This window comes from Ursus maritimus, unplaced genomic scaffold, assembly GCF_017311325.1.
Source record: "Ursus maritimus isolate PB19 unplaced genomic scaffold, ASM1731132v1 scaffold_25, whole genome shotgun sequence".
NCBI classification, from domain to species: domain Eukaryota; kingdom Metazoa; phylum Chordata; class Mammalia; order Carnivora; family Ursidae; genus Ursus; species Ursus maritimus.
The window spans coordinates 44,623,706-44,746,286 of record NW_024425008.1 but is presented as its reverse complement, the minus strand read 5'-3'; the positions used below and the strand labels follow the sequence as shown (position 1 = coordinate 44,746,286).

General features: G+C 41.9%; 1 protein-coding gene across 1 annotated transcript; it reads left to right on the top strand.

Moving 5' to 3' along the window:
- Positions 1 to 4,681: 4,681 nt before the first annotated feature.
- ARMH4 (armadillo like helical domain containing 4) lies at positions 4,682 to 108,514 on the top strand. Its single transcript, XM_008702112.2, has 7 exons — positions 4,682 to 6,108; positions 9,383 to 9,637; positions 11,546 to 11,758; positions 33,209 to 33,466; positions 100,501 to 100,532; positions 107,325 to 107,459; positions 107,709 to 108,514. Exons 1-7 carry the CDS (start codon positions 4,731 to 4,733, stop codon positions 107,775 to 107,777), a joined length of 2,340 nt encoding a protein of 779 aa, XP_008700334.1. The 5' UTR covers positions 4,682 to 4,730; the 3' UTR covers positions 107,778 to 108,514.
- The last annotated feature ends 14,067 nt before the right edge of the window (positions 108,515 to 122,581 follow it).

The window sequence follows — 122,581 nt, the reverse complement described above, 5'->3', positions numbered from 1 at the left end:
GAAAGAGTTTCCTTTCCCCCTCATCAAGCATAGAATCCTTAATTGGTTTTTAAGAGGTGCAATGGTCATTGGGAGGCAAGTTGACCTGAGGCTCTGAGATGTGTCACTTGTAACTGTTGATCTATTTTTTTAAGGAAATAAATTCTGAAAACCTAAAATATAGCAGAAATGAGAATACAGGTAGTTATTACTGTTATTAAAACGATACATTGAATGAGTAGCCAAAATTGGCCAGGTGATGAACAAAACATAACATAGTTATGGAGATGGAGGGACCATGGCATGTCATTGAAAATCTCCAGAAAGTGGAGAATCTGAACATCCTTTTTCACATTTGTAAATGGTTATTTATATTCACTTCACTCCAGCAAATATGTATTGAACACCTCCCCTATGTGCCTACCATTATTAGTAATTATATGGCAAACAAAGGAAGATAGAACACCAGTGTTTGCATGCAAAGGACATACTCTTGTTTGAGGTGGCAAGACTTACAGATCTGATGATTTGTGCTGGAGAAGTTGGGAGAAGGGTGGGAAGAGATTGGGCCAGGCTTTTTTTGTGACAGCAGTTAGTAAACAGGACGTGACCGGGGGGCCAGGGCTGGATACCCAGGGGAGGGAAGGAGGGAGTGCTCTGGCTACTGCAGTCTTGTGAGCGAAACTTGGGAACCTGAGATGAGTACGGCACACGTAAGGGCGATCTACTCAGCTTGTGATGGTTTGTACAGGGGCTAGTGGTATGGGGTTGCATTACAGATATGGAGCTCGGCAGTTGGAAATTTGGTGACATTCAATGATGTGTTTGGCAAAGGGAGGGAACTTGAAGTCTGACAGAATTCACAAGTTCAAAAACAGACACGATCACATAGGCAAGTTAGTTGTTCTCTATAAGCTTGTAGCTTTCTCTAAAAAAAAATGGAGATTATGGTAGTGCCTATCTCATTAGGTGGTTGTTAAGAATAAATAAGGTAGGGGCGCCTGGGTGGCTCAGTCGTTAAGCGTCTGCCTTTGGCTCAGGCCCTGATCCCAGGGTCCTGGGATCGAGCCCCGCATCAGGCTCCCTGCTCAGCAGGAAGCCTGCTTGTGTTCCCTCTCTCTCTGTCTCTCTCTCTGTCAAATAAATAAATAAAATCTTAAAAAAAAAAGAATAAATAAGGTAGTTTACATACAGCACTCAACACCTGGCACATAGCATCCTCCAAATGGTGGCCATCTTTGACTGGTTATTGTCATTTTTATTCTTAAGAATAAACCGTCTGGATTATATAAAATGGACTGTAGAGTAGAGAGTCTGAACAGGATCATCAGTCGAGAGGCCATTAAAGTAATAACCACTGGTGAGGTGACGAATATCAGGAGATATTATGAGGGAGGGATCCACAGAGGTTGTGAATCTAGAATGTAGAGAAGAGTTCAGGGTGATACCAAAGTTTAGGGGAAGAAGATGGTGTGTCTGAGGTGGCATCCAAGTATCTTCCAGGAGACAGTGAAAATCTAAGATTAGGCACCTTTCCTCCCAAAACCCTGTGCCTGCTATTTATGGTATTTGTGTTTATCCCAAGAAGAGGAAAATACCAGGCAGTTTGTCACCAGTGTTTTGGCATACTCTATAGGCCTCCTGTGTCTTGAGTACTCTTAGGGCAATGCTCATGTTCCTTCTATATCATAGATGGAATTCAATTTCCTTTGAAAAAAAATAGCTTTGTCACGGATGAGAATGTTTTCACATGTTGGTTCCCCTAGTGTCTACATTTTGGTAACACACTGAGCAATAGTATACATTTTAGTTGGAAAAAATGTTGACCAAGTGTTTTAAAAAAACCATTGATTATTAAATCTAACAAGATGACTAAGTCTGTATTTTTTATGTTGTCTTTCATTTGTCTTTGTAACTTGAGTATGCCTCCACTTGACAAGGAAACAGATTCTGGACTGTATCTATTTAAGATTGTCAAAGATAATGGGTGACAGAACAGCTTATCTGCCCACTGGTGGGAGAAATGCAGCACGTTGTTCAGAGGACCGAGGAGCCATTAGGATACCTTGATAGCAAGTGATAGACAAAGTGCTACTGACTTGGTCCGAAAGGGATGCTTTTTAAGCTATTAGAAGCCAATACCCACTATCAGTCAGCAATTTGGTTAGAGTTTATTTACCTGAATTAATTTGCACTGATGAATTATAGTGGAAAGAAAGTAGCACTGCCATGGTGTGAAAGAAAAGTTAGAGAAATATTCTTTTGTTTGTTCAATATTCTTATGACTGAGTTAATTTAAGATAATTAAGACACAGTACTAATTAGCAATGAAATTTCCCCACCCTCCCCTTCCCCTACAAAGCAGGCTATAGACATTCCTCTGTTTGTTCAGCCAATATTTACTGAGCATTTCCTCTGTGCCAGGCTCTTTGCCAGGGAAGGGATACAATGTTGAGGGGAAAAAAAAGAAAAGGCATATAGCCTTTAAAATTGCTTGCAGATGATTCTTTAGTTTTAGACATATGGCCGTTGAATTGACAATGGTCAGCCTTTTCTTATTTATTCTCTAATGTCATGTAGCTCTCTCTGGGGGACACCAAACTCTTGGGAGTGGCTGTGTGAACTTGTACTGTGCTTTGAAAGATGGAGAAAGACCTAGAACTTGAAGGTCATTTGCCAATTTATCTGAGTTGCAGACACGCTCCCTGCTGTCATTCTTATAGGCTGTCTTTTCTGCCTCTTTTAAAGTTCAGGCATTGCTTTGAATAGTGGGGAGAAGGAACATATGGCCGCAGTACACAGACATAGAATAGGCTTGCAGTTCACCCCCATTTTCTCTGTAGTTGGATTTAGAAAGCAGGTGGCTGACACTTAATTACAGAAGGAAGGTCTTCTAGAGCAATGGCAGAATTGCCTTCACACAAAAATTCTAAAGCTCAAGATCTAGCTGAAAATAAAATCTTGAAGGAAAATTCTGTTTGGGAAAGGCAGTTGAGGTGATATTAAATCTTTATGGTTTACCTCCCCCTACTCTGATTTGTTTATAGGATTCTCTGCTCAGTCCACGTGACTCCAGAACATATAAATAAGATGTGAAACATCCATTCAGTCATTTGAGTGCCTTGCCTACTTGATGGCATGATTGTTGGAATGTGAAAACATTTGTATTTTAATTTTATGACCTGTAGATAAAATATGAAAATGGAATCATAGAGGTAGAAAAGATTTACAGTACTTTTGCTTAACTCCTCATTTTGGCAACGGAAAGACTGAGGCCATTTGCACAGTATCCCATAGCAAGTTTTAACCACAATAAAGCTAGCATTCAGGAATTGCTTTTCTGATTCCAGTCCATGACCCTCTAAATTCTATTGTTATTCACAATGGCCTGTTTTTTTCAGGTTTTTATCCAGAAGCATGGGATCCTGTAGACCAAGGTTTTAGGCCACACACTACATTGTCTGGGATGTTTAATAAGATTTCACTGAATGGGAAAAATATTTGTTCAGGAAAGAATAGATCGGAGGGTTCTAGAGCTTTTCCACATGTTTGACTATATCCACTTTCATAGTTCAGCATGTCCATACGAAGATATAGTTTCATCAGCTGTGAACATTTACAGCCCTTCTATGTTTTTGTTTTGAGGAGAGCAATTAGAGGCAAGCAAGCCAAATACTCTTACTAAACCTGTTACCTGGCTATGAAGTGGGATTGTTTATGGATCATTTAAAGTATGGTGATAACTAATGTTCAGAATGTTGACATGCCTTGACACATGCTATTCCCTCTTTTCCAAGTATCTTTCCCATATTCTCTCCTTTTTAAACAATGCTAGCTGCCAGTATGTAATTTAATATTTAAATAAAATTGCTACAGACTCTCCTCCCACATGTGGGGAAACTTGCCATCCCTCTCACTATCTCTGAGGATCCTTGCGGGAGTGTGGTGGCTTTCTTCTAGTCACCTCTGGCTTCAGTTTTCCTCTGCTGCTAAATTTATGGTCCCTGATGTGTGCTGTTCCTTTTCTGCACATCATCTTATTCCTATCTTCTCCCAAAGTACCGTGGATTCAAGATTTCTGTGTAACAAATTATCCCTAACTCAGTGGCAATAAATGTTTATTATTTCATCCCATTTCTGTGCATTAGGAATTTGGGAGTAACCACCTTACTAGGTGGTTCTGCTTCAAGGTCTCTCAAGAAGTTGCAGTCATGATGTCAGCTGCAGCTACAGTCATCTGAAGGTTTGACTGGGGCCAGAGGATGCCTTCCAAGATGACTCATTCATGTGGTTCTGATAGTTTGGCAGGAGGCCTCAGCTCTGAATCCAGGGGATTCCTCTTTCCTTGTGTAGAGAAACTCAGCCTTCTTTTTCTCTTCAGCTGTCTCAGAATATTGCAAATGTGACTTCAAGGGTAATTTTTTTCAAATAGATATTTAAGAAACAATGAACTTAGTCCTCGAACTATGCGTACCTTTTCTAGAGAGCTTCCAGTTAAATCAGCTGCAAAATTCAGCAGGGAAAAATGAACTGGGTTATCCGTGTCTCAAAGGTACCAAAGAAATAGAACAACCATCTCTTCCATACCATCTCTGAGCACGAAGTCAAGATTATTTTACTTATGGTTTAAATTAAAGGGGCTTATTTACAAAATACGTTTATGTGACAGCTTGATCTGCTTTATTTTTCTGCAGGACTCAATTACTGGAATTGTCAACTCTGCTGATTTATGTGCACATTTCTCTTCCACTATGAGCAGACCAATTGTATTGCACATTTGTCTGGCATTCTGTAGCCTTGTACTTCTCCACTTTGCCACACAATGTGTGGCCTTCCCCAAAATGGAAAGGAGGGAGATAGCACACATTCATGCAGAAACAAGGCGGCCTGAGAGAATGAACACAGATGACCTAGAAAATGACTCGGTGACTTCAAGGTGCACTCCCCAGTTGGTGGTCTCTGAAGATCCAGTGATGGTGTTAGCAGGACCATCAGCAACGTCATTGAATAAAGTATTTCCTACTAACAAAGAAGCCCATCCAGTAGGAGCTGGGCTCATGCAGCCTAACAGCCCTGACATTTACACTGCTACTGAGACAGTGGTCCCTGCCAAGGAGGAGGTGTTTGTTTCCAGCCAGCCAGAGACGGTGTCTCCTGAAAGCCGACTTTCCGAGGCCATGCTAACCAATCCTATCCCTGCAACTGCTCCTCTGAATATCGACAAGAAGGAGGAACACTTCGGTAGTACCATCATTCAGCCCCTTGTAGAAGGGACCACAGAAGCCACACAGGGTTTTCTGAAGTATGCGGATGATCAGTTGTTTGCAAGTGAAAGTCAGGAAGGAGTTAGTCTGGGACATTTACCTTCATCCGATGTGAATACTAAAGAAATGCTAACTGCCAATCCCAGGACTGAGAAATCTGAAGCAGACACAGAACACAGGGCAGCTTTTTTTCCCAGAGCTGAGCCCATAGCGGGCACGGAGCCTGGAAGCCCCATGCCTGAGAGGGAGAAGCCTTCGCAGATGACAGCTGATCATACCCAGACTACTGCCACCAAGCACTGGCTCACAACTTCTGAGTACACCCTGAGTGTTGAGCCAGAAACTGACAGGCTGCTGGGAGCCCCAGGGGTCCCAGTGAGTGTCAGCACAGCTGTTCCAGCTGCCCCTGTCTTGAGTGATGAGTGGGATGACACCAAATTAGAGCATGTAAGCCAGATAAAGACCCCAAAGCTTGGAGACAATATAGAGACTCAGGTGGGAACGGAAACGTCTCAGATAGCCCAAGAAACCGATAATGACCCTGTGGAAGGTATGGAAGAGGGCAAATCTGTGACCGAGGCTTCAGATGTGGCTCTGGGGCTGCTGGAAGGGGAAGCACCCATGGGGACAGCCCTGCTGATGGCACAGGGGGAGGTGCCATTATCTGCCTTCACCGATCAAAGTTCCTTTACTCCCACAAGTCCTGTGGAAGATAAGAAGGTCTCTGTTGTCAGCCTCTTCCAAGATACTGCAGACTTCATGGAGTCTACTAGGGAAGATGATGCAATGGTTTTCCTAGAGACCACTGTTTCCATCTCAGAATATGAAGCTGAGGCACATCAACCGTTGGGAAATCCATTGAAAGGTAAAAGAAAGAAAGAAAAAAACAAGTTTTGTTTAATTTGGAATGTTTCAATCTGATTATTTTTTTTTAAATTGAGATGTAATTGACATATAACATTGTATTAGTTTTAGGTCTTGTTTTATGTTTTTTTAAAGTGATAATTTAGGAGTAAAGTTATCTAAGTTTTAATGAAAAGCAAAAGTAGACAAATAAAAATATGTTTTATATAAAAATTACACCCAAATATAATCTCTGTGTACAGGCCATGGTATTCAACTGGGAACAGTTTGTTCCCACCCCTATCATTTGGCACTTTTGGAGACATTTTTGGTTGTCATAACAGAGGGGTGCCCCTGGCATCTAGAGGGTAGGGGCCAAAGAGGTTGCTAAACATCCTAAAATCCCCATCCACAAAGATTTTTCTGAGCCAAAATGTCAGCAGTGCTGAGGAACCCTGATATAGACTGATAGTTTTCAAGCATGTTATTATGAAAATATATAACTATTCAGGAAAATGTTAAAGAATTAGCTATATATTTAAATGGTATAATAAACAGTATAGGAGACTTATTTACACAGGATACTTATGGTATAATAAACAATGTAGGATACTTATTTACAGTGTAGGATACTTTGTTTTCCCAAAAAGAAATTCATCTAGAAATAAGAAAAAGCCCCGAAACTGATAAATCCTCTCTGCTGGCTTGATTCAGCACTACTTCCTCTTGACCTTTGTATCTGTATTATGAGCTGACGAGCCTTACATTTGTTGCTGATGGATAATGTTTTTGGTGTATGTAGTTTGTCAGATAATAGCATGAGGGAAGGATAGACTCAGTGTAATGTGCATATGCTCACTCCAAATTGTTTTGGAATGCGTACGTCTTGTTACTTCAGCTAAGTAGCCTAATTAGTGGAAATATCAAATTAGTAATGTGTTTTATAAAGTGTTGAGATTGAATTAAAATGATAAGACTGAATTTTACATGTCCTATTCATTTTTTAAAGACTGAAAGACTTAGTATACTATAAATTTTCATAGACGCTTCGAGAAACTGGGGGTCTCAGTCGATTCAGCGTCTGCCTTCAGCTCGGGTCTGGGATTGAGTCCTGCATCGGGTTCCCTGCTCAGTGGGGAGCCTGCTTCTTCTTCTGCCTGCCACTCCTCCTGCTTGTGCTCTCTCTCTGACAAAGAAATAAATAAAATCTTAAAAAAAAAAAAAAAAAGAAGCTTCAAGAAATTGTTTTGTACGTTGGTTTTTAAAATTCTATTAGGAGAGTTGGGTCTCCATGACCATGAAGTTATTGGATATGACTGAACAAGAAGTTTACTTTGATTTTCCATAACATTTTAAGATATTCCTGGAGCATTAAGTCATATAGCTCCAGATTATTTATCACATACTTGAATCTATGATTCTTATGTATTAGAATTGCATTAGCTTGTATAATACAGTCTAAAAAGTAAAATGAATTTGGTGATTGTCTGATTATTATTTTGATTATTGAATATACTCCTTACTTATAATTGCCTCACTCAACTATATTCTATCTTTTTAAGTTTATTTATTTTTTTAAGTAATTTTTACACCCAATGTGGGGCTTGAACTGACGAACCCTAAGATCAAGAGTCACGTGCTCCTCCGACTGAGCCAGCCAGTGCTCCTCAACTGCAGTCTCTTAATAGGTGACTTACTTTTATTCCCAGTACATAGCACGTATCTGGCACATATTAGGTGCTCCATAAATACCAAATCAGGGGATGAGTAAATGAAGATAGAGAACCATTCAGACTGAAATTATCCAATTTGACTGCCTGCATTGTTCATATTAATCAAAAAGTTTCTCAATGTTCTTTGTAGAGAGAAACAGTTAAATAATTCCTTTCACTTAAATTTTTTTGCTGTTGTTCAAGCCAAAAAGAATATGAAAAACTGAGATTACTGACAACAGTAGAGAATAGTCAAAAAGCTTTCTACCTGTTTTCTGGTGATTAAGTGTTTTTCAGAAGTGAACAAGTCAAATGCCAATCATTTCAGGGCCCAGGGACTACTTAGGACGTTTTGTTCTTCAGGATATGCGATGACTTCTTCATGTTTTTGGTTATTATGAACAGAGGAGTAACCTGAGATGGTCATCGGTTTCCCGATTCATCTTATTCCTCTGTGGGTTTGGTTGAAGATCAGGCTTTAAAAGTAATCTAGAACAATTATCATATTATTATTTTTTTCTCTATAGGAAGTAGGGAGAATACGAGATGTGCAGAAATTTTGAATGGTATTTTCAAAATTTCCATCACTGTTTCTAGTTCTTACTTTTTTTTTCAAAGTTGATATTTGTTGAGTACTTATATAAGTACCGGGGTGTGTGCTAAGTGTTTTACATGCATTATCTATTTTATTTATTTATTTATTTATTTATTTATTTATTTATTTGAGAGCACACTTGAGAGAGAGCACATGTGAGAGCTCGAGCTGGGGTGGAGGGGCAGAGGGAGAGGAAGAGAATCTCAGGCAGGCTCCTCGTTGATTGCTGATCCCAGAGCCTGGGGAGTGGGGAGCGGCTCTATCTCACGACCCCGAGATCATGACGTGAGCTGAAACCAAGGGTCTGATGCTTAACCGACTGAATCACCCAGGTGCCCCTAAAGCCTGCATTCTTGACTGCTATGATAAATGGCTTCCATGGAATGATAATAGTACCTACCTCCCCTTAGTGCACATTGGAAGATAAAACAAGGTAATGCCCACCATACACTTAGCAGTGTGTGTATATAGCATGTAATAGAAACCCAGTAAACATTAGTTACTGTAATAATTACTTCTTTATTCAAAATGCTGACTTTCCTTTCCCCTTTAGAAATGCAAATGTGAAAGTTAATATATATAAATGATGAGAATTTTTGAATGTCACTTAAACTGTATAATTTGTTTCTTTTTTTATTTTTTATTTATTTTTATTTTTTTACATTACCAACAGGCCTACAGTTGATAAGTTTCTTAACAAACTGGTTATGTTGATATTCATAAAAGGGAGCTCGACTGTTGATCTATTTTGTTTTGTATTTTATGTTTTACATTTTAACTTCTTTATCTCGGTCTTAGAATGACTCATCGCTCCTGAAAGCAGCAACACTGAAAACATGTCTTTGCTGGCATTTTGTGTCTGAGTGATCCGTTTGCCTTCCCATACCCTGAAATAGCTATCTTCTTTTTTTCCAATTTATTAATTACAGAGTGACATTTTAAGGTATAGGGAATTTGTCTATTTTAAATTGTTGTATCCCCCCTTTAAGACATCATCACTCAAGAGATGACAACAGCTGTTGAAGAAGCAGAAGCCACTTTATCATTGGAGATGCAAGAGCAGGAGGTTTCTACCCTCGAGGTTACTGGAGAAAATGGTAAGACCGAGGAAGGAAGAGGGTCTCCCTCTGCCACATCTGCAGATCCTGCTGTTACTCAGCTGTCGAGGAGATGGGAGCCCCGGCCCACTACGGTTTCAGCTACAGCTGTGCCTCTGTCTTTCGAAGTTACTTCTGCTCTGGAAGGTTTGTAAGGGGGGGGGGACTTGGACTTAGAATTGTGGGGGTGTGTCTTTTCTAAGTTATAAGGAATAGAATAAGTGTGGCAACCTGGCTCTGTCCCCAGGGTGTACACACACATCTCACCTGGAGAATGTACCGGAAAGGCGGGTGAACTCTCTGTTGTTTGGAGAGACGTGGCAAAGCCTACCAGGATGAGGGGTTAGTTCCCAAGTAAAATCTGGTGGCTCGTCATTGGGGCCTGTGAAGGCCAGGCCTCCTGAGAACTCTTTCCCTATTTGACAGCTCCGGCTGCTAGGAGCCAGGGGGTGAAGTGAAAACAGTGAGGACCTCGGTTCAAATCCCAGCTTTGGCCCTCCCTAGTATTGTGGTCTCAAGCAAGTCTCCTCATGTCTCCAAGTTTGGTTTGTGCATCTCTAAATAATGCCTACCTATCTTACAGGTTATTTTAAGGATTTGAAGTAATGGCTACAAAGTGCTTTCTGTATAGGAGGCTGTCAAATGCTCTGATATCTTAAGGACAGCAAAGTTTGTAAATCTTGGTGATATCAGAATCACCTGGAAATTACAAAAATTATTACTATTTAATTATTGTTTTTGGACCTCATGTCTCTGTCTCATTATTGGTCTAAGTAAAGCCTACTTTTATTTATTAACTGAGTTGTTTTTAACAAAGTAATAAATATCTCCTAATCCTAAGCCTCCAAAAAACCTCTATGGCCTGGTTAGTAACCTACATGTAACCCCATCACCCTGTCCATTCCACCCTCTTCCTCCTCTGATGTTAACTGTCATCCTGAGTCTTCTGTTCCTCATTTCCTCGGTATCCTTTTATCTTAGTTTTATAGTGTCTGTATTTATGCCTAAAATCATGCATTTAAATATTTTAGTAGTTTTTAACTTTATAGAAACAGTATTGTGCTGCAGATAGCCTTTTTGGGACTTGCTTGTTTTACTCAATAGTCTATGGGTAAGATTTACTAACTGTGAATGTTTTGTTTTGACTGTTTATAATATTCCACTGTGAAAATAGATCACAGTTTATTCATCTCATCTTCATCCAGTCTCTTCTGGCAATTTGCATTTGGGTCATTTCCAGGTTTGGCTGTTGGGAACATTGCTTGCTGCCATGCGTACTCTCCTACATATCCTCCCCTGGAGAAGTGCAGGAGTTTCTCTTGGTTGTATACCTAGAGCTGGGCTCTAGCTATGAATGTTTGACTCTAGGGGGCAATGCCGCACTGTTTTCCAGAGTGGTTGCACCAATGTATATTCCTAACAGCGATGTATATAAGAGTCTATGCATCCAGATCCTAGGAGCTTTAAAAAGTAGTTTTTCTGGCTTCATCGCAAAGGAGATTCTGATTTAGTAAGTTGGGATATCTGGAAAGCATGGAAATAGACTTCTAAAAAATTACCTCAGAGATTCTGATGATCTACCAGACGTGCAAAATACTACTATTCTAGAGTTTTTTATATTTGGGAAAACCTGGGGCTAAATTTGACTGCGTTGAAATTGAGCATATTCTAGACACAGATACCCTTACCCTTTGACTTGACTTTTAAAAGTAGTCTTTGACATCTGTTTTAATACTTTTTTGTTAAATTTCCTATCTTTGGCAGTAAATCGTATAAAATTGTGTGAAATCCCTAAAATTGTCAGTAGAATAAATGGGAAATCAAAATTTTAAAAATTAACTTCTGATTTGAGACAGTACATTTTCCCAGATGATAAAGTGCCTTGCATAGCTGGATTGATGCACTGTGGGAAGGGGGAGCTGGTCTAAGTGCCAGACTTGCTGCATATAAGATACTGGTTTCATTGATCATTTCTTGCTTAAAAAGCAGAAAGACGTGTATATATTTCCCCTGATGATCATCTTTGGGTCAAGGGCTATCTCTTGTGTTTGACAGACCTAATGGACACTCTCACGGGGCCAAACGAGGAATTGTTCACACCAGTGTGGGGCTCTCCAGTGACTCCCCCTGGAATAATGGAGGAAGCCCCCAGCCTTTTCCCAGTGCTTCCTGATGCTGAGGCCTCCTTGGAGAGAAGAACCGTTGTCCCATCCATTAGCCATGTTAATACGGCTGCCTCATATGGCCTGGACCAACTTGAATCTGAAGGTACCCATGCTTTGAAGGGGATCTTTTCTAGGACTGACTGACAGAGTCACTGAGCAAATGTTGTTGTTGTTGGTTTTTTTTATTTTATTTTATTTTATTTTATTTACTTATTTGACAGAGAGAGAGAGAGAGAGGGAACACAAGCAGGGTGAGTGGGAGAGGGAGAAGCAGGCTTCCTGCTGAGCAGGGAGCCCAGTGTGGGGCTCGATCCCAGGACCCTGGGATCATGACCTGAGCCAAAGGCAGACGCGTAACCCACTGAGCCACCCAGGCGCCCTGCAAATGATGTTTTTGTGAAAAGATTGAGAGGTATGTATTCCATCTGCTGTGTAGATCAGGGGTCAATAAACTGTGCTCTGGCCAAATCTGGCCTGCCATCTATTTTCGTATGACCTGCAAGTTAAGAATGATCTTTACATTTTCAAATGATTGAAAAAAAATTAGAAGCAGCACACTATTTTGTGACATGTAAAGTTAAATAAAATTCAAATTTCAGTGTTCCTCAATAAAGCTGGATTGGGACCCAGCTGCACTTGCTCATTTCCATCTTCTCTGTGGCTACTTTAGCGCCAGATGATCAGAGTCGAGTCGTGACAGAGACTGCGCACAAAGCCTCGATCATTTACGGTACGGCCCTTTACTGAAAAAGCTTGCCGGCCTCTGGTCTAGGTCAGTAGTTCTTAACTCCAGGTGAACATTAGGGTCACGTACACAAATCAGTGGAGCTTTAAAAAAATCCAACCGCCTGATCCCTCCCAGGGATTCTGATTCAGTTGGTGTAGGGTGTGATCTGGCGTCCACATTTTTAAAGAGTGCTTTAGATGATTTAGATCTGCAGGCTTCATTGAGGATGCTGGTTTAAATGGAAAATTCGAGTTTCCCCACCAGATTTTCTTTTTTTAAAGATTTTATTTATTTATGTGACAGAGATAGAGACAGCCAGCGAGAGAGGGAATACAAGCAGGGGGAGTGGGAGAGGAAGAAGCAGGCTCACAGCAGAGGAGCCTGATGTGGGGCTCGATCCCACAACGCCGGGATCACGCCCTGAGCCGAAGGCAGACGCTTAACCGCTGTGCCACCCAGGCGCCCCTCCCCACCAGATTTTCTTAGATGGACATTTTATAGTGGATTGTGTTTTCACAGCACTGCTCTCGTTGTTAGTGCTGGGGTTTTTCTTTCCTTCTTTCTTTTTTTTTTTCTTTATGAACATCTCCGGGTTAGGATGTTGTACTGTTTGGCGGGGGGCAGTCTCTTCACCTGTGAAGACTGAGAAATGCATGCCAAATTATACTTTCCAAGACATTGGCTGTGAGCATGAAAAAGATGCCTGGAGCCCAGCCTCACAACCACAAACAAGAAGACTGGAAATACGATGAAAGGTCATTTAATTCATCAGCATTTTGGCAGGTGAACGGCTTCTGGCCGGAGGTCCAGAGATTTGTAATGCTGAGTTTCTAGAACTAATCTAGGGGACAGGTAAGCTTTGGGGCACTAAATTAGCCATGGGCTTGATGCCGTAAAGACATAGGACGTGCTGTTATTTGATATTTCATCTCCTGTAGAGCAGGGAGGGTGGTTCAGCCAGGTTTGCTGCAGAGTCTATCACACTCTCAGGGTAACAATGGCAGTTTTCTGGCAGAGAAACATGACATTTTGGGAATATTCTGGAGAATCCATAGTAGGATGCTGGTTTAAGAGATGGATCAAAGCAAGCTCTGAGGCTAACAGCTCTTGCACTCCACATCGAGATAAAAAACGTGTGACTTTGAGATTAATCTCATATTAGCTGTCTGCTCTCCTTGACGCCATCTGGAAAAAGCAGGTTCCCCCAAATTAACCTGAGTTAGAGATGACAGCTTTACCCGGCAGGGCTCATTAAATCAGAGGAAAAAAAATATATTTGTGAGTAATCCATACTTGCGAAACTGCAATAATTTTCTAAATTTAGTAGATGATGGCAGTTGCATTGAAATATGTGAGAATTTTCTTGACTTGCCTAAGATGTCCTGGAGTTTTAGTGCTTTTCTTCTACACAGTTCAATTCTGGCTTCTTTTTGACAATACATTTTGTCAGTTTTTGATCGAAATCACGATCCTCATCAAGGCTTATGAAAGACGTTTTTGGTTTAAAAATGTTCTTTCTGCTACACTGTTGGGCTGAAGATCAGATTTTGAATGAGCACGCCTTTTCTCCTAGATCCCGGGAAGTGCCATTTCTATTTAATCAGTGTACGTTAATAATGTCACAACGAATTTTATGCTGATGCCTCTACTCCTCTGGGCTACACTTATTTAGACAGAGAAGGCTGCTAGACTCCTGAATGTGTTGGGGGCCTCCCCAGTGCGGGTTTCCACCTTGCCCAGGAATGTAAGCATACCTTGAGAGCTTTGGGGGAAGGACTTTAATTTTATTGTAGGATTATATATACCCAGAGGCAGATCATTTATTCTTACCCAGAACAGTAGGTCGTGCTATGTCAAGTTACCTACCTTTCAAGTTTTAATCTCTGTGACGGGTTGACAAATGACATACAGTTCTCCGACTTAAGATATGTGTTTATTTAATATTATTAAACTCCTTAGATGTTATTTTAGTATCTTCTTTCCCACTAGGGGACAGAAGCACTTCTCCAGAGAATGGAATATTTTTCCCAATGGTAGATGGGCAAGACCTGCCCTTACTAGACAGCAGACAACCCAGAAGCAAGAACCTTGGTAGAAATTTCTGAATGTTTATCCTTTAAGGGATAATTAATGGCTCGAATGAAACTCAAATTTGTATCTAATTGGCACCCTGTGGTCTTTGTCTCCTTCTTCATGTCTCTACAACATAAGAGACTGAGTGTCTTAGTTTTCTAGGGCTACTGTAACAAAATACCACAAACCGATGGATTAAAACAACAGAAATTTATTCTCTTGTAGTTTTGGAGCCTGGAAGTCTGAAATCAAGGTGTAGGCAGGGCCATGCTCCGTCCCCTGCCTCGAGAGGGGGGGATCATCCCTCGTTTCTTCCAGCTTCCGGTGGCCTCATGAGTTTCTTCGTTTGCGGCAACTTAATTGCAACCCCTGCCTCCATGTTCACATGGCTGTGGTCCCTGAGTATGTCTCTCTGCCCAGATTTCCCTGGTCTTACAAGAACACCAGCCACTGGATTAGGACTCACCCCAGTAAGTTCATCACCACTTGGTTATATCCGCCAATACCCTATTTTCGAAGGAGGTCACATTCACAAGTGCGGCAGGTTATATATTTTTTTGTGGGGATGCAATTCAGCGCTTAACAAGGGTCTGCTTCTGAGAAGTGTGTCAGTGGTCTCTGAAGGCAGATGGGCTCTGGTTCCGCAACATGCTCTTGAGAGATGTGCGTTGGTAGTGCAGGGGAAGTTTCAGTGTGCTTTACATTTCTCCACTACTGAAGACAGCCTGCCCCGATAAGTGAGCAGGGCCTTGTGCCTATTTCAGTAGGTCTTTTACCTTGTCAGCAAAAATACGGTGTGATTTTTGAAGGGATAACGGTTTCTCTGTCACCTTGCCTGATACACTTTACTTCTCTCTCCTTTTTTTTTTTTTTTTTTTTGGAAATAAATGTTTTCAGGGTGATAAAAAATGCATTATACTTAGGCATAACTCCACTAGGTCTGCATTCATCATCTTTGAAATATAAACATGAGAAAAGTGTTCTAATTTTTTATTCAAAATAGGAGAATGGCAAGTTAGTTGCATGTATATAACTTTATAAATGAATTTTTGGACATGATCTCCATGGGTTGATATCCTTTTTTTGGTGAATATTAATGTCTTTCTCTGTTCCGTAATGGGAACTTAACAATTTCTGATTACTTACGAAAATTTGCTTGGATTTTTTTTTTTTTTAAATCTGGGTTAATGTTCTTTAGAATATTTTAACCCTAATAGCAAATGGACTAGGTCTTTCAATATTTCTTACTTAAAGAAGTTCTGCTTTCTTTCTTTTCTTTTTTTTTTTTTAATTTGAAGATCCATTTATTTGAGAGAGCGTGTGCGTGTGTGCGTGCACAGGTCAGGGGAGGGGCAGAGGGTGAGAATCTTTAAGCAGACTCCCTGCTGAGTGTGGAGCTCCTGGGAGGTTCCATCTCACGACCCATGAGATGACCTGAGCCGAAACCAAGAGTCAGTTGCTCAACGGACTGAGCCACCCAGGCGTCCCTCTGCTTTCTGTATTTTAGAAATCCAACTGAGAATATCCACTTACTCTAAAAAATCAAACTTATTTTAGCCTTTCCTGTATTCCTACAGAGGGTGGAAATTTATCTGTGCTGTAAAATTGTAACAATAATTCTGTAGGGTGGAAGGTTATTGCTTTAACAATTCGATATTCAGAAAAAAATCGATTGTGGATTTATTTGTACCAAGTACTAGGCTTCTCAGTACATGTGAGAGGTAAGAGTACAAAAACAAAAGATTTCTTGTGATTAGATTTTGGTAATCCTTTCTCACACCCCCAGACTTCCTCCCTTAACGTTTAGAAGGCAATGTCTGGGCCTTCTAGCTAGTGGGAAAGGGGAAACCACTTGGTGCTCTTCTTGGTGCTGACCAGGCAGACTTGGGAACATGGTGAATTGGCTTGGATTCTCTCAAGATTGCTCTGGGGGTTAGCTTATTGCTCTTCTGTAAGAGAAGAAGAAATACCAGTGTCCCTGGGCTGGAGAAGGTGAATTCTTGATCTGACTGATCCCATTTAATGTCTTTCTGTAGGCATAATAGGCTGAGTGTTGGGGCTGTCTAATCCAGTGATGTTATCCCAGACAGTTCCCGTTTCCTCGTGTTTCCAAAGGCCCATTTATTATGGGCTTTATCGAACAAACTCACACTAATTGACATGCTGGAGAATTACCTTTTTTTTTTTTTTTTTTAAACTTATGATGTACATTATATGTAGACATATAACAGGTTACCTTTTTTTAACACATAAAGAGATTTTTTAATTCTTAGTATCCAACAGGAAAGTCATGTTAAACCTTTCTTTAACATCCTGGTTTTTAAAAAATAAGACCAAATATATCATTTAACTGTAGTTTTTTCTTTCCCGATGGTTTTTTTCCCCTTGTTTTTTGAAGACCATTTTGGTTGTCCTTAATATTTAGGTTTTCAAAAATTGCATTTTTGACATCTTTTCCCAGCCAGGCAGAACACATGGGGCAGAAAGCTGTCATTGTTGTGTTATCTGTTGTTTTATCTTTTCTGGTGACATCCATTTTCCTGCCTTTGTGAGCGTGTCTCTGTGTGTGTGTGTGTGTGTGTGTGTGTGTGTGTGTGTCTTTAATTTCATGGATATTTTCTACTGTCCTCTGAGAGCATTTCCATGATGTATTCACAGCACCTTTTCCTTTCTTCTGCTGAAGCAATAGTGTTCTCTCTCCTTTCTTATTTGGAATTCTCAGTTCTATCTGTCCTAGTTCTCTCTTCTGATAACAGGAATTTCAGAAGAAAGCCATGTTGGAAAAGTGTGCCTTCATTCGGATGACTGAGTGAGACTTCCATCGTGTGGCGGCCTCATCATCGCTACTGAAGTCAAGGTTTTGACTTCATATTTATTTGGTTCATCTTTGTATTGGTCAATCCGAAATGGATTGGGAAATGCGTTCTCTAGGTGGCGTCGTGGAAAAGTCTGAGTCAGAGATGGTTCCTTTAATAGCTCCACTGAGGATACTTAAAAATATGTGCAGTGTCTATGAGAGAAGTGTTCGCTCTTTACTTGCACTTTATTCACAAAATCGATGTTTTTGGTCTTCTCAGGTTGCACTCCTTTTCAGAGAGTATTTTCTTATTATTTTCTCAATTCTCATGTAACTTTTCAACTCAGAAGGCAGCTAGGATGGATGAATGAGACAGAGTATTCAAAATCTCATCTTGAGGCCGTATTTATGAACCCCAGTTTATGTGATTTACCTTTGGGTCCTGCTCAGTGGATATAATAGGAAAGATCAAGCAAGGAGTAAATTCGAACTGTCGCCCACTGTTACTTTTAATACTGCGGTATGAGGTTAAGGGTGTTCACTCTGTGTTAAGAAGGGGTACAAGTTTTGGCCTTAGTTCTTGGAAATGCTTCGGATTTCATTTTGCCTCAGTACCAGAGCCACTTAACTAATATACAAATGGGGAAGATAAGGAAAAGAGTATTTGATGGAATATGCCCTTTGTTTGACTGTTAGAGATGAATTGATTTCCTGAATTAAATGCTGAATTCTCCCCTCCATGCTTGTTCTGGCAAAAGCAATGGGAATTTAATAAAAATTAATAATTTTATAACTATTAACATGAGCACAGGAAACATCTAATACCATTGCCAAGTACATTAGGGAAGGATTTTTTTTTCTCTCTTTGTATCATCTTCACATATATTACATGACACAGAATTGCTGGTGATTTCAGTTATCGATTGCCTCTGATAGTAAGTCATTTTGTTGTCTTGTCCTGAAATCATCATACTTCCTCTGGCATTTATGATAGATCTTTGTTCTTAAGTACCAGCATGTTAGTACAGTAAATTACTTAGCACTCAGAATGGTCATCCCATGTTTGCTACTAATGCTCACATTGCCAGTCGTATTTCAGAAATATTTAAAATCAATATTATGATGTATTATCCTAAAGCTTTGCTTACAAATTCTGCTGTTGAAGAAAGAACTGACATTCACTCTTAAGTTTTCTAGTATGCTTATCATAAGATTCATTTATTGGCATAATCACAACTAAGCAAAAATTATTCTAGAGCTGACTTTTTCCTTTTTTTTGGAGTGTTTGCTGCCCAGCACTAGGAAGTAGAAATTTAGTACTGCTTAGTAAGGCTCACCCTTAGACACACATGAAATTTTACATAATGGCTCAGGATGATAAAAGGATTTAGGCTTCTGTATATGCACAGGTTTTGTTCATTCATTTCGGTGCACATTCAGCAAGTGGTGATTCAGATAATAAAAAAGAATAAACGGGAGTGGATCTTGCATAAATGTTAGTAGAATAATTAAAATAGATACATAAATAACAGAAATACAAGGGTAGAAGGTGGGAAAGTATCACACAACTAATTACAGAAAAAAAGGACTCTGAGAATTAGGAACGAGAGCTTAGCCCCAGTTTGTAGAAATAAGGAAATGATATTTATGCTTGTGAGTTTCTTGGGGGGGGGGTGTGCGTGCAGGTGTATAGATTTGTGTACATATATTTACTCATTGTTCTATTGATATTTATTAAAAAAATAAGTGATGACAAATCCAAAAATGTGGAAAACATTCTAAGGGATGGTGAATAGATACCATATGCACCACATTAGCCATCAGCTTACAGACATGTAATCAAGTATATTTTTCTAATTTAGCTTATTGGTTAGATGAATTATTTCTTTTTTTTTTTAAGAATTTATTTATTTATTTGACAGAGATAGAGACAGCCAGTGAGAGAGGGAACACAAGCAGGGGACTGGGAGAGGAAGAAGCAGGCTCCTAGCGAAGGAGCCTGATGTGGGACTCGATCCCATAATGCCAGGATCACGCCCTGAGCCGAAGGCAGACGCTTAACCGCTGTGCCACCCAGGCGCCCCTAGATGAATTGTTTCTTAAGAATAGGGTTTTTTATAATTTTTTAAAAAGATTCATTTATTTATTTTAGAGAGAGAGAGCACACAAGCAGGGGGAGGGGCAGCTGGAGAGGGAGAGAAGCAGAGTCCCTGCTGAGCCCGACAACCCTGAGATGATGCCGAGTCAAAATCAAGAGTCCAATGCTTAACCGACTGAGCCACTCAGGCGCCCCAAGAATAGTTTTTCATAAACAGAAGCAACTGCCTTTCAATGTAGAGGAGGCAGCCAGGGGCTCAGTCTCAGGCTACCAAATACTTGATTTATAGGGAACTGCAGCATGTCTCTCTCTCAAGGATGTTCAGAACCCAGGCAAAAGGCTTGGTTCTGAGTGATTCATCTGGGCCCGTGCTCCAGTGTTGAGAATCCTTGTGAGGACTGGTCCACATGGGGCTTTCCGTGTGTGGTGGTTTTGTGCAGTTGTGGAAGCAAACACGTAGCTTATAACCACATAATAGGCTGTGATTTCAAGGGTGTTTTAGGTATTTGCAGAAAATGAAGGCATTTTAAAAAGGCATGCTTTTTCAGTGTGAAGCTAGACATAACTATCCTTTAGTGGTATAAACTTGATAATTTTATTGCATTGGAATACAGACAATCACAAACCTTAACATTGTATAAAATAACATAAGTATATTATCAATTGCAATTTTTCTGGCTATATTCATAACCATGAAGTTAAATGCATACATAACCCCAAAGGGAAAGACTAGAATAAAAACATAATTTGAATGGCCTTACAAGATTTTTTTTTTTTTAAAGATTTTATTTATTTATTTGACAGAGAGAGACAGCCAGTGAGAGAGGGAACATAGGCAGGGGGAGTGGGAAAGGAAGAAGCAGGCTCCCAGCAGAGGAGCCTGATGTGGGGCTCGATCCCAGGACTCCAGGATCACGAGCCGAAGGCAGAGGCTTAACGACTGAGCCACCCAGGCGCCCCGGCCTTACAAGATTTTAAGAATGTTCACACTTGGAAACATGGCATTTGTCGTGAAAGCTTTGCATTGAATCTGTCTAAATTTACCGGTGCCTTTTCTTCTTCAGCCATTCTGCCTCCTTCTGCATTGTTCTGCAAACAAAATATTCTGTGGAAATTTCTTCTATTAAAAACGTGTCAAGAATTTCCAGTGTTTTATTATGAGAAAGAAATTCTGCAGGTGGGCAGAGGGCCCGACACTGCTCCCTCAATTTTCTCAGGGTTTCTGCTTCACGTGGATATAGCGTCCTATATCCTATTGAAACTCTAGCTAGAGCATAAGCAAAAACCCTCTCTCTTGTTCCAGGTGAAATTAGTAGAAATTCAAAAACATACTTGGCTCAAACCTAAGGGAACACCCAGCAAATAAACCAAGAAAATAAAAGAAACACAAAGTGAATTAGGCTCACGACATACAGGTTTCTCTGATCTTACCTTAGCTAATAAGCTCTCAGAGCTTCCAGACCCTGACCCCTTCCACTGAGAAGATTTTTTATATTCTATGCCAAAGCATTAGAACAGTTTTCAAGCACCTTGCTAGGTTTTCTGGCTGCTCAGCTCTTGCCTTGTTTCCTATACATAATGTAACTTCTTTTTTTGTCTTCCTCATCTCTGCCCCCACACGGAAGAGCCAAGACCAAGACATAAATTTACTCTAGGGCCCACCATCAAGCAGGGAATCCCCAATCCCACATATTATTGGCCCTGCTTTGCACGTTCAAGGACACACCTTTAATCCCTAGGCAGCTGACAGCCAGTCAAACATCATGAGTGACACCATCCCACCCTTAAGAGAAAATCCCATCTCGGTTAAAAGCACAGCATGATTCACGTCTAGGCAGTATAACACTTCTCGCTACCCAAGAAATGTACCTGTATCCTAACAGGCTCACTATCGCATTGTGTAATTAATAATAATTAGTGCTGTGCTACTCTATAAACAGAAGGCTATAAAGTTGAAAGAGGACAGGAAGGGGACATATAAACAGTTCAGCTCAGACTCATCCTCCTTTATGAAGCCTCTCAGACCACCCAGCCCACAATGAGGAGCTGTATAGACTCAGCAAAAATAGCTCTGGTTCTGGGCTTACATGGACATATCTCTGTTTAAGTCTTAGCCCCGTCATGAACCAGCACTGTGATCTTGACTAAATTGTTTAATTTCTTTAGACTTCAGTTTTTTCTCTGTGTCAAGCAGGGCCACGGATGTTCCTATCTCTTCTTGTAAGAATAAAATGAGATCTTTCATGTAGTGAATGATTGCATGGCCTGGAGTAAATGCAAAGTAAATATGAACATTTTACATCATTTATCAATTAAAATTAGGTCTCATTTATCATTTACTACTGTGTATGAATTGTTATAACGAAATAGTCACATCTTCTCCGTGCAACCATGGGTCAGGGGCCAGGTGGACAACGTAAGTGAGCAAAGAGGAAGGTGCCTAAGACGGTAGGGAGTGGTGAGTGTGACGCAGGAGGGAGCACATACCCCCTCTGATCCAGACAGAGCTCGTTCATATTCCTGTGGGGGCAGGGATGAGGAAGACAAAAGAAGAAGTTACACTGTGTATAGGAAACAAGGTAAGAGCTGAGCAGCCAGAAGCTCCTCGTTGCCAGGAGGAGTATGTGAGCTCAGTGATGCCAGATCTTGGAATTGTTTCAGGATAAGCTGAAAATTTTGATTTTTATGTGGAGCACTCGGATATTTTAAGTGTTGGCACTCAATCCACAAGTTTACCTATCCCATTTCATTTTTATTAGTATGTACTCCCAAAAAGAGTTTATCTTCCCAGCAATAGATCATCAGTTTGTGCTCTTAAATGAGTTCTCCAGACCTCCTGAAGGGCAGGTGGGCAGAGTCAGATCTTTCTGTCTTGTATCCAGACAGTGGTTGTGGTCTGTGGTTACCAAGCATTGGGTAAGTGATGAATGATGGAGTGTATGGTTTTAGGACCATTACCTTCTTTAATTGATGTGCTTCCTGCTTGACTTGTCCTGCTTGTTGTTATCACTTGAAATCCAGTGCTTATGTTGGACCTGAAGTTAAACACTTTTTATGTGAACGAAGAAGTGGTTGCCATTCTGCTAGCAACTCAGTGGGAGTTTGCCTAGATTTCTTGCATCCCATTGTGGGGTTGAACATTATTTCATTCCTTTCATTGGAATGCATACCAACATCTGCAGGTAACAGGGAGCTCAATAAACTGAAGTGATTCTTTACATCCATTTTGGGAAGCCAGAGCTGGAATATTCCAGTTCTTAAATTCTCTGGAATTCAGTTCATTACATGTATATTCTATTGTATATATCCAGTATTACATGATAAAATGTGAAAGCATTTGGTTGGCAGGAAGAGTTAAGATTTTAGAAATATAAGAGAATTCTATAAATTTTGAGTCAGCTTAACATTGTGAGCTGCTGAATTTGGTGGACATTATTTCAGAAGCTTCTGGGGTGCCTCAACCCCTTATGATACCAGAGAGCCATCTGCTGGAGAATTGTTTCATATCCTCAAAACAAGTTTAAATATTTTTCTTTTCTGGCTTTCCAGTTTTGTACCCAGTTGGATGCCCAAGTTAAAAAAAAGTCTGGAAAATAAAAGCAGCGCCATCCCCAGTGCTTCAGTCCCTCTTTAAGTGTGGAAATCATTTGGCTACCGTGGCTTTTGTTTATATTTGTATAGAGATTGGCAGGAAAACACTTGCCAATGAATGTTTCCTCTTGATTTTATTTATTTTTTATCTTTTTAAAGATTTTATTTATTTATTTGAGAGAGTGCCAGTGGTGGGGGGAGGGCGAGGGGCAGAGAGAGAAGGAAAGAGAATCTGAAACAGACTCCCCGCTGAGCACAGAGCCCATTGTGGGGCTCCATTCCACAACTGGAAGATCACCACCTGAGTCGGAACCAGGAGTCTGACACCCCACTGACTGAGCCATCCAGTCACCCCGAAATGTTTCTTTTAGAAATCTGCCACTGGGATGTGTCTGAGCTACTCCATTTAAGGGGGAAGTGGGAGAAAGACTAATACGTACTCAGCATCTGCCCAGGCAAGCCACCCTGTTTTTTTCTTTATGGTATTCTTTCTCTTTTTCATGTGCCCTAATTTGTTCACCTTAGATTTAATTTTAAACTTCATAAAGGAAAGAAAAGGGCCACTAAAAAGAGAAGTTTGACACTTAAAAGATGATGATTCAGATTGATGGTTGCTCTTCCAAAGAGACAGAACGTGCAGGTGAGATCCTCTTCTTCCTGTAAATCAAAGAGAGGTTGCTGGGGCGCTTGGGTGGCTCAGTTGGTGAAGCGTCTGCCTTTGGCTCAGGTCGTGGTCCCGGGGTCCTGGGATCGAGCCCCGCATCGGGCTCCCTGCTCAGCGGGGAGTCTGCTTCTCCCTTTCCCTCTGCTGTTCTCTCTCTCTGTCAGATAAAGAAGATCTTAAAAAACAACAACAAAGAGAGACAGGTTATGTTGGGTACGAGTATTACCATTGGAATTCTTCCTACCTCCACTTTTGGGACAATGTATTCTCAACCAAGCTTCCCCTCATTAGTAATACTCCGGGAGTGCTGGCTACATCTCTGGCTTCTGGAAATCTAAAAATGTCTAAACTGTGATAAAAATGGAATGAGAGAAACTGAGGACCTTGGGTGGGAGCTGCTTGTTAAATTGATGGCAATTGGACTTTATAGCAGAGTCAGGTGACTTAGGCCACGACCATGGGGTAAATTTTCTCCCGTCCGTCCTATTTTGATTTTGTTGGGAGTTAACCCACGGTTCTGATCCTGAACAAAATTCAAACTCTTGGTTTTGGTGACCTTAGGCAGAAATGTTTGCAACAAATAAAACAGGCCTCGCCTAGAGAGCTGAAGATTCTGGGTTTAATAAGCCTGTCTGAGGCTCTGCTATTATGTTCAAGTATTCAAGGCAGTTCTGTCACGAGCTATGTAGGCTATAGGCAAAACAAAGTTTATCAGACTTGCTTTCTGTTTCGCCGACCGTGTAAGCTTTGAGGATAATGCCTGCAAAGCATTTTGAGTTCCTCCGAAGAAAAGCCCCATGTAAGTTCCAAGTATTGTTATGGGTTATAAAACAGCTGTTGAGGGAATCTGTCGGAGAGCGGCCAGACAGGTGAAACTGGCTTAGAGAGGATACTGTCCAGACAGATATTTTTTCCTCCCTGCCACCTGCAACAGGACATTTCTCCGTGGAAGCTGTGGACACACTGCTTGATATCACCAAGCATGTCTTCACCGTGTGGCACTTGCCTGACATCTGTTTAATGTTTGCAGTTTTCATGGTACAGTTTCAGTGCCCCTCAAGCCCAGCAATGAGACATTGAACCCGTCCGCGTCCCCATTGCCTGCTGAGCCATCGACTCTCCAAACACCTGTGGTCGGTTTTTTGGCTGACACCTGTCAGGTTTTCACTGTTGTTAGGTGTCAGAATTCTTGGCAGTGGACATGCCAGCAAGTGACTTGATCTTAGTAAGAATACCATGAAAAAATCTGTCAGGTCCATGGCAAGGAACCGCAGTCAGTGCCGGACCGTGCATCCTGAATTCCGTGGGACACCCTGAGCAGGTGCTGGTTCAGCAAGAGCGACAGGGAGTTTATGTAATGTGTGCCACGTTCTCGGGCGTGGGAACAGTGTGAGGCGGTGGGAGGATTTTGTCTGTCACTAGAGGTGGTAACTCAGAAACCGTCATGACTGCCCCCTTGATCGCTGTTAGTGTCACTGTGATTGCTTGGTATCATGAGGTAATCAGTGTCAAATCATCCTGGGAATAAGGAAGCGTCAGGTGCGAGAGTGCTCTTTCCATTTCACAACCAGAACAAATTTTCAGGCTCGACTCTCTGAACCTTCCGTACCTGGACTGTAGTGTTTTTTTTCGGGGATTCTCAGGACAAATAGAACTTTTAAGTCTTTGATCACTATTACTTGGTATCTGTTATATCCGATAAACCAAGAGCAATTGCTACTTTTTAAAGGTTCATTTTTTAAATTCTTTTCCTGTGTTATTTTAATATGGAATAATTGTGTGGGTGTATGTGTGTTTTACATTGATCCACAAGCTTATTTAGGATTCAAATACATGAAAATGAAATTTGGGTTTTAACAGAGTCACCAAATTCAGAAAGCATTATCCTATAACCTTTAAATACAACCCGATAGTGTTATAGAGCGAGTTCTTCCCTTTTAGTTCTTTGGATCAGAGATCCTGTTACTGTTTTTGGCACAGTTTTATTTGTTGAACGTTCATTTCATGTCATTACCTTTTGTGTTCAGAGCTGTTCATGACCTCATTGTTGCTCTTGGGTGTGACTGGTTGAAAGACTTGTTGAAATAGAGATGACTTTCTCTTTAGTTTTTGTAAGTGGAAAATCTATGCATACAACTCTGGTTTGTTTTGCACCTATTCCTTTTTTAAAAAAATTGTATTTGATTTCGATTTAGTTAACATCTAATGTATTATTAGTTTCAGGGCTAGAGTTTAGTGATTCGTTGGTTGGATGTAACACCCAGTGCTCATTCCATCAAGTGCCTTTCGCACCTGTTGTTCTTGTATGTTGCCTTTGCGCTGGCTGCAAGATTATTTAGAGGAATTGTTTACTAATTGTTACTCTGTTTCTTTAGGTCTAGGCATTTGTTAAAAACCTGGATCTTGCTCGTTGTTTATGCATTCATTCATCTGTCCATCCATTCAACAAACATTTCTTGAGCACTGTTGATGGCCAACCACTGCACTCGTCACTGGTGATACAACAGAAAAGAGCATCCTTCCTTTATCCAGTAGTTTTCCACCTTTTTGGGTAAAACTGCAATCAAATCCATTATTTTGGTAATATTTGGAAGGGTGATCATACCTTTTTTAGTTACTGATCTGTAAGAGCAGTCAGTATTCCACAGAAAATTGCAGCAGGGTACCTGTGACATTCTACTAAAGATGTTTAACAGCTACAGAATGATGGTAGGCTCTTACAAAATAAGAAAATTTGCTGGTTGACAAAGATAATGAGGAAATAAGGCTATAAAGGGAAATCTCACTCCAGTAAGGCTTGTTTTCCTCCTGTCTTCTCTGCAAGGTTCCTGAAACTTCCTTTTTTCTAGAGCTATCTCCTCGGGCTTGCAATATAATTCCTCAAGTACTAAAAGTGACAAAATAGTAAACCTTTTAAGTTCCTTTGTGCTGAAGGGCGGGGTTGGTGGTAGCAGGGGAAGGCTTTCCTCTCTTATTCCCCAAGACAATCAGGGCCCTTCTTTCCTTTCCAGTATAAATTGTATACTCTGGAGAGAGTATTCTGCCAAGAGAATACCCTGACATGGAGTAAACATCTGATGTTGGGCATTTCAGGACAGGGAGGAGGAGAAAGAAGGCTCTATCAGGACTGGTGGGCATAGGAGAGATTAAGAGACATGTTGTCCTAAGCAGTGTCATTAGAATCACATCATGAAGGTAGTGACCCTTTTGTTGGCCCAGGCTTGCTTGCATGCAGCCTGACTTTTTGAGGTCCTTTTCATTATTTTTGTAGCTCTATGCCTTATTTTTTCTGACTTTATTGAGATATAATTGACAAATAAAATTATAAGAGTGTACTTTATGGTGATTTGATAATATATGCATAACATTGTAAAAGGATTCCCACCATTGGATTAATTAACACAACTATCACCTCACAGAATTACTTTTTTGTGTGTGAGGACATTTGAGTTTTCTCTCTTAGCAAATTTCAGTGATACAATACAGTGTTATCAACTATAGTCACCATTTTGTATGTTAGACCTTTAGACCTTATTCATCTTAGAGCTGACAGTTTTTATCCTTTTACCAATCTTTCCCTGTTTTCCCCACCCTCTAGCCCCTGGCAAGACTTTTCTACTGTCTGTTTTTATGAGTTAGACTTAAAAAAATTTTTTTAAGATCCCACCTATAAGTCATATACCGTGTAGTATTTGTCTCTAACTTCTTTCACTCAGCATAATGTCCTTTGGTTTCATCCGTGTGGCAAATGGTAGGATTTCCTTCTTTTTAGAGGTTGAATAATATTTTATTACACATATGTCGCATCTTCTTAAAGATTTTATTTATTTATTTATTTGACAGAGATAGAGACAGCCAGCGAGAGAGGGAACACAAGCAGGGGGAGTGGGAGAGGAAGAAGCAGGCTCATAGCGGAAGAGCCTGATGTGGGGCTCGATCCCAGAACGCCGGGATCACGCCCTGAGCCAAAGGCAGACGCTTAACCGCTGTGCCACCCAGGCGCCCCGCATCTTCTTTATCCATTCATCTGTCAATGGACATGTAGGTTGTCTCCATACCTTACATATTGTGAATTATGTGCCTGTGAACACTGGATCACAGATACCTCTTTGGGATAATGATATTGTTTCCTTTAGGTATATACCCAGAAGTGGGACTGCTGGGTCATATAGCTCAATACTTTAGGGAGGAGGAATTCACTGAGCTTATTGAGGGTCAAGTAGAAGTTGTCCTTGGTGTCCTTGGTAGTGGTCATTGGTTAACGGTTCAGTGATGACAGCTGGAAACTCAGGGCTTTGCCTTCGTGTTCCTAGGGGATCAGTATCATATTGTCACAATTATTCCATCAAGTGCAACCCTTGTTGGTCTGTGGAAAGAAAAGGCAGCTAAAAGTGATTTTATAATACTTTAAAAATAAAGAAATGTCCTTTTTAGCCTATGGCCAATTTCTGTCTACAGGAGGAAGGTCAGCAAAGCCATCAAATAGTTGTGAAGATCCCTGACAATTTTCTCCAAATTCCAATGACCCCATACTTTTTCTTTGTCCAACTTCTTCCTCAGCTTCTCTTTAATTAGAGTCCCTGGTCAATCTTTATTTCCCCTCCAACTTTACTGAGATATTGTTGACACATAACATATGTAAGTTGAAGGTGCACAATGTAATGATTGATACACTTATATATTGCAAAAGGGTTACCCCAATAAGGTTAGTTAATATTTCTATCCCTGCACATAAATACTATTTTTTGTGTGTGTTGGTAATATTTAAGATCTACTCTCATAATAACTTTCAAGTATACAATATAGTGTTGTTAATTATAGTCACCATACTGTACATTAGATCCCCAGGACTTATTTATGTTACTGTTGGGAGTTTGTATGCTTTGCCTGGTCCATCTTCAATCACTTCCTTCACACACAATCAACCTTACCTCCCTTCCCCACCCCTCCACCACTGAGCTCTTCTAGCAAAATTTGCTGCTGGTCCTCTCTCTCTGCCTACTCCACCCTTCCACCCATGCCTGCACCCAAGCAGCTGAATGTGGCTGGAGAAAAACACAACCCCCTTAACATGTCTCACTTTAAATTTATGATGTCATATCTCAAGTGGGCCCATGGGGCTGCCTGCCAGTCCTCCCACATTTTCCTGGGGAATTCACATGCGCATTCTCCAAGATGACTATTTCACACTTTCTCCTCTCGCCTCAAACCACCAACATTTCTTTTTTCCTTCTTAGTTTCTTATTTGACTGAGAAAATAAAAGAAACATATTCCCACCACCGAATCTATCCTCGTGCCTGCATCTGTGCCCACTGCAGTGGAGGCTGGCTCTGAGGGAGCCTGTGGCCTGGGTGCCAGCCCTTCTCAGTAATCGCAAAGAAACCAATCTCACAGAGTGGCCGCTATGGGCCAGGCTTAGTCCTAAGTACCTTATATACTCACTAATGTAATCCTACAGCAGCCCTGTGAGGTAGGAATCACCCCAGATTTACAGATGAGGAAGCTGAGGCACCGTAACTTGTCCGCAGTCACACAGTCTCAGTACATTTGTGTGGCTCGAGTCCACGTGGGCCACCACTCGGCCAAACCTCATCTCCAGACATTCCTCCGGCAGCCTTCTCCCCTCTCTCCTGAGTCATCAGTTTCCCCCTCTCTACCAGATCTTACCCATCAACTTCCAAGCAAATTCTAGTATTCCAGTATTTCCTTCCAGCTACCCTCTTCTGTTCTTTTTTTTTTTAACATTTTTTAAAATTTTAATTCAATTAATTAACATTTAATGTATTATTGGTTTCAGAGGTAGAGTTCAGTGATTCATCAGTCTTATATAATACCCAGTGCTCATTAGCCCTCCTTAATGTCCATCACCCAGTTACCCCACCCCCTGACCCCCCTGCCCTCCAGCAACCTTCAGTTTGTTTCCGATGATTAAGAGTCTCCTATGGTTTGTCTCCCTCCCTGATTTTGTCTTGTTTTATTTTTCCCTCCCTTCCCCTGTGATCCTCTGGTTTGTTTCTTAAATTCCACATGAGTGAAATTTCATATGATAGTTGTCTTTCTCTGATTGACTTATTTCGCTTAGCATAACACCCTCTAGTTCCATCCACATCATTGCAAATGGCAAGATTTCAATTTTTTGATGGCTGCGTAATTTTCCATTGTGTGTATATATATACCACATCTTCTTCATTCATTCATCTGTTGATGGACATCTGGGCTCTTTTCATAGTTTGGCTATTGTTGTCCTGTTCTTCTTTCCAAAGAGTTTTGTAAGGTTTTTTTTTTTTTCCTTCAATATTTACTTCCTTTTTTTCTAATTTTCTTTTCAACTACTCCAGTCTGGCTCTTATCCGCCCCATTCCACGGAACAACTTAGGGCAAGTCACTAATCACTTCTAAAGTGTCAAAGCCACAGGTAATGTCAACATCGGACGGACATTCTCAGTTTCCTTACTCAGGCCTTCAGAAATGTTTTATTCCCTTGACTCCCTTCACACCACACTTGTCTTGGTTTTTCTACCACCTCAGTGGTCACTTCTCGGTGTCTTTTGCTGAATCTTCCTCTGCTGGCCGACTTCTAAATGTTCGATTGCCCAGGATTTAGACTGGACCACTTTTCCTTCTACCCACACTCATTCTTTTGGTGATCTCAGCCAGTCTCAAGGCTGTAAATATTATTTCTAAATTGATGAGTTCTAAATTTTTATCTCTAGCTTTGATCTTCCCTAAGTTTCCAGCATTTCCATTCGGAAGCCACGGGTATAGCAATCTCACGATTAATGTGTCTCAAATACAATTCTTTTTTTTTTTTTTAAAGATTTTATTTATTTATTTGACACAGAGACAGCCAGTGAGAGAGAGATAAGCAGGGGGAGTGGGAGAGGAAGAAGCAGGCTCCCAGCAGAGGAGCCCGATGTGGGGCTCGATCTCAGAACGCCGGGATCATGCCCTGAGCTGAAGGCAGATGCTTAACGACTGAGCCACCCAGGCGCCCCTCAAATGCAATTCTTGATTTTGCTCTTTACCCTTTAGTTTCCATCTTTAATAAAGTGGGATCTTCCTTCCACACCCCACATCGTAATTATCAGTAGGGCTCTGCCTTCAAATTACCTTCACATTACATCCCAGACCTGATGACCTCTTCCTGCTTCCAGAACTACATCCCCGTCCACAAGCACCATCATCTTATTCCCTGGCTTTTGAAGTAGCCTCGTAATGGGTCTCTCTGCTCTGTCTCTTGCTCTGATAGAGCCTGTTTTTCACCCCGAAGCCCGTCATTCCTTAGAAATATATGTTAGCTCTGACCCCTGCCTACCCCTCCCACCTCATTTCTTGTCCCTTCTTGCTCCCAGGCCAGTTTTTTCTATTCTTTGAACACAGTGCATATATGCCTCAAGGCTTTTGTTTTTGCTGACCTAAATGAAACAAGAGAATTCATTATTTTGATATAATCTCTGTTCAGACTTCACCTTACCAGAAAAGCTTTCCTTGATCTCCCCATCCAAAAAAGCAGAGTCTGCCATTTTCCTTCTTCTTTTCAGGGTGAATTGATGGTGAGGGTGGAGCCTCTAAGTATTCCTAGAAAATTAAAATTGGTGAAACAAAGTAAAATTGGGGATCTTAGGTTTCCTACAGCTACTCCGCTTGAAGCATCAAATGTGACGAGTTGTAAATTTAACTCTTATGATGATGGTAATGATAATTATTTTTTTCAAGGGTGCTTTTCTGACTGTCTTTGATCAATATCCTATTTCCTAACCTCTTTTAGAGTGGCACTGAGAATGTTGATCTAATTGTTTCCACTTTCTTGGGTCAATCATCCAACAGGAGCTGGGAGTGGATATATGTACCTCTCACCTAACATGTTGTGACTTCTACTCACTGATATGGAAGAAGAGGAAAAGGAAAATTGTGCCCAAATGATGAATTTTCTTGTTTCTAGTATTATAAGATACAAAAGGATTGGGACACTCCCTTTAAGTTCTGTTAGTATTTTAGTGTGCTTTCTAATGGGCAAATCTTTTTTTTTTTTTAATTGAAGTATAGTTGACACACAATGTTACATTAGTTTCAGCTGTACAACGTAGTGCTTGGACAAGTCTGTACATTATACTATGTTCATCACGAGTGTAGCTGCCGTCTGTCACCATACAATGATACGCCAATATCGTTGACTATATTCCCTATCCTGTACCTTTTATCGCTGTGACTTATTCATCCCATAATTGGAAGCCTGTATCTCCCACTCCCCTCACCCATTTTGCCCATCTCCCATCCTTTCTTCCCTCTGGCAACCATCAGTTTGTTGTCCATATTTATGGGTCTGTTTTCTGCTTTTTGTTTGTTTATTCATTTGTTTTGGTTTTTAAATCCCACATGTAAGTGAAATCATATGGTATTTGTTTTTATCTGCCTGACTTATTTCGTTTAACATAATACCCTCTAGGTCCATTCATGTTGTTGCAAATGGCAAGATCTCACTCCTTTTATGGCTGAGTCACATTCCATGGTATTTGTATATGCCACTTCTTCTTTATCCATTCATCTATCCATGGATACTTGGGTTGCTTCCATATTTTGACTATTGTAAATAATGCCACAATAAACATAGGGGTGCACATATCTTTTAGAATTAATGTTTTCATTTTCTTTGGGGGGACTTACTGGATCATGTGGGATTTCTATTTAATTTTTTGAGGAATCTCCATACTGTCTTAAATAGTAGCTGTACCATTTTGCATTCCCACCAACAGTGCACGAGGGTTCCTTTTTCTCCACATTTTCATTCACCAATGCTTGTTTTTCTTGTCTTTTTGTTTCTAGCTATCCTGACAGGTGTAAGGAGCTATCTCATTGTGGTTTTGATTTGTATTTCCTTGATGATTAGAGATGTTGAGCATCTTTTTATGTGTTTGTTGGCAATGTGTTTATCTTCTCTGGAAAACTGTCTATTCAGGTCTTCTGCCCATTTTTTTTAACAGGATTATTTGTTTTTCTGGTGTTGCATTGTATAAGTTCTTTATATATTTTGGATATTAACCTAGTGGGTCCATCTTTTTTTTTCTTTTTTTTTTTAAGATTTGATTTATTTATTTAACAGAGAGAGACAGCCAGTGAGAGAGGGAACACAAGCAGGGGGAGTGGGAGAGGAAGAAGCAGGCTCCTAGTGGAGGAGCCTGATGTGGGGCTTGGTCCCAGAACCCTGGGATCACGCTCTGAGCCCAAGGCAGACGCTTAACGACTGCGCCACCCAGGCGCCCCTAGTGGGTTCATCTTTAATGACCTTCAGAAAACAGGGAAGGGATGTTTTCTACCTTTGTCGATATAAATTTGACTAATAAAAATTTGTATTACCTGAGCTTTGACTCCAAATAATAAGCTGCGTACTAATAAGCTGAAATGACTGTGATCTTAAAGGTTTAAAACACAGATATATGGTGAGCACATAATCTTGCAAGGCCCACATCACCCAACTTTGGCTATAAAATTTGTTTTCAGAGATCAAGCACAATTGTTTTGTAGTGTTTGGGTCATTTCAAAAGATTCATCGGTAGGCACTTACCGTATTCCTTTGTGTTTCTTGTTGATTTCTTTTTTCCTAGAGGGAGAAGAAGACGAAGATGAAGAGGATGAAGAGGAGGAAGATGAAGAAGAGGAAGCTGAGGAGGAAGATGAAGAAGATCACGATGCAGAGTCCCTGGATGAGAGCTTGGACGGTGACGCTGAGCTGCCCGGGTTTACTCTCCCTGGCATCACGTCTCAAGAACCTGGCTCCGAGCAGGGAAACCTGGGCCCTTTGGATGGAGCCACGTACCAGGTGCCAGACGCCATCGAGTGGGAACAGCAGAATCAGGGCCTGGGTAAGAGTCATGTGTGTTTCTTTCTTCCTCCTCCCTCTCCTCCTCTTCTTTTTCTGAGGTGACAGCTTTCTTTCTTGGCATTGATTATGGAGCAAAGTGGGTTTTCTGGTTGTGTTTATGGAGGGTTCATTTCAGAAAAAGTTATCCGTTTTTTCTTATATGTTTATATTTAGTGCTCTTAAATAGCCAGGCTCCCAACAGTCTCCAGCTGCCCACCAAGAGCACAGTTACCTAGTTTTTGGAAGGAATTCCATCTTTCCTTACCAGCTGGAAGACAAGTCGAGGTTTTGGGAGGACTTCCAAATGGGGAGAAGCCATGAGTAACCAGTGTGCTGAACACACCGCGTGCGTGGTCTGAAGTCAGAAAACAAATACATGTGTTACCTTCTGTCCCTGTGAAATGTGCTCCCTGGGAGGAATTCTTCCCCCACTCCTGAGCGAACGCTTGGCAGACTTGTCACTTTTCCGTTTCTTCTTAATGCTACATTTGGTCGTCAGATACCATCTCAGTTTGGCAGTCCGTGTCCAGACACCCACGTACTTGCTCTCTTGGGCATGGCCTGAATTAAATGATCTGGGAGAGGCTCTGTGGATGCAGGCTGACCTCACCTCAGACACTCTCTCCCCGGTCAGCAGGGAAGCTCCCCTGTCTGTCTCTGCTTGGCTTTTTCTGGAGAGGTACTATAAGCTCTGGGTGATTCTTTGAGGCCTTACTCTTCTCCAGAGAAATCCCCTCTCTGAAAGTCCCTTAGTCTGTGACAGCTAGCCACATTTCTAACCTTCAGTGCAACAGAGGTTATGTTTACAAGTCATAGAACCAGTGTTTGGCGATTTCATTGAAAATTTGGATCTAGGTCTGGAACTTGGCTCTGGAATATCATACTCATGTATCGTGGTGCTTCGGTTGAAATGTCCAATTTTGAATCCCATTGCATATGATTTCTTAAAGATCATTCTTCTCTCTGATGAAAACTCTCTTTTAGATCTGTGGTGAGAAAGCGTGAGTGCGTTAATACGAGTGCAGAGCTGGAAAATTGCTGTGTCAGGTTATTGCATGATTGTGTAATTTAAAATAAGCTCTTAAAAAAAAGATTTTATCTATCATTCCATCTGTCTATCTATCTGAGAGAGAGAGAGAGAAAACACGTGAGTGCATATGAGTGATGCGGGCAGAGAGGGGCAGAGGGAGAGGGAGAAGCAGGCTCCCCGCTGCAGAGGGAGCCCCACAGGGCTCGATCCTAGGACCCCAAAATCATGACCTGAGCTGAAGGCAGACACTTAACCAACTGAGCCACCCAGAAACTTCAGCTCTTTTTTTTTTTTGAAGGTGAAATTGGACTTCGCAAAACTTTTAAAGGTTTATGATCTAAGGAGGAATGCTTTTCTTTGATGAACTGTCGTTTTTATTTGGTTAATTAATTCGTCCAACAGACCTAACTGAGCACTTACACTGTTCCTGGCACTTTGCATGGTCTTGGGGACAGAGAGAAAAGTAAGAGTGGCACCTTTCTTTGATGAGAGCAGAACCCACTTCATAAAGGTTTGTGAGGAGGATGAGTTGTATAATAAGTGTAGGTTATAAGAGGGCAAAGCAGAAATGTGGAAGCCAGCCCTGTTGTCCTCTGTGTTGCCTCCTGGTTCCAGCTCCCATGCACAGCTAAGTATCCTTAAGTTACAGATACCAATTTAGTGATTTGTGATGCTTTTAAAAGTGATTCCCACAAGTCCTGAGGTTTTTTTTTTAATAATGAGAGTTTCTGTTATTATAATAATTTACCATTTCCCCAGATGTCCCTTACCTTTTACTGTCACTTCCTTTCCTGATAAATTCATTTTATCAACATGTTTTTAGCACGAGTTTCCTGGGAACCAAAACAAGGAACAAATCTTCCAAGCTGGATTTTTTTTTTCCTTCCCACTGTGGGAAGACTGTGTTTGAAAAGTAGTGTCTGGGATTAGAATTTTATTTGTTCATCAGCATTTTCTTGGAGTGACAGGAGTATCTCCTACTCACTCACAACCAGTGATAACTTCTGGATCAACAGTAATTGATACAGTTTTCTAAATATTCTCAGGTCAGATGAGACAGAGGAAAACCGCTCCTATTTGTGATGGATTTTGTGGTAGGTAGAATACTGGCTCCCCAAAAATGTCTACGTCCTAATCTCTGGAGCTTGTGGATGTGTTACCTTACCTGGCAGAAAGACTTTAGCGACGTGGTTAAGTTAAGGGTCTTGAGATGGGGAGGCTATTCTGGGCCATCTGGGGCGGCCCAATAGAGTCAGTCACAAGTGTCCTCATAAGGGCGAGTCATGTGGGAGAGTCAGAGTCAGAGAAAGAGATGTGATGAGAGAGGCAGAGGTCACAGTGATGTGGCCACAAGCCATGGAATGGGAGCAGCTTCCAGAAGCTGAAAAAGGCAAGGAAATAGATTTCCCCCTCGAATCTTGAACCTCTTGAACGCAACCTGCTGACACCTTGATTTTGGCCTCTCAAGACCCATTTCAGACTTTTGACCTGCAGAACTGTAAGGTGATAAATCTGTGTTGTTTTGAGCCGCTAGGTTTGTGGTAATCTGTTACAGCGGAAATAGGAAACCAATACAGATTTCAGTAAGTATTTCCTGGGAAGCATCATTTTAGGAAGTAGAGCTGCATGGCAGCTGTAGTCAGAGTGTGAACATTGTAAAGTTAAGTGTAGTTTTTTTCTTTTTCAAAGATTTATGTATTCATTTTAGAGAGAGAGAGTGAGAGAGAGAATGAGTGTGAGAATGGGCGGAGGGGCAGAGAGAGAGGGAGAGAGAATGCTGGAGCAGGCTCCCTGCTGAGTGCAGAGCCCAAGGCGGGGCTCAATCCCAGGACCCTGAGATCACGACCTAAGCCAAAATCAAGAGCCAGACACCCAACCTACTGAGCCCCCCGGGTGCCCTAAGTGTAGTTCTTCATGAATCATTAAAAGTGCAAAAATTAAGACCTTTTAAAAAGTAATTCTGTTTCATATAATACCACTCTAATTGACCTTCATTCTTGTTTTCAGTTGAGTAATTTATAGGTTATCACGTCCTGTTTTATAATATGAATGATATTCCAAAGCAAATGTTAAAACCCATATAAACCCTTAAAAATGAACAGATTGAAGTGGGTAGCTGGGATTGGCTAAAAATAACACAGACTCTTGGGGCGCCTGGGTGGCACAGCAGTTAAGCGTCTGCCTTCGGCTCAGGGCGTGATCCCGGCGTTATGGGATCGAGCCCCACATCAGGCTCCTCCACTATGAGCCTGCTTCTTCCTCTCCCACTCCCCCTGCTTGTGTTCCCTCTCTCGCTGGCTGTCTCTATCTCTGTCGAATAAATAAATAAAATCTTAAAAAATAACACCGACTCTTTGAACAGATTATAGTTTCATTTCCTGTGAAGTAACATGAGCAGACAACTTAGACGACTTTCTAAGCAAAGCAGTAGATTCAGGGCCTCACATTCTCTGAACTTCTCTTTTCTGCTTGTCACATACACGTCGCCTCTGAAGCTTTGGAGGGAAAGCTCTCAGCTGCTTGATCTCCCTGTTGAGAGGTGTGAATGGCATGAACCGTATGTCATCGGGACAGAGAGAATTAGCCGCGAAGTCCCGTTATGGCCGAGGTGGATCAATCGATTGGTAAAATGCTAATAGCATACAGGAAGTTTTTTCTCCAAATGCGCGGAATCAATTTCTTCTCTTATCTAACAAGTTCATTTTCAAATATATTGGCAAATTTCATGTTCAAATACAAATATATTGTACAGAGAGCAGACGTGGCGACTCACCCCACACAACTATGCTTTTTAATGTATAAAGTCAATATGACCAAAGTTACGTCAACATATCCATTTTAATGCCAGAGCATTCCAACATAATTAATACCTGGGGATTTTTTCCGTTTTGTATTCTATCTCTTTCAGGATGTCTCTAGCTATATAGGTAGCAGGAACCTTATCTTAAATTGGTTTAAAGAGTAAAAAGATCTATGTCCTTTGAGAACAAGAAGTCCAGAGACAGAGCTCTTGGGTCGATTGACTCAGTAGCTCCACAGTCATCAGTGACCCGAGTTTTCCCATCTTGCTGCACTGTCCCCCTTGGTGTGTGACTTTGCCTCTGGACTGGCCTCCTTATGGTTTCAATGGCTGCAGCCGCTTCAGGTGTCCCACCCAGAGAAGACATTGCCCAGAGAAAGGAGGCTGTCTTTTCACTGTGTTTCTTTCTAGAGAGAGAGCCTTTCCTAGAATCCCCCAGTAGAATTCTTCCTGCCTCTAATCAGCTGGGATTAGGCCACATGCCCATTTCTAAACAGTCATTGGAAGGGGACTGTGGTCACGTGGCTGGTGGGATGGGTGGGGGTGGGTGCCGATCACCAGGCGGTCACTCGTGATTCCTGTGTGTTTCTGCTCTCTTCCTTGTAGCTGATACTGTCCATGTCTCTTCTGTCCTCTAAGAATCCTATGGTCAATCCTATTAAATTAGTAACCTTATTTTCAACCTGTTTTGAGTTCATAAGTTCTGGATGAGAGTCAAAGGGTGGCATTGTTCCATTTTCTTCCTCAGGAGACCATTTTGACCACTTTTCCATTTGGTTGATGTTCTGGGTGGACAAGTCCCTCAGCCAAAACTCCAAAAGCCATCAAGTCGTTGAATGCAGAATTATGACAGCTGTCTTCACTTTTTTTCAAAGCCTACATCTAACATTAGAATGGGCTTTTGATTTAGGAAGAGACTATTTTTCTCTGGAGGTCTTTGAAACACATGATAAGTATTCAGTTAACAGACTAGGGATGTTTGTGGAAAGCAGAAGAATGAAGAGCTCTATGTATCTATCTTTCCATCAGATGTTCAGGGAGCACCTACTATGTGTGTGCTGTATGCTGTGCAAATGTTGACGGGCTAACACATGAGGAGACAAATTACCACGGGGCGGAGCGTGGTCCCAGAGATGTGAGGTCAGGGCTGAGCAATTCCACAGTGAGGAACTGAATCATCACTTACAACCAGAGGTTGATTCGAGTGGCAGCAATCTGCAAGGTGTGACTTCACTGGTCTCCTAATTTATATCACCCTTTCTGCCTTAACATGGTGCCTGCTTTTCAATATTAGAGCCTTCCTTTGGATTGAGATGGAAGGCCTTGAGAAGGCCTTCAAAAAATGCAAATCTGCTATCTGGACAGGATAACTCATTAAGATATTATCCTGTATTTATTGTTATTAACTTATCAGGCTCATTAGCTCATGATTTAGGATGATTTTAAGGTAAAAGGGAGAGGAACACAAGACAAATGCGTTTTGAATTGGCAGGAAGGTAGAGTGAACTGTAGGCGAAGGGCGTGGGGGTTGTACCCTATAGAAATTGGCCCTCAACTGTGGGAAAGTCAGGCTTTTAGCCCTAAAACATGTCAGCTCTGCTCCTTCGGCCCCTTGTGCTCCTTCTTCTTATTCTTTTAAAACACTTAACATGTAGCTGAGACTGAACACTTAAATATAGTCCAAATTGGGCTGCGGCTGCAAGGAGAAGATGCTCCGTGACATTTCAAACAACTCTCCACTGCAAGAGATGGCAGTGTATTTTGATGTATAACATGTGAAGCTATGGATTAAGAGGTTACTCAGGAGGCTTCCGGGGCTACCATAAGTAAATGTGTGTATGAAAGAAGAGGCAGGAGTGGAGCCTTAATCCAACATAACCAGCCCTAAGTGAGTGGCAGATTGGCTAAAGCCTCCAGACCAGTGGTTCTCAATTTTGGCTGCCCTTTGGCATCACCTAGAGAGCGACACAATATACGGAGCCTGGCTCTTACCCCAGAGGACAGCCGTCCTAGATCGATCCACTGTTGTCCCCTTGGGGTAAGGCAGCTTCTGTTTATGCAGAGGGATGGAGAAAGAGGATTTTAAGAAGGGTTTGTATATTCTGTGAATGGATTCCCACTAGTAGAGATTTACATGGCTTTTAGGGATTTTTTGTATATTGTATTAGTGTGTCTTAAGGACCCCCCCCCCCCAAGCTTTATACAGTTACATGGAGATCAAACTTAAAGTCAGTTCTGTGTGTTAGTTTCCCCAGAAAGCCAATGGTCACATTACGGACTCCTAAATCTGGACCAGGGAGGTTTGTCCCCAGACTCCTGCATCTGGGACGACTGAGCAGCTTTTGGTGTGAGTGTCCTCGGTGGGCATCTGCCAGTTGCCTGGGGTTTCTTCCTGTCCCAAGTTGGTACCCAGGATTTCTGGGTTTGAGGGTAATGCCATTCACCCTTCCTTTGGAAGGGACTGAATTATTTTTCCTAGTCAGAAGGAGCAGGCAATGTAGGGGCAGACCTCCTTTTTCACGTAGGCAAGGCACCCTGATGCCAGAGCTTAAAATAGAGGTTGTGATCCCTCCCTCTCTGCCTCACGAGGATGAGCCCGTACGAGAAATGAGGTCTGCAGGGGAGGACACGTTCCAAGGCCAAGATATTATTTCTTCATAGAGCTTTCCATTTGAGCTGTTGATTACTTGCAGGTTAGTCCTAGTTGGAGATTCCAGGGGAGAAAAATCTGTCCATATGCCTGTGGTGAAAGATTCAACGAGCTCAGGATTTCCGTAGGTTTTAAAAGCACTTATTTCCTGAATTTTCCATTTACTTATTTTTATCCTGTCGTATTGTAGGTATTTTTGTCAGAAGCCTTAAATCCTCTTTTTAGCACGAGGTAGGTTATAAATAGGTTAAATTCTTAAAAACGAATAGACTTCCTTCCCGCTGACCGTTTCCAACTGTGGTCACAAGTGTCTACCGAGGACCACGAAACAGAAATTCATATGAACCAAAAGTCAAAAGGGGAGCTGGCCAAGCCTACAGAAAACCAGGTGCTGGCCTAAAAACAATTTAACGTACTCTTGTTCCTTCCTTTCATTTTGATGTTCATGACACTTCTGATGAGCTGTTATGTATATTGGCTACAGTGAAACTTTTGTGTTCCTTTAACATAGGAGACGTTAAGCTGTTTGGAAAGAGGAAAAGATTGATGGTGTGGCAAATTTTGTGGATTGTGCTTAATTTTTTTTAAGACTGACACCTAATGACTTTTCAGAGCTGTTTTATAAGACTTTTACACCAACGATCTCAGGCTGCACTGAGGCTTCAGGAATTCATTAATTCCAAGAGTCACAGGCAGAACTCAGATCATTAACACATACACACACACACACACTTACCGTTCTCTTTGCCCAAGTTAGCTGTGGGACCCTGCAAGTTCCCTTCTCCTCCCAAATTTTCTTTTGAGAAAACGAGTGAGGGAAACCCACAAAACAGAGTTAGTAGAGAGTGTCTCTACAGCACAGTGGCAGCCACAACTATGCATGTGTGCGATTTTGTGTGTTCAGAGCGGTTAGCTCCCTCAGACATAAAGCCTCTCTGGGGATAGTCCTGTGTTGAGGAAGGGAAATCAGCACTGGTTGTTAAAATAAAAATGTTTGCACCAGCTGGGTCTCTCCAGTCCTGTAGTAGTAGATTCTGCCTGATCTAAAAGAACTGCCAACCTCTCAAGCTGGCCTCAGGAAGCCAAAGCTATTTTCGAAATTCAAGGGATTAGTGGTGCGAAGCAAAAATACAACACAGCAAAAGGGAAGGAGGGACCAACTGTTAAAACAAGGAATCAGACATTTAGATCAGGTCACTTGGAGATTCAACAGTTCATGGATAGGAAGCATTTCTTAAAATGTATGTCTCTTTTATATTATCACCGGTGTATTTCAGGACCTCCATGGTCCATCTGGGGTCTACTTTCCTACTTTACTTTTCCTGGCTTCTCTGGTCCAGACCTCTGCCTTCATCAGGCTGTCATCACTACCACCAGAGCATGCATTTCTGCAGACGTGCCTCCGTCCACGTGCAGCTCTTGCTGAAGCCTTTCCTGGAACCCCTGACTCACACTGAGCCCTCCTGTGTGAAACTTGCCCAGCAGTTGTTGTCAGGATCGCTCAATTTCCATTCATCACACTATCTCATTTTGCTTATTATTTTTTGGGAGCCTCACAACACGTAGCACTCAGCGTTGAGTACTGTGGATTGCTTAAAAGGGGGGTTCTCTTCCAGCTGGTAACCATTTTGGGCCTGAAACTTTCCATCACCATTGGGAGGAGGGATCGGTATGCTTTATGGCACTCTGCCAGTTAAACAGTAATCCCTTATATAACTAGCCTGAGTCGCAGTATGGGGCCAAGGTGAGGTGTTTAAATGCAATTCTGTTTGATTAACAGAAGGAGCATTAGCTTGATTCATGGATGAAATGTTAACTGATCAGCTACTGAAGGCTTTCCGTAATGTTTATAACTGACATTGAGCTTAAATATCAGGTGGCAGGTAGAACTTCATCTGATAATAACTTTCTCTGGTTCTCTCTACTTATCCCAAAGTAGTTTTTACATCTACAAAGCCTTTAGTAATGAACTAATTATAACATGCCTTTGGGTCGTAAACCATAGATAGCATGTTGAAGGCCAGGTTTTCTGGAACATAATCTAGCATTTTAGTTTATTTTTCCAGCTTTATTGAATGTCATTGACATATAACATTGTGTAAGTTTAAGGTGTACAGTGTGTTGATTTGATATACTTATATGTTGCAAAATGATTACCAGTGTAACGTTGGTTAACACCTCCATCCCATCACGTAACTACCATTTCTTTTTTTGGTGAGTAATCTAACATTTTAGAGTATTTTTTTTTCAGAATGACCTTTGAGTGATTCTGCACTGTAGAACTGATCAGACCTTGGAAATGTTGGGCCACTTACCTGCATTGTCTTAGCATCTGAATCACATAGAATCAGATGATTGCATTCCCATAGTGATCTATCATTTAAAAAATTTCCAAATAGTGAATTGGGTGGCATAATGGAGATAAGGCCTATATAGCTTCTACCAAAGAATATAAACAGCCATAGTATCAGCTAGGTGGAAGTGAGAAATTTATTGAACCTGATTGTCTTTGCTACTGGATCAGAGCTTCTCCAAGCCAGAGAATCCAGTTGTCTTTTTATATCTCACTTCTGGATGCAGGAGAACTGTAATTATAATAATAGTATTTTAAATACTTTAGGGTCCCACTTTGAAAAAAAATATCTCTTTTCATGTCTTTAATGACCTAGAGGAGGTCCTAGGTACTGGGTTCTTTTGTTGGAGATTCACTTAAAATAAATTTGGGCTGTTGATTATGGAGATCCTTCTGGAAACCTACACTCAAATATCCCAGCTCCAAATTACTTATCTTTATATATTCAATGATCTGTGTGAGATAATAGACTTAATGCTTTACAGAAGCTGAAGCCGTTATCTGTATTTTCATAATTAAATTTCATTGAATTAGGGAATTGGGGAAAAATCACATTTCTTTCATTAGGAATGGATTTCTTATATGAAAATTCAGCAGTCACTTTTCCTTTGGAGAGCTAGAGAAGGAGTCTTGGAAGTAAGCCAGAAAATAATCTCTTCATCAGCTACAGTTAATAAAAACATTAATAAGGCACATTACATCTGAGGAGAATGCTGTGAACGAATTCCTTCGTAATCAGAATGCACTTGTAGGGCTCAGTTGGAGAATTATTGTGAAGTAATCTAGTAGGCTCTCCTGAGAATTAAACAAGAAGAAATACTGAGAGAACTGGGAAAATTTTCAGAAAGGAAGAAATTAAGTGTAAATCGCCCTCTTTGAAAAATACAGAAGGAGGGGCGCCTGGGTGGCACAGCGGTTGAGCGTCTGCCTTCGGCTCAGGGCGTGATCCCAGCGTTCTGGGATCGAGCCCCACATCAGGCTCCTCTGCTGTGAGCCTGCTTCTTCCTCTCCCACTCCCCCTGCTTGTGTTCCCTCTCTCGCTGGCTGCCTCTATCTCTATTGAATAAATAAATAAAATCTTAAAAAAAAAAAAGAAAAATACAGAAGGAAGTAAACAAAGGTGATGTTAAAAAGCTTCCCATTGTGTTAAAACAAAATTGAGAAAATAGTGGAAACAGTGTCCTTATCTCTTGACTTGAAGTTAGATGCTGCTAAATTAAGGTGAATTACTTAATCAAATGTTATTAGTGTGCCGTACTAAGAATCCAGATATTTGGAGTCTCTCACACATTATTTGATCACCAAAGAATGCACTTGACTTTTGCATTTCAGAAAATAGAGCAATTCAGTAGTTATTCCCTGTCTCCAACTGAGACCATAAAAGAAGGGTGCTAAAGCCTCAAAGCCAAGCTTAGTGATCAGGGGTGGTTGAAGTCAGCCCGTGAACTTGTTCATTTCATTTCAGCACTTGAGAATTAATAACCACAGGATTTTGCTTTTCCAACTCAGAACTGTTCTGCTTTTTTGTTGGACAAAAAGATTCTTTCAGAGAACCTGGCACAAAATACAGATATATGGTCAACAAGGGGTCCCAGTTTCAATTCATGTGGAGCGTCTTTAAAATAAACTTCACAAACATACAGATTATCGAGATCCAGGGAAGGAATTTCAAGTGGAGGAGTGCTCACAGCTGAGGGAATTTTGATTTACATCTTCCATCTCTAAGTTTTCCTGCAGGGCTGAACTATTTCTGAAGTAATGGGATTTGATTTTTAAGCTGCTCCCTTTGAAAGAGGACAGCAACTGTTTGGAACAGGATGGATTTGATGAATCCTTGGGGATAAATACCGGAAGTAGTGTTGGCGACTTCCAACTGCATAAGGTCTTTTATGAAATCAGCCATAGTCAGCAGGTGAATGACTACCTGGGTTTGTTTATCACAAGCCTGATAAAGTGTTGCACATCCCGCAGGGCCAAGACCTTGGGCTTCCAAGCCCTGCCATGCGGGAAGCAGATGGCTCAGGAAGGCCATGCACAGAGAGGTAAGGTGAAGAGTTGTTGCCAGATAGCCCTTACTATTCAGGGCTGAGCCACTGAAACCATAGAGACAACTCATTGACTTAACCCACTAATAAAAATGGGGTGGGGGTAAACCATGGGAAAAGTACGATGCCGGGAAATTTGTTTTCAGGGGAATCTTGCAGCCTTTTCTTCCTCCCTCTCCCTGGTCACCATCCTCCTCATCCTCACTTTGCCCTCTTCCTTTGAGCTCGGGTGGCACCCCTGCAGGACCTCCCTGGCATCCAGAGGGGCCTCGGTCTTCTCTTAACTCCTTTTTCTATATTGAAAGAGTCTTTCTCAAAAAACCTTGGTTTGGGGACTTTTTTGAGGGTTCATCAATAATTCATAGTTATTAAAAGATACATTTTAAAATTAGAATTAATCATGATTCTCATTCAACTATAAAATGAAAATGTGTCAGAGATTTTGAAAAACTCATTAATTAATAAAGGAACCAGGCAGATGCTACAACCAGTTCAAAGCAGAGATCAAAGTATCATCAATTTATATGGACTCAAGGACTGTTAAAATGAATTTAGAAATGGACGCAGGGTGACTTTTTCCAATTCTTTTGTCTAGAGAAGAATTATTTGTATTGCTATAAGTTATCTACAATTTAAAAAGTTGTGAAATAGTCCATAGGCAGTGCAGAGCCCTAATGGAATCATGTGATTTTCAGAGGCTTCAGCACGCCAATACAAGGATAGTCAGTAGTTTCTCCCTTCGTCTAAAGTTTACATTTTTTTCTAACATCCTAAAGGAAGAATATCTTGTATATAACCCTAATTTGTTTGGAAACGCTTCTATCATGAAAGAATCCTTGTTCGCTCAGAGAACTCAATGGTGGACATTGGAGAAGTGGGAATGTATCTGCTAGGGAAGACCAGCTGCTGTAACAAACAGCTCCCAGCTCAGTGGCTAAACACAATGGATTTCTTACTTGCCCTTTCAGTTCCCACTCACTCAGTTATACTGCCATCAGGTGTCTCCACATCTTTTCGGGCCTAGGCAGCCTGCCTGGATTCGCTGCATCCAGCCAGAAGGCAGGAAAGAGAGAGAACTTAGGAAAGCCTGCTGGGAACTCTTCAGCTGGGAATAGACCTATTTTGCTTCCACTCGGATTCTGTTGGTGAGAACTAGTCACGTGCCCCCACGGGCCAGGTGGTCACGGTGGTAGTAAATGAGCCGTAGTGGAAGCAAAAGCAGCTCGGCGAACACTTTGCATTTTCAGGAGTCTGCCTCGAGGGGCAAGGCCCTTAAAAGGAAAACCCCAGAAAACTGATTGCTGTTTATAAATTATTGCTCGGTCATTAGTGATGAGTGTCTGCACAGGGAAGAAAAATCTGTATTGTGAGGCAGGATAGGACATATGCTGTGCACCAAAAAAAAAAAAAAAAAAGCTCTGAAGGTACCAAAGTCAGGAAGAGTAATTTCAACCAGGAGAAACCGTGGGAAGCATTAGAACAACATACAGGTTGGCAGCTGAGAGCCTAGAATTGGGACTCAGGAAATCCTGAATTCAAGCCTTTGCCTTACCACCATTGACCCTGGACGAATTTTTAACTTTTCTGAGCCTGGTTTTCCTAAGTCTAAAAAGGGCATAATGACTCTTAGTGCGTAGGATTTTTGTAACATTACATGAAGAAATATACATGTACAAAATGAAGCAAAAGTGCATTTATATGAACCCTTAGAGGTTAGGTTGTTTTCAACAGGCAGCGAAGGGCAAGGGGTCTGCTAAAAAAAGGCCCTTGAGTCCCATTCCTTCCCTGCCTCCCTCCTCAGGAGCTTTTATATATTGGGAGTTCCTAATCAGACTGTATTTGAGAAAAGGGAGTCCACTACCAACCATGCATTTGAAAACCTAGATATTTCTGAGAGCATAATAGTCGAACTGTTTAAAAACCCGACAAAGATTTCTAGCAGCCTTTGCTGACTTATTCTTGCCTTTCCAACGGTGGTTGTCTGCACAACGCTCAATTAACTGTTTAGTTTAAGCACCGTAGTGCGAAGTGATTGCCTGCCTTAGAGACAACATAAACGATTAGTTTTTCACTTTTCAGGTATTATTTCTTCAAGCTATAGGTATCTGTTTCTTATTCTACATTTTTGCCTGTAAAGTTTTTTTTTTTTCCAGGTTCATTATATATTTTAGTTTTGGGAGCATGTAGCATAATTACAGAATGCTGTTAGGAAAGAAAAAAAATCACAACATGACTGCCTTCAGAACATTTAGCATAAAGGCAGTAGCATTAAGATATGAACTTGAAAATTGAGAATGTTCTATACTACTTAGTTTCCTTATATAAGTTCATAGTCTAACTTCTCTGCGTGAATGTGTTAATATTTTTATATAGCTGAGCATAATCCTTAGGAAAAAGCAAGTGCAGCGAACATTAATAGGCATACAGATTACCTGGGGATCCTGATAAAATGCAGGGTCTGATTCAGTTAGTTCTGGGGTGGGACTCAAGATGCTGCATTTGTATGAAGCTCCCAGGAGAGGTCAATGCTGCTGGTCTGTTGACCACACGGCGAGAGCGGCAAGGGCCAGTGGACATAACTTTTTATCTGGGAAGTTGAGGACGCCTCACTCGGGAGATTAAGGGGTCCAGAAGTTCTTTTTATTTTTTATTTTTAAATTTTTATTATTTATTTATTTTTTTAAAGATTTTATTTATTTATTTATTTGACAGAGAGAGAGAGACAGCCAGCGAGAGAGGGAACACAAGCAGGGGGAGTGGGAGAGGAAGAAGCAGGCTCGTAGCGGAGGAGCCCGATGTGGGGCTTGATCCCAGGACCCCGGGATCACGCCCTGAGCTGAAGGCAGACACTTAATGACTGAGCCACCCAGGCGCCCCCCAGAAGTTATTTTTAAAAAGGAGTTAGACTTTCATGGTATCTGCTTTTATTAAAGCTGCAGTTGGTTGGTCTTCCCATCTGTTCAAGACAGAATTCATTAGATCCTTAGACTAGCTCGTTTTGGCCCTCTTGTAAATTTTAATACAATTTCATGTAATTGTGTTGTTTTGTTTACTCTTAACAATAGTGACAAGGGCATTTCTTGACTAGCATGTCTAATCTTAGTGACCACGAACCCAGCTACTCAGATCATTTCCATGGTTCTTATTTTTGCTTATCAGGACTTCCCTGTGGCTGGTTAGAGTGTAGTGCCAAGGAAGCCAACCCCCAGCTCCGTTCAGGTAAGGATCACAGGCTGAATCCTAAAAAGAAGCCCTGTGAATCACAGGAGAGTCCCAGTCAGAGCAGATTGGAACAGGGCAAGTCCAACCTTGCTTTTGGGAGAAAAATATCCAAGTACATCTTCAAAGTTTCTGTTGAGCACCTACCTATTTCATAGCATTTTTTTTTTAAAGAGAGAGAAAAAAAAAAGGGAGGGAGAGAGCATGAGCAGGGGGTGGAGAGGGGTAGAGGGAGAGGGAGAAGCAGACTCCCCACTGAGCAGGGAACCCCATGCGGGGGCTTGATCCCAGGACCCTGGGATCATGACCTGAGCTGAAGGCAGACACTTAACTGACTGGGCCACCCAGGTGCCCCTTATATAGCATTTTTATGGGCACATAAATATAGAGTAGAATTAGCTGTAGCAGCTCTCATTAACAGGACGCTTGCTCTATATCCATACTGCTAAGCACTTGACTTACTTTACATTGTTTGAGTTTCATAGGTAGGTGTTATTATTCTCCATTTACAATTAAGGAAACCTCAGGGTGTGCTTCAGATCAAAATGGCCCCCGAATTCCCATGATCTCAAAATAGCTGTGTCATTTCCAGGCATCACATCCCAGTGTGATGATATCCAGCAGAAAAGAGACATCATCTCTTTCTCACAATCTTTTTAAGGAAGAAAGACTCCTAGGAGCTGCTCACAGGTCTTTTTTTGTTTTTTTGTTTTTTTTAAATCTTGTATTGGCCATGGTTTATCATATGCCATGTCTAAACAAATCACTAGCAAAATAAATGGAACTACGTGGGTCCCATTGAATTAGGTCTGGGGTCAACAGAGTACAGTCTTTGGGCCAAATCCAGCCTGCTGTCTGTTTCTGTAAATAAAGTTTTATTGGAACACAGCCATGCTGTTTGAGTGGTTGCAAAAGAGACCTTACAGCCTGCAAAGTAAAAAATATTTGTTATCTGGCCCTTTACAGAAAATGTTTGCTGACTACTGGCATAGGAGGCCAGTCAGGAGCCATTTCTTGCACCAAGGAAGGGGCTACCTAGACAGAATAAGGGTTCTGTCAAGAAGGAAGGAGTAAGTGGCTGTTGGATAGGCAAACCTCAGTGACTGCTCTAGAAGGGGAATCTTTCTTCCAGTGAAGCAGATGTGCTTTGAAGGACATCGGTGTGGGAAGGTAAGAGTGACGGGATAGTATCTTAGGCTGAAGTCAAGTGAAACGTATTAAGCGAAAGTTAAAGTAGAAACAAGGAGAAGTGATGACTCCTAGGTTTTGGCATGTGAGGAATTATGAACAGTTCTTCCAAATTCAGGTTGCTCAGCGAGTGCGGGGTGCCATGTAGTTCCCAGGGTCACATGTGACAGGGAGCACCAACAGTGGAGCGGGGTCGCTTCCTAAACTTTTGCCTTGCCCTGATGAGAGTTTGATTTCTGAAGACAAAGGAAACAGGAGGAACTGCGAATATGATCGAGGCAGCACTGGTAGCCGAAATGTGAGAGGCCATGGCTAGTTCATTTCTGAGTAGGAGACAATGCTGGGCTTACTTAACCATACCTCTGGACTCCAGCAAAGCAAAAAAAAAAAAAAAAAGCTGAGAGAAAAGTATTATCCCTATCCATTAACTCCGAAGAAGTACATAACTCATGATTGGTAGTAGTTTCTAAAAATTTCTGTTCTGATAGTACAACTAAAAATGAACCTGATGAGGAAGCAAAGGGTGGAATTTAAAAAACCAATGTGGTTTCAGGAGGAATTTGGATTTCAGAAGAAGAAAACAGGGTGTGTGGGGGAAGAGTGGACTCAGAAAGATGTAGATTATATCCCTTGTTAGCTCTGGCAACTTCAGAACATTAGTTAACCTCTCTGAGCCTCAGTTTCCCTATTTGTAAATTAGGAGAATAATATTTAACCCTACAGAGTATTCTTGGAGACCAATGCATCCACTCTCACTCTTGACCTCATTTTTTTTCACTTAGAGATATTGTTATATCTATCAGTTCTTACTCTTTAAAACCTTCTGATCTTACTAAACCTTTTGTAACTGGTATGTCTTTAAGGACTAAATGTGGTTTAGCTCAGGGCTCTTTAGCTTGTTTCCTTTGGCCTCCCCTGTCCCACCAGCGCACCAAATACATACCACCGCCAAGTCTATGGCCCCCTCACTGGGCTTATGAATGGTCTGGGGCATTGGCCGTGATGTGGATGGCCCACCGGGGTATTCCAAAGGGACGAAGCAAGATTACAGCATGGCCAGATGGCACTGCTGCTGGCCAGGCAGAGAGTCAGGCTTTGGTGCACACAAAACTAAATCGTGGTAGATGGCCCCCGACGGGAGGAGTGAGTGGCTCAAGCCTGGCTTCAGCAGGGATCCTTGGCAAGGCAGATGGTCTGCAGGTGGTCAGTAGACACTCTCAGGTGAGTCCTGGGCACTCAGGTGATGCTCTTTCAAGTTCCCCCTTGCCAGGCCTGCTCCTTATTCCCTTCTTGGTCAGCTTCTATGGGACCACCTTTCAAACCTCCAGGGTCCCATTTGTTAACTCTCTTCCTTTCTAGCCCTTCTTGCTTCTGGTTCCAGTACCCACTTTTATCCCTCCTCCATTTTCCAAAGATTTGTTCTCTTTTCTTTAAAAAAAAAAAGATTTTATGAATTTATTTGAGAGAGAGAGATAAAGAGAGCTGGAGGGAGAGGCAGAGGGAGAAGCAGACTCCCTCTCGAGCAGGGAGCCTGACACAGGGCTCGATCCCAGGACCCTGAGATCATGACCCGAGCTGAGGGCAGACGGTTAACCCACTGAGCCACCCAGGTGCCCCTCTTTTCTTTTTTTTTTAAACAACCTTATTGAAATAAAATTTACAGATCATAAAATTCACTTGTTAAAAACGTACAATTCAGTGTGCTTGAGTGTATTTAGAGTTGTGCAAGGATCGCCATAATCTCAGTTTTGAACCTGTTCATCACTCCAGAATCACCTTGCACCCATTAGTAGTCAGTCTCCCTCAGCGCCCCCTGCCTCCAGCCCTACACAACCAGTATCTACCTTCTGTCTATCGATTTGCTTAGTCTGGACATTTCTTACGATGTGAGGTCGTTTGTGACCGGCTTCTCTCACTTAGCATAACATTTTTGAGGCTCATCTACGTTGTACTTGTATTACTACTTCATTCTTTTTACTGTTGAATGATACTCCGTTGTGTTGCTCTACCATATCTCGTTTGTCCCTTCTCCCGTTCAGGAACATTTATGTTGTATCTGCTTTTTGGCAGTGATGAGTGATGCTGTTAAGAACGTTCATGCACAAGGTTTTCTGTGGACGTATTTTGTCATTTCTCTTTTGTAGATTCCTCAGGGTGAAATGGCTGGGTCAGGTGTAACTCTGTGTTTAACATGTTGAGGAACTGCTGAACCCTTTTCTGAAACGGCTGCACCGTTTTGTCCTCCAGCCAACAACGTACGAGGGTTCCAGTTGCTCCGTGTCTTTACCAATACTTGTTGTAGTCTTTCTGATCGTAGCCGTTCTCACAGGTATGAAGTGACATCATTGAGTGTTTTATTTTATTTTGTATAATTCACTCATTTAAAATATACAATTGAATTTTTTTTAGTAAATTACAGATATGTGCAAGCATCACCGCACTCAACTTTAGAACATGTTTATCATTTCAAAAAGAAACTGCACAAATTGTAGCTTTGATTTGGACTTCCCCAATGACTGACGATGGTGGACATTTTTTCATGTGCTTATTGGTCATTTATATATCTTCTTTGGAGAAATGTCTTTTCAAATCTTCTGCCCATTTTACAATTGGGTTGTCTTTTCATTACTGAGTTGTAAGTTCTCTGTATATTCTGGACTGATAGACCCATACCTAGACCCATATCATAGACCTATTCTGGACCCATATGAGATACATGATTTGCAAATGTGTTCTCTCATTCTGTGGGTTGCCTTTTTTCTTTTTTAGAAAGATTTTATTTATTTATTTGAGAGAGAGAGGGAGAGCACACACGAGTGGCAGGGAGGCGGAGAGAGAGGGAGAAGCAGACTCCCTGCTCAGCTCTGGGTCCAATGCGTACGCATGCGGACCTGGGCCTGACACCTGGCACTGGCCCTACAGGGGGCTCCTAGTGAGGCTGGGGGGACGAGGGGGTTGCTAGGCGGGGTAGGGGAGAGTTTGCGGTGGGGGGAGTGTTGCTCAAGGCAGGGCTGGATCCCAGGATTCCAGGACCATGATCTGAGCCAGCCAAGTCAGACGCTTAACTGACTGCTAACCAGGTGCTCTGCCTTTTTACTTTCTTGATAGTGTCATTTGAAACACTGAAGTTGTTAATTTGAGGAAGTCCAATTTATCTTTTTTTTTTTTAATTTGTGCATGTGGTTTTGTATCTAGAAAATCATTATCAAGGTCGTGATGATTTACTCCCATTATAGTTTTCACTCAAAAAAATCCATTTGAGTTCAAATTTGGGTAAGATGTGAGATAGTCCAAATACATTTTTTTTATATGTAGATATCCAGTTGTCCCAACACCATTTGTTGAGGACTTATTTTCTTTTTCTTAAACCCATTTTTAAGAGCGGATTAGCATAATGTTAGCAAGTGGCAAAGAGAAAGCAGAACCTTACAATGCTGTTTTGCTTTTGTCTTTTTACCAGTGAACGTGGTGTTCACACAATGAGGAAGAGCAGATATTTAAAACCCTAAATATTAGGTGAAGAGATTGTAAGACATTAACTATTTTAAGTGGATTGTAAATATTGTGGATAAATTGTATCCCAGGGTAGTATTAAAGGTAGGGTTGTGGCTACTTAACTTCTAGCCTTAGTGTTTGTGGAATAAGAGTAAATGGGGGAGGCACTTATAGGCCAGAGGGAGTCAAACAGAATCGTAATTTGCATCAGCGGAGAATGCTAAGCTCCAGAAAGTACACATAGGAAAGCTTGGGATTAATCCCAACAAAATTGTCTCAAGTAAGAGGAAGTAGATGTCTCCCGTGTCCTTAGAAAGGAGTGTTTGCTAGAAGCCTGGGTAGGTTCACTCTGAGTAAGTAACACCAAACTAGCCTCACTTGTTTGTTTCACGGGACTAATAGACAATAGTTCAGACACAGTGTACTTAAACTAGAGCAAAGTATCGCATAGCTCACGGTACCCCTAGAGACCAAATGGGGACATATACTCTGCGTAACAGTGAGGTTAGCTGGCTTTGGTGATGGTAGGCCAGGTAACAAAGGAAGGAATGTCACTTGGAGGAAGCCATGAGCCTCACTGACCCCTTTGGACCTCTTATTAATATCTTGGATGAAAATACAGAATGCATGATAAAAAGCTAGGAAGTATACACTGGATGACAAGGGTCAAGACTAACAACTCAGAAGACTGGCTAAATCTAGTAAGATGAAAGTTAAGGGAAACAAATGTGAAGTCCCATACTTAGGTTCAAATAGTTGACTACTCAAGCTCCGAATAGAGGAGACTTCATTTAATCCGAAGTATTTCAAGTGGAAAAAAATCCTAAGTGTTAGAGTTGACAGTGATCTCCTACCACATTAACAATGTGAGTTGCCTTCAAAGAGGATGCATCATTTACTGAAGTTAACATTTGGAAAAAAGAAAGTAATGCTCTAACTTCATAGTGCCCTTCATTGCCTGTCTTCGGGTGTCAGACTCTGGGGGTGCTGGAGAGTCAGTAAAGCCTGTCAGTTTGTGGGAGTTTTTTTCTCTCGGTTCTGAAAACAGTGATGCAAATTGGAGTTTCATGTTGAAATTAAAGATACCCAGTTCTTATGTTATGTAAAAAATTATTATTAAAAAATAAAATAAAATACAAAAAAGTCTGTGTGGAAGCCCCCCTAAAAAAAAAATAAAGACACCCAGTACTTTTCTGTCATTGAGCAATGAAGGGAGAAAGAGTTGGTTAGATTCCTTTCCTTTCTTTCCTTTCTTCCCTTTTTTCTTTCTCCCCGCCCCCATTCCTTTAAATAACACTGGATAGCAGTATTCTTAGGAAAAGAAAGGATAATGACTCAAAGATCTAAGGGGTCATTCATCCCTGGCTTCATTCCCAAGTGCTTTCCATGCATATGGGCATGTCTTCCGTTTCCATAAGCTTTGAGACCTGGAAACTCATTACACTGCTGAATGATGAGGGAATTCTTCGACAACAAAATGATAGCGTACACTTCTTCTTGCATGTTTTGTGTGTGCCATGTATTGGCTATGATGGTAACGTAGAAAACCTGGTTTAATCCTCACAATAACCCTAAGAGGTAGACAGTAATATTTTCTCCATTTTACCTATGAAGAAACTGAAGATCAAGGCCATATATCCATCCAGCAAGTGGCCGAGCCAAGAATTAAACCCACATCCATTTGGTTGTGAAAATGCTGCTCTTAATATACAGATCCAGATTTCCCTCATGGTTTTGTGAGCCCTTTCCAGTACCATGCTGGAGCTAGCTCGTACTGAGTTGCAAGAGTCAATTGTTAAAAGTTTTGGGAATTTTGTAAGCCAGTTGTTAAACCCAGCCATTATTAAAAACCAAATTGTATAAATGTAAATAAATTGTACTAAAACGTAGGTAAACACACTCAAAACTCTTCACTTCCTAATTATTTTACTACATTTCACTTCTGTCTGTGTTCTCGAGGTTATTTACATCTGTATGGTAGAAACACTACATAATCGTGTGCTACTGTGCCACTCTGCCCAAGTCTACATTCAGTGATGTCCTGCTGGTAGCTTAAAATTGGCTACGGTGAGAATATTTACACCACAGAAATGGGTGTTACAAATCGGGGCTTGAGTTACCTTTTTGTTGGTTGTCTAGAATTAAAGTGATGGAGAAAATGTTAATAATGCAGATTAAATTTTAAAGAGTATGTCAAGCCTAGTGCCAAAGCTGAAGGCAGCTTCAGTTTTCTTGAATATAGTCTGTGTCAGGGTGAGGAGCGGCCGAACGGTAGATCACGCAGCAGATTTAATAGCAGTGAATTTATTGGGAAAAGAGTTAGTGGAAGGGGATGCAGCTGCACGTGTCAAACCAAAGATGGGTTGCAGCCGTAGGCTAGTTACAGGTAGAAGACTTTGGCAACAAGCAATGAAAGCATTCTGTGAGAATCACTTGGCTGTATAGCATTTACGCTAAAGAACTTTCCTGTCTGTTTTTATTTGTGCATTGTGTGTCGTGCATTCTTTATATCAGGAAAATTTGTAATAAACACACACACACGCCTTTTCTCAGGAGAGCTGGTTGTAAGCATTTACCAGGATATCACCGCCATCTCCCCATGTTTGGTCTTCAGTGGAAAGGAAGAACTTTTACAAACAGGCTACTATGGCGTTCTTCCATAATTTTCTCTTCTCTAGCCAGAATAATCTGTGGTTCATTGATCTTTTCCTGTAGGTTTTATTTTCCATGTTTTCTCTCGGCAGCCTGCAATCAGGCAGAAATCTCTTTACCTGAGGTGTGCAAAATGAGGCACATGACAGTATTCCAGAAAGGAGATTACCCATGCTGGGTGGGAGACCTGCCTCCCTGGGGACCCGGATAGTGCCTGGGATGAGCGTCACCTGGCAGTCCCAGGACCTGGCTTCCTGCCCTGCAGGAGGTTGTCCCCATGAGTTATCTTAAGCAAAGTTATTTCATTCTTTTTTTTAAAAAATAAAATTTATTTATTTATTTGAGAGAGAGAGAATGAGTGTGAGTGGGGTGTGGGGCAGAGGGAGAGGGAGAGGGAGAGATGCACACTCCCCACTCAGCGTGGAGCCCCATGTGGGGCTTGATCTCACGACCCTGAGATCATAACCTGAGCTGAAATCGAGAGTCAGATGCTTAACTGACTGGGCCACCCAGGCGCCCCAAGTTATTTCATTCTTAAGCAAATTTTGAATTAAGATGAAGTTGAGAGTTCTCTGTAAGCAAAAACTGTACATTTCAATGGCTGCTTCTTGAATTAGGCTACTAAGTATTGGGCCTCTTGGTTTATCAAGAGAAATGTGACTATAATAGACTCTCTTCAATGATTCTATTTGGAGATTTAAGAAGTAATACTTTCATAAATTTGTATGATCCTCTCACAGTTCACTAAATATTTTAACACATATTACCTTCTTGTCCAAACAGTGAGATAAACGGGGAGCTATTCATAACCCCATTTTACTGCTGGGAAAACAGGGACTCAGGGGAGTTCGTAACTTCTCCTAAGTGCAGAGCTGGTTGGCAGAGAAGCTACGTGGGGACTGCCAGGTTGTTTTCTCCATCTCCAATGCCCTTTCCCTTCAATCTGCTTAAACAGAAAATCCCAGTGAACTTGTCATCATCTATCTTCTAAGCACAAGTTGAAAAAAAAGAGTCTGTCAAAGGTAAATTGTAGCTTTAACTTTTTTTTCTGAAAAGTAAATAAATCCATCCTTTCTGAGATCAAGCGAGGAGGTGAAGAGGAGGTAACAGTGGGTTGCTTGCTAGGATAATTGCTTTAGAGCTCAAAGGCACTGAGCATGCCTGTGCACGTACCAGAGTGGGCGTCAACTGACAGAATGACCTGATGGGGGGACGGCAGCTCAGGGTGGGTGGTTTGACTTTTTACTTTACTTCAGGCGATAAACGTAGTCCTCTGTAAACTCTGGAGTTCAGTAAGCATTTGAGTGTGTGACTTGGGATATGTTTGGCTATAATCACAGGCAATACTTGCCTCTAGTATTTTTTTTTTTTTACACTTTTAGTGACAGCCTTTTTTTTTGGCTTTAGTGACGAAGCTAACAGAATGACTTCTTAAGTGAACAAAGGGCACTAGAAAAATAACAGGGTTACATTCTTTTTGCAAAACGACATAAGCATGTTTTCTTATACTCTTCCAGGTTTCCTGATTTTTTTTTTTCCCTCACCACTCATTTAGTTTGGAGTTGCCGTATTTTCATGGGCCAAATTCCCAAAGAGGTAGCAATTTCCCAAAGCCAAATGTAGACATGGAGGGGGTATTCAGATAAAGAGGAGCTTACACTAGCAAGACATTTCTTCTAGCAAGACATTTCTTCTTTCATTTTTTGAGAGGAGGGAGGGGCAGAGAGAGAATCTAAAGCAGACTCCATGCCCATCCTGACACGGGGCTCGATCTCACGACCCTGAGATCATGACCCTGAGATCATGACTTGAGCCAAAGTCAGAGTTGGATGCTTAGCCAACTGAGCCACCCCAGGCGCCCCTAGTGAGGCATTTCTGTAGTAATCATCCCTCCTCCTCACTCAGCAAGACTCTAATGAGAGGCATTGGAGCCGGGAGTTGGTATTGAGCCTTGGGTCGCTCATTTGCTGTGGGATATATTAATGAATATACACCCAAGCGTCCTATTTGTAACGTGGAGATAAGGCTGTAGGAGGCATTTTGCAGGATGATGGGGTGATGCCCGAATGCCCTGGCATCTTGTGTCAGGCACCACCTGCAGTCTGCAAGTGGAAAGGCGACTCTTCCTCCATCTCAGCAGTAGATGTCGCTGCAGTCAACTAAAACTACAGGAAAGCTCTGGCCAAGGGGAATCTAGTAGAGGAAAAAGGAAAGGAGCACTAATAGCTGTTAAAATGAACAGAGCATCTAGCATTCTCCCCACCCCGAACTCAGATCTTTTACAATATCCTACTGTTTATTATTTTTAATAACCCATGTCCGATAATGGACAAGTCTTCAGAAAAAAAAAGTTGGCTCAGAAAACCATTTCATTCCATCTTTCACTTATTTAGCAATTCATTCATTCATTCAAGAAATTCTTACTAGGCACCTGCAATGTGTGAGGCGCTTGCCGGGCTCTGGGCTTACAATGATGAGTAGTACAGACAGTCTGACTTTACGGAGCTTCCTGCCAGGTGGGAAAGACAGGCAATTAAAGAGGTAAGACCAAAAAAAGAAGTAATTACAGTACAGAGAGATTAGCATAATCACAGGGCATGTGCTAGATGAAAAGAAGCAGACGACAAGGGGACCTGGCTGAGTGGAGGGGTCAGGGATGGTCTCTGGGATAAAACAGTGTTTCAGAAGGTGCCCGTATCGTGCATCAAGGCACAAATTAGAAAGCCAGCATCTGCATTCCTTTACTCCGTTTAAAATTCCCATGGGTTCTTGTTGTGATTCAATTTACCTCCTTTGTCACCAGCACCATCTGAGATGCATAAAAATTGCCTTCCATCCTAATGTTACTTAGGTAATTTGAAAGGTTAAAAAATTAACCATGATTTGTATTACCTCCATGACCTCTCCACTGAGATATTAAAAACTGCTTAGTGTCTTTTATATGTCAGGCACTTTGACAGATAGTCCTGATTATTTTATTAGTGTATGATATATGGAAGTTAAAATTGAATGTTGAAGTCTGTCTTCCCTTGTTTCTATATTAATTCTTCACTGGGGTGTTTGGATTAAAGAAAAGCTTCGTGTTCCATCAGGATGTTGAAGTTAGCCTAAAACACATGGGGAGCCACTTGGGTGACACGTATGTGACCTGGCTGGAGGGAAGGACTGGTCATGCATTAGAACTTGGACATTTTAAGCAGATAGCAAAGAAAGAAATACTGATAAGAGACATGAAGTTCTTCTGATCAATATTTGCTGTATCTCTAGCGCCTCCCGAATTGTATTTTGAAACCCTGAATTCAATCTATTGCATCCCAAATGTTGATTTTTGGATGAATAAAAACAAGTTATTAAATCTGAACCCCTTATTTTTAGGAGACTCAGTGTAAAGACAGCAGAAATGTATTCTGATGAATCAGCAGCTTTTCTTGCCTCCTTTTCAATTAGTATATGCAAAACTAAGTTTGTTTTTTTGAAAACTTAACTCTGAGGTCTGCACTCACCTGCATTTAATTCATTCAAAAAACCTTTATTTGTCACATTACAAAAACCATGGCCTCAGGGTCAGTATAACTGTATCTGTTGATCTTTCCCACTATTTTCCTTAGAATAAAGAAAAGAAATGTTCCAACATACCAGGTTACAAAATGAATCGCCAAGAGCTGGACATTCAGAATAGCAGAAGGCATAGCTGTATACAATTTCTCTTAATTTACTAACATGTTATGTCTTCTCTTCTATTTCCATGCTCAGGAAGCTAAAGCATTTGGTGTTGTCTTAACGTACAAGAGGACACATTGTAGTAGCATAGGAGGAGCCCTGGGGAAGCGTCTTGTGTTGCTCTGGCTAAGCCCCTGCAGTAATGTGTGGTCTTCCGCAGCTCCCTTCATTGCCCTGAGCTGTAGTTTTCTCATATATTAAGGGGCTTCGGATGGATCTGAGGTCACTATGTGGAAGCCCCTTTAATTTTTCTTTGTGCTTGACTTCTTTTTGACTCAAAAAAGAAAAAGAGGCAGCCTACCCCCTGTCCAGGTCTACCCCTTCCAGCTGTGATCTGGATCCTATCAACTTCTGCCTCCCCTTCGAGCTGCTAGCCGGACCGAGCCATTTGGGAACACTCATTGTTAAGTTAGAAATCTGGTGTCATCTCGAATTCGTGTCTGTTTGCCTCAGTTCCCACAGCCAGTCAGGAGCAGAGTGCCATTCATTCTCTCTCCCGAGGGCCTGGTCAACTCACCCTTGCCCTAGCGCCATCCTTCGGCCAGCATCAGCTCCTGCCCAAACTATTGCAGGAGCCTCTTTACCCACCCTTGTTGCAGTGTCTCCCACCTTCCAGTCCATTCTCTACACCGTTCTCAGTGATATCTGTCTGAAACACAAATCTGATTGTCTGTTGAGCAGCAACTACCCCCCCTGCACAAATATTTATATTGTGAGACAGGCTGTTATGCCAGGTTCTGAGAGACAATCTATTTGAATAAGACAGCACAGTGCCATTTAAATTCCAAGCTTGTGTTGGCTACTTCATTTACCTATGGGATAAATTGAGTTTCCTTTGCATGGCCTTTGAGGCTGTGCACATTTTGGCTTTCAATCTGCCTTCCTATCAGCTTCCCTTCTGCCACCTCGCTTCTTGATCTGTGTACGTCCCATCCCTGCTCATCCTGAGCATGCGTGTTCTAAGATCTTGCACACCAAGGTCTCTGTCTGGAATTCCTTTTCCTGCTTCTCCTGTGTGTCTGGCTGTGGAATGCCTACTCAGTCTGTAATACCCAATGCAAATGTCATCTTACTCAGGGAGAATTCTCATGAATTGATTACTCTCTGATTTCTACTTCTGCAGGCCTTTGCTGACAGTGTTACATTGTGTTTGTTAATGCCTCTCTTTATAAGATTGTGAGCTACTTGGGGCGCCTGGGTGGCACAGCGGTTGAGCATCTGCCTTCGGCTCAGGGCGTGATCCCGGCGTTACGGGATCGAGCCCCACATCAGGCTCCTCCGCTGGGAGCCTGCTTCTTCCTCTCCCACTCCCCCTGCTTGTGTTCCCTCTCTTGCTGGTCTCTATCTCTGTCAAATAAATAAATAAAATCTTTAAAAAAAAAAAAAAAGATTGTGAGCTACTTGAAGGCAGGGAATCATGCTTTATTCACCTTTATGCTCCCCGTGACCTATCTTAGCATACAGCACGTTTCGGCGGCTCCATAAGCAGTTATTGGTTGACTAAAAGAATTGAGTGCAAAGGGGGTGGGGATGGGGTAATAGGGTAATAGGATGATGGACATGAAGGAGGCACGTAATGTGATGAGCACTGGGTGTTACGTGCAACCGATGAATCACTGAACTCTACCTCTGAAACTAATAATACTTTATGTGGTAATTAATTGAATTTAAATAAATAAAAAAAAAGAATTGAGTGCATGCCTGTGCATACATGCATAGGTAAGAGTGGTTGCTGCAAGCATTTCTCATCTGAGTGGAAACATCAGGAACTGTGGAAAGAAGAAGCTTGGAAGTTGCAACTGGCTTGTTGATCTAGGTAAGGTTCTGATGTCTGCAGGTAGATCCGGAGCCAATGGCCAAGGAATCTTTGGACTACATCTTCGGAGTTCTCTTTAAGCTGTAAGAGTTGATAACTTCATTTTGGCTGTATCACTTCAAATCCAAGAGTTGAAGACTTTCCTTGTCAACGCTTTTGCCTGCTGGCTAAGAAACAAAGGTAGTTTGCTTAACATAACTTGTCACTGTCTCTTTTCTTAGATCTCTGAAAGGTACTTTGTGTCCTTCAGTGACAAAACATTAGGCTCATTCCCGAATGAATTGGTTGTCAGGTAGGCATCATTAAAGCTAGTGAAATAGGGGCGCCTGGGTGGCGCAGTCGTTAAGCGTCTGCCTTCAGCTCAGGGCGTGATCCTGGCGTTCTGGGATCGAGCCCCACATCAGGCTTCTGCACCAGGAGCCTGCTTGTGTTCCCTCTCTTGCTGGCCGTCTCTCTCTGTCAAATAAATAAATAAAATCTTAAAAAAAAAAAAAAAAAAGCTAGTGAAATGTCTCCGTTTCAGCTGAGCAAGGCAAATACGATACTGTCTAATCATGACAGGCATGATGATGTGACGCCCCAAGAAGCGAAGACCATCTCTCAAGGCTGCAGCATCCTTCGTGTGCAGGCCATTACTCTAGTCAGTGAGTAGTAATCATTATGTAAAGCTTAAGGTGGGAACGTTAATACTTCCTTCAATGCAAAAACATCAGCAACTAAAGGTATTTTGGGAGGCGGGGGAAGGGAGTGAACTGATATCTACTACATCATTTCCAAATGTGGAAAGTTGATTTTTATAATCAATTTGCAGACATATCCATTCAAGGATGTGAATAATAAAAAGAACTAAAAGCTTTTTACAAGATCTCTTTTCAGTATCTGCTTGCCTCATATTTTTGCTTCCTATTCGTCCTCCAGCACCTATGTCACATCCATTATCATCCTGAGAAGAAGAATCATTCAGGCCACTTAAATGTTTCAATGACATATAGTCCATTAGAATTCAGAAAAAGCCAGCACTTTCCAAAGAGAAATGTGACACTCTCTTTCACTTATTCTTTCTTTTTTCTTTACTTGAAGTGAAATTTCAGCTTCTCTTGGGATTTCTTATTTTATATATTCATAAGGTGATGATTTAGCAGAAAATGACCTGTCACCTCCTAAAAAAAAAACCCCCGCTGGGTTGGCTAATGGGAGTAAGGCAAGGGTTAATATTAGTCCATTTCCCCATTTTTGTTTGTTTATTCTGGCTATGAGGCAGTATATGCTCAAAGCAAAAATTTTGGATAAAATATATAACCCTGGCATTATGCCCAGAAACAGCTGGGTAGGCTTCTGGCTCTGTCTACCACCCGAAAGAACCTTTATTTACAGCAGACCACAAAATCACTCAGAGGCCAGGGAATGGTGCAAACATTCTGCTGCCATTTCCCTTGGGTGGTCTTTCAGGCTGTGCTGGCTCTCCATACACATTGGTCGGAAGTCCCTCTTTCTTAGGCTCCTTCAATTCTTCTTTATCACTCTCCTGCTGGGGTTCCATCTTCCCCCTATGCTCTTGAGTTGGAAGCTCCGTAATCAGAGACTTTTCGTATTCGCAGTTGCTCTCTGGTGTCTAGAACAATGCCTACCACATAATAGACCCTCGATCAAATTTGTTGAATAAATGAAGTTTTCAGAGGGAAGTGTTGACCCAGAAAAACAAACATCTCTGTTGCCATCACTTTCCCTCTTACTGCATTGTGGTGATGGTGCCTGCGGCCGGAAGGCCCTCTTCCTACAGGCAGGAGATGGGAAGACACGAAGATGAAAGGCACGGGACGCTTCTCATGCCACTTTTCAAAAGCGTCTGAAGAAGTTGGGAAAACTCATCCATGATTCCACTGTTCAGAGGTGACAAATGACCTGTCATCTTCCAGTCTGTGCATTTTTTCCATAGTTGACATTGGAGTTTTCCCACTTTATATCAGTGCATTCTGATTTTTTTTTTTTAAGATTTTGTGTATTTATTCTACAGAGATAGAGACAGCCAGCGAGAGAGGGAACACAAGCAGGGGGAGTGGGAGAGGAAGAAGCAGGCTCATAGCAGAGGAGCCTGATGTGGGGCTCGATCCCATAATGCCGGGATCACACGCTGAGCCGAAGGCAGGCGCTTAACCGCTGTGCCACCCAGGCGGCCCTATATCAGTGCATTCTAAGTTACATTGTAGATTCGTTAAGTAAAATGTATCTGCTTAAACTAGTAGTAACCATGTTTATTTTATTTGTGATAGTATTTACCTTTGATTCTAGTGATTTTTGCATTTTAGTGCTTCTACAATCACAGATAAGTCTTACAGTTGATGTGTATCTTTAATGTCAATGGTAAGTCTTATCATCATTGACATTTTAGGATCCCTGAATATAGCATCTGGAAGTATGTATAATAAGTTGCTTTTGATTTTTTCCTCTTGGAAAAGTGACCAGACTGACCTTCCTTTACGATTCAAAAATTATTTCTCCGAAACCTACAAAGCCTTCTTGGTCCCTACTTACCTCTAGTTACTTTTTTCTTTACGTTTAAAAAATGTGTTTGATTGTGGTAAAATTCACATAACATAAAATAACCATTTTAAAGTGTACAATTCAGTGGCGTTTAATACGTCCACAGTGTTGCAAAGGCGTCACCTCTTACTAGTTCCAAGACATTTTCATCAACCCAGAAGGAAACCCTGTACCCATTAAGCACCTCCTCCCTCATTCCTCTCTTCTCCTAGTCCTGGCAATCGCTAGGTTGCTTTCTATCTCTATGGATTTGCCTATTTTGGATTCCCTGTTCACTCCAGAAGGTAACTATGAAGAACAGGACTGGCTTTCTTCCCCGGCACGGGACGCACAGGCATGGCTGTGGCACATTCCAGCATGTTTATATATACCGAGATACCAGTAATCTGGATTGACCATGAAACATGCTTGCTGTTGGCAGTTGTAGAATTATCCTGGAGTTTCTGACAATTAGTGGGCATTTTATGTGAAGTAAATAACCAAGCAAAGCTACTAACAAGCACGGCTGTGGAGATGAAATGTTAGGAGCAAGGCACAGCTCGGCTAGGTCCTCTGCTGTAAGATCTCAGCCTTGAGGTAGCAGCTGAGACTGTGGTCTTCTCTCAGGGTTTGAGAAGAGAGAAGGTCTTCTTTCAGGAGAAGGATCTGCCTCTAAGCTCACATGGTTGTTGGCAGAATTCAATTTCTTGCGGGTGGTAGGACTGAGGACTTCAGGTTTTGGTTGGCTGGAGGCTACCCTCAGTCCCTTGCCACCTGGGCCTCCCTCTAGGGCAGCTCTCAACATTGTGGTTTGCTTTAAGAAAGCTCACAAGAAAACTTGCTAGTGAGGCAGACATTACAGTCTTACGCAACATAATCATCGGTGTGACATCCCATCACCTTTACCATATTCTGTTGGTTAGAAGCAAATCACAGTTTCTGCCCACACTCAGATGGAGTAAGAAGACACTCAAGGACATGAGTATTAGGAAGTGGGAATAACACGGAGTCATACTGCTGTATAAATGGGTCAGCCAGTTACTCACGTCTGTCTGCAGCGCTGGCTTACACTTACCCTCCCTTGAAGAGTAAACTAGGGAGAGAAATGGGCTTCCTCTAAAGGACAATGTAGGCACGAGGGGAAGCTCTGTAAGAGTATGCTCTATGTTTGTAGTGATGCATAGAGATCACAATGACTCACCATTTGTTTAGATCTTTCAAGGGAAATTGGAAAAAGAATGAGTCTCTGGAGAAGATACGAAATGATGGTGATGCCTGGTGGGCTCAGTCTGAATGTCCGATTCGAGTCTTGAGGCTTGAGGGGACAGAATGGCTGCAATCACACAATAAGGCAACGCAGATAGATTTTCTGAAATCAATGGCATTGTTTGCTAAAAATTTATCCTCCGAGGTCCAGCGTCAGCCAGACGTATTCTGAAGAAATTCTGAAACCATCTGGAGGGCTCTATTTGATGCAGAATGAGTGAACTATACTTTGCCTGGCAGCATGCTTTCTGTGAAACATTTTTTTTGATCTAAATGGTGTTACCCTGGGGCACCTGCGTGGTGCGGCTGGTTGAGCATCTGACTCTTGGTTTCGGCGCAGGTCGTGATCTCAGGGTCCTGAGACTGAGTCCTGCAATGGGCTCCGTGCTCAGCAGGGAGTCCGCTTGAGATTTTCTCCCTCTCCCTCTGCCCCTCCCCCCGCTCTCTCTCCAGCAAATAAATAAATACTTTTTAAAAATGGCATTACCATGCTTGAGTAACAATACCGTGTGTCTGATTTTGCTCTGAATTACTCTTGAATCTTTTAAAAAATCATGGGTACCTGGTACAATATCACATACGTGGCAGGCACTAAATAAGAATGTGCTAAATTAATAAAAGAATTAAAAAGAATATTTTATACACTCTGGCGGTAATTATAGGAAAAGTATTTCAAAAGTTTTGGGTAATAATTGACATTATTGGAATAAAATATTGTGTTTGTTTTAAGGGCACTCTTGTCCCTTGATAATGTTGATGTCTTCTGCCCCCGTTGGGAGGTGTCATTTTTTTCTTTCAATATTGTGAATACAGTGGTTATGAATTTCAAGCACAAAGATAGTGTGAATCACACGTCTCACAACATTAGATACCCTTTGACAGCTACTACCCGTTCATTTTTTATTGGTGTTTTTAATTAGAGTTTTTGCTAAATTTCCATGCTTATGATACTATGTCAAACTAATCAGGAAAGAGCAGATGATAATTAAACATTTTGGGGAAAAGTCATGAATGCATAAATGTTTTAAGTGGTAGTTTCTTTAATATCATAACTAATACTATGCTGGAATTATTTAAAGTAAAATTTTAGTGCCAACGCCTTAGGTGTTGGATAACCTATTATTGATATTGTAAGTCTAGTTAATTCTTACTTAGAAGTGTGTGGATTATCTGCACTGATCATTTACTCCCAGATTTTATTTTGTTGCTAACCTAGCTATTTCTAGGCTACTTCCTTGGACTGATTCTTCCATTTGATATAAACTGAGGGATTACTGGGGTGCCTGCGTGGCTCAGTCGGTTAAGCGTCTGCCTTCTACTCAGGTCATGATCCTGGGGTCCTGGGATCAAGTTCTGCATTGGGCTCCCTGCTCAGTGGGGAATCTGCTTCTCCCTCTGCCCCTCCCCACCACTCATGCTCTCTTTCTCCTCGCTCTCAAAAATAAATAAATAAATAAAATATTTAAAAAAATAAGCCGAGGTATTACAAACTATTTTTTAAAAATTGTCTAGGAAAGTATCAATAGAAAAACCAACCAGATTCTAGCCAGGTGGAAAGTTTTTGTTCATTTTAGTGTTTACACAACTGCTTGCCTCTGTCAGTCTGTGTGATTGAGAGTTAACCATGCAGCTTGACATGGGCATCGATTCTGCTTTCTTATTGATCAGGGGAGACATGAGCTGGGGAGGTTGTGATAGATGGATAGTACCAGAATGTTCCTGGCAAAAGCTCTGAGACTGTGTCCTTCTCCGACTCATTAAATCAAAGCAGAATACTGAAAATGATATGCCAGGCATGGCAAGCCTTTCTTAGGATGCAGATAATCAGATTTTCTGCTCATTTGGAAAGAACCATGACTTGACTACTGATCTTTAATAAAATGTTATTTTAAAAGAGCATGTAGATCATCCTTCCCATTTTTTAATTTAAAAAAAATTTTTTTTAAAGATTTTATTTATTTATTCGACAGGATAGAGACAGCCAGCTAGAGAGGGAACACAAGCAGGGGGAGTGGGAGGGGAAGAAGCAGGCTCATAGTGGAGGAGCCTGATGTGGGGCTCGATCCCATAACGCCGGGATCACGCCCTGAGCCGAAGGCAGACGCTTAACCGCTGTGCCACCCAGGCGCCCCTATCCTTCCCATTTTTATCTTAAAAACTTTCCCTTGGACCGTGGCTCCTGTCATGGGTTGAATTGTATCCTCCTCCCCCCAAAAGATATGTTGAAGTCCTAACCCCTAGGACCTATGAATGCAACATTTGGAAATAGGGTCTTTGCAGATTTCATCAAGGTGAGGTCATTAGGAAGGACCTTAGTCCAATGTGACTGATGTCCCATTAGAAGAGGGAAATTTGGACACAGACACACAAGTAGAATGCCACGTGGAGACACAGCGGCACAGAGACACAGGGAAGGAGCCCTGTGAAGACTGAGGCAGAGACTGCAGTGATGCTGCCGCAAGCTAAGGAGCACCTGGGTCTACCAGAAACTGGAAGAGTCAAGGAAGGATTCTTCCTTAGAGTCTCTGGAGGAAGCATGGCCCTTTCAACATCTTTTGTTTGTTTATGTATGTATGTACGTATGTTTGTATTTATTTATTTAAATTCCGGGGTAGTGAACATGCAGTGTTATATTAGTTTCAGGTGTACAACACACAATATAGTGATTCAGCAGTTGCAAATGTTACTCAGTGTTCATCAAGATTAAGTGTACTTTTTTTAAAAAAAGATTTTATTTATTTGAGAGAGAGAGAGGGAGGGAGAAGGAGCATGAGCAGGGGGGAGGGGCAGAGGGAGAAGCAGACTCCCCACTAAGCAGGGAGCCTGATGAGAGACTCGATCCCAGGACTTTGGGATCATGACCTGAGCCGGAGGCAGATGCTAAACCAACCGAGCCACCCAGGCGCCTCAAGGTTAAGTGTACTTTTAATCCTCATCAACTATTTCACCCAATCCTCCCTGCTCCTTCCCTCTGGTAACCATCTGTTTGTTCTCTACAGTTAAGAGTTAAGGCTCTCTTTTTTTCCCTTTATTTTTTTGTTTCTTAAATTCCACATATGAGTGGAATCATTTGGTATTTGTCTTTCTCTGACTGACTTATTTCCCTTAGCATTATACTCTCTAGATCCACCTGTGTTGTTGCAAATGGCAAAATTTCATCCTTTTTGTGGATGAGTAATACTCCATTGTATATCTATGCCACATCTTCTTTAGGTTGCTATGACCAATGTCAGAGAAGTTACTGCCTCTGCTCTCTTCTAAGATTTTTATGGTTTCAGGTCTCATATTTAGGTCCTTAACCCATTTTGAGATTATTTTTGGGTATGGTATAAGACAGTGGTCCAGTTTCATTCTTTTGCATGTAGCTGACCAGTTTTCCCAGTACCATTTATTGAAGAGACTTTTTCCCATTGTATATTCTTTCCTCCTTTGTTGAGGATTAATTGACTGTATAATTGTGGGTTTATTTCTGGACTTTCTATTCTCTTCCATTGATCTATGTACCTATTTTTGTGCCAATACCATACTGTTTTTATTAGTACAGCTTTGTAATATAACTTGAAGTCTGGAATTGTGATACTTCCAGTGTTTTGTTTTTCTTTTTTAAGATTGCTTTGGCTATTTGAGGTCTTTTGTGGTTCCATACAAATTTTAGGATTATTTATTATAGTTTTGTGAAAAATACTGTTGGTATGTTGATAGGGATAGCATTAAATCTATAGATTGCTTTGGGTAGTATAAACATTTCAATAATATTTATTCTTCCACTCCATGAGCATGGACTATCTCTCCATTTCTTTGTGTCTTCTTTAATTTCTTTCATCAATGTTTTATAATTTTTAGAGTAGAGTTTTTAGAGTTTCACTTTTTTGGTTAAGTTTATTCCTAGGTATTTTATTATTTTTGGTGCAATTGAAAATGGGATCCTTTTCTTAATTTCTCTTTCTGCTGTTTCATTATTATTGTATAGAAATGCAGTGGATTTCTGTATATTGATTTTGTATCCTGAAACTTACTGAAGTCATTTATCAATTCTAGTAGTTTTTTGGTAGAGTTTAGAGTTTTCTATATATAGTATCAGGTCATATGCAAATAGTGAAAATTTTACTTTTTCCTTACTAATTTGGATGCCTTCCATTTCTTTTTCTTGTCTGATTGCTATGGCTAGGACTTCCAGTACTATGTTGAATAAAAGTGGTGAGAGTGGTACATCCTTTTCTTATTCCTGACCTTAGGGGCAAAGCCCTCAGTTTTTCCCCATTGAGTATGATGTAAGCTCTGGGTTTTTCATATAAGGCCTTTATTATGTTGAGATATGTTAACCTTGTAACCTTCTAACCTTCTAAAACTATTTTATTGATGGTTTTTATCATGAATGGATGTTGTACTTTATCAAATGCTTTTTCGGCATCTATTGAAATGATCATATGATTTTTATCTTTTCTCTTATTGATGTGATGTATCACATTGATTGATTTGAATATATTGAACCACCCTTGTATCCTGGGAGTAAATCCAACTTGGTTGTGCTGAATGATTTTTTTAATGTATTGCTGGGTTCAGTTTGCTAATGTTTTGTTGAGGATTTTTACATCTATGTTCACCAAAGATAATGGCCTATAGCTCTCTTTTTTTGTGGTGTCTTTATTTGATTTTGGTATCAGGGTAATGTTGGCCTCATAGAATGAACTAAGAAGTTTTCCTCCTTCTTCTGTTTTTTGGAATAGTTTAAGAAGAATAGGTATTAACTCTTCTTTAGATGTTTGGTAGAATTTGCCTGTGAAGCTGTCTGGTCCTGGACTTTTGTTTGTTGGGAGTTTTTTGATTACTGATTCAATTTCATTCCTGGTTACTGGTCTGTTCAAGTTTTCTATTTCTTCCTGCTTCAGTTCTGGTAGTTTATATGATTCTAGAAATTTATCCCTTTCTTCTAGGTTGTCCAATTTATTGGTATATAATTTTTCATAATATCCTCTTATAGTCATTTGTATTTCTGTGTTGTTTGTTGTTATTTCTCCTCTTTCATTTATAATTTTGTTTATTTGAGTTCTCTCTCTCTTTTTGATGATTCTGGCTAAGTTTATCAATTTTGCTGCTATTTTCAAAGAACCAGCTCCACCTGGTCTCATCGATCTGTTCTATTGGTTTTTTGTTTGTTTGTTTCTATATCATTTATTTTTGTTCTAATCTTTATTATTTCCTTCCTTCTGCTGGTTTTGGGTTTTGTTTGTTCTTCCTTTTCTAGCTCCTTAGGTGTAAGGTTAGGCTGTTTTTTTGAGAATTTTTTCTTGCTTTTTGAAGTAGGCCTGTATTGCATAAACTTCTCTCTTAGAACTGCTTTTCCTTCGACTTAGAGATTTTGGACTGTTGTGTTTTTATTTTCATTTCTCTCTATGTAATTTTTGATTTCTTCTCTGATTTCTTGGTTGACCCATTTGCTGTTTAGTAACATGTTATTTAACCTCATATATTTGTGCTCTTTCCAGATTTTTTCTTGTGGTTGATTTCTACCTTTCAACATCTTGATTTTGGATTTGTAACCTCTAGAACTGAGAGAATACATTTCTGTTGTTTTAAACCACTTAGTTGGTGGTACTTGTTAATGGCAGCCCTAGGAAACTAACACGTCCCTCCCCTTGAACTCCTGCTTTCTTCTTCTCCTTCCTTTCATAGCCAAGCTGCAAGTTGGCTAGATTGCACCACTCCACCAAAACTGTTCTTGTTGAGAGACCTCCCAGGAGGACTAAGCCTGCAGAGCCTGGAGCCCACTTGCTAGGATTCAAATCCAGGCTCCACTCCCTGCTAGCTCTCTGAACTTAGGCAAATTATTTAACCTTCCTGTGTCTTATTTTGTGTTTATCAATACAATGAGCCTATCTCTGGGGACCATTTTAAGGTTTAAAAGAATTAATACAGCTAAAGCATTTAGCATAGTTCCTGGCACATAGCTAACAATGTGCACTTATTTCTATAAATACAATTTGCCACATACATTATCCCTTTCAGTTCTTACATTGCCTGACTCTCTGCAGCACTGGACTCTACTGGCCACTTTCTCCTCCATGGCTCCTATGGTCCATTGCCTTCTGGTTGTCTTCCCTGCCTCTGGCTGCTCCTTTTGTAAGCTTCTCCTAGGAAGGCATTGTAGCTTATGGATAGAGTTAAAGTGTTAGAATCTAACACATCTAGGCTCAGTTCTTAGCTTCACAATTATTAAAGTGAGTGACTCTGAGCAAGTTAACCTTTACGAACCCCAGTGTTTTCTGGATTAAATGGGGGATAATCTTACCTCCTTGGGTTTGTGTGAGGAGTAAATGGGATAATATAAACAGAGGGCTCATCGTAAGCTGGATTCTGACTTTCACCTTCACCTCTGGCTCATCCTCTGACCCCTTGTTGAGAGCTGTAGTGTAAGGCTCTGCACTTGGTGTCATCCACAGCTCCGGGGGGAGTCATTCACTTAAAGTGAAATGTGATACAGCAGCCTCTCTCCTCTCCCAACTTTTGTTGTACAGATAGATCTCTGGAATATACTTAGGGTGCTGAGAAAAGTCTTACCAGATTGAAACTTTGGTCATATTTCATGTTTTAATCTCATAGCCTCTATGTTCAGTGGTTACCAGTTCCTGTGGTTTTGATTTCTCCTACAGCCCTTAGAAATATCTTCCTTCTGAAGAAACCAGACTGTAGCTTTGGAGGGGATAGCAGGGGAACCAGGCATGATGTCTGACGGAAATCAACAGTTTCAGTCCTGATTTCAGAAAAGATGGATTCTAAGACAGCCAGTGAGTTTGGCTGAGCAGGGCAGAAACCCAGAAGTGGTTCATGTGTAGTGTTAGACAGGGAAGGTTGTCACCATAGGAGGTGGGCTAGAAGTATAAGAATTGGATTCTGGCAGGTAGGGTGCCAGGGTGAACCCTTAGAGGAGGGACTGGTTTAAACCAGGCATGACTTCAAGGACTGCTCATTAGTGAGCTGGAGCTCAGGGAAGGTCTCTGGTCTTAGACTGACCAACTGATAAGAATTGAGAATTTGGATCCTTTGGACTGAGCCTGTTCAGGGCTAAGGAGTAGGGCTGCAAGGGACTGTGGGCCAAGATACTCATGGAGGAACCTCACCAGGTTGGAGTGCAACGTGGCATCTGGAAGCCCCACTAGTGCAGCCCAGAGGCTCAAGCAGGGCCTGTTTGTGCAGGCTTCTTCTGTCATCCTTACCTTGGAAACCAAGGAAGGCCAAGGCTGTGTCTGTGGTCCCAGATGGGAAGACCTGGAGAGGGAGAGAGACAGGGAAAATAAAGCTAATAGATAATATAGTTCATCATTGTTTGTGACCATTAGGAAAACACACAGAAGAAGTTTGGGAGTCTGGGAACTCTGAAAATATCTTCCCTTTGTGAATTTGCTGTACGTATTCTGTGCAAACCCCATGGCAGCCCAAACACCTTAGGGATACCGTTCTCCCTGGTATTGATTGCTTTGAAGAAGCAGTGGCTCTTGCAGCTAGAGAAGCATTTGTAAATAATATTCTGACTTGGAAATGCTGTATGTGGTTGGCTTAGTGCACATCTCTTAATACAGATTCACTGGGCATGGATCTATAGGGATAGCCTACAAGATCAATGCCATAGTTTTCCAGTTATTCCTTGCTAACAATATCTGGATCTAAGACTCACACATGCTGCAGCATCCAGTGATCAAACCACGGCTTTGGACGTCAGCTGTGAAGGGGTAAAGATAGTTTCAAAATCTTTATATCCCTACCAGGCCTTCACCAGTGTTTGCTGATGGTGGTCGATTTATCTGTTCGAATTAGGACCAAATTGCCTTCCACAAGCTCCACGGAGTTAGAATAAAGAGGCAGGTTGGTGTAGTGAGAGGACAAAGCCAAGAACAAGCTATTCCCTGTTAGTGACAGTTATGAGGAGACAACAGCAAAGCTGACTCATTAATGCTGCTTTTACTACCTTGTTTAGGAGACTCCAGAGATGAATTACTCAGTCTTTTCAGTGTAGGCAGACAAGTGAAGGAGTGAACAAAATATAGCTCAGGAAAAGTCAAAGTAAACTTGAAACTGTGATATTAAATAAGATTAAAAAACTAATCCAATATTGATTAAAATGGACAATAGTCCGATGGACTTAATATAAAGACATTGAAAACATTTTTCCTTTTTGCAGATTCTAGGACAGTTTTATGTTGTAGTTTGTCTGAATCTCACTTTGTTATCTGTGTATTGACAACATGGCTTAAAACCGTAGTCTCTTGACAGATCCTGTTACTTACCTTATCAGTTGCTTGAAATCTGGAGCCGTGGTCACAAGGGAGTCAATCGGGCTCTTCAGATATACCAGGGAACTCTCACATAACGCAGCATCCAGGGTTTTATATTCTGCGCACACTGAAGGATGTTGCCTTTGGAAAAAACGAACCAGAGTATAAAATTTGTCCTATGCATTAATAACTGCTGGCTCTGGTCAAAGCCCATAGACTGCAGCTGGTCATTAATTCCCTGTAAACGCCATAGGCAGAGAGAGTTATTGCTTCCGAGGGTTTTCAGTGGCATATTTTGGTGAGTGATGTGGTGTAAATTGGTATTTACAGGGTACTTTTGAGATGATTAGTGTCCAAAGCATTAGTTGAGTCATTTCCAGTAGTCCATTTGGAACCCTCTCTGTAGGCGGCAGCTGAAGAGACCTGTGTAATCGACATTCCCTAGACCTTGGGAATGCGTGCTTAATGGAAGAGGCTGGCCATAAATGTTGACTTTAAAATTAGAGCTCACTCTGTGATGAGATTTAGCATTTGCCAGGGCTCTTCTGAAATCTTGCCCCCTGTCTAGGGTCTGGCAAAGGGTTTGGCAAAGGGGCCTGGCATCTGGCATTCGGCAGGGGCACCTCCAGCATGACCTCCCAGATGAATATGTACCCTGGGAGACAGGAAACACCGGAAAGGCCATTAAGGTATTTTATGCAGCTTTCTCGTGTCCCTGAAGACTCTCAGCCTTAAACTGTGCTAATGCATCTCTCTTCTGATAATCATTTGTGTCCCACAGACCCTTCTCTTTGTGTCTCTAGGATGCATTACATGCCCATTTCAAACTCTGTGCTCGTTCTGCCTCTCTCCCCGACATTACTCAGCATTTAAAGATTTCTGCTATAGGAATCGGTCCCTTCCTTCATATGTCCTTAGGGCTTGTCCCAAAGACTGTCCCCAGGTCTCTTTCTGTATGGCCAAGGATATAGTATTCCTGTGCTTGCTTCTTTCATTTGCTCTAATATAATTTGTGAGCAAGGCTGCAGTGAAAAACAGTGGTGGAAAAGAACTGACTTTCTTATCTTCCCTTCTGGAACCAGTATTAGTACTGTCTCACTTTGTTGAAGAAGAATGAAGAAGCAGATTTGAATAGGAGAAAGGATGATAACTTACGACACTCTGAAGCTCCATGTGTTTGAGTTTGTGGGTGTACTGTGGCTGTTGTACGTTGCTTGTTTAAACTTTCACATTATGCTGTTCCTTCAGAGCAATACAACCCGTATTTCTCCAGCAAGCTCTTCTGTTGGGTCCACATTTGAGAGGAGAAGAATGGTCACATAGGTGGTAGTGCATGAGTGACGACCGGGCTTGTGTACGTTTGCTGCAGACTGTGAGAGCTGTGTCTTTAAAGATCATCTGGTTCAGGTAACATAGTTTACCCCTGAGGACACTTAGGCCCCGAGAAGCTAAATAGCTTGGCCAGAGTTATAAACTGTGAAAATCCCAGATCTCTCGTCACTCATCCGTGTTTCCGGTCATCACATCGAACTGCCACGTTTAATTCATTCCCTTGATCCCTGTCCATCAACACACATACACGCCTGTGCACACACAGGATATAGCATTAAAAAAAAAAAAAGATTTATTTATTTATTTTAGAAAGAGACAGTGTGGGGGAAGGGGTAGAGGAAGAGTGAGAGTGAACCCTCAAGCAAATTCTCCACTGAGCACGGAGCCTGATGTGGGGCTTGATCCCACTGCCCTGAGACCATGACCTGAGCCAAAATCAAGAGTCCAGTGCTTAACCAACTGAGCCACCCGGGCGCCCTGGATATAGCATTTTAGAAAAGACCACTGGCTTTAGAATCACTCATACTTAGGTTTGAATTCTACTCAACAATAACTACTTATAGACTTGGTTAGTTCGTCCTTCTAAGTGTCGTTTTTTTCGCATGTGTAAATCAAAGATAATAAGATTTCCAAGCTCGTAGGGTTGTTGTGAGGACTAATTAATTTAATGTGTATGTAAGCTGTTTAACAAGTTGGTACCTGATAAGTACCCACTAACATGTCTGTCTGTCTGCTCAATAAAATCTTTAGCTATAGCTCTATCCGTGTATACCAGGAACTGAGAGCTGAGTCAAGGAATTAATGCAAAATGATATTTCTTATTAAAGTAGAAAAGCATAAGACTTCTTATTATAGCTCTTCTACAATTTCATTTAACCTCATTTTGGTTACATTTTATTGGTTATATACTAAGATTGGCTGGGGTGAGGCTGGGTGGTTATAACAAAGAGACCCAAAAATAATTCAGTGGTTTAACAAAGAGATTTTTTTCTTTCCTTTCTCACATAAAAATCTAAGGGAAGCATTCCAGGTTGGAGGGTGGCTCTGCTGCATGGGTGATCCAGGGATGCAGGTTATTTCTTAAGTTGGGGAAGGGAAGTGTGAAGAAGACTTGTCTGGACCCCAAAGTCACATGTCACTTCCACTGACATTTCATTGGCAACAACGTAGTCCCGAGGCCACTTCTAACAGCAAAAGAACAGAAAACTAGGGCAGGGGGGCAGGTTATGCCCAGCTATGGTTCTGTCGCTATAGAGGGAGGGGAGAATGGACTTTGGTGGGCAATTAGCAGAGTTTTCCTTAGAGCCCAATTCCAGAAAGCCATTACTGGTGAGGGGGGTGTGGCATGGTAGGAGGAGTTAGCAGGAGCCTGTTTTCTCTAGTTCTTCCAGGGACTTGCACTGTGACCTTGGCCAAGGAACCTATCTCCTTGCACCTCTGTTTCCTGGGACCATTGAGCTCCAAGATTCCCTGTAGCCATGTAAAGCCCTCTCTGACCACCCTGCCTCAAGCATTCTCCCTCTTCCTAAGCCTTCTGTCTTCATTGTGCCTCTCATGGCACATAACTCATATAACTTTGTTATAATAAAGCCCTTCACAGGGGCACCTGGGTGGTACAGTTGGATAAGCGTCCAACCCTTGATTTCGGCTCAGGTCATGATCTCAGGATGGTGAGATTGAGCTCTGCGTTAGGCTCCACGCTCAGCACAGAGTCTGCTTGAGACTGTCTCTCCCTCTCCCTCTGTCCCCGCTCCTTTCATGCTCTCTCTCTCTCCCTGTAAAATAAATAAACAAATCTTAAAAAAAAACCAAAAACCCAAAACCCTCACAGCACTTTGCAGGTATCAGAAGATCAAAAAAATCTATGGGTTGATTGGTTGGTTGATAAATACAAATCATTTGGAGCTCATTGGAAAAAGAAACTATGGATATGAAGGTACTGCAGAATGATTTTCTTTGGGAATAAAGCAGAGCTGAGAGAACCACCTCTAAGGTCTTTTCTGGGCTCACTTTTTATGATTCTATGACTCAGCAGCTCTTAAGTTGGGAGGAATCCCATCTTAGTTCCCTCTAGTGACATTCCCTCTAAAAGATTTTTATCATCAAGTTGAACTTGATGAGAGTCTCCATCCCCTCCAGTGGCTTCCGCAAGGTCAATTTAATACATATTAAGCTTTAGAAGAAAATACTCTTACCTGTATGAATAGAGCTACATTTTAAAATTCTTTAGCATTCTAGGTAAGGGTCTGAGTACTCACAGGATATTAACGTGCAGGGACATAGAGTTTGCTGAGCTTTTAAATCACATTTTGTACATTTGAATCCTAAAACAAATCCCTCAGAGGTTCACTTTAAACACAGTATGTTAAAGCATTTATTCTATAAAAATCCGAGTCTCTGCTTTGAGGTCGTCTTCCGTAACTTTGTCACTGGTGGGCAGTGACTGAGTGTCAAATAACGTAAAGCAGTACTTCTCTAAATTTCATCGAGCATTTGAGTCATCTGAGGATCTGATCAAAATGCGGATTCTGAGTCAGTGGTTGTGTGATCTCACCTGAGATTGTGCAACAAGCTCCCAGGTGATGTCCTGATGCTGCTGGTCCGTGGGCCAAGCTTTGAGCAAGGAAGTAGGGACTATTACCTGTTAACATGGCACTTTAAAGACGCTCTGACACTGGTGAATTAAATAGGAGGTAATTATGTTGCCCCACATTGAAGGTATTTGCATATATGGTCCCTTTAAGGCTATAAGATTCTGGGGGCGCCTGGGTGGCTCAGGCATCAAACTTTTGATTTTGGCTCAGGTTGTGGTCTCAGTGTCCTGAGATCCAGCACCGCCTTGGGCTCTGTGTTCAGCATGGAGTCTGCTTGTCCTTCTTCCTCTGCTCCTCCCCCTACTTACTTGCTCTCTCTCTTTCTCAAATAAATAAATAAATAAATAAATAAATATCTTAAAAAAAAAAAAGACTATAAGATTCTGAAACCGAGAAAAGAGCCCTGTTTATTTCACCTCACGTTCTCCTATGAATTTAGCACACTCTCATGTACTTTGTAAGCCTTTACAACTATCTGGGTTCTTGTTTGTTTGTTTGTTTTTAAAGATTTTGTTTATTTATTTGAGAGAGAGAGTGAGCATGAACAGGGAGGGGAGAGGCAGAGGGAGACTCCCCACTGAGCAGGGAGCCTGATGCAGGGCTTGATCCCAGGACCCATGGATCATGACCTGAGTCGAAGGTAGCTGCTTAACCGACTGGGCCACTCAGGTGCCCCTACAACTATTTGTTTAATGAATGATTGAAAAATTTAATCGAATGCTAATTTTGCTCCAAGTAGCGAATAAAGGATACATATACCTGCTTGACCTGGGATGTATTTTGTTGCTTTCTCTATCAGAATTCATAAATGAGAGGAAGCATGGCCCCATGGAAAGTCAAACTGGAAATATTATTTCTTATGCTTTATTTCCTCTCTGCGGTGAAGACCACTGATACATACAGTAGCACATGGCTTGGGCGGTCCTCAGGACTCCTGGAAGCCACAGCAACCATTCAGATTGGAAGCACACAGCCTTCCTTTGCTTTTCCCATTTTGCCATCACAGCACAGTCTGTGCCTTTCTTGAAATCCAGGTCCAAGGGAAAGGGTGCCTCTGCGGTCTGACCCAGGACGTGTGGGAAATAATGAGTGTTTTTGGTTGTCCTGGACCAAACCAGATGAAATGAAAGGACTTAAATGGTGAGGCATGAAAATTATATTCTAATCTAAATTTTCAATGTGGTATTTTTGTGCACAAACCATCACAAAAATTTCTATGTAATACTGCAGGCCGTGGTAGTCTTACTGGCAAATGAAGTTCCCACATAATTGCTTTACGAAAAAAAAAAAAAAGAATGTCTTTGCGTTTTATGTGTAGCCTTGTAGGTAGCTGACTCTTCATTGCACATTTCAAGATGGTTTCAAAGCTTTTCCTACCACTCAGTTGGTCAACATAGAAACGGGGAGGCGTGGACAGAGGCCTTGATGATGCCATAGAATCTGTGTGCCCCTCACCTCCCTGTGAGAAGTGAAATGGCTTACGTGACCATGCCAAACTTACTTAGCTCCGTCCTCCCCCTCACAGGTAGAGCCGCAGCGTGGCGTTGTCATCGTTCACGTTCTTTCCCAGAGCCTGAGTCCTGGGCCGACAGAGTCTGTGTCTCACTTTTCTTACTGTAAAATGAGAATAGGAGAATAAATACTCCTTGAGAGGCACTAAGTCGCAGTCTTAATTTCTCAGCATCCCAACTCTAAGAAGCCAAATCTTTGCGGCTCTTTAGAGCTTACAGTCTAGCATACGATAACATATGCTCAATTGATAAATCCTGAATGGCACAGGAAAGTGAAAGTCATGACAAAGACACATGCATGATTGTCACAAGAGGACGGTGATGTGACTAATGTGACCTGCAGCACACACGTAGACAGTCTTTCCCAACCAAAGTGATAGAAACTTCGGTGAGAATCCTGCAGTGCTAAAGATACCCCAGCAAGCTCCCAGACACTGTGACTGTCCTCATGACACCTACATTTTAGTAGGGGGAAGGGGACAGACATCAATCAAGCCTTTAAATTACAATTATGATAAATACCGTGAAGGAGAAGAGTAGGTGGTGACTAGAGATCTTTTAGTAGGGGCAATGACCTGACGGGGTCAGAGAACGCTTTCCCGGGCAATGTGTTTGTGAACTTAGAATGTAGGCAAAGATGGAATACTACCCAGCCATCAAAAAACCCCAAAATCTTGCCATTTGCAACGATGTGGATGGAACTAGAGGGTATTATGCTAAGCGAAATAAGTCAATCAGAGAAAGACAATTATCATATGATCTCACTGATATGTGGAATTTAAGGAACAAAACACAGGATCACAGGGGAAGAGAGGACAAAATAAAACAAGATGAAACCTGAGAGGGAGACAAACCATAAGAGACTCTTAATCATAGGAAACAAACTAAGGGTTGCTGGAGGGGAGGGGAGTGGAGAGATGGGGTAACTGGGTGGTGGATATTAAGGAGGGCATGTGATGTAATGAGCACTGGGTATTATATAAGCCTGATGAATCACTGACCTCTACCTCTGAAACCAATAATACCTGAAATGTTAATTATTTGAATTTAAATTAAAAAACGGGAAAAAAAGAATGTAGGCAAAGAGGAATGGAGGCTAAGAAAGAAGGATTTTAGGCAAAGGAAATGGATTCATGAAGGCTGGAGGCAAGAGAAAGTATTTGAGGACTGGAATAAAGGCCAGTGTGCCTGGGATTAAGAGGAAGCATGTGGTGGCTGATGAATCAAACAGGGACCAAGTCCTGCAAGACCTTGCTGCCAGGACGAGGATTCAGGATTTTATGCTGTGGGGCCTAGAAAGCCATAGAAAGGTTCGAATGTGCTATCTGAATTTTAAAGGCATCACTCTGGCTATAGGATGTCTTGTAAGGAAGGCTATACAAGGAGTGGCAATGGAGTAGAGGAGGAACAAGAACAGGTGCAAGGACAGTTGTCACGATAGACTGGGCAAGAGGAGCAGTGGCTTTTATTGAAACAGGGAGAAAGTGGATTGACTCAAGATTAGCTGAAGAGGTAGAATCAAAAGGTCTTTGTTATTGGATCTTGGAATGGAGGGAGGGAAAGTGTTAAAGGGGACTCACAGGTTTTTGGCTGATGCAGTTGGGTGGGTAGTGGTGTCGTTACCAAGACGGGAAGACCAGGGGAGAACCCAAGTTAGGGGTACAGTAGGGGTGGAAGGGGAAGAGATCATGAATTATTTTTTGGGTGCATGAGAGACACTTGAAGGAGAGAGATGTTTGGAGCTTAGAGGAGAGACTGAATTCGAGCTACATATTTTATAGTCATCCACATTGAATGGCAACTGATGCCATACGAGTAGATGGCAATGCCTAGGGAGCAAGCTTGGAGGGAGAAGCGTAATGGCCTGGAACAGGACCCCGGAACAGAGAAACTCTAATAATTCAAAGGTGAGGTAGAGTAGGTCAAATGCCCAAAGGAGGCTGAGGAGGAGTAAAGAGATAGGTGAGAAGCGTGGTGTCACAGAAGGGAAGGAAAGGACTGTTTCAAGATGGAGGGAATGGCCGACGAGGGGATACAGGAAGTCGGAAGGGCCGACTACAGCAGAGTAGTAGACAGACAGGCACACAAACAACAGTCTGAAAACACTTTGCTAAAAAGCCCCGAGGTCAAGAGGCAGTTCAAATCAAGTACCTGGAGAATGTCCCCATGAGCCTAGCTTTTTTTGGCTTCCTCCTTTATGAAATGGGGATGGTACTAGAGTTGTTTTGAAAACTGCATGAGATGTGTGCAAAGTATTGAACACAGAGCTGGCGCCCGTAGGTGTACCGTGGATGTTAGCCGAAGTAATAATGAGCGAGGGAATATGGTCTTCCTTGGATTGAACCCAGTTTGAGTAAAGCAGCCAAGAGCTCTACGCCGGCCTCTGCAGCCCTTAAAGGAGGGTCTGTTTGTGCCTTCCTCTTTGCACATTACTGCATCTGCAGGGTTAGATGGTGTCGTGCTAACAGCATTTGCTTTGCCAGCTGGAAAATCCAAGCACAGAGGTTAAGGCCATCTGGAAAGTGCTCCACTGGAAGCCAACAAGTTAGTAGGTGAATGCCATGCTGTGGGACCTGGGACGTGCACCACAGACAAATTCCTGAGAAATCCGGGTTTGAGTCCGTTGTTTTTGTTTATCTATATGAGAAATAAGATGGATACAAAAGCTTTTTTAATCGAAAATGCTTCTGGGTAGAATCATTCACTCTCTGGACCAGAGGGGAACATTGACCTCATAAGGGGGACTTAACTCAGCTTCAGGGTCAGGATTCAATAGCTGAGACTTTAAAAAGATATTCTGAGCTCTAGCCGTTCGAAGGGTGAGCTTGCTATGTGATACCTCAGGTCACCGAGCCATTTGCTTTGAAAACCCTCAGAGTGAAGGGAGACCCCCTCCCCCACCCTGAGTTTCTGTAGTAGTAAAAATACTCCCTAATGAATGCCTTCATTCAGTATTTGTGACCGTCTTTGCCACCATGGGGACTTCAGTGCTTGTCATATTAATTCTCACTAGGACTTCCCTGTGCGATCGTAAACTCCTTGAAGGCAGGAACTGGGTCCCGATCTTCTCTGTACCCGCCGTCCAGCAAGCACCTGGTCACAGAAGAAGCCCAATAACTTGGTGAAATGAGTCAACACAGAGACTTTGTGTAGGCTTATCGGGTTCAAAACATTTGGTTTGTCTGGGCCTACATCTTTCCTTCTACTCTGTAACCCAAAATAGATGCTTTTGGTGCAGAAACCATCAAATATAAAACTTAGTGCTGACACAGACGGAGAGAGAGGCTCTTTGAAAAAAATGTGAAATGTGAGTGTCTATGATTATGACTTTTTTATAGCTCAGAAACAAGTCTATCTTGCAGCCGGGAAAGAGCATCTATTCTCTAGGGCACGGTGTTTGGTTTTGCGTAAGTTTCTTGCTCTCTCACCAGTGAGGTTTAAGGGTCTTTTGATCCTAAGTCCAGTGGGTTGGTTTTCTTATTTATGAAGTAAAAGCTTTAATTATGGGCACAAAGCATTTCCAAGTTGCATTTGAATGGCTTTTTCTTTTCTTATTCCATGTCAGTCAGTCACTTAAAAAGATTATTTTCCTCTTCACTCCCTTCTCTATCTTGGGAATGTCATAGGTCTCCTGCATCTTTTTCCTCTTGCTTATATGCTTACGTTCTTTTTATTTGCCTTTAATTCTTCTCATTCCCAGCATTTTCTTTCTGATTTGTTCTTGTTCCCTTCAAAAAAAAAATTGCCCTTCACATTAGAAAAAGTGCCAAGATCTTTCCAGAAGCAGACAGGCACAAAGTGCTGACTGCCACGGTGATCGAATATTCGTTTACTTTGAAGGGCAGAAGAAAACCATATTGGTCAGTATATGAGGATATCGTTTATCATTACGACACAAACCCAGTTTTAGACAGCCTCCCATTCATTATGTCCAAATACAGTTTTTGAAAAGCTAGACCATTCCTCGGAGTAGTGCAATCTTTTAATCTTCGTGCTTCACCTGTGACGGAGTCTAGGGCAACTTGATGTCTTTATATTTTTAGAATGTGAGAAGTAATTATTAGTTAGCAAAATTCATTTAAATACCTGGCAGATGACAAGGTAAAGGTGCAATTGTGGTTGAGGAAGAAGCCTTGGGTTTTCCCTATTGTGAGCTTTTGTGACTTTCAATCTTCAGAGAGTGTCCCTTTGACCTCTCTTGTGAGGAGTCCCCTTGGGCACCATGTATAAGTTTGTACTCAGCTGACTGGCGTTCCTTTTTGCAGGATTCTACTGGATCGAAACAGGTGACTGTTACAGCTTCCTCCCCAGCACACCCAAGGCTGCAGATGTTTTCCTTTTTGGCTTAGAGAATATTTCTAAGTTCCGCCTGACTGCTTCAGACCTGCTCACTCCTCCGGTTTCCTTGGTGTCTGTCGTTTTGGTAGCCACCCAGATTTTCTACTTTACCTCTCTTTTTCTGGATGGATGCCTATTTAGGTGGTTTCCTGGCTTTTTGGTTTGGTGAGTCCCTAAGGCCCCCTTTCTCTGTCTCTGTGCAGTGCAACTTCCCACCCCTCACTCAAGCTCCTAATGACTGCAGCTCTTGCCAGCCTGGATCCATTGACTCGGCCTCCTACTTACTTTTTGGGAAGAGAGAGAAATCTTGGAATGCAAATACCTCACTTGAAAAGTGTATACGGTGTAGTGGTGAAGAACACAGGCTCTGGATCCAGACTTTCTGGGTTCAATCCTGGGTCTGCCCCTTATGAGCTGTGTGATCTTGGGCAAATTGCGTACCATCTCTTGCCCAGTTCTGTTGACTGCACTATGGCAATAATGGTTGTATCTCCCGTACCTGGCTACTATGAAGAGTCAACAAGTTAGTCTTTGTCATGGGCTTAGAACAGTGTGTCTGCTAGGTAGTAAGCACGATATAGTGGTAATTATTACCAAGAGTTCGAAGTCAACACTCGCTGAATTCTGACCCTGCCAGGAAGAAGGCAAATGGATTAGATCAATGTTTATCAAAGGGAGGTCCACAAGTTCCCTATGAGAAATTTTAAATCTCGTGTTCACATTTGGATAAGAACGTGCACACCTCAGGATAAGCATATTTTAGGTGATTTAGATGACTCCTTATAGCTGAGTGTGCGTGTGATTGGAAAGTTGCCTTTGCATTGTGTCTGTGATCACGTTCTCGTGCAATGAAGGCCGTGACATTGAGGCAGGCGGCAGGAAGGCAGGCCTGGTCGTGCCTCTTGGAGAAAACGGCAGAGGGGACTAGAGTCTCCTACCACACATGTGGCCTGAGCATGCCACACCGTCAGGGACCGGTTCTGCGGCAGTCAGTGACTGGTGGTGTCGTCGTGGATTTTATTGGGATTCTCATTTAATTTGTGAACTTGTTTTAGTTTTATAGGCATACAAAAGAGCTATCAGGATTAGGGGTTTATATCTAGACTTGGGTTTTTATTTAAGTAACATTCTAATAAAAACAGCTTGCTAGCGCCGGATGATTATAAGCCTTTTTATCCTGTAAAAAGGGTCTGCCCATACAGTCCTCAAACTTGAGCAAGATTAGGCTCTCTGTGGTTCCCAAATGTCAGTTCATAAACCGTGCTGGTCAGGTTACAAAAAAAAAAAATTTTTTTTTTTTTTGAAGGGAGATGTGTGGGAGAACTTGTTAGAGATACAGACTCTTGGGCTGTGTCCTGGAGCAGCTGGGCCGGGCCTGTGAATCTGAATTTTTGCTGAGTTACCAGGTCATTCTGCTGAGCAACGGGTTAGAGCCTTCTTGGAGCTGATGACCTCTCAATGCGCTTCATGATCCTAGGATCTTAGAATGCAGGGTCTTCGTCTTCAAAATTGAGATCATCATACATGTCCCTGTCTTGCTGCACAAGGGAGTAGTGAGAATTAATGAGGTAATTTTCATAAGTGTTCTTGGAAGAAAAGTACCATTAAAGCATAATATATCGAGGCCAGAATTGAGCTAGTTCATCTCGGCACACAAATTGTTCCATAGGAATGAAGAGGTGACTCAGGGCCTTTAGCATCATCAGCAGGCTGATTTTTGCTACCCGGGATCCAGTTTCTAAAAGTGTTGGTCCATTTCCGGCATGGAATCAAGCCCCGTGAAACCTGGTGCCTTAATGTGAGATTTATAAACCAGTAACAAGGTGGCAGCAGAGGCGGGAAGGCTGGAGGGGCAGGTCTGGGGTAAGAAGCCCTATGCTTATTATATTAGTTTCTTGGGCTGGGTGGCCAAAAACAAGAGAAACTTACTCTTTCACCTTTCCTGCAGCTCGAAATCAAAATCAAGGTGTTGGTAGGGTTGGTCTCTTCTTGAGGCTCCGCGGAGAGTCTGTTCCATGCTCTCTCCTAGGTTCTGGTGCTACGGGGAGTCCTTGGTGTTCCTTGCCCTGTAGCTGCACCATTCCAATCTCTGTCCATCACCACACGGCCATCTGCTTCTTCTTGCGGGCCTGTGTTTTCACTTGGCCCTCTCCTCTCTGTGTGCCTCTCTCCTCTTCTTATGAGGACACAACTCATATTGGATTAAGGGCCCATCCCACTCCAGGGTGACCGCATTTTAATTTAACTAATGACTTCTGCAAGCACCCTTTTTCCAATTAGGTTACAATCTGAGGTACTGGTGGTTAGGGCACCAGCATATCCGACGTCTTTTTGGAGGACACAATTCAACCCATATCATTGTGTTTCTGTCTGCAAAAGGAAGCGCAAGATGTTTTACATTTCAGAGTGAATTCTTTTCCCAAAAGTGACGTGAAACGCAGAGGGCATTATCCCGTAAGAAACCATGCTATATGTCATGGGGAGAGCCCCAGGGTGGCCCATAATAACCGATTTAGCTCACAAGGTACCAGAAGTAGGGTTTCTTCTGAGGGTCCTGTAGAAACTAACCAACACACCAGAAGAGGTCCCAGTCAGGAGATGCGTTCCAAATTTCAACTTGGGGTGCTAGGAGCCCATTTCTCTCCATCAGCTCATAGAAGCTTCATACTTGGGTTTATGTCTCCCATTTCAAATCTTCTGTGCTTATTTACACTTCCCTCTCTCTCTTTTTTTTTTAGTGTGTCCTGTTCCCTATTTTGGTTCTAATATTACCTTTTGTGTTGTTATTGTACCTGAAATCCCTTGTGACGGGGTGGAGCACGGCTGCTCTGTGCTGTACATGGTCTTTTTCCCTCTTCCGCGTTAAGATTTACTTGTCACGATCCTGTTCCAGCAGCGTCTTCTCTGCAGTTCTAACTTCTAGCTAGCCACGCAGTGTATTAGCGTCTCTATTGTGAGTGTGGAGTTCCTGCGTATTCACTTCGTATCCCATAGTATTTTGTCAGAGGGGGTCTCAGGAATGACAGGAGGATATTCTAATGGGTTGATATTGTATAATCCTCAAATCATATTATTGAAATAAAGTCTTTGTGTTGGCTGTAGGTTTCAGTTGTCTTCTTCCCATTCCAGGTTCCTTAATGGGCCACTGTCACCTGTTCAGGGAGTCCTTGGCCTTAACCCGATATGAGCCTTCCTTTGGATAACAAAGACTTTATGGGAAAGATCTTTTAAAAAATTCCCTGAAAAGCCCTTTTATGCAATCAGGTGTTAGGTATTGGTAAAGCGTTGTAAATGTAGTGTGTCCAAATATCTTCAGAATAATCAGGTCTGAACAAACTCAGTTGAATAGGCTTTTCTTTTTTCTTGATTCAAAGGTATTGTGTTCGTTCATGTCCTCTGGGAAGCAGAGTCAAGATGGGATTGTGTGTGCAGGGGATTTAGCACAAGGACACCGGGGAAGGATGAAGGGAGGGGCTAAGGAGTAGGCTGGGAGAGCTTTCAGATGAACTTTTTGGCGCCGGTCTGACTTTTGTGAAAGGACAGGTGGAAGAAAGGAGGACTGGGGAGGAAAGGACTCAGCTGACAGCTCAGTTCTGAGACTGTTTTGGCCAGGCTGATTGTGAGTTCTTGAGGCAAAGTTGCCCACTGGGGGGCCCCTCTGTCCCACAGGAATGGGCCTGCATGCGTAACCCACCATGCTCAGCCAATGTCTGCGAGCTGTCCAGGGGAGACATGGACACTAAACGAATGTGGTTGCGGACCCAGGTGTGGGGGGCGGGTAACCTATAATCCCCCACAGCAGGAGAGCCAAGCAGTGCAATTCTCTGGTTTTCACGGGGATCTCCTGAGGGTCCCATGAATTTGGATGGTAAAAATTACATTCTTATTTTCACTAACTTCTGACTGAATTGTAGTGTTCTCTCTAATTGTGAGTGAAGCCAGTGGCCATACTAGTATCAGCAGTAAGTGTGTCTTTCTCACCAATAAATACTACAGGTATTTTTATATCAACATTATAGTTGTCACAGGTAATCTCAATATGTCATTTATGCTCATCATTACTTGGAATTATGGTAGTTGTTAGACCTGCTGCTAGTTCTCCTTATATAATGATGGTTTATATCAGAAATTTAAAAAATAATTTGATAATGAGGTATAAATGTAATTGTTTCTTTAGAGCTCAATATATCTTCTTTTATGCAATTTATAAACATTATTCCAAAAGGGGATCCATAGAGGTGCCTGGGTGGCTCAGTTGTCAAGCGTCTGCCTTCGGCTCAGGGCGTGGTCCCAGTGTTCTGGGATCAAGCCCCGCATTGGGCTCCCTGCTCCACCAGGAGCCTGCTTCTTCCTCTCCCACTCCCCCTGCTGGTGTTCCCTCTCTTGCTGGCTCTCTCTCTCTCTCTCTGTCAAATAAATAAATAAAATCTTAAAAACAAAAACAAAAATAAAAACAAAAACACCAAAAGGGATCCATAGTTTTCATCTGACAGAGGGGTCCATTGCTCAAAAATGGTTAAGAACCTCTCATGCAGATAGTACTCAGTAGAATCATATTAATTATATTAGCTCAGCTATCTTTTGTCTGGCTCCAAATGTATGAGAACAATAACCTCAGTCCTTAAGAGAATATATTATTGTAGAAGATGATTCATTAATTCAACAAAGAGTGTCTCCCACATGCCAGGCGCTATGTGGTGCTGGAACCACACCAATGAGCAAGACAGACACAATCACTACCTCAGAGTTTCATCAACTGACAGGAAAGGCTGTCATCTAACAAGAACAATTATGGTTGTATTACCATGTTAACAATATGGGAATGACAGGATGCTCTGGGTGTCTGAGGAGAGGGACCTCATGTAGGGGCCAGAACAGACCTCCCTGAAAAGCACTCTCTCAGCTGAGCCTGAAGTGAGTAGAGATGAGTTGGGAGAAGAGGAGGTGGAGACCGAGGTTAGAGCAAGTGTGAAGATTTGGAGGTGAGGCACACTTAACTCGTAAGAACTGAAATCATGCAGACCTTGTAAGCCCCGTGAAGTTTAGACTGCTTCCCGAAGGCATAGGAAGCTTTGAAGGGGTTTTAAGCAGGGAGTGATGTGATCAGATTGCCTTTCAAAAAGCTTGCTTGGAAAAAACCCGTGAAGCCTCTCTAGGTGAGAGTGAAGGCAGCCTTCCGCGCAGTGCATGGTGGGAGAAAGCAGCATCGAGGAGGACTAGTCCCCTTATTCTTGTTTGACTTCTTTTTGGCCTTGTGTGAATGACCGGGTCTTGAATTTCAATTTGTTTGCCTGTCGTAAACCACGTTAAAATCCTGGGAGCATTTTTCTTAGAGTTAAGATGTTCATAGTAGCCGCAGTTCTGCCTGAAGTCTATTGCAGATGCCCCGGTGTGAACAAGAAACCTCACACGAATCTCGGAAAAATATTTCTCGATCGTGCCGGGCCACGGAGAAAGTGGGTGTTGTTTGGTTAGTTTCTTAGTGTACATTTGTTACTTGCTGCAGTGTCAGTAGCCTTTAGACTTCTACATTAAGAGGAAAGTAAACTTATCATTCACAATGTAGGTGGTTATATTGCCAATTAAATGAAAGATCTCTGGCTGCTTCTTCATAAGAAACTTATAATGGGATAATGGGTTCAAGGTTTGTTTGTTACTGGGTAAAAACAAGTCCATTTTGGTTGATGGCTAATTCAGGGCTATGTGCAGTTAGGCAACTCATAAAAGTGTTTGTATGGAAATGAGTCTCTGGGATAATCAGATTTTATTTCTAGTGTCTAATCGATGCCCAGAGCTTTGGGGTTTAATTATGTCTGCTGAAAAGATACAATTCAATTTCTCTTCCTCCCTCTTAAATGTAACTGCAGCCTCTATTTTAATTCATGAATATGCAAGGCTTTATAGGTATTTTCTGACACAGTACCTGGTATTATTTAGATACTTAATAAATATTGCATTCTTCTTCAAATGGATTAAAAAAGTATCCAATAGGAAACCTAGGTAAGAGTTTCTTTATGGCTTCTCTGCTTCTGGTCTGGCAGTTGACTTGCTCGTTTTATGGTTACTCCAGAGAAATAAATACTTTGAGTGGGAAATTGTTTTAATAAGAGGAGACTCCTATTTTCTAGTCCTCTGGGCAGGCTGACTTGAATGTAATGCTGGGCATTTATTCTAGTAGGGAGTGTGGCAGGTGGGGATTATGCAGGACCTGAGGAAGCATGAGCTGACTATGTGTGGCTGGAATATGACTTCTACCCTTTCACCTCTCTGTGGTTTCCACCCAGCTTCCAGGAGGGCCCACATAGCTTCTTTACCTCATCTTCTATCACCACTTAGTGTGCCCATCTCTTTTCACTTAGCATAATGTTCTCAAGGTCCATCCACGTTGTAGCGTGTATCAGTACCTCATTCCTTTTTACGGTTGAGTAATACTCCATCATATGGCTGTACCACGTTTTGTTACATTTTGCTTACCCGTTCGTCAGTTGATGGGCACTTGGATTGTTTCCACCTTTTGCCTGTTGTGAATAGGGCTGTTATGTATATTCATGGATCAATATTTGTTGGTTTGGTTTTAATTCTTTGGGGCATATACCTAAGAGTGGAATTGCTGAGTCATATGATAATTTTATGTTTAAGTGTTTGAGGAACTGCCAAATTATTTTCCACAGTGGCTGCACATTTTACATTTCTACCAGCAAAGGATGAGGGTTCTGATTTCTCCACATCCTTGCCAACACTGTTATTCCCCCTTTTTTTTTCATTATGGCTTTCCTAGTGGGTATGAAGTGGTGTTCCACTGTGGTTTTGATCTGCATTTCCCTAATGACTGATGGTCGGCATCCACTCATGTGCTCGGTAGCCGTGTGCATACATGCTGCAATATGGATGAACCGAAAGAACATTATGCTAAGCGAAAGAAGCCAGACCCAAAAGGTCGCCCATTATATGATTCCACTTATATGAGATGTCCAGAATAGGTAAATCCATAGACACAGAAAGCAGCTTAGTCATCGCCAGGGGCTAGCAGAAGGGGAGAATGGGGAGTGGCTGCTTAATGAGTACAGGGTTTCCTGACACAAAACATTTCGGAACGAGGTAGAGGTGATGGTTCTAAGACACTATGAATGCACTAAACGCACTGAAGTGTACCCTTTAAAATGGTCAATTTTAGGTGATGTGAATTTCCCTCAATAAATAAAAAACCAAAAACACCTGTTTAGAAGTTGGTCTGCATTTCCAGTTCCAGCAGCATAAGGCAGAGAAATTCTGCATAAATTAAAACGAAAATTTTAAATATGGACCTGAGCTCAAAAGGAAAGCCATTGTCGCCATAGGCAGCACCTTGAAGCCCGAGCAGTAGCCTTCGGAGCTGAAGCTGTGAGACCTTAGGGGAACCGGGGACCACATATAGAAGCTGGGATGAGGGGTGAAGTTCAACACCAATGTGGGTCCAATAGACACGACCTTGGGCCGGTGTAGGGGAGGAAGCAGGAATTCAAACCCTTGCATAAGAAAGCATTCTGGATACACGCAGCTAATGAATCATTGAACACTACATCAAAAACTAATGATGTATTCTGTAGTGGCTACCTGAACATAATAAAAAAAATAAAAAATTTAAAAATTAAAAAAAAAGAAAGCATTCTGGAAAAAATGCCTCCCTGGTGAAAAGGGGTCTAGAAAAATACCCTACATGGGCCAGGGGAATAGCAAGGGACTAGCTCTCTTCCCCGGGGCTCTGAGGGGGAGAGAAAAATGACACCGAAGCCCCAGGGCTGCTTTCATCATGCAAGAACCTATAACTGAGAAATTAACGTGCAACTCTGTTCCGGTGGGTGGGTGAAACCCCTGGTGTTGTTGGCACAAGCAAACAAGAAACTGCTCCTCTCTAGTGACACTTCCGGGATGCAGGGTGGACAAGATTCCTAGGGAAAAACAACCCCCAGTGAAAAATAAGTTCACGTGAAAAATCGCAGATCACGCGAGGAAATATTCCAGCATGAGGGAAAGGAAGTACGGGTGATGGACGGGAGGGTTAGAATCTCAAGAGCCTGGCAAAACAGAAGTAGGACTGAAATGATTAAAGAATAAGGACTTCAAGATTGGCTCTACTGCCTTAATAAAAAGTTTGCGCATATAGTTGAACAGCTGCTCCCCGGAGCATGTGCAAAGTTTGCTCACGGGATTTAGAAGGAGGAAAGGTAGAGACTGGGGTTGTTCACCTGCTGTCTGTCCCATGGTGGTTCTGGCGAGACCGTTTGGTTTTTTCCTAAGGATCAAGAGCTCAGGGAAACTTTCTCTCCAAGTAATCCATTTAGATGGAAGAAAAGTTCTGCCTTTCCGTGTATTCACTACGGTGCTCAGGTGCCCTTAACCAAAGATTTGCCTTCATTTCCCTCGAGGGGGCAGCTTGGTATTTGCCCGTTATTGTGAGGAGTGACACGTTATGAACTGGTAAGTGGAACTTTTGGAAACAAACCTTGAAGCTGCCTTGAAAACCACTTTAGTGCTTGTTCAGCCCTCCACGTCTAATCGACTCCGCCTGTTGGCGGAGCCCCGGCACCGGCACCGGGGAGCGGGAGCTTCTTGTGGACTAGGCAGAACCACGCCTGCAAGTTTAGATAAGGGTCGTCTGCAAATGGGAGACTTAGGTTCACCTGCTCACTAACCGGGCTTCTCCTTGCCTTGCTGCACAATCAAGCCATGGTTTTCATGAGTGGAAGTCCCAAAATTTATGTAAAGGAGACGAGGGTGGGGACCTTGTCATGAGGCTGAAGTGGGCTATCCCATTCTGTGAAATTTAGAATATGGGACTGCAGGCAGGGCTGATGGGACCTTATGGTGACTAATGCCTCACGTCTGTCTTGAGATGGGAAATTTTAGATTCAGTGGATCTGGCAAGCAGCACACACACAAACTTGACTTTGCCCTGGGAGCCTGATGAAACTGCGCTTCCGAAAGCAGTATGCTTTCTATTAGAAGTTAAGTATGAAGATGAAACTGTTGTTTTTTTTTTTCACCAGTGGCATGAAAATCGGATAGTACACATGTGAAGAGAGAAGTCGAAGAGTGAGTTGGGGAGAATGTCAGGTGCCCTGAGCATGGACTCGATGCTGTGGAGTGTAGATCAGAAGCCTCCACGCTCAGCAGAACTTTCAAGGGAGTCTTGCACAAGGCACAGAGATTTTCTTGCTCCCTCTCAATCAGGGGTAGAGGAGGGGCATAGACAAGTTGTTTTCTCCCTTGTGAGCAATTTGTATATCATGCTTCTCTTTTTAGGAAAAAATAGCGGCACACGTGGAAGGATGCTTTCTTCTTCATTTATCCGTCATGTGTTTCCATATGTATTTCCATATGGCTGATGTTCATACCAGGCTTCTCCTCGCTGGAGCTGGTAACCATACGGTTTAGAGTTTATCGGTACGGTTAGTATTCCTGAATGACCCCAGCAAGATGTGTAGATTACAAGACGTTCTCTTTGCATCCTCCTACTGGGTATCTAGTATCGTTCCTCTGCTTGCAGTTAACTAAAGGCATGCTTAATGTTACTTGAAAGTAGAGATTAGGGTCTTTGGGCTCTTTGTACCCTCGTCTCTAAATCTCAGCGTAGAGCCTGCAGAATTAATTGCTTCTTGGCTGCACGATTGCTGCTCACTTAACCCTATGCAAGCAAAGAAGTACGTCATTCTATTCATTGCAATCTGGCTGTTCTGTAATTATGTGAAGAGCAAATGATTACAGGTAGAGTTTCTCTGTGATGTTTAAAACAGGTAAATTTAGCATAATTAGAGAATAATTTGGTGCTGGAAAAACTTAAGATTTTTCAGAAAAACATGCAGCCAATATTGAAAACTTGGTAAGTTTTATTATTCTTAATGGTGTTATGTAAGTTGGAAAAAAGCTTTGCTGCTTCTTAGGCTAGAAGAGGCACTTAGGGTTGAATAACAAGGAAGAAAGAGAGCTGGTCTCCACTTATTTCTTGACACTGTAGAAACACTATAATTGAAATTTAGGTACATATGCTTTGAGCAAAGCACAACGTACTGACATTGCATTTTTTTCTTAGGTGGAACATACATTTCTCTTTTCATTGATTAGCATAAAGATAAAGTTTCCCACCTTATTGAAAGATGTAAATGATATTGAAAATTTCATTCTCGAAGAGACTGTATAACCCTTTCAGAGTCGAATGTGATCTCAGTGGAACTAGCTGTGTGAAGTACGTCTCACACAATGCTTTAGGGAATGGATATATCTCATATATCTGGGTAGCCTGAAGCCCTTCATTTAGACTTAGTTTAGATCAATGGGATGGCATCTGCCTTGAACTTGGCCAGCTTGCCTTTCTTCCTTGCACCTTACTTCTGTTCATTCTAAGAGTTTGGTTTCATGTACAAAATAAATAAAGTTGGTGTGGCGTAGGGTGGGCCTACCTATGTGGTGGCAGAATAGACCAGTGTCTTGGTGTGAGTTCTCCATAAAGGCAGACCCTGAGTCTGGATTGGGGTGTGAGAAGTTTATTTGAGAAGGAACCCCATGAAGCATGGCAGGGGAGTGAGGGAGTGAGACAGGGTAGGCGGAGAGCCAGCAAAGGGGGTGTGAATGAGGGGATTATTGCTGGGGCTCCTTGCTCTTGAGGAATCTCTGAGAAGCTGTGTGCAACACACCTCAGGGGTGAGGGAATCTGGGGAATTTACCCAGTGTGGGAGGCAGAATAATGCTCCCTCCCAAGATGTCCACATCCTAAAACCCAGAACCTGCAAATATGTCACCTTACAAAGGGTATTTTGCAGATGTGATTGAGTTAAGGACCTAGAGATGGGGAGATTATCACAAGAGTCCTCGTAAGAGAGAAGTAGGAGGGTCAGAGTCAGAGAAGAAAATATGATGAAGGAAGCAGAGTTTAGAGAGGAGATTTGAAGTGTTGTGCTTTTGGCTTTGAAGAGGGAGGGAGAGGCCACAAAGCAAGGACCGCAGACAGCCTCTAGAGGCTGGCAAAAGTAGGGGAACGTGTCAGCTGATATCTTGACTTTAGCCGTTGAGACTGATTTTGGACTTCTGACCTCCAGAAATATAAGATAACAAATTGATATTCTTTTAAGCCATTGAATTTATGCTAGCTGCAACTGGGGACTGATACGCCCACCGACTCGTGGCCCTCGTTGATTGAGGATGACTTCTCGAGCACTGTTTCCCCAGTGGGATATATATACGAACAGCAACAGAATCGTTAGACACACCGAGTCTGAGAGAAAGAGGAAAAGGGGGATGAGGAGAGAGACAAATCACAGAGCGAGGGGCGGAGTTGGAGAGAGATCCACACGGAGGCGGAGAGAGGAGACGGGGAGGAGAAAACAGAGAAGGAAGGAGCCAGAACAACAGATAGGTGAGCTGATCCATGCCTCACCCCAGTTTGGGTCTGCGCTTATCTCCAGAAGTTGAATAGCCCCATTGTGTGCTGTGACACGGCCACCCTGGCCCACCCACCCACCCACACCCCTCCCCAAAGCGACTCACTGGCATACTGAAAAAGCACATACTTTAGCTGTAAGGGCCCGGGTTCGAATTCCAGCTCCGCCACTTTTTAGCTGTGTGGCTTCATTTTCTTTATCTGTAGAATGGGGGATGATAATACCTACCTTGCAAGCTTTTAGTGAGGTGTCCAAAAAAATCTTAATTGTTAACTCAGACAAATCCTGAGTCTCCTCTGGCTCGCATCCCTTTCCTCTTTAGTGAAGGAGGATTTAGGGTTATATCTAGGATATATGTAGCCACTAAAATTTTGTTGTTGGAAATAAAGGAAATTAAATATACCCTTTTAAATAAACAGTTGAATACTTTTCAGCCACGGCCTATTAAAAACCAACCGTACTTACATTTGATAGGACACATGGAAATGTCATTTTATCTGCAGTTTCTTCTTTACTCTCTCCGTCTTCCCTTTTTTCCGGTGGATTAACTAGAAGACGGCCAGTTGCTCAGCCTGGGAGCCTATACACAAGAGGGCGCTAGTGAGCAGGAGCGAGAAACTGCCTTTTTTGTTTTTTTTCCCCCCAACTGAAGGAAGTATAGTTGACTCACAATGTTACATTCGTTTCAGGTGTAGGTGACTCAACAAGTCTATTCTAGGCTCACCACACGTGTAGAGGTCATCTGTCACCACAAAATACAAGCTATTCTAATAACATTGACTGTATTCCCTATGCTGTACCTTCTGCCCCCATGACTTACTCGTTCCAGAACTTGAGGCCTGTATTTCCCACTCTCTTTCACCCATTTTGCCCACCCCCTCACCCCTTTCCTCTCTGGCAACCATCAGAACCCGTTTGTTCTGTGTGTTTATAAGTGCTTTTGCTGTTTGTTTGTTTATTCATTTGTTTTGTTTTTTAGATTCCACAAATAGGTGAGTTGATACAGTATTTATCTGTCTGACTTGTTTCACTTAGCATACTACCCCTTAGGTCCATCCATGTTGTTGCAAATGACAACCCTCATCCCTTTTTATAGTTGATTAATATTCCATTTTAGATATATATATATATATATATATATGCACGTGGGCTGCTTCCATAGCTTGGCTATTGTAAGTAATGCGGCTGTAAACATAGGGGTGCATGTATCTTTTCAAATTAGTGTTTTTGTTTTCTTTGGGTAAATAACCAGTAGTGGTATTACTGGAGCATACGGGATTTCTGTTTTTAATTTTTCGAGGAGACTCCATACTGTTTTCCATAGTTGTTGTGCCAGTTTACATTCCCACCAACAGTGCACAAAGGTTCCTTTTTCTCCACATCCTTGCCAACACTTGTTATTTCTTGTCTTTTTGATTCTAGCCATTCTGACAGGTGGGAGGTGATATCTCATTGTGGTTTTGATTTGCATTTCCCTGATGATGAGTGATGTTGAGCATCTTTTCATGTGTCTGTTGGCCACTTGTATGTCTTTTTTTGGAAAAATGGCTACTCGGGTCTTCTGCGCCCTTTTAATTGGATTATTTGGGTTTTTGTGGTGTTGAGTTCTGTAAGTTCTTTATATATTTTGGATATTAATCCCTTGTTGGATATATCATTTCCAAATATCCTCAGGGAGAACCTGCTTTTAACAATCCATGTTCTCTTTTCTTTGTACCTTTCTGCATGCTAGAAGGAGACCAGAGGCCTCATTATATTTCTGTGCTTTCAGACTTGCATTAAATAAAATTTCAAGAAAGGAAACAAACCAGAATTAGTGGGATTAGAATGAATCGATAGCTGCGGGCTAAGGAATTATGGAAGTAAAAAGGCCCCAACCTTTCGTGTTCCTCGCTGTCAGCGATCCACCATTAATCTCCATTTGCAAAAATCTACAGAATTTTCTAGGGTTCTTTAAAAGGAGTAAGAAATTATAAATAAATTGGAAGATTCTAAAAATACAGGGAATAAGTGAAAATCACCCATAATTTTACAACCTATTGATGAATTCAGTTAACACTTAGATATATGTTATCCCAATTGTATACGTAATTTTTTTATCCACAAACTTGAGCTCATGTTATATATACCCTATTTTTTCATTTGTAACATATTATTTTTCTTGAAATAATTTAAATTTTTGTATAATATACTCTGTAGATATAACCTAAGGTATAGTTTTCCCTTGAGTATTTAAACCAGTCCTCTATGGTTGGATATTGATGTTGTTTACGTATTCTTTTCCATTACAAATAACGTTACAGTAAACAGCATTTAACAAAAATTTTTGTGCATATCCATGATTAATTAAGATACATTTCTTGGGGCGCCTGGGTGGCACAGTGGTTAAGCGTCTGCCTTCGGCTCAGGGCGTGATCCCGGCGTTATGGGATCGAGCCCCACATCAGGCTCCTCCGCTATGAGCCTGCTTCTTCCTCTCCCACTCCTCCTGCTTGTGTTCCCTCTCTCGCTGGCTGTCTCTATCTCTGTCGAATAAATAAATAAAATCTTAAAAAAAAAAAGATACATTTCTCTTATGACTAGACCTTTGGATTTAAAAAAATTAAACCTTTAAAAAACTTTTAAGGTAGATTGCAAATCCCTCCTTACTTTCCAAAAAGTTGTATCAGTTCATACCCTTCTCGTCAGTGTGATGTCTGTTTTTAAAAAATTACAGTGCTGATTCTCCTCTTCACAATCATCTTTTCTTTTTTTTTCTGATTTTTTTCTTGTCTTGCTTTTGCATTCCTTTATCAATTTTTATTCCTTCCATTTTAAAATATCATTGTGTAAAGTTTATTTTGACAGTGCCTCGAATATTTTGTTGAAAACAGTTTATAGAATCCTCATGAAAAAAGAATCATACTCAAAAATTATGAACTCACTGAAAAGCAATATATATTCACTGAAAGAAGGGAGAAGTATTTATTAAGCACCTGAGTGTCCAACAGCAGGTGAAGGACTCCAGCAGATGCCTGAGAAGCACAAGGCATAGTAACCCTCAGGGTCCTCATGATCTTATTTGGAGAAATACAACCAAGCTTGCCTGTTTCAAGGAACAGCGCTTTCTCAACCTTTCTAGACCCATGCCCCCCCAGTACTGTCTCATTATCTTCTGTGTATCACCAGCCTCACTCACAGAGAAGATTTTTGCCCAGCTTTCTTCTTGCAGTTTGTATTATCAGCTAAAGAATCAGACCCGTTGAATGTGCTCCTTCAAACTCCCTGTATGCAGACGCACATCCTGTTCTGATGAGCATTGCCTCCCCCAGTGGAGAAGTACTGCCTTCGAGAATCATCCAAAGCAGGACTTGGTGAAATTTACTCCAAGATAGAGACAGTTTGCTAGTGACACCTGGCTGGATAAGTCCCATGTTAAACTGTTTCACTTTTTTTTGTTTTTTAAAGATTTATTTATTTGAGAGAGAGCGTGCACTAGTGTGCATACACGTAAGCTGGAGGAGGGGCAGTGGGAGAGGGAGAAGAAGGAGGAAGCAGACTCCCTGCTGGGTGTGGAGCCCCATGCAGGGCTCTATCCCCTGACCCTAAGTTCATGACCCCGAGTCGAAATCAAGAGTCTGACACCCAACTGACTGAGCCACCCAGGCGCCCCTAAACAATTTCTCTTGACAGTGAACTTCCTATAGTTCAAAAGCCTGTTGGTGCCTCAGACCCTGGCTGGACCTGTGGCTCCTTTCCCTCCTCTCTGAGCTGCCCTTACCCTGCCACCCACAGGTAGTCATCTGGCCCTTTTCACCCCTTCCACAAAGTGCCCACCTTTTCCTGTTTCCACCTTGATTTTGTTTTGCTCCTTATATAATATCCATCCTATTTCCTGATTCCAAGCATCTTGCTTCACGGGTTGGCATTCTGCTTTGGGCCCAGTAATTGGCTTTCTTGCTCTGTCCCTCACTGTCTGTCCCTGTACTGCTGCTTGTTATTCACTTCTCATAGACCTGATGGCCTCTTCCTTTCTTCACTGGAATTAGGCCCCATACCTTCTGCTGACCCCAGTGTAGAGCACAGTGCCTGGCCAACACAATGTGCATAATAAATATTTGTTGAATGAATCAATGAATTGGAAACGTTCTCTTGCTTGAATTTCAGTGTATGTCTTGGACTTAGTTGAGACATGTTGAAATATTCATGACTCACTCGTCTTTGTTTCTCTCCTCCTGTCCCAGGTTTCTTATTTTTGTTTTCTTATTTCTCTACACCAAGGACTGTCCTAGACACATGGCACGTGTTAGTTCCAATCTTCACAACAGTCTTGCAAGACAGGTGTTACCACGGTCATTTTACATAGGAGGAAACTGAGGGTCCCGGAGGTTCATTAATTTCTCCAAAGTCACTCAGCAAATCAGTGGTTGACTTCACTTCTCCATGGAGCCACTAACCCCTAGCCTCATTTCTAAGATTTCTGTGTATTCTTTTGGCCTTCCCATGACTAATCATATCCTGATTGTACACCACTACTTTACCTGAATCCCAGTGGAGACGGAATGAGTGATGAGCGAAGGAGAAAGGTGAGAGGTCTTGCCAAGATCTTGGCATGAGAGATTGAAGCCAGGGACTGAAGGAGATAGAAGAGCCCAAGGAAGGTAGCTCCACATTTTCAACCTGAGAGAGCAAGAGAGTGGGGCTATCACCAAAAGAAATGGGTAGTTACGAAGTCTTATTCCTGTAGGCTGTTAAATCTGGTAGTGGTTGGAATTCCAGTGACTCTTTACTCCTGATTAACAATGGGCAAGTCTCTTAGCTTCTCTGAGTCTCAGTTTCCCCATCTTTTCCCAGAACATAATCTTCCCTCACTCTCATGTTTGTTTTTGGTTTGCTGATCAAGGGATGCAGTAGATTCGAACCTGCTCTGTTAGGGGTCAAGCCGTGTGCACATTTGGGCTGGAATCACTCCTCTCAGATATGTTATTACTGCAGTCAGACTGTAAATCTCCATTTACACCAACTTCTTGGGCAAAATGTGTCTGTGCCAGGGGTCAGTACCCTGTGACCCGTTGACCAGTCTGGCCCGCTAACCGTTTTTGTATGGCCCATGAGCAAAGAAATGTCTTTTACATTTCAATATGGTTAAAAAAAATAAAAAAGAAAGATATTTGTGACCTATGAAAATTACATGAAATTCAAAGGTCAATGTCCATAAGTAACGTTTATTGGAATATGGCCAAACCAATTGATTTGTGTACTATGAGTGCTTCACACCGCAGCAGCAGAGTTGAGTGTTGTGACAGAGATTGCATGGCCTGCAAAGCTTAAAATGTTTACTCTTTGGCTCTTCACAAGAAAAGTTTGCCAATCCCTTGTCTACACTTTTGGGGAGCTGTTTCTAGGTTGGCCACTCTGTGTCCTTCCTTCCTATCTGTTGAAGCTCCTGGATGGGAAAGGAAATTTAAGGAAATCTTGAAAGGTTTTTATTGGCTTACTAATTTCTTTGGTAATATTTGTCTTCTTTTCTCCTTTTCCATGATTTTCAAAATAGAATTTTTATTCAATGCTGAATCATTATTATAACTTTAAAAGGCAATTAAGGATGAAGAATCCCATTACTAACTTCAAACTATCCTTAATATGGCCATACAAACCATAAGAGACTTTTTGTTTTTTTAGAGTGGGAGGGGCAGAGCCAACTCAGGGCTTGATCTCATGACCCTAAGACCATGGCCTGAGCCAAAATCAAGAGTTGGACACTTAACTGACTGAGCCACCCAGGTGCCCCAAACCATAAGAGACTCTTAGTGATACAGAACAAACTGAGGGTTGATGGAGGGAGGTGGGGGGGGGGATGGGCTAGATGGGGGATGGGTGTTACAGAGGGCACTTGTTGTGATGTGCATAGAGTGATGTATGTAAGTGATGAACCACTGAATTCTACTTCTGAAACCAATATTGCATTATATGTTAACTAACCAAAATTTAAATGAAAAAAAAAGAAGAAAAGAAAGAAACCCATGGCCATTCTAACACGTTTTCATTTTGCAGGATACTTTTTCTATTCTCAGCATTGTACTTCCAAATGGTTGTAATAATGGTTTACTTAACACTCATGGTTGATGTAGTCTTTTTCAGTGGCTTTTTAAACTGTTACTTGATTATTGCCTTTATTTTTTTTTATAGTGGTTGTATTGTGATGGAATGGTACAGTTTGTAAGCTTTATGTATTTCAGAAATACTTTCTCTTTTTGCCTTTGGTCAAAATGTGGAAGCAAATGCTTCTCTTTGGAGCCAGTGCTGAGCAGTGCTGGCCTGCCCATTGCCCCTTCCTACCTTACTTTGCTGGGATATTGATTCAAGTGCAGAATACCCACTGAGCTTAAAAACTGAGAAAGAAGAGTAACATTAAGGAGAAAATGTCAGTTAAGAAATGAACTTGATAATTAATTAACTGATTATTTATTTATTTATTGGTGCATGGGTTGGGAGTGAACTTGATACTTTAAAGGCGATTTTCTGTCTCTTTTCCCAGACCTCCTCCCAAAGCATTCAATAGTCTTACAAATACGTTTAACAAATAAAAATATTCTCCGTTCACCTAATGATGATGTGAGGGATATGTTTGTGCTTTCTGTTGCATTTTTAAACAAATGAGAATCAAAACAAGACTATTACTGTCATGTTAATACTGTTGAACCTTGCACTGTATTTCATACAATAAAACCAGTGCATCAAATTAACTTAATACCATGAAATGTAAGTTACTGAATTAACTTAATTCAATGAAGTGTAAGTAAAAAGGTGGATATTTACATTTTATTCTTTTATTTTCCCTAGTGAGAAGCTGGATGGAAAAACTAAAAGACAAGGTAAGAGAAGTATTTTCTTCCTTTGGATTTATCTTAAAGGGCATGGCTTTGTCAAATAAAATATCTTCAGAGTGATGGAGCCTTAATTCATCATTCTGCTTCTGGTCATCTGTGCAAAGATGCAAGGCCACTTCCAGGTGCCCAACAAGAAGGAAGACTTTCCCTTTAAGTTCCTTCTTGTATAACACAAGGGACACCCTTGAGCACCATTCCTTCTTATGAAGGTATCATCTATTCTGCTCAGCTGAAAAAATATCCTTGACATATCAAGGTGGAGTTTCTTCTAGGGGTCAGCAGTGTAATCCCAATTTATTTGGCATTTCTTGTCCCAATGCCCAATAACCCAATGCCAGGTGCTTGTAAGCCTAATCCTTCTGTATGAGGAAGAAATACCTTGATTTGGGAAGGCATTGATCCTTCTGACCCAAAGGCAAAAATGGATGGACTTGAGTTAAGAATAAAAGTTTGGGATGGAAAGAGCATCCTTAAACCATAGTGGGGGTGATTTGGAGTAAAAACACCTGCTGCCTGAGCATTCTCCTTAGATCAGCTTTCAAGTAGTCCTTCGTAGTGTTCCTACATACTGGGTGATGAAGGGCTGACTTGCCTGGAATGGCCAACTATGAAAAATATTTCTCTCTCGCATTAATTCTGCCAGCCACGTCTGTGATTGACAATATTAACTTCCTTCCAGGTTCTTATTTTTCATTTTCTTTTGATTTTCAACACTCTCCAAGTTTACATTTTTTGGTTACTTTAGAATTTTAAATTGAAACTACTCATAAAAATATTGATGGAATCCTGAATTCCTTGCTGTAGCCTGTGCCAGATCTCATTATTATAATCCAGCTCAGATTTAACTGGGGGTTTAGTGAATGGAAATCTTTTCAATTGCCACATATTGAGTTGTGTCTAAATCACCGGTCCCAACATATACTTCTGTTGATAGTATCCCATGTCGTTTTTTATTATTTGGAGTCAATTCTCCCCATATTTGGATGATTAATATTTATTTTGCTGCAGCTTAATGTTAAAGAATAAATGACAATGAACATTATATGATTGTATTAATTCTCCTCATTACTATCTTTGTGATTCTCAGTAAAATTTAGCATAGATGGCTTTTGAGAATGAGACTGTTTTGAGGTCATACTTCTTCTTTTTTTCTTAATAATTATTTTTTATTATGTTATGTTAGTCACCATACAGTATATCCTTAGTTTTTGATGTGTGGTCATACTTCTTTATTAAAAGTGATGTTGAAAAATTGTAAGCATGTTGAGGTTAGTGGAGGCCATTTGGGTATCTGTCACAGGTCCGGTTATCTTAGGGAGGTGTGATTGGATGGACTGAGCAGGATTTGGGGGAAATAAAGCTCAAAAGTTAAGAACTGAACACACTTACATTAATAGTGCTTCTTGTTATTTTTCAGGAGAAAATAGGATGCAATGAAAAGGAATAGGATTTGGTAGATGAATTTAGGAACCCGTATATCATTGTTTCTATAGGAAATATCCTCTGAGTAAAAAAGTGCACCAGAAAACCCATAAGAGAATAAATTTTTGCATGTAGCCAGTTTTGAAGTTGAATATCGTGAAATTTCTTACCTGTATCTATAGATAGCTTTGCCACAATTTAAAAAAAAATCTGTGCAGCTTTATAGAAAGGCTGTGTTTTCTATTTCTGTAGACCCTTCTTATCTTGTCTCAAAGGCTTGGCACCTTCTCGCTATCGTTTTCACCAAGAGAAGTAATTTTATGTGTGACCCTTAGTTTCCTGGATTATTTTAAGTTTTTCCAGCCCTCTCTTATATTTTCTTCTGGAGTATTTTTTTCAGTATGTCTTAATTTTAAAAAAATAGAAGAAAAGTAGTTGGGATTCTAACTGTGTTTGGCTTATTTGGTGCCTTATTTCTTCATATTTTGACTCTTTCTTGGAGGGACTCACTATAATCTTTTCCATATCCCCCCCCCCTTCCCCTGTGAGTAAAATACTCTACACATACCTGCAACATGCCTTCTTATATACATACATACGTGTGTATATATATATATATTTATCTTCCCCTCTCTCTTGCTCTCTCGCTTCCCCCTTCATGTACCTAGCTAGCTAGCTAGTTGGCTCTCATCTATAAAAGTCTTGTCGGTCATTATCTTCAGAAACTGCTTGAGAGCCAAACTATTGCCTCTTTGATGAAAGTCACAGAATCCCTTAGAACTGGAAACTAAATATTTATTTAACTGGCTCTTCGGCCAACCGGGACATCTTCTCAGTTTAGCATTATTCAATTGTACCTGATATTGGTATTTCTGTTAGTTAATTGGGCTCTAGAAAGAATAGTGTTCTAAAAAGATCTGGGGGCACCTGGGTGGCTCAGTTGGTTAAGTGTCTGCCTTGGGCTCAGGTCATGAATTCAGGGTCCTGGGATTGAGGTCCCATGTCCAGCTCCCTGCTCAGTGGGGAGTCTGCTTCTCCCTCTCCCCCTCCCCCTGCTTGTGCATGCACGCTCTTTCTCTCAAATAAATAAATAAAATCTTTTAAAATCAAAAAGTACTGAATTATTCTTTTTGCTATTGTTTAGTCTTTCTGTATTAGCTAGGATTAAGATCAGCTATGAGTGACAGAGAACCCCAGTGACAATGGCTTAACCAAGATAGAAGTTTGTCTCTCATTTATGAATCTGGAGGTAGCAGTCAAGGGTTCATGGGGAGCAACACTGTGATGGGAGTTCAGGAGCAACAAGTCCTTGTATCTGATGCACCATCATTTGTGACCTTCATTCCCAAGGTCATCTCAAGGTCCTGGATGGCAGTTCCAACTTAGCTAGGTCCATATTCTAGCCAGGGGAAGGAGGAGAGGGGAAGTCTAAGACACCTCTTCCCTCTTAAAAGGGAAGATAAAGGCGCTCTCATTCTCAAAACATGAGGGATAAAGGCTGTGCTCCCCCCTTGAGGAGCATGTCGTGGAAGCTGCACCTGCCACTAATGTATTCTCTTCTTAGTGAGATTAGTCACACGGTCACAGCCAGCTGCACAGAAGGCAGGGAGCTGTGATTGTTACTCTGTGCCCAGCTGAAATGGGAGGTTCTGCTGCTCTGGCAGAAGAGGTGAATGGCCATTGAGGGAAAGTCCCTGTACTCAGTCCATCATTACTCTTCTTTCTGGCTTAATGTCCCAGATTGTGATGCTTGTTAGGCAAATCCTAACTTTTTACCTATGGCTATGTCTTTTCAACGTCTAAAATGCTTCTCAAAATTGATTTGTCTTTTCAACATCTAAAATGCTTTTAAAGAGGCACAGCAACTTTATTGTGTAGTAAAGACCAACCCTGTCGTTATGTCACCAAGATCATTCTGTTTCTTCTAGCTGTAGGAAATAACCCAGAAAATGGATGATCCAGACTCTATTGCATGGCACCAATTCTCAGGTGTGGTCTGGACCAGCAGCATCAGCATCACCTGGGAACTTGCTAGAAGTGCAAGTCTTGGGCCCCACCCTATACCTACTGAGTCAGAAGCTCTAGGCTCGGGGCCCGGCAATCTGTTTTAACAAGTCTTGCAGGCGATTTTGATAGATGCTAAGTTCGAGAGCCATTGTTGCAAAGCAACATAAGGGCGCTGTCTTCACTCAGCAGACTTTAGACAGTACAGCATATCATTTGGTTTCCTTATGCCTTTCCTGAAAACAGATGTTTCTGGACGAATACATTATCCTAAGAAGGAAGGATACCTTTCTCATGAATGTAATACAAAGCCAGCAAAAACCCAACACAAACACAAACTAAAAACAACTATATCTAGTCATATTTTGACTTGCAATCTATTTTAAAAATGCGGAACTTTTAATTTGGAACTATTTTCAAGTTTACAAAAAAGAGATACAACAATAAGTACAAAGAATGCCCATATACCTTTTACCCAGATGCAATTGTTTTTAACATTTTACCCCATTTGGTTTCTCATTTGCTGGTCTATCTGCCCATCTCCGCCTCTTTTTTTTCTGAATCATTTGAGGAAAGGTTGCGTATACCATGGTGATTTTCCTCCAAATGCTTTAGTGTGTATTTCCTACAGATGGAAATATTCCATTAGCAAGCATAGTACAGTTATCAGCTTGAGTACATTTAACATCGATACAGTACTTTTTAATCAAATCTGGCCTCCATATTTCAGTATTTCAACAGACTAAAAATACCTTTCTAAAAGCAGTATAGGGTCTAGTCTAGGGTCATGTAACACATTTTGTTGTCATGATTCGTTAGTTTCCTTTAATCTGGAACATTTTTATAGCCATCTTTTGTCTTTCATGACACTGACTTTAAAAGAAGATATAGTCCTTTAAAAAACAGAATAGTCTTCGTTTAGGTTTATTGGATGTTTCCTCATGACGAGATGGAAGTTACGCGTTCTCGCTTGGAGTATACGCAGGTGCAGCGGTGTCCTTCTCAGGGTGTTATCCGGGGAGGTGCATCCGGTGATCCTGAACAGAGAAGAGGTACTAGGCAGGGTTTGTAACGTAGAAAATATGTTCATGAGCCTTATTTGTTTTCATTTGTGTAGGAAATAAGTCCTAGGCAATTCTTGTTTTTTTTTTTTTTTTAAAGATTTTATTTATTCGAGCGCGTGAGAGAGCGCACGCGCATACGAGTGGGGGGAGGGGCAGAGGGAGAGGGAGAAGCCGACTCCCCACTGAGCAGGGAGCCTGATGCGGGGCTTGATACCAGGACCTCAAGATTATGACCTGAGCTGAAGGTAGATGCTTAACCAACTGAGCCACCCAGGCGCCCCAAGGCATGGGGGATTCTAAAAGAAGAGCTTATTCTCCATTAGGCAGTGTTGAAACAGGAATGGTTAAAATATATTGGAAGAGGAGAGGCTACTTGGATCCCATCTTTTAACTGTAATTTCAAAGCACAGGCTGATCACACACACACATGCACACTCGAGGGGACAAAAGAGAGGAGAGAGAGAGATATTAATTGAATTTTGATGAAATCTATATGATTTAAAGGTCTAGAAATCAGAAATCTAAATGTGTAAATAAGAAGTATGGGAAAGAGTGCCACATTTTGGAATAGTCATGCTAGTGGGTGTGGGGTGAGGTTACGCAGCACGAGGAGACCCACGCAGAGACTGATCAAGCCAAACTTCCAACAGCTCAAGTATGGTCCTTTGAATGTATGGCTCTTTAGAGTCTCTTCTACGGGACTTAAAGTTGATCATATTTCAATATATATATTCATTTCCATGTACTGGGAATGATGGTTTTAAAGCAATATATTCACAGCTCTTATGAGAGTACCAAAACTTTGCTCTTGTCCAGTGTTTTCCCACATGGAAAATTACAGTTTTATAAGCCTTAAGTAGATCTGGAAGAACTTGAGATAAAGTTTGGGTTTCTGCAAAGCATATTAATTTGCTGAAAAGTGACTGCGCTTTGTTTCTTGGAGAAAAACACTTAGTGTGCTGATGAACAATGCTATTGTTCTCAAATTAATGGAAAAATTTCCATATTCTGCCCTAACACAAGACTCTGGAAGACAGAACCAGTGAGTGAGCTGTCTGTGTGCAAGAAGAGGGAGCTGCAGTTTTACAAGGGCTCGTGTATTCCTTTGATTTCCTTTTGGAAACGTTGGGAGAGCATCACAGTCTGCATGCGTCAGCACTTTTTAGAAAACTTTATTCTCTGTCCCTCTCTGATTTTGGCTCATTCTGAAAGGTACTAGAAATAGTTTGTGCTATATTAGAAATTTTAGAAATAGTCAAATAAATGAACAGATTCATGGGTTCCCCCCCACCCCCAAATAATGCCTATCTAAAGTCTAAAAATTTTAATTTTTGATGTATTTTGTCTGGGTAGGCTTCTAGAAGGGGCCTTCTTCAAAGGCAAACCAGTGTCATGCTCTTCTGTGAAAGGGCTCCAGGTAAGTCCATAATGCTCTTAGCCCTGAGGTGTCATATTGGCCAAGATGCAGGGAGCACCTTTAGTATGATGGCCTTACCCTGAGCTTGGGAAGATCCGGAGCTACTTACCCGAGCCCAGGGATGTGTGGACATCATGCTTCTCACTTGGAACCAATGTATCCATAGTGACACCTTGGGGACGTTGGAGACACACCAGATACCAGATACCTCCAGGTTCTTTCCGAGCTGCCACTGTTGTTCACAGTGATCTTTGCACCCTACTCTGCCACTTCTCTGGGGATGCTCAGAATTCCCTCCCCAGCCCCAACTTTGGTCTTGTCCACTGGGCAGATTTTTTCCTTTCATATAAATCCCACTTTATGTCTTTTCTGTCTGTGCCCCAGTATCTAGCATCCTTCCTCTTCCCTTTCTTACTGTAATGCAACTGAGATTGTGAGACAGCAGACCGCCAATGTCAAGGCCCTCCCCCTCAGCCCCCTTGGAGCTTGCCTCAGGCTGGTATTTCCGATTTATAGCGTTTTAATAGTTCTGGCATTCTCAGAAGCTTACTTCATCCATCTTTAATACAAGTTATATTTCTGCCACCAAAACCTGATGTTGACAAATGTGCATAAGCAAGTGGCTGGAGGTGCCACGAAGTCTGGGTGATTTATTTCAGTACTTCTTCTAAATACTTGAGCTTTCCAAAAATAGTCATACCTTTCTCTCTCTTGCCTTCTCCCTAAAATGTACCTCTGTTCTAGGTGCTAGTTTATGACAAAGCAAGTAGGAGAATTCCAGGTGTTTAACAACCTGCTGCCATCGGGCAAAAATGAGAAACCCAGGGCAGTGGTCTCTTTAGCATCCTAATGGGCTCCTTTTCCGCGCAGGCTGGCTACATGTCTGGGATGCTGGTTCCCGTAGGGGTCGGGATAGCGGGCGCCTTGTTCATCTTGGGAGCACTCTACAGCATTAAGGTTATGAATCGCCGAAGGAGAAACGGCTTCAAAAGGCATAAAAGAAAGGTATGGTGCCCACAACAGCAAAACCTCACCCGTTTCAGAACATGCTTCGCTTTCCCAATTTACTTAATAAAGCACACGGGGCTTAATGAGGCAGGAATGGTACTGACACGCCCCGGGGTTTGGACTAGCAGCTGCAGCGGCTGCCTGGGCTTCGGCTGCGTGTGTTGGGGCGCCTTTTAAAGGGGCCTGGTTCTCAGTTTTGCTCTGCAGCAGAAAGGGTTTAACGCTCTTCTGTTTTTCATTCTCCAGCAGAGAGAATTCAACAGCATGCAAGATCGAGTCATGCTCTTAGCCGACAGCTCTGAAGATGAGTTTTGAATCCGACGGGAGTTATACTGGGATATTCACCTGTGTGATTACTTCATTGTTTATTTTGGGGCAAAAAGACGACGAGCATCCTGCTGCATCACTGCCGTCAGGCCGTCGGGCTCATCGTCTGCTGGGCAGTGGATTTCTCTCGTACCGAGCAGAAGAGGCACGCCGTAGCCTTGCTGTAATAGGCCGTGTTTGTTTTTCTTCGGTAGTGAGTTTTCCACAACCACAGGCGACCGCTCCTCAGTGTGCAGCGCATGTGCTGTTCACTAGGAGTTGCTGGGTAAATATTTTGTATTTTTCCAAAGGGCCTGTTCCGTGGTTTACCTGCACTAAGCATAACGATTATTGCAGCCAAGGCACGTTGACTCTGACCTTGAAATCTTAACGGAGACTAGCTCATGATGACTGCGTTCGGCTCACTTGAGGCTCTAGGCTTCTGGGCCGCGGTACGTCCTACATTTGCGTCAAAACTAGCAGCAAGCTGGAATGAAATCTCCTTTGTCAAGAAGATCTCTCGGCGCATTAGGATTACGTGTAGATTTGTATCTATCTTGCATTCTATACTCCAGTCTCCCAGTTTTATTATTTTGCATCTTCTTATCCTCATTCTTGGCAGGAAAAAAAATGCACCAGAAATAACGCATTGAATGGACACTCAGTCTTTATGTATATTTGCTTTCTTAAATAGTGTGATTGAGTCTGACAGACGTATCAATAGACGCTTACATGGTTATCACTAAGAGGTGTCCTTTTTGTGTATCATTTGACTTTGCAAGAAGAAATGAGGAAGAAATCTAGAAGAAAGTGAGGTAGGTAAGCTCTCCGAGCATTTCTGTCCGCCATTCACTAATGTGAATTATTCGGAACATTGCTGTGCTCCTGCTGGGGTCTTAGTCATGGAATGATGGGGCCACCATTGGTTCTTATTTGCCTTTATTAGAAAATGGACAGTCTGTGGTAGGTGCAGGCTTCGTAGCCAGAGTCCCAGCCTCTCTCAGGGCATCCCCTTCTGGGGATGTTGGCCGATGCTAGATCATTTCTCATTTCTTTTGGAATACAATTCCTTGCCCTAGCTTTTGAATCTGGGTATTTGAGTCGAATTTTTAGGTAAAGCCTTGACTCATTTGCATGGAAGAATAAAGGTTACTGGTGACAGTGTCCTTAGTGCTTGGCAACGTGGAGAACCTGTTCACATTTATTGGATCCTGCTGTGCTGTATTTGAGGCGAGCTGCACAGTTATTCCTCAGAGCTGCCGTAGGGGGTAGGACATATGTTTTTGTTCTCCCGTTTGACTGAAGACAGAACTGAAGCAGAGAGGGGAAATGATTATCTAAAATCATACCCAGGAACAATCAGGACAAGAACCCACTTGGACTCAAAACAGTGTATCCGTATCATCAATTCAGTGCCCTTCCACATAGTTTGCAGGAAGCAGCGACATTTCAGAGTCCTTCTTTAAAACCAAGATTCTAAGGAAATACAGGAGACCTTTGAACAACATGGGGCTGTGCTGCACAGATCCACTCATACGTGGATTTGTTTCAAGTCAGTACAGTCCTGTAAACGTGTTTTCTCTTCCTTCTGAGTTGCTTAACATTTTGTTTTCTCTAGCCGACTGATTGTAAGAACGCAGTATATAAAACATATTATATATGAAATATATGTTCATTGGCTGTTAGAATTTTGGGGGAGTCAAACGTTATATGTGGGTTTTCAACTGTGCAGGGGGTTTGACACCCTGAACCCCTGTGTTCAGGGGTACAACTGTAGTTGATTGGCCAAGGACCATTTCACAGGAATTTCTGTCTTTGTTAAACGAACGATGCCTTACTAACTTCCCTTGTACACAAGTTCTTTTCCTCTCCCACCTCACGATTTCCTTCACAACCACATAAATTTAAGTATTACCTCTAGAAACCTTTCTAGAATCCGTTCTTGAGTGATAGCTGGCTTACAAGGATGTTTTCATCAAAATTTTTTTTTTTTTTTTTGCCAGGAGATGTAAGCAAATTGTGAAATTGGTCAAGAGAAATGAGAGGCTCTATACAGTCAAATAGAAGTTAACAATTGATAAATAAGCTCAAGGTCATGTTTTAAAAATAAAATTGAGAACCATGACGCTCAGAAGTAATTTGTAATTTCACAAGCAGAGACATCCTGCTGTTGCATAGGGCATGTTTGCCTTTTCGCAGAGCAGCCCCTGGCCGTGAGTGTTCCTAAGGTTAGGGGGAGGTGGGCAGGACGTGGTGTTACTGTTTCTGTATTCTTGACAAGCTATTTATAGCAAACACACACTAAGCCATTTCATCCAGCAACACATGGGTGATGCTAATGGCTATTAATGCCTCTTAATGCTTCGGGCTACTCATAGTGTGTAGTTTTAACTAGATCACGCCTAAGAGGTTAAACTTTCAAACTATGGAGTAACAAAGTCACAAATAATGGACACATATTTTCATGTATTCCAGAAGGCTATGGGGATGACGTATGTGCATTTAGGCCTCAGCAGAAATGTCTCTGCCCTTTTTGGGACAGGTGACTGTTAAAAGAGAAAGAGATGACTTAGACCCCAGCAGATTTCCATACAAACCTATTTCAACACTGGGTTGGGGGAAGGTTCTGTGGATGTGTTTATTTTGGCTGTTTTCTTCCCTGCCAGTGGTTGTAGAACAGTGATTTTCAGTGGTTGGCTGAAGTTATTCAGAGGATCAGAAAAGGTTGTCATGTTCTAAACAAAACCCGAGATTAGGGGTGCTGGCACCAGAGAAGGTTCTGGCTACTGGTTATACTGTCCAGATAAAAGGTAAGTCAGGCACCGGTAGGATTACCTAAAATAAGTGATTTATCTGCTTATATTTGCACATTAAAAATAAAAAGGCAACTCTTGATTCTAACAACTAAGCTAAAACCATTTAGCAGCGAAACAAGGAGAGCTGTCTGGCAAGGGGTGCTGTTAGCTGAAGCTTCAGTTGCTAACACTTTCCCTTTTGAACCGTATTTATCCTCTCAGACCTGCACGTGTCCCAGCTGGGGGTCAGGAACTGTGTCTTATTCTCAGAGGAGGAGGCAGGGTTTCCCAAACTCTGGCTCCTAAGAATCATGCTTGTGCCACACACACATTCCAAGACCCTGCCCCAGACCCATTGAGTCAGAATCTCCAGGGGAGGAGTTTGGGATTCTTGTGCCCAGGAGTTAGAGAACAGAGCCCGGAGGGCATCGATCTAGAGAAGAGCTTTCTTATTAAAGAGACAAGGGAGAACAGGTCCCTTGGGGAAGAAGCCTTTTCCCTAGTCAGCTATCCAATAAATCACACCTGCCATTGTGGAGAAAGGAAAACAAAAGGAAAGAGAAAAGGATAGAAGCTTCTAGAAAGAAAACAGAATGAGGGTCGGAGAGAAAAGGGTTCCTCTTGTGTCCCTGATGCCTTTTTCTCTAATCAGGAGATAGTACTTCAGATTTTCCTCTCCTGTAAGCTGCTTCTTTCTGTAGCTGCTGGCTTAATTTATATGCAGTATTTGGAGTTAATTAGTATCCCAGGGAAACAGATTCCCTTAGCAATGCCTTAGCCTTGGCTTCAGCTCATAAACTGCCTCAGATACAGTCTTCCAGAAACATTTCTTAAAGTACCTGCATCTCACATAGGTAACAGTGTTGTGGGGAAAATTTTAAAGCACCGTTTTAGAACATGTTTAAAGTAGTTTTAGCATGGTCAATCAAAGCTTATTCTTTATTTCGTTATTTTTTTTAAAGGCTAAGGCTTAAAAGTCAAACGTTACAGAGATATCAGAAAATAATGCCGAGTAACATAGAACATTCTGAATGCCTGGTGCTTCTTTCTTCCATGTTCCTCCAGATATCTCCTTCATGTGGAAGTCCAGTTGATGAAACCCCTTATTTGAATCATATCCACATCTTGGGAAAAAAAGCCTCAAATCATCCATAGGCATCGTGATTTCTGTGGATATGAATAATCAGTGTTTCTATCAGCTGCCAAAAAGCAGCTTTTGGGAGTAAGGTATATTGCCTGGCACAAGTTTTTAGCTGTGTGGCCTTTTGGCAAGATATGCTTTGCTAGGACTACAGGGAAATCTGTTGAAAAAGAAATCTCTACTTTTTAGGGTATGTGAAGGTATGGTTGCAAGGGAAGAAGTGTGGGTAGAAGAAGATGGAAGAAAAATCTTGATGCAAGGCAGATGTAAACATGGCACATTACACTGGCATATGCTAGAGGAGGCCAACGTTCTGAGTGGACTGATGCTTGGAAAAATGGAAAAGAGAAGCAAGGAGAAAAAAGCAAATGAGGTAGACCATTGGTGGGGGAATGGGTCCTAAATCTAAATTTGTTTTCATCCTCTCCCTCAAAGAAAAATCTTCTACACCAGGTAGAATGGACACGAGGGGGAGGGAATTGAAGCCCGAGATCGATAAGGAGACAAAAGGAGCTTGGTTGCTTTAAGTAAGCTTAAGCTCAGTTAAATATCTTTCTTAATTACACAGAGTTAAATAACTGAATATAAATCTCGTGGAACAGGAAATCATTTGAAAACAAAATAATAGTGTTGACCTCGTAAAAGTCCTTTATTTGTATGTTTAGCATCCCCCATAAAATGCAGACCTTTCTGGGGTCTGTTTGCTCTGCTAATGATCAATTTTGGCAGTCAGCAGAGCTGGAAACATAATTCTGTTGCTCACATGCGGCAAGAATAGTCAGCGTTTATTTTGTAAGCCACTGTTAGCATTTGTACAGTGAGCATACCCTATTTGGGTAATTGATACATCTAATTCCCTATTAATTAGCTTTAATTTCTACTATGTGTGTATAGGATAAAGGAAAGGAAAGAAGGGAGGAAGAAAGAAGAAAGAAATTTCCTCCAGGAAACAGCAGCAAAAGTACAAAGACACAAATCCTCTGCTCCTTTGTTCTAGTATGCTTAAAAACACAAAACAAAATTGGGGTTAAAAAAAAATCCTCTCAAATCTTCCATTTATTAAAGCAAAGATCTTACTTTCCCTCCTCAAAAAGCAACAGGAGCAATAATACAAATAATAACCACTAATAATTTATAACAGCAGTATACATGTTCACCCTAAGACTGCCGCCTCCAGATCCGAAGTTCAAGACTGATTTTGTTGAGAGGGGGAACCTTTTTTGGGATGAGGATGAAGGAACTGAGAAGGAGTAGAAACAGAAGAATTAAGTACAGGGAGAAAAGTCCTTTTTTTTTCTTCTCAAAGTTTCTAGGTGTGGGAACAGGGTGCAAGCAGAATGGAAGGCTAATGGAGTGCTCGCTTGGGTCTTTTATTACCCTTGAGGTGGAGAGGTCATTTGCTCTGGTCTTCAAAGACTGAACCTGGTAGCAGGTTAGGACCCTGGGGCTTAAGAGTCTACCGTGCATCTCCGTGCAGCTCCGTATTTTCTTCCTAATTCACAGTGAAATAAAGGAGGGGGACCAATAGCATTTGAGACACTTCTCCAGTTTTATGCCTCACAGCATAGCCGTGGAGTTTGCATAGTTGCAGATGTCTTCATGATCAAACGGACCAAAATCTGCGTGTAGGAAAGTATAAGTCCAGTCTTCCAAAAACAGAAAGATGTTTGGATACCAGATAATTCAAGCCTTTTATCTTCCAACCAGGAATTTTGGTACAAAATCTCCAATGATCAGTTTCCCTCATTTCCTTCTTTGTGTAAGAGATGAGGGAAAGGAGAAGAAACCTGAAATGGTTCTATAATTGGATGGATCAAATCCCAAAGGCCTGTGTCAAGGGGACAGAGGATGTTTAGAGATTCTATCCTTGGCAGGCCAAGAGCACTGTGATGTTATTGCTTCTTACTTAATCAGTATTTATTGAATGTCTTTTATGTGTCTGGCAGTGTCTTAAGAGCTGGGGAAGCAAGGTGAGCAGTCCATGACCAGAAAGAGCTAATGAACTAGTGAGGGAGGAGTAAGCGGGCCATTTTATACAGGAGCAGGATGGGATCCAGAAAAGGGGCATCTAACCCTGCCAAGATTGGGGTTGTTTCTCTAGAGCCGGAAGCATCAACCTGAAGCCAGAGGGGTGAGTCAGGGTTAGTGAGGTAAAGAGGGGAACAGGATGGGTCCTCCAGCCAGGGAAGCCTCATGTGCAGAAGCCAGCAGCGAGAGATCAAGGAGTTAAGTATGCTGGAGTGCTGGGTCTACTAGGGATGTGAGGGTGGGGGTTGGGGGGACACACGCAGTGCAAAATACGAGGTGCTCCTAAGAGTCTGCTTGGTTATATCAAGGAATTAGGACTTTAGTTTGAGGACATTTAGAGGCATGGAAAGATCTTATGCTGGGAAGTGGTGCGATCAGGGCTGAGTTCACGGGAAGACTGGATTGGCAAGGTTAAAGAAGAGTCAGGGACACCCGTCAGGGGCTGGTGCAGCAATGCAGGTGAGAGGTGGCTGGGACCTGCACCAAGGCTGCAGGAGTGAACGGAGGGGGAGGGTGGCTCCCAGAGGCGTTCGGGACGGGAGCAGAAGGACTCGGGGGTTAATCAGATGTGGAGATGAGGGAAGAGACTGGGTAAAGCTGACTGTGGTCATGGCACTTTTGAGGCTCTCCAGATATCATGGAGTCTAGCGTCCCGGCTTCTGGAGGACTGACCCTATGTTACCCCAGCACAGCCAGCCTGAAAGAAATTCACTTACACTGCTGCCAAAAATGTGGGTAACTTTAACTTTCTACGTAGTGTGTGTAAGTACGTGGTCATTCTCTGTAACTTTTAATAGGAAGTTCCAAAGAAATAACTTTCAATTTAATAAAACTTAAATGAAACATTTGGGAAAACCCTCCAAATACCTTTAAGTGATTATATTACTCTGGTTGAGCCCTAGTATGAATTACGATCTAGGATCTGATTGGTTCTCTTGCTTCGAGAAGACTAGTAAGAGTTTCTTATTTATTGACATGAGAACGAAAGCTCTGGATCTTGGTGTGTGTGTTGTTATTATTATTCATAAGCACCAACTTTATGCATTTTATGCCTACGGAATTACTTTCTAATTTTTTTCAGTTTTATTGAGATAGAGTTGACATACAACCCTGTCGGAGTCTAAGATATATACGGAATAATGCAGGTGTTGGGACGTGATTACCACAGTAAGTTCAGTTAACAGCTGTCCCCTCACATAGTTACAAAAAATGTTTTTTCCTCGTGATGAGGACTTTTAGGATCTTCCCTTAGCAACATTCAAGTACATCACACAACAGTGGTAACTACAGCCATCGTGCGGTACACTACATCCCTAGTACTTATTTATCTTACAACTGGAAGTTCGTACCTTTTGACCACCATCCTCCAATTTTCCCACCTACCCCACCCCACTCCCCCAGATCTTGTTTTTCTTGAAAACAAACCCAGGAGGCTTCTTTCAAGGCTGGTCTGTGTGAGGACACGTGGGGTTTGGGTGCAGTCATGGAGGGAAGCAGGCTCCCTCTCCCCATGCCCAGCGGCCTCTGTGAACTTTTGACAGTTGTGAGGGGTGACCATCAAGTGGTTAATCTTCTTTAGTGTATGAAAAATAAAGCAAGGGGGCGCCTGGGTGGCACAGCGGTTAATCGTCTGCCTTCGGCTCAGGGCGTGATCCCGGCATTACGGGATCGAGTCCCACATCAGGCTCTTCCGCTAGGAGCCTGCTTCTTCCTCTCCCACTCCCCCTGCTTGTGTTCCCTCTCTCGCTGGCTGTCTCTCTCTGTCGAATAAATAAATAAAATCTTTAAAAAAAAAAAAAGAAAAATAAAGCAAGTTTTCCATGGTTACCATGTCAACCCAAGGCCGGATTCTGGAGGGCTCAGGGCATTAACAATGTAGGCTTGAGGAAATGCAGGAAAGCCCGAGAAGAAAATAATGATCGCTTCAGTCCCACTCCCCAGAGACAACCATGGTGAACACTTTGGGCTATACATTTCTCATCTTTTTCTCTGTGTACTTATGGTATGTTCTGTATACATACTTGTATTTGTACACAAAAGCAGGATTATAATTTACATGCTATCTTGTTACCTCCCTATAGCTACAACTTTACATGGCTGTTTGAAAGAAAGAAAGAGGGGGCCACCTGGGTGGCTCAGTTGGCTAAGCGACCGACTCTTGATCTCAGCTCAGGTCTTGATCACAGGGTGGGGAGTTCAAGCCCCGAGTGGAGCCTACTTAAAGAAAAGAAAGGAATAAAGGGAAGGGAAAGAGCTTGTGAAAATCCCAGGGTTGTATTTGAATAAATAAGCTGTCTTTTCCTCAGATTTATTCGACATTTGATTGTCGGTGACTGCCCAGTTACCTCCAGACACTTCTGTATGATGTAGGTGAAACCAGGGTTGACATCTCTGTAAACACAATGCATATGGGCTAATGTCACGTCCCTGCGCTCTGAGGGGTTGGAGACCTTCCTCTCCTTGCCTTTGCTACCAAAGCAAAGGTTGTGAGCTTTTATAATTAGACAGTAAGACTGAATTACCATGAGTGTAGATACTAGGTGTGAGAAATAATGGGGAAGAATACACTTGCTGTAATGACCTAAATTGATTAAAGTGACCTGAATTGTTCAGTTCAATTTGAGTTTAATTATTTTTTTTGTCATTCATTATAGCACACACATACTTTCTATATTTGATTTCACTTGGCTAAGGTTAAATGTTCACTGTTATGTCCATTATGTTTTCTTTTCTCTGTCATTGTTATAAAGAGAAATCACAGCTTTTCACATTCCCCCTCCACGTCTTCCTAAAATTTTAGGTGTCTTTAAAAACAGTTAATGGAGGCTGGCGGTCCATTTGACCAAGACCTTTATAAATGTCTCCACTAGCCCATACCCTCCAAATTTCTTGCACAGAGTAGGATATGAAATTAAATAAGGCACACAGTAAGGCCCCATGAGCTTTACTCTAATAATATTTTCTTTGGTTGTGAAAGTGGATTCTTGTTCATTAGGTATCACTAGATTAAAGTTGAACGGCACAAGTCTTGGCAAACTTGGACTGAATCTTCACCAGGAAGACGATGCTCTTTGGGACACATTTCTGTTCACGCTCAAGGCCAGGAGTCAATCAAAAACAGCTGGGAAAAGTTTTTGCAAATAAATGAATTAAGGTCTTATTTATTTTCTATTCTAAACAACGAGGGTCTTTTTAAAGTTCAGTTATGGGGAGTTATTGAATAGTTGAGTTTTATGCTATGTAAATAAAATGTGAACCCAAAAATGTTAGTGCAATTCACATTTCTATTTAGTGATAATAAAATCATGACCATTTATTGAGCTGTTGCTGTGGGGCGAACGTTGTGCTCAATGCTTTACAAGGGAAAACTCACTGAATTCAGACCAAAACTCAATGAGGTAGGCACCCTAGGTCACCAGTGACTCTCCTGATGACAGAAATCTCACTTGTAGCAAATAATTATCCTTGACATATAAAAAATATAAAACAAGACCTCTAATAACAATTGTGTTGATTATTTTTTCATGTTGTGGAAACTATATAGCACTTAAGCCGTAATTTTTCCTTAATTTTTAAAGGATTCAATTTCTATTGTATCAGCCCACAGTGAACATTGGCTTTGGGGTAGTGCCTGTCAGTTGGGGCTGCTGTTACAAAATACCCTAGACCGGTGGCTTAAGCCTCAGCATTTATTTCTCACAATTCTGGAGGCTGCAAAGTCCAAGGTGCCGATGCCAGCATGGTGGGTTCTGGTGAGAACCCTCTTTCTGGCTCACAAACAGTTGCCTTCTTGCTGTATCCTTTCATGATAGAGAGAGCTTTAGGGTCTCCTTGTCTTCTTATAGGGGGACTAATCCCATCATGGGAGCTCCACCCCTAATGACCTAATCAAAACCCAATTACTTCCTTAAGGCCCTACTTCCTAGTACCGTCACACTGGGAGTAAGACATTCAACAATGCATTTTCGGGCAGACGTTCAAACATTCAGTCTATACAAGGCCCATAATCCCTCTCCCTAGGGCTCCAAGGTGAGGAGCCCAGAGAGAAGAAGACTACATATTGAATTATATCCAGAAATTGTTGAATGAATACCTGTGGACATATAAACACCTTGCTTCAATAGGTAGTGTTCAATAGGCAATCCAGTTATTCAAAATTGTTTGGAGTTACCATCTATCATTTATTGGAGAAATAGTATGCAATTTTTAAGTAGTAAATTCAAATTTATCACAGTGATCTAAAATAATTTTATACTGGGGCACCTGGGTGGCGCAGTCGTTAAGCGTCTGCCTTCGGTTCAGGGCGTGATCCCAGCATTCTGGGATCGAACCCCACATCAGGCTCCTCTGCTAAGAGCCTGCTTCTTCCTCTCCCACTCTCCCTGCTTGTGTTCCCTCTCTTGCTGGCTGTCTCTCTCTGTCAAATAAATAAATAAATAAAATCTTAAAAAAAAATTTATAGCTTACAAATACTTATGTTCGTTCTGAAATAAAAACAAAAAGAGTATTTGTGACATGAGACTTATGTAATGTCATGAGAAAGTCTGTCCCATTGTAAACAGCTGCCATATTGTAAAAATTGAGAGTGTGCTATGTTCATATACTCTTGGTTTCTAGATCCACAAGGCTTTTGCCTATGTTTATGGTACTCAGCATTGCTTAACGTGATTTTTCCAACCCAAAAGAGAATTACTGTTCAGATTGCACTTGTGCAATGCACTACTTCATTAAATTAAGTATATTAAAATAAAATGGGGGTGCTTGGGTGGCTCAGATGGTTGAGCGTCTGCCTTCGGCTCAGGTCATGATCTCCAGGTCCTGGGATCGAGGGCCACATTGGGTTCCCTGCTCAGCGGGGAGTCTGCTTCTCCCTCTCCCTCTGCCTCTCCCCCTGCTTGTGTTCTCTCTCTCTCTCTCAAACGAATAAATAAAAAATCTTTAAAAAAAAGTCGGTGTGACATAGGATCTGTTCCTCGGCTAAAGAATTAATAGAAAGTGGTTTCTTTGGGTCCCTTCTTCATTTGCCCCAATAAAGACAAAGTGCATTCTATCCAGAGACATTGCTTCAGAGGGCAGTAGAAAAATATGAAAAAACAACAATGAAGAACAAAAAACAACTATGAAAATATAATTCTTTTTTTTTTTAAGATTTTATTTATTTATTTGACAGAGACAGCCAGCGAGAGAGGGAACACAAGCAGGGGGAGTGGGAGAGGAAGAAGCAGGCTCCCAGCGGAAGAGCCTGATGTGGGGCTCGATCCCACAACGCTGGGATCACGCCCTGAGCCGAAGGCAGACGCTTAACGACTGAGCCACGCAGGTGCCCCTGAAAATATAATTCTGGTGGGAATTTGTGTGTGTGTGCCTCTCAAAGTGTGTGTGTGTGTGTGTGTGTGTGTGTGTGTGTGTGTGTGAGAGAGAGAGAGAGAGAGAGAGAGAGAGAAAGAGCAAAGTGACCATATTTTTGTGATTTGAACTGGGACACATTAAGAGCAATAGGGGACACTATTAATAATTACGATGAGCAATCATCACGGCAAAACGGAGATGCTCCTGGACAAATGGGAACCTAAGGCCATCTTGGAGGGACTGTATCAGACCCTCCTCGTGTCACTGCAAATCCTCGCTTTTATGTCAGCCCCTGCAGCAGCAATCAGTTCTGCACAGGCCTCCCCCGTTCATGAGGGTGCAGCCTGACAGTACCTCATTTCCTACCCCGGTTTGCTCCGATGTCATGGTATGGGTTGCTGTGGGGCCTGTACTCACACATGGACAGCCTGGAAACACAGGGGAGCTAATCCAGTGGACCTTAGCCAACGGGGATGGAGACTGATGGGGAAGTCTCCCACCATTTGTTACTCATGTGGCTGGTTCTCAGATTCATTCACGAGGGCTCCTCAGAATGTCTCTTAGGATGGAGCACAGGGTTGTCCATTGCAGTGTGCCTTGAGAACCCATCCTTGTATTCTCTTTCTTCTTTTCCTATTTCCCTGCAACCGGCATGCAAGCCTTTGTCTCAGGCTCTGCTTTCAGGGAACCCAGGCTGCAATAGTTGGGATTGGAATTTTGGAGTGTGATCTCTTACTGGACAGAGATAATAAGTCCCTCTTACTGGTGGCGGGTGGAGTGGTGATACCCGGCCAGTCTCAATGACTAAGACTCTTACCTGTGGTGGGCTGGGCTGGGGAGCAAGCAGAAGGCAGACTATTGGGTTGTGTGGGAACTGTGGTCCTTAAGCACTATGGGAGCTACGGTGATTGTAAGGATTGAGTCAGCTGGTGTTTTTAGACTGCATTGGAAGCACTGAAAAAAGAAAATGAGGAAAACGATTGGGTCAGGTCAATCACCAACACAAGGAATCTTGTGAAAGCCAGACATGCCTCTTTGATAGTGTTTTAGGAGATTCATCTGTGTATTGTGCTGAAATTCTCATACTCAAGATCACCCTCCAAGCAAGCAACCGAGACCAGCCAGGATGCTGGCCAGGGGTGAGAAGAATCTATGTGGGAAATGGAGGAGGAAGATCTAAGAGCAGCACCATTTTTGCAGAGATCATGGCTGACTGCCAGCTTGAAGGGGTCTTAGAGAGAGTGAATTTAAAGAGAGACACAAACAAGCATGAGAATGGATTGTATCCAGACACCTTCTGTGCAATACTCCAGATCTTCCTGCCCATGCCTCTTTTGTGGTCACTGGGCCTGTGCAGGCTTTAATCAGCTTTGCATGGATGCAACTTGACAGGGACAAGCCTTGCGCTTGGCTTTCTCGTTTCTCAGATGCTGGAGTGTCCTGGCACCACACCTTGGGAACCAGGTCCATGTGCAGGTATGTGCGACTCATGCACGTGAGGGGGTTGGCGTCTGTAGAGCCACCTTTGGGCAGTGGGGATGAGGGTTGACAGATAAATGCAGTCTTTCGGAGTTGCAATTTTCAGGGCTCTTTGGAGGTCTGGTGGGAGAGGCTTCTCGTCACCTGATCAATGGGCAACCTGTTAGCGCTCCTTGATAACCCTGGCCTCTCTCACTTTTCACTCCTCTGCCTTGTATTCCTATTACCTGAGATCATGTTTTCAAACCAACTGCTTTATTTAAGGCTTGGTCTCAGGCTCTGTTTTTGGGAGAGCCCAGATGAAGACAGTGAGAGGGAAAGTAGGGTTGTGGGTACAAAGTAAAGGAAGAAACCCTGATCTGCTCCTAAATTACAAGAATATTTCAGGACATCAGAGCCCATTTAGTACTATGATATCTCTAATAATGAAGATGACACATTTAGGCCACACGCTTCCTTGTGAGAAACTCTGTACCCAGAGGACACAGCACTTTTAGAGCTGAAAGCATCCCTGGATCTCATTTTTAGCTTCACTCCTTTATTTTCAAGAAAAGGAACTTTGGGCTGTGGATATATTCCAAGACACCTGATAAAGGGGATTTTACAGTATTTCCAACCACCCGGTACTAAGCAAAATAATGATAAATATTCCCCAAAATGTAAAAGTGATACCCGAGTCTTACAGATAAAGACACATGCAAAACAAGGTGACGGTAAGTTTAGTTGAAGGCTGACTATGTTCAGAAAGTACAGAGGGTGGGAATATTTCAGAGAGAGAAAACAACCTTTCCAGCAGATAGATTTCTCTTGGGACTTGTTACATTTTTGGCCATGAAAGAAGAGACCGAAGGCATTCTGCACACCAAGAATGTGACATATTTAGCCGTTCGAGGGGGGCACTATTATCTCCATTTTATAGAGCAGGAAGTGCGGCTCAGAGAGGTTAAGTGACTTTCTAAGATGTGTTGTAATCCGAGTACTTTTGACTGTATTCTTTCCATCCCACCTTACCTTATCTCCTCTGCCAAAGGGGGACCTCGTTCCCTCTGCCCGCAGCAGTTCTGGAGTTCCTAGGCAGCCTTGCCAGGGTTGTAAGCAAGTGTCCATTAAAGGTAGAAAGAGATGTTGATCATTCCTTCTGGTCCCTCACCCCAAAACTCTTAGGAAAGGAATGACTCAATTTTACCTTCAAGACCAATTTAACATGCCTTCTTTCTACATTTTTCCTCCCACTCCCCCCACAATGTTTCTACCAGATTGCTGGTGATAACTAGAAAATAATTTCATTGAAATAAAGAAGGCGGGTTTTTTTTTTTTTAAAGATTTTATTTATTTATTTGACAGAGAGAGACAGCGAGAGAGGGAACACAAGCAAGGGAAGTGGGAGAGGGAGAAGCAGGCTTCCTGCTAAGCAGGGAGCCCGATGCGGGACTTGATCCCAGGACCCTGGGATCGTGACCTGAGCTGAAGGCAGACGCTTAATGGCTGAGCCACCCAGGCGCCCCAGGAAGACAGTTTCTGCCTAAAATAGCACAGAACACAAATTTTGAGCAGGTAAGGTAGTCGTATGAATCAAAGTCCATGAAAGTATTTTTACAAATCAATGACAAGATTTTTAATGACATTCTCAGTGCTTTTGACAAGGGATTCATTCATCTGTTTGGTGCACTATTATTTTTTGAGAGCCTGGAGCTGCTCCCTGTGGGAGGGAGTAGCTGCACCCGGCTGTTGAAATCTAAAGGAATTAAAATGAAATTAAAAATTAAAATTCAGCCTCTCAGTCATACTAGCCTTATTCAAGTGCTTAAGTAGCCTCCGTGTGTCTAAGGGCCCCGTATTGGCCAGAGTGGATAGAGAACATTTTCCATCATCGCAGAAAGTTCTGTTGGGCACTTCTGGCCATGCAGACGCACTGTTAAGTTCCGGGGATACGGCAAATAAGAAAGATATAGTCCCTGCTTCAGGAGCTCACGTTTTTGGGGGGGGGGCGGGAAGAAACACCAAAACTATGTAAATGAAAT

Bases quoted from the DNA above. Each gene is read 5' to 3' on its own strand.
- ARMH4 (XM_008702112.2), top strand. From the start codon at position 4,731: ATGAGCAGACCAATTGTATTGCACATTTGTCTGGCATTCTGTAGCCTT. The intron at 6,109-9,382 runs GTAAAAGAAAGA...CCCCCCTTTAAG, and splicing joins GTTGGGAAATCCATTGAAAG to ACATCATCACTCAAGAGATG. The intron at 100,533-107,324 runs GTAAGAGAAGTA...TTTTCCGCGCAG, and splicing joins TGGAAAAACTAAAAGACAAG to GCTGGCTACATGTCTGGGAT.